The sequence below is a fragment of the Ursus maritimus genome, unplaced genomic scaffold (assembly GCF_017311325.1).
Source record: "Ursus maritimus isolate PB19 unplaced genomic scaffold, ASM1731132v1 scaffold_3, whole genome shotgun sequence".
Taxonomy (NCBI): domain Eukaryota; kingdom Metazoa; phylum Chordata; class Mammalia; order Carnivora; family Ursidae; genus Ursus; species Ursus maritimus.
In genome coordinates this window covers 52634702-52778880 of record NW_024425563.1, presented here as the reverse complement: position 1 = coordinate 52778880, position 144179 = coordinate 52634702, and the positions used below count along the sequence as shown (strand labels likewise).

Genomic DNA, 144179 nt, shown 5'->3' with positions numbered 1-144179 from the left:
TTATTTTTATTATTTTTTTTAAAGGCATTTTGAAGGTGCTGGAGAGGGAAGGCCCGGTCCTAAGTGGTCATGTGGCTACCGCCATTCATCTTGGTAGTGACTATCTGTCAAAAGTGGCAAGAGTCCCTGTTAACAGCCCTGACCTGAGCAGTAATGAAGGGAGAGTGCACGGCAAAGTGTCCATTATCAGCGGGTCGGGAGCAGTAAATTGGAGCAGTTTGCTTCAATCTGGCTGCAAGTTGAAATGGAAGATAGGTGGGGATCAGCAAGAGGCAATTTTATCCTATGATCATTTTTGTCAGATCGCATCAGAGTGGCAACTTAGTTCGATGCATGATTTCAATTAACCAACTCTGGCCGTAATGCTTCCACTGCCAGGGGAAAGCTCTTTTTCGAGCCTGGGTTCCTGGTTATTTCTTATTTAAATCCACGTGAGCACACACAGGTGTGAGAAACTGCGGTTTTAGTAAAAAGGAAGTGACACGTGTGGAGAGCAACTGCTGCCCCAAACCTGGCGTCGGTCCAGCCGGCAGCCTGCCGTCCCCGGTGGCTCTAAATGCTACCTTGCTTATTTGTAAATTTCCCAACTCCTAAATCTCTGTTAAATGACCTTCAACTCTGGATTTTAAATATGTTGAACTTACATGTTGTTGACTCTTTGACAAAAGAATTAGCCTTTTGGATGACGGTTTTAGGGAGGGTCAGGTCACCAAATTCTGTACTTTGGTTAAGTCACGTGAAGCTGCTCACAAGCACAAGAAAATGAGTGTAAGGCTGAAGACTGAAGCTTTAACTCTTAGATCCCTGAGAAATAATGACCCGATGACAGAAGTGCAGAGTTGTTTCAGTGATGGTACAAAATATAACGCATATGTACAATGGCAAGGCCATCTCTGATCTCAAGGAACTTACACCTGAGGAGGAGAACTAAGACACACACAAATGGCTATGATTAAAGTAGGGAGTGCCACAAAAGGGAAAAAAAAAGTCGTATAGAAATTTAGAGAAAGATTACTTTTGGCTGGGGAAAGCAGGGCAAACACGAAAGAGAGAAACATTTAAATCAGGTCTTGGTGGATGGCAGGATATTTCCAGGTGAAATTGGAGAGTGGCTGTTTTAGTTTTCTATAGCTGCCTAGTAAATTACCATATATTAAGCTACTTACAATATCACTGACTAATTAGGTCACAGTTTCCTTGGGTAAGGAACTGGGTTAGCTGGATCCTTTGCTTGGGATCTCATAGGCCGAAATCAAGGAGTTAGCTAGGGTTGTGGTCCCTGTGGCTTGGTTCCCTCATCAAAGCTCATGAGATTGTTGGCAGAATCGAGTTACTTGCAGTTGTAGGACTAATTCCCCACTCACTTAGTGGCCGCCAACTTGGGGGGTCATTCTCAGCTCCTACAGGCCATTTGTCATTTCCTGTCACATGGCTCCCTCTACAACATGAGTTTGTTCCTTCAAGATCAGCAAAATGGCAGGGGCTCCTGGGTGGCTCAGTTGCTTGAGCATCTGACTTTTGAACTCAGCTCAGGTCTTGATCTCAGGATCACGAGTTCAAGCCCTGCTTTGGGCTCCATGCTGGGCGAGGGGTATACTTGATCAACATCAAGATGGATCTTCCTGATTTTAAGGAGTCCAGTCCCTCTTAAGTACTTACCTGATTAGGTCAGCCCCACCCAGATAATCTCCCTTTTGATTAACTCAAAGTCACCTAATTAGGAGCTACCCACAGGAGTGGCATCCTATCATATTCAGAGGTTCTGTGAGGTAGGAGGGGACTACACAAGGTGTGTATACTTCGAGGTAAGAACTCTGGGGGCCATCTGGCATTGCACTGTAAAAAACAATCTTTGAGAAGAAGGGGTGGGGCAGGAAGCTCTAGGGATGTTTGAGACTGGTAATGTGTCAGAGTTTTCTAGACCAAATGAAAAGATAGAGATGGCCGGGGACTACTGGCCTAGGAAGAGATTTTAGGTTCAGTCCATGAAGCATCTTAAATATCAGAGCACAAACTCTCCAAAGGTTTTTGAATGGTGACACGATCACCACCATGATTTTTAGGAAAATGTGTGCGGGATGGGTGGGGAGATCAGGGACTGTCAGTCCATCTCCCTGTACAAGCATGGACTCTTAGAGGACAGGGTTTTGGTGCTGTTGGCTGTCATAGCCCAAGTGGAACATAGTGAGCCCTCATTACACTTTTGTTGAATGAATGAATGTGAGCAAACAGTGAGTGTCATACTCTGTGTGAGCAACACTAAAGGAGGAATTGGGGAGGCAGCAATGCAAATGGAAAAGAGGAGATATATTGAAAAGATAGTGGAAAACTAGCATCAGTGGGTGTCACAAACGTGGAAAAGGAAGACGAGAAATCAAAAGTGATGTCAAGATTTATAATGTGGGTTCCTGGGGAACTGGAAAATAATGAAAGTTAATGCATTATTTAGCTTTGTGCAGAGAAAATCACCAGGCTTTTGGCTAAATTTGTAACTTTGGAAACAGATTTCTGGTGCATTATGGACAGACCCACAATGCATTCACTAATGGTATATATTTTCCCAGTGGCCTGTAGTTAATTTTACTTTCTGGTTTTATTGAGATATAATTGACATACAGCACTGTATAAGTTTAAGGTGTACAGCATCATGACGACTCAAATATATTGTGAAATGATTGCTACAGTAGGTTAAGATCCATCATCTTATATAGATTAAAAAAGAAAAAGATTTGTTATGAGAACTCCTAGGATTTACTCTTAACAACTTTCAGATATACAGCAATGTTAGCTACAGTCATCATGCAGTACATTACATCCCTAGTACTTATATATTTTAATAACTGGAAGTTTGTACCTTTTACTACCTTCACCCACTTCCCCTGACTGCCCCCCCCCCCGCCACTGCCCAGTAACCCCCATCTGATCTCTTTTTCTGTAAGTTTGGATTTGTTTGTTTTTTAGATTCCACATATAAGTGAGATCATGCAGTATTTATCTTTCTCTGACTTTTTCCACTTGGCAGAGTGCCTTCAAGGTCCATACATGTCACAGATGGCAGGATTTCTTTCTTTTTTAAGGCTAATATTCCAGGGTGTGTGTGTGTGTGTGTGTGTATCACACCTGCTTCTTTACCCACTCATCCATTGATGCGTACTTAGGTGGTTTCCATGTCTTGGCTATCGTAAATATGCTGAAGTGAACATGGGATTGCAGATAACTCTTTGATGGAGGGTTTCGGTTTCCTTTGGATATATTCCCAGAAGTGGAATTTCTGGATCACATGGTAGGTCTATTTTTAGTTTTTTGAGGAACCTTCATATGGTTTTTTATAGTGGCTGTACAAATTCACAGTCCCTGGTTGACTTATTTTGCTTAGCATAATACCCTCTAGTTCCATCCACATCATTGCAAATGGCAAGATTTCATTTTTTGAAGGCTGAGTAACATTCCATTGTATATGTATACCACATCTTCTTTCTCCATTTATCTGTCGATGGACATCTGGGCTCTTTCCATAGTTTGGCTATTGTGGACATTGCTGCTATAAACATTGGGGTTCCGGTGCCCCTTCAGATCACTACATTTGTATCTTTGGGCTAAATACCTAGTAGTACAATTGCTGGGTTGTGAGGTAGCTCTGTTTTCAACTTTTTGAGGAACCTCCATACTGTTTTCCAGAGTGGCTGCACCACCTTGCATTCCCACCATCTCACTTATATGTGGAATTTAAGAAAACAGAGGATCATAGGGGAAGAGATGAAAAAATAAAACAAGATGAAGTCAGAGAGGGAGACAAACTGTAGGAGACTCTTAATCACAGGAAACAGAGAGTTGCTGGAGGGGAGGGTGGTGGGGAGATGGGGTAGCTGGGTGATGGACATTAAGGAGGGTGCATGACGTAATGAGCACTGGGTATTATGTAAGACTGATGAATCAGTGACCTCTACCTCAGAAACCAATAACACATATGTTAATTAGTTGAATTTAAATAAAAAAATGAAAAAGTACAGTCAAAAGACTGCTGTAAAGTTAAAACAAATTCACAGTCCCATTAACAGTTCACAAGAGTTTCCTTTTCTCCATATTCTCTCCGGCCTTTGTTATCTCTTATCTTTTTAGTAATAGTTCTTCTAATAGGCGTAAGGTGATATCTCATTGTGGTTTTAATTCACATTTACCTAATGATTAGTGATTTTGAGCACCTTTTCATGTGCCTGTTGGCCATTCATATATCTGCCTTAGAAAGTGTCTGTTCAGGGGTCACTTGGGTGGCTCAGTCAGTTGAGCATCCAACTCTTGATCTCAGCTCAGGTCTTGACCTCAGGGTCAGGAGTTCAAGCCCCGTGTTGGGCTCCACCCTAGACATGGGGCCTACTACTAAAAAAAAAAAAAGAGGGGCACTTGGGTGCCTCAGTCGGTTAAGCATCAGACCATTGATTTTGTCTCAGGTCATGATTTCAGGGTTGTGAGATCAGAGCCCTGTATCAGGCTGGTGCTGGGTGTGGAGCAGACTCAAGAGTCTCTCTGCCCCTCCCCCACCTTTGCTCTCATGCTCATGCAGGTGAACTCTTTTTCTCTCCTTTTTCTTTTTCTCTTGTTCTTTGTCTTTCTTCCTTTCAGATTTTTTATTTATTTGTTTGAGAGAGAGGAGTGTATGAGCAGGAGGAAGGGGCAGAGGGAGAAGCAGACTTCCTGCTGAGCAGGGAGCCTGATGTGGGACTCCATCCCAGGACCCTGGGTCATGACCTGAGCTGAAGGCAGACGCTTAACCGACTGAGCCACCCAGGCGCCCCCCATACTCTCTTTCTAAAAAAGAAAAAAAAAATTCTATCTATCTATACCTATTCAGGTCCCATTTTTTAATTAGATCGGGTTTTTTTGCTATTGAGTTGTATGAGTTCTTTATGTATTTTGGATATTGACCCCTTATCAGATACATGGTTTGCAAATATTTTTTCCCATTCCCTAGGTTGTCCTTTCGTTTTGTTGATCATTTCTTTTGCTGTGCACCAACTTTTTAGCTTGATGCAGTCCCACTGGTTTGTTTTTACTTTTGTTGCTTTTGCTTTAGGTGTCATATCCAAAAAATCAACAAGAAGCTTCTTTTGTCTTCTATGAGTTTTATGGTTTCCAGTCTTATACCTAAGTCTTTAATCTGCTCTGAATTGGTTTTTCTGAGTAGTGTAAGATAGGTTCTAGTTTCATTCTTTTGCATGTGAATATCCAATTTTCCTAGCACCATTTATTAAAGAGACTGTCTTTTCTCCATTGAGTATTCTTGGCTCCTTTTAAGTCACAGACTTAAAATATATAGTGTTTGATAAATGTTACTATCAGTGATATGTATATATTTAAAATTCATATTATATATGTAAATAATTTGAAAAAATTCATAAATGACTACCAAGATTATTCAAGAAATACAAGTTAGATAGCCCTTATCAGAAAAGTTTAAAGTAATTGATCCATTTAGTCATAAAACCTTATAGTGGAAGGTAACATAAGTGCTATCCCACTCAACTTTTTAAGTGGTGAGTATTCTCACAACACCCTCAGTGCATGATCTTTCTATCTTTGCTTGGACAATTCCAGAGACTCAGAGTCCACTAGGTTTTTAGAAAAGCTGTTGAGGTTAATTGTTAGTCTTTTACCTCATGAAAATATGACTTTTTCATGACTTAGGTCCTGTGCTCATAGCCTGGTTGTTGGAGCAATGCCCAAGAAATCTAAAATTCCTCCATATGACAGCATTTCAGACCAAGGGAAGTTGTGTTTTTTTTGTGAGGAATGCATTCCTAAGGACCTTCCATATTCAAAATTGATGAAAACTGCGACTGATAAATGATGGTGATTATTCTTCTTTACTGGCTAAAGCAGTGCTTCCATGTAGCAATAAGGAAAGGACAATTCACTAGCCCTCTAGCTTTAAACTTACACAATTCTTGATTAAATTTGAATTATGGAGAGTTGACTTTAGAGAATAAGGAGAGCTATTTCATTTAAAAAGGGAGAAAACTGTATTTGAAGAAAACTGTCATGTCTCCAAGGCTTCTCTTCCCAAGCATATGGGAACAGTTAGAGGTATTGTATTAGTCTACCAAAGGAGTCCATCACACCTCCATCTCCAGAGATCTATAGGAACAAGAAAATGAACGCTCTTGAATGATTTAAGGATTTGCGTATCCTGATGCTGAGAAGTGGACCAGATGACACACAGATTCTTTAGCACTGATGGCATTCTGACTTTGCTTCTCAAGCCCAGGTTTCTTAAATGTACCATTGTGACTACGCTTAACTATTTCTGATGATAGATATAAGACATATCTAACAAAATATAAATTTAAAATATACATGGGCAAATGTGAGTACTGTTCCATGTTTCAATATATTTATGTGTGTCTAAAATATGTAATATCAGATATCCCAAAGCCATTCATTTGCTTTGTTTAAGCCTTCAACTTTGCATGGGGGCCAAATACTGTTTTCTTAATTTCTCTTTCTGCTGCTTGATTATTTGTATATAGCAGTGCAATGGATTTCTGCATATCGATTTTGTATTCTGCTACCTTACTGAATTCATTTATCAGTTCTGGTAGTTTTTTGGTGGAGTCTTTTGGGTTTTTTATATATAGTGTCACGTCATCTGCAAATAGGGAAAGTTTTACATCTTCCTTACCAACTTGGATGCCTTTGATTTCTTTTTGTTGTCTGATTGCTGTCGCTAGGATTCAAGTACTATGTTGAATACAAGTGGTGAGAGTGGACATCCTTGTCTTATTCCTGACCTTAAGGGAAAAGCTCTCAGTTTTTCCCCATTGACGATGGTGTTTGCTTGGGTTTTTCATATAAGGCCTTTAATGTTGATGTATGTTCCCTGTAGACCTACTTGGCAGAGGGTTTTTATCATGAATGGATGTTGTACTTTGTCAGCTGTTTTTTCTGTATCTGTTGGAATGATCCTATGGTTTTTATCCTTTCTCTTACTGATGTGACATATCATGTTGATTGATTTGTGAATATTGAACCACTCCTGCATCCTGGGAATAAATCCCACTTGATTGTGGTGAATGATTTTGTTAATGTGTTGTTGGATTCGATTTACTAGTATTTGTTGAGGATTGTTTTATCTATGTTCATCAGAGATCTTGGCCTGTAGTTCTCTTTTTTTGTGATGTCTTTATCTGGTTTTGTTATCAGTGTGATGATGTCCTCATAGAATGAATTCAGAAGTTTTCCTTCCTCTCCCATTTTTTGGGAAAGTGTGAGAATAGGTATTAAGTCCTCCTTAAATGTTTGGTAGAATTTGCTTGTGAAGCTGTCTGGTCCTGAACTTTTGTTTGGGAATGTTTTGATTACTGATTCAATTTCATTGCTGGTAATATATCTGTTCAAATGTTTTATTTCTTCCTGCTTCAGTTTTGATGGGTTTTATGTCTCTGGGAATTTAACCATTTATTCTAGGCTGTCCAGTTTGTTGGCATATAATTTTTCATAATATTCACTTCTATTCATTTGTATTTCTGTGGTGTCTGTTGTTATTTCTCCTCTTTCATTTCTAATTTTGTTTGAGTCCCCTCCCTTCCTCCCTAATCACCTCCCTCTCTCCCCACCTCCTTCTCCCTCCCCCCTCCCCTTTTATGAGTTTGGCTAGGGGTTTATCAGTATCATTAATTTTTTTCAAAGAACCAGCTCCTGGTTTCATTGATTTGTTACATTGCTTTTTTTAGTTTCTATATGATTTATTTCTGCTCTGATCTTATTTTTTCCTTCCTCCTCCTGTTCTTGGGTTTGGTTTGTTCTTCTTTTTCTAGCTCCATTAGGTATAGGGTTAGATTGTTTATTGGAGATTTTTCTTGCTTCTTGTGGTAGGCCTGTATTGCTATAAACTTCCCTCCTTGAACTGCTTTCGCTGCATCCCAAAGACTTTGGACCATTATGATTTTTTTCATTTTCATTTCTATGTAATTTTTTGTTTCTTCTTTGCTTTCTTGGTTGACTCATTCATTGTTTAGTAGCATGTTATTTAACCTCTGTGATTTGTGATCTCTCCAGATTTTTTCTTGTGATTCATTTCTAGTTTCAACGTGTTGTGGTCAGAAAAGATGCATGATGTGACTTCAGTCTTTTTGAATTTGTTAAGACTTATTTCGTGGCCTATGCGATCTGTTCTAGAGAGTGTTCCATGTGAGCTTGAAAAGAATGTGTAATCTGTTTAAGGGTGGAATGTTCTTTTTTTATTCTTTTATTTTGTTGACAGCACACAGGCAGGGGGAGCAGCAGAGGGAGAGGGAGAAGTAGAGAGCCCAACACAAGGTTCAGTCCCAGGACCCTGGGGTCATGACCTGAGCCAAAGGCAGCTGCTTAACCGATGGAGCCACCCAGGTGCCCCAGAATGGAATGTTCTGTTAAATCCATCTGGTCCAGTGTGTCATTCAAAGCCACTGCTTCCTTGTTGAATTTTATGTTGGGTTGATCTGTCCATTGATGTAAGTCAGGCATTAAAACCCCCTACTGTTACTGTATTACTATCAATTACTTTCCTTTATGTTTGTTAATAGCTGCTTTATGTATTTGGGTGCATAAATATTTACAATTGTTATATTTCCGTGTGGATTGTCCCCTTAATGATTGTATAGTGTTCTTCTTTGTCTCTTGTTACAGTCTTTGTTTTAAAGTCTATTTAGTTTGATATAGGTATTGCTATTTTGGCTTTCTTTTGATATCCATTTGTATGATAAATGTTTCTGTATCCTCTCACTTAAAAATCTACATGTGTCTTTAGGCCTGAAATGAGTCTTATCCAAGGCATATGGATGGGTCTTTTTTTTTTTTTTTTAACCCATTCTGCCACCCTGTGTCTTTTGGAGCATTTAGTCCATTTACATTCAAAGTAATTATCATAGGTATGTATGTACAGTCATTTCGGTATTTGTGGTTGTTTTGTAGTTCTTCTCTGATCCTTCTCTTCCTCTTTTTTATGGTTTGCTGGCTTTCTTTAGTGATATACTTGGATTCCTTTCTCTTTATTCTTTGCATATCTATTACCAGTTTTTGATTTGTGGTTACTATTAGGTTTGTATAGAACATCTTCTGCATATAACAGTCTCTATTAAGCTGATGGTCGCTTAAGTTTAAACCCATTCTTTACTCCTCTCCCTACCATATTTTAGGTATATGGTGTTATATTTTACATCCTTTTATTTTGTGAAACCCTTGACTGATTTTTACAGATACGCTTATTTTTACTGCTTTTGTGCTTCCTGGTTTTCTTACTTTTATTGTCTTTCCTTTCCACTCAGGAATCCCTTTTAACATTTATTGTAGGGCTGGTTTAGTGGTCATGAATTCCTTTAACTTTTGTGTGTCTAGGAAACTCTTTCTCTCTCCTAGTCTGAATGATAGCCCTGCTGGGTAAGGTATTTTTGGCTGCAGATTTTCTCTTTCAGCACTTTGAATATATCTTGCCACTTTCTTCTGGCTTGCAAAGTTTCTGCTGAAAAATCAGCTGATAGCCTTATGGGGTTTATTTATTTATTTATTTTTGCTTACATGTAACTGTCTTCTTTTCACTTGTTGCTTTTAAAATTCTCTCTTCACAGGGGCACCTGTGTGGCTCCATTGGTTAAGCATCCAACTCTTTTTCTTTTTTTTTTTTTTTAAGATTTTTATTTATTTATTTGACAGAGATAGCCAGCGAGAGAGGGAACACAAGCAGGGGGAGTGGGAGAGGAAGAAGCAGGCTCCTAGCGGAGAAGCCTGATGTGGGGCTTGATCGCAGAACGCTGGGATCACACCCTGAACCGAAGGCAGACGCTTAACGACTGCGCCACCCAGGCGCCCCATGCATCCAACTCTTGATTTTGGCTCAGGACATGTCTCATGGTCATGAGATTGAGTCCCACATCAGGCTCTGTGCTCAGCGCAGAGTCTGCTCGGGATTCTCTCCATGTGCCCCTCCCTCTGTGCGCTCTCTCTTTCTGAAATCAATCGATCAATCAATCTTGAAAATTCTCTCTTTGTCACTACTTTTTGCCATTTTAATTATTATGTGTCTTGGTGTGGACCTCCTTGATTTTGTTGGACAATCTCTGTGCCTCCTGGATCTGGATATCTGCTTCCTTCCTCAGATTCAGGAATTTTTCAGCAATTATTTCTTCAAATACATTTTCTGCTCACTTTTCTCTTTCTTTTCCTTCCAGGATCCTTATAATGTGAATGTTATTATACTTGATGGAGTCACTGAATTCCCTAAGTCTATTGTCATTTTGTATGATTTTTTTCCTCTCACCTGCTCAGCTTGATTACTTTCCATTACTCTTCCAGATCACTAATTTGTTCCTCAGCTTCCTCTAACCTGTTATTTATTCCATCTAGTATATTTTTAATTTCATTTATTGTGTTCTTCACCTCTGATTGGTTCTTTTTTGTCTTTTTGTTAAGATCTCACTGATATCCTCTCTCTTTTCTCAAGTCCAATGAATATCTTTATGATCATTACTTTAGAGATTTTATGTATTTATTTAGAGAGATTGAGCACAAGCTGGGGGAGGGGTAAGGGGAGAGGGAGAGAAAGAATCCCAAGCAGAGTCTGTGCTAAGCATGGGGCCTGACACAGGGCTCAATTTCATGACCCTGAAATCATGACCTGAGCAGAAATCAAAAGTCATCTGATTAACCCACTGAGCCACCCAGGCGCCCCTGATCATTACTTTAAATTCTCTATCAAGCATATTCTATTTGTTTTACTTCAATCTCTTGCTGTGGTTTTGTCCTGTTCTTTCATTTAGGACATAATCCTCTGTCTCCTCATTTTGTCTAATTTTGTGTCTGTTTCTGTGTGTTAGAAAAGTCAGCTCTGTCTCCTGCTCTTGAAAGTAATGGCCTTAAGAAGAAGAGACCCTTTAATGACCTGCAGTGCAGTGTTCCCTGTTCCCCAGAACCTGGAGCTTTAGGTAGTATCTCCTATGTGGGTTGTGTGTGCCCTGCTAATGTGTTCTGGCTTTTTCCTTTAGTATAGTCATCTGCAGAGGCTCTCTTTGCCTGTTGTGGGAAGTGTTTGGTCCCCAGCCAGAGTAGGGTGCACATTTTTAACAAGGTACACCTCATGCTTCTACATGGCTCACCACCACTGCTACCACTGCCACAGGGACCAAAACCCTGCAAAGCACTCAGGTTGGGAGAGGTGGTGTTGGCAAGGTTTGCACTGGTTTTTTGGGGAAGGGGACCTGCAGGGCCAGGACTGAGGTAAATGTGACTGGGGAGAGTGGTTCTGCCAAAGTGTGGGGGCAGGGCTTGGTGTCAAAGTTAGGTGGTGAATGCTCTCCCTCCCTCACTGGGCTGGTTCCTGCAGGTAGCCATGTTTATGCTGAGGGGTGGGGGAGGGAGATGGCTCATGCCAGCTCCTTTGTTCATAGGAAAGTTCCTCCATGATCCCTGTCCTGGTGGGATATGCTCCAAAATGAGTAAACTATACTCCCTCCCATATGCCCCAGGCCGTTCTCAAACTGTGGCTTCTCTGCGTATCACCACCGGCTGTTTGTCATGGTATCTCTTTAAGGGTGGGGACTCAGCCTCCTGTGCCCTCCAGGCTCCTCCAGAGCCAATCCTGCTGATTTTTCAAGTTTCAGGCTTTAAGTCCCGCTGGTTTTAAGAACTTGGGAAATTTGGCCCCTCTTTCTTTCATAGCCAAATGTTGAGGGCATTCATCTTCCCCCATGGGCTCCCCAGTGTGATAGTCTGTTTCTCTCCCCTCTCCATGACTCTGGCTCCACCAGCCCCCATGGGTGGCCGTGGTCTGTTTCATTCCCCACTGTCTCCACCCTTCCTCCCTCTTCAAAGTGGCTTCTTCTGTACCTTTTGTTGTGGAGTTTGTTCTGCCAGTCTTTGGATTGTTTTCTAGGTTATGGACACTGATGTGAATGTTATCTAGTTGTATCTGCAGGACGAGGTGAGCTTAGGGTCCTCCTATTCTGCCATCTTCCCAGGCTCCTCTATATCTGATAAAACTTTTAAGATCAACTAAAACCCAAACCCCATCATTTTCTAATAAATTTTTTCAAACAAGTAGCGAGGACACTGATGTTCACAAGGGCACTTTTACCCTCTGAAAATTTTTTTCTGTTTCTCAGTACACTGAAAGTTCTCAGCAATGGGCAGGTTTATATACAGGCATAAGCTGATTTGTCTGAAAAATTATGAGGCAGTAATTGGGCTGAGGGAAAAGTGTAATGTTTATGTCTGAATCTCTCTCATAGAAAGACAGGAAAAAAGGCCATGAAATTGGTCCTCTAACATGAAAGCTATCTATGTCAAAATATTACATTACTGAAATGATTATTATTTAAATTTCTCAGTCCGAAGGCATGTACAGAATGAGAGTAAAGGGGTCAAGAAGACCCTGTGCTCAAGACCTCCTGGTAGCTTAAGTTTCCTTGGCCCTCAATAGTTGCTCCCCTGACAGAAGGTTAAATACTAGGTTCGTATCTTCAGAGTCTTCACAAATAATTAGTAAGCTGTGAAAAAGTGATGAGGGAACTCCTACCTTCCTCAATAGTTAACCTTGACCTGGATCCTATCTGTATTACCCAACAAGTACAAAGCCGAGGACATAGTGTGTTTATATTGGCCTCAGGTGTAATGAACTAGAAGTCATCAAATGTCGACATTATGGTAAGAGATAAACATTTTGTGTAAAAATTAGAGTTTTTAAGGTGTGAGGAAACAGCTTTTAAAATGGAATGTCCAGGGCAGAAAAGATGGGGGGGGGGACAGATTTTACTTCGTAGAATTTCTAAACTCTTTATGGTATATAGTTAGAAGGGCCAAGAGTTGGATTATAAGTATAAACTTAGTATATGGGGAGAAACAGATCAGCACACCATAGTAAAATGGACAAAGAACATACCCAAAGAAGTCACAAAAGAAATACAAGTGACTAATAAGAAAGATAGAAGTTATATTTTAATAATCAAGTAAATGAAAATTGAAATAGTAAATCTATTTGTCATACATCAAACTGGAAAAGAAAATGCATTCCTATTCATTGTTGTAAAGGTGTAAAAATGGATATATAAATTTTTATATATATGTATTTATATAAAATTTGGAAATATAGAGAGAAAAATATAAGATAGGTATAACTTTTGGCCCAGCAAGAAAGCAGTGGAAGGTATAACCAAAGGTATGTATACAAGAATATTCTTACAAGATTTATGTAGTATTACACAAGTTTGTGTAAAATCTAAACAATAGTGGAATGGTTTAAGTAAATGTGGTACACTAAAATTTATTATGCTCTGCGGTCAATTAAAATGAGTTGTAGAAACATATCTATTATTCACATAGTTAAAATCTATAAGTCAGTTAAAATGAGTGAGATCTTCATATATTAACACAGGTATCAAAAACATCATTAATGGGGTGCCTGGGTAGCTCAGCTGGTTAAGTGTTTGACTCTTGATTTCTGCTCAGGTCATGATCTCGGGGTCATGAGATCGAGCCTTCCATCAGGCTCCAGTGTTCAGCTTGGAACCTACTTAAGATTCTCTCTCTCTTCCTCTACCCTACCCCTTATCCTCTGTCTCTTAAAACAAAAACCATGATTAACAAGAAAAGCAAGAGATATAAAAAGGTACATAAACCTAGAATCAATTGTGTACATTTAAAAACAGAAAGCTGCACTATATATTTTATAGACACGTACGTATATAGTAAAAGAATTAAAATATGAATGGAAAATCTACACTTCAAGGAAGTAAGGGAGGTTAAAAAGATCAGGGAAAGTTAAATAAGAGCCTTCATCCATATCTGTAACATGTTGTTCTGAAGCAATCTAAAGCTAGTATAACAAAATATAGACACTTGTTAAACCTGATGATCTGTACTTTTCTACTGACAATATTATTCCATTTTAAAATATATTAGCAACATAATAAAAGTTATAAAAAAGAAAAAATGGATCTTTAACATAGAAGAATATTTCAAATATATTAGTTATCCACGCAATAAGCAAGGTATAAAACATTTGCAACATACAATGCCATTAAAATTTTTTTATATTTGCATTTGCACATAACTAAAGCTTATAACCATAGGTTTCAAAGTAAAACATAGTTAACCATAGTGATGAATGGCTGAAAGACAAATCATGTTAACTTTTTTTCCTGAATCTGTATTTTCTGGTCTTCGTACAACGAGTTTGTAATAGAAATACTTTTATTTTGGTATCAATCTTCATTTTATATCAGTATTTATGCTTACTGATTTTAATCTGAAGTGAAATCTGCATTCTTGGCATCTGTTAGAAACTTTGAGGAAGTTCCCACCCACCCGATCCTTCAAGAATGACAAAACGAAGAGTCCTCTCCGCCAAGAACGAAACTTTGTGTCTGTGAACTTCTTGTTGCTTGGCAACGTTTACATGTATCGCCCTAACTTTCAGTCGTCATGTTTTTTAAAGTTTCTACTTAAATTCCAGTTAGTTAACATACAGTGAATATGAGTTTCAGGTGTACAGTATAGTGATTCATCACTTCTGACAACACCCAGTGCTCATCACAAGTGCCGTCCTCAATCCCCATCACCTATTTCACCAGTTGCCCATCCACCTCCCCCCACCCCATAACAATCAGTTTGTTCTCTAGAGTTTAGAGTCTGTTTCTTGGTTTCTCTCTCTCTCACTTTCTCCCCCCTTTGCTCATTTGTTTTGTTTCTTAAATTCCATATATGAATGAAATCATATGGTTATTAGTCTTTCCCTTTCCCTGTCAGTGGTTGTTTCTTAGCCTGGATTTTGCAGAATACAGTTAGAGTTGAAATAGTCCAGTATCAGATACCTTGCTCATTCTTGGAATTTTCCACATAATAAAGAAAATTGCACACAAAATAGGCTTGGGAGAATGAGAAAGAAGCTTACTTACAAAAGCAGTGTGGTGGCAAGGTAGGGCTGAAGTTCAAAGAGTTAGCTGCTAAGTTACTGATAGGTGAAGAAGTAGAAGCATTTTGTATGGAAAACACTGAGAGGACTGAGAGGGAAAAAAAATACAAGGGGAAACGGAGAGAGCTTTAAAGTTGGGTGGATTTTTCTCATCTGACCAAATTGAGAATATGCTCAAGTGCTGATGGAAAGAGTCCTTTAGTGAGAGAGATTAAAAACACAGTTTCGGGAGAGACAGTGAACGAGACTCTGACAGTAAGGAGTAACCAGACTCTGAGAGCATGAGAAGGGGAAAAGGGGAACCAGAGCACATCTGAACTCAATGGTGTTTGGAAGTGAGAGGAAGAGAGAGGCTAGAAACAGAGGCAGGTTTTTCCATGGTGATGGAAAGGTATGGGAGCTCCCTTTTGGTGATTTCTGTTTTTGAAAAAGAAACTTAATGCTCCATGCTTCTTATATATATGTTTTTTAAAGGTTTTATTTATTTATTTGACAGGGAGAGAGACAGCCAGCAAGAGAGGGAACATAAGCAGGGGGAGTGGGAGAGGAAGAGGCAGGCTCCCAGCGGAGCAGGGAGCCTGATGTGGGACTCGATCCCAGGACCCTGGGATCACGCCCTGAGCCGAAGGCAGATGCTTAACTACTGAGTCACCCAGGCACCCCCATGCTTCTTATATTAACCACATATATAGGATGAGGACATGATGCCCCCTACACACACACACACACACACACACACACACACACACGCATACACATAAGCAGTCACACTCAGGACACAGTCACACATACACATAAGAAGAGGGGGAAATGACTAGCTTATTTTGTGAGGAACCAAAATAACAAGAGAATAACTCTAAGTTGGGACTGAATTCCATTCCTTATAGTTCATGCATAAGACTCAATTAAATTAAAGTTTTTGGCTAAAATTAATTGCAAGCAGGGCTTTAAAAGTCAACCAAAGGAATCAGGTTGATTATTTACTTCCTGTCCTGAGATTCGACTGGAAGAGGATGAGCTGTATAGCTAATGTGGAAAGTAAAACTTTTCTGGTTTTTTTTTTCATTCTTTGACATGTGTGCAAATCAGAACCAACTGAATTAAGCAGGTGATGCATAGCACTTGAATACAATGATTAATGGAACCTACACAGTAATTTATGGGGAAATGCTATTGAGCTCCGATATTATCCTGACCATTTTTACCACACACTATAGTTCAGTATATGTGTAAGATATCACCTTTTTTAAAATAAAAAACAAATTTACATTATCTATTTTCTTCCACATGGTCAATCTCGGTAGATAGACTCTTTTGACCATTTCCGGTACGAAGCAGTAAGCCTCACCTTGGTGGTGCCTGGATAACGTTTCTTTACAGTATCATGTTTTATGGGATCCTAGTGGAAAGGAAAAAAAGGATTAAAAGTGTTTAAAATTAAGAAATTCACGCACTATTAGTATAGGATCATCATTCTTATTTTTAGTCTCCCCGATTCAAAACCCCAGGACTATATGCATATATATGTGGACGTGTTTTGCATTACAAAAAACCTCAATGGCAGTATAGAATTAAAAGTAACTGCAAGTAGTTTATGCACTGTGGCTTGTATCTGTACTGATTTTTAAAAACCCTTACTAGTGTTTCATATTTGCGTTATGCCCTTTAAAGGACTCAGATTCATAATATACAAAGAAGTTTATGTGATATATAGAGCAGAGCCATAAACCATATTTTATGCATAACAGTGATTAAATGCACGCTTGATATATTTCACTAAGATGGAAACCATGTCGAAAGGCTTACATTTTGATAACTTTCCTTTTGGGGGCATTTCTAAATTATTTAAGTTGAAGAATAAAATGACTTGTTTGTGAATTTACATGCTCTTTTTAATCATCTTTAGGTAATGCTGATATGGCAAAGACGCTAAATTACAGGCAGCAGTGGGAATCTACTGTATAAAAGGCACAGACTCATTTTGTATATGAGTCCATGAGGAATATTCTGTTCAAGAAGAGGAGACATAAGAAAATTACCTAACTCATGAACCACACATTAAGAGCGTAGTCAGCTGTTGTAAATGCGTATCCAACAACAAACCATTATGTATCTTTGGCTTAATTATATGCGCTTATTACACACCTGTACTGGGGAGTGGAGGTTGCTGTTTGCATTACTTGTGGTTTTCTCTATCAAAACAACATTAGCATTACGAAGCTTATCAAGGTTCCGTATGAGTTCTCTGGCTTGAGTTTGTAGCCCTTTTATTTTGTGCACAACCCAAAGAAGATGAGGAGAACAAATTAGGAAATATTTTAATCATGCTAGCAAAGAATCTCTAAATTTAGAAATGGAGTGAATTTATAGACATGGACAGACATCAGCAAAATTACTAAGCTTTTGTAAATCAACCTGACATTTAGGAAGAGAGTGAAAAAGTTAGATAAATTCAGCATTTAATTTTTTCCCCTAGAGTTCCATCTTAAAGGGCATTAATTATTATTATGATGTTAGTGTTATTTACTAGTACTTCAGAAAAGGGGAAAATGTTAAGCCACCAAATAATTTATGATTTACAGTTTTTACAAGTCACATTAAATAAACAATCTAGGCAAAATTGTTCTGTATGTTTAAGAGCATCTCCTAACCAAACAGGTATTAAAACATTTATTGTGTGGAAAGTACAAGTAGAAATATATGTGTATCGAAAACAGCCTCAAAAGATCGTGTCTCTAAAAAGAAAAATTTTATGGAGTTCATTTATATATATCATCAAAACTTGTTACTTTTACAAATCAGATTCCCCTATGTGTTTGATGTGTCCTTATTTTAAAAGCATCAAAGTCATTAACTCAACCTTGAATTTCACCACTCTCTATCCTTGAATTAATCTTCTCATGTCTTTCCTTTACTCCGGTCTTCCTTCCTTTCTAAAGGGGAAAAAGTAAGGTTCCACTAAAGAAGATAACACATGTCGTGATGAACATAATCCTGTTACTGTAATTAAAATAAAACCAGTTTGGAGGAATAAACAACAAATGGTGCCCAATGCCCAGAGAAAATTAAAATTCTATTTGGGATTCCCAGGGGGTCTAGTACCAATCCCACAGCTGAAGTTTGATAGTTTCTTGGGAAGACAACAGCTTAGTAAAGCAAGGGGTTTGGATCCATGAAAAATATAATCATAGCAAAAGAAAAACACTATATAATGTTATTGATTTATAGTAGGCACAAGAAAGGAGCAGATGGTTGTTTGAAAAAAACAGGTAGTCATTTTAGTAGATGCCTCTCAATAAGAAGCATGAATTGTATTTCTTACAACCACAGAAAATTTGCAGATCTCTAGAAATACCAACAAATTTCTAGAAATAGAAGTAATCCTCTGGTAATTTTTTTCTTAGAATAAAGGTTAGGGTTAAATATAAAGATAAGCAAAATTTTTCCAACTGTTAATTGGTCTTTAAAGATTCTGTGGCCCCTTCTTTCACAGGAGCCGACGCGAAAATAGTCACTTTTTTGTATTACTCTGTAAGTTATAAGCTAATTTGTCCTCATTTTATTAATATTTAGAGAGAGATTATTTTCAACTCATTTTCTTGAAAAATACTTTTGTTTAACAATTATCGCGACATTTTTCTTAGGGATTGCTTTCAGAATGAAACCATCTGACGTGACTAGAACAATGAGGTAATTTTTTAGAAGTTAGATTACCTCCACAATGTCTATTACGTATTTTTGCAACTCAGCAAATTATTTCATTTCTCTCTCCCTAGTATGGAAATTTAATCTAGGTATTTATTTCATTTTCAGTAACCTATTTGAAGAAAGACTACCCTTCAGTATACAGTATTACATTATGCATTCACAACTGATACTATAAATTATGCGATCTAACAAAAAAAATTATTAATGGTTTATGGGGGGGCAACCGTGAAATCTCAACTGCTAGCAATAGAAAGTAATTTTCCCTGTTGCCCGTCAGAAAGGTAAAGGAGCCCAGAGAGTGTGTTTAAACAGCTCTGTGGCATTTATTCTCTTGCACATGTCACTGTTTATAAAGACAAACAACAGTAAGGCCCTAAAACAAACTGGAAGTCTAAAGCCATCTTTCTTTCCTTTCTTCTCTCTCTTTCTTTTTTTCTCTCTCTCTCCCTCTCTCCCTCTCTCCCTCCTGCTTTTACTCTTATAAGAAATTTTTTTTCTTTTTTTTTTAATCTAAATTCCAGTTAAAAAATATGCAATGCTTCATAAATTTGTGGGTCATCCTTGAACAGGCCCAGGCTGATCTCTGTATCGGTCCAGTTTTAGTGTATGTGCTGCCAAAGCAAGCACAGGCCAGCTTTAAACATCAGTAAACAGATACTTTTAAACTATAGCTTGGCACTTCGATGCTTTTCGAAGGAGGTCCATTTTAACATGCAGTTTGCCACAGCCACGTAAAGGGAATTGTCAGTTTATTGTATGACATTGATGACAGAATTCGCCAGCTCTGTTCCTCTGCAGTTTTTACTAGTGCTCCCCCCAAATGGAGTATAAATATTGAAATCACTGAATGTAGGTTATAAAGACACCTCAGACTATTTAGTATCACCTGAATTAGAGAAGAGATCCTGTGAACCTGGGGATGAATCCTTGTGCGGGTCTGTGTTGCAGGAAGGGATTCCTCCAGTCTGCATGGGCATTGAGCAAGTGAGCACCCCGGCCAGGATCATTCACAGACCTCCCGGGTCAACCTGGAAGTTCCAGATGAGGGAGGAAACTGAACTTGTTGAGCTCCATCCATCTCTAGGGTTGTGTGGTGTCTTTTTCCCCAGCAGCACTTTTCAAAACCAGGAGGCTGGGTTCAAAGAGCTGATTACGATTTTGCAGAAATGGTTCCACAGAGTGAGGTCCACTGCCGTGGACACGGGGCCTGGACTGGGTAGAGAAAGTGGGGAGTGTGTGATAGATCACGGGATCAAGGCCAGAGCAGCAAAGCCATTGGGGAGATCCCCTGGGATAACACAGGTTTTCCCTCTCCTTATCTCACGTGCCCCCCCGCCCCATGATGATAGCGTCATCATATAGCATTTCATCTCAAACAGTGTAGATCTGGGGGCAGATGTGGTTCAATTTGCAGAACGCTGTTTTACAGAAAGTTTTTAATTTCTAAAAACATTTTGTGTAAAAATTACAGAGAAATTAGTTATATATAGGAATTCAGTGTGGATTAGGACAGATCTTATTATATTTTCTTGGATTGTGCTCCCAGCAATTCTACTAAATCTCAAAATCTCAGAAAAACCAGACTTTATATTAAAACATCCCACCCAAAAAGAAGATGAGCCATTTCATACCCTATTTTTCAAAGACTCCATCCTAATTCTACTAAAAGTGTTGAGTAACTCATTTGTTTTGCTTAATTTTTATGTGCACTGCCATATTTCTTAATGCTAAAAATGAACATTCACTCACTACAGGATATTCTTATCTGCATTTTTCATCCTTAAATTAATACATTGATTCATCTGTAAGTTAATACACAACGATAATATTCTTAGGACTCATGAATCTGTTCTCTGCCCTTTTCCAGATTTTATTCGATGTTGGCCTAGGGTCTCTCCACCCTGTGCTACAGGAGAGGATTCCTTTTGTTTTGTTCAGAGTAGTCAATGATTTTGGTATAGGGTAGAGAGTTGCACGTAGAACTCTTGGATCATTAATGAAAATAAAACTGCTTTGCAATTTTAATTTTCCCATATGCTGCTAGTAATGAGTGAAATAAATTATTACACACTGGATTATATAATGAATTATATAGTGAAGTGGGTTGAATTATGTCTCCCCGAAAAGATATGTTCAAGTCCTCATCCCAGGTATCTGTGAATGTGACCTTGTTTATAAAGAGGGTCTTTAGCGATGTAATCCACGTAAGATGAGGATTGGGGTAGGCCCTGAAGCCAATGACTGGTGTTGTATTGTTTTTATCTTTTTTTGAAGATTTATTTATTTATTAGAGAGAGTGTGTGTGCAACCGTGCATGGGGGGAGGGGCAGAGCCTGCTGATTCAGGACTCAATCCCACGACGCTGAGATCATGACCTGAGCCAAAACCAAGAGTCAAATGCTTAAGTGTCCACACTATCCAGGTGCCCCTGACTAGTGTTTACACAAGAGAAAAGCGCAGCAGATCTGGGTACGAGACACAGAGGGCCACACACAGGGAGGAAGGCCGTTACAATGGAGGCAGAGGCTGGGGTGATGCACTGACAAGCCAAGGAATGCCAGTGATTGCTGGCAACCAACAGCAGCAAGGAAAAAGACATGGAATGCATTTTCCGCGCAGAGCTTCCACAAGGAACCAATCCTATCAACACTTTGATATTAGATTTCTGGCTCTTGAACGGTAAGAGAATACATTTCTTTTGTTTTAAGCCACCCAGTTTGTGATCACATGTTACAGCAGCCCTAGGAAATGGATACATGCAGTATATGCACATTTGTCAAATAACCACAGTTCAGATGCTTTTTTTTTTAAGATTTTATTTATTTGTTAGAAAAAAACAGATTGAAAGAAGGAATGGGAGGAGGGGCAGAGGGAGAAACAGGCATGAGGGAGCCTCATGTGGGACTCAATCCCAGGACCCTGGAATCATGACCCGAGCCGAAGGCAGACACTTGACCAACTGAGCCACCCAGGCACCCCACAGTTCAGGTTCTTTTTTGGCAAAAGGAGAGTCAGCATGAGCCAGGACTTCCCATTCCTCTAGAAACATAAGTGAGAAACCCCCACTAGGGCACCTGGAGAGTTCTTTTTAATTGTTAGATATCTGAAGACATTGACTTATTTTTCCTCATAGTATACTCTTAATTTATTCTCGTCATTACCTAAAGTTACTAATAACTTGAAATATGTTGAAAGTAGAAGTCAGAATTGTTTGTTGTACAATTTGGGGTTTCACAGGAAAACATTCAACTCACAATGGAGGTTGTAACTTTTCCATCTTCAGTTGCTTCCCAAATAATTTGTATTGTAAATAAGAATCAGTTTTTCTATTAAAAATGAACATGTCACTCATGCATTAATACAAGTGTATTAGAAATGTTAAAGGTACATACACTCAGGAAGATACAAAAACAGTAGATATAAAAACAGTAACAGAATTGGAAGTTCACAATTTTCTACTTTTTGGTTGTGTGAACTTCCTACTTTTTCTACCATGATTATGAGTTGCTTGATAATAAAAAAAATTCATGAAGAGTTTGCTTAGTGCATTGCATGAAATTTACATTTTTCTTAGGTCACACATTTCCCTGACCTTGTGCCAGGAGAATTAAGGCAATGGACCTCTAGTCTCCTTGCCTTGAAATTTTTTTTCCTACATGCACAAGAGTGTTAGCTTTATCAGCAATGAGATGTAAAAGAGACATAAATCATGGATGTATCTGACATTTAACCAATTTAGATTCCTTTCATACCACTTTCAATTTCAAGTGTGTCCTTTGATTCTCCATTTAGAGAAAACAACCCGTCTGCTGATCGGAGAACATCTAACCAAGGCTGCCCCATCCCTACAACTCCTGGAAGCCTACTTGGTCACAACAGAGTAAGATGTGATTGTGCTGCATGCAACTCAAGGGGCCACATGTGGCAGCCATGAGACTAACCCTATTTTCTGAAAACTCTCAGCATTTTATGGAGTCTTCAGCATTAAAAAATTTTCAGAATGCCCTATTTCATGGCATTTCCAGTTTTTAAAAGCTGGCAATATTTCTAGGCTTCCCATTAATTTAAGAGCAAACATTATAATTAAAATAGCCTACAAGGCCCTCCATGATCCAGACCGACCTTGCCAGGTGCTCCCTTACTCTCACACCCCACCCTCAAGTGGGCCATGACCTCTCCTGCCACAAAATGTTTGTTCCCTCTGCCTGGAATTCTCTTCCTCCCTACCTCTCTATCTAAATAATCCAACTCACACATCCGATTTCATCTGGGTTTTTGTTTCTTCAGAGCAACCTCCCTTTTGCCTCCAAACGATGTCAACCACACACAACATGATATTCCTCTCCTTCCTAGCACTAACCAAGGATGAAATTTTCTATTAGTATGACTACTAATTTTTAAAAAAATTTTTTTAAAATTATTTGAGAGAGTGAGTGAGAGCAGAGAGGGAGAAGGAGACTCCCTGCTGAGCAGAGGGCCCGATGTGGGACTCGATCCCAGGACCCTGAGATCATGACCTGAACCAAAGGCACATGCTTAACCAACTGAGCCACCCAGATGCCCCACTATGACTATTTTATTAATATCTATCGCATCCTCCAGAATGTAAGTTCTATGAGGGCAGAGATGAAGCTGGTGTTTTGTTGTGGTTTTTTTTGTTGTTGTTGTTCACCATACAGTCCTCAGCACTTGGAGAGTGCCGGGCACATGTTTAGGCTATAAATACTTAATTGAACAAATAGATGGGTGAATTGGAAATACAAACTTTAAGAATTCTTCAATGCCCCCAGTTCTTGAGGACCTCTCCTTCCAAGTCTGGGAGACATGAAACCATGTGCTCACTCAGACACAGTTGGAAGGAGAGCTTTGAAAGCAGTGGAGTCTCGTGGTCATTCCTAAACCAGTGTTAAACCATGTGAGCACTCTCCTTCCTTTTGAGGTACACTACCAGCAGTTCTCTTATGTATCTGGTTCCCAGCAAGAAATTTCTACAATTTCTTCTTTCTGTGTGCATGATGTCTTACATTGTATTACTCAGTGGAGTTACAATGAGGGTATGTTCATAAGAAGGTAGAGTCCTTCATCCCTACGTTACATGTGTTTTGTTTTGTTTTGACCTGCCGACTATTCTCTGATATCCTGACCAAGCCTCCCAAGATGGTGCCTTTCCAGACTGACCTAGCATATGGGGTTTCTAGACTCAGCACTGCCACTCAGTAAAACTTCACATGAAGTTTTGATTGCTTTCCAACAGGCATACTGAGGGCAAGAAACTGAGATGAGTTGCAAGGTTTCATTACCTCTCCATTCCTTATCAGTTGCAAAGTCAGCTATTCTGAAATCTTTCTTGTCCTCTGCCTGGAAGGGGATTCTTCAACTGCCCGGACAGTCATGCATATCAGGGCTCACATAGGACACTTGACCGTGTTTCTGAGTCCCAGAGGTTTTACTCCAGACCTCCTGCCAAGCCTCTGCTGTCACTGCTGGATACTCCAAAGGAGGGAAAGATTTTCTTACCTCTCTTTTTGTTTAACCCAAGGCAGGAATAAAGACTGTTGTGACAGCCAAACACAATGTTCTTATGCCTCACTTAGAGCACAGATGGGCAAGTGTCTGCCCATTCTTTTATAGAAACATAAAAAGAAAAATGTGAGATTTTAGGAAGAAGAGAGGCTTTTACCAGGTTGTTTAATGGTGTTACCCATTCCCTCTTCTTGCAGACAGACCAGTCATTTCAGAAAAGAGGCCTTCAGGTACCGTGCTTAAGATAGTCCCAGTCTGTTTACTACATGCACTTCCTCAGAGAAGGAAACATCATTAAACACTGGTGTCAGGGCCTCACGCACACGAGGGGCATTTCTCCAAAGGTCTCCCATGAAATAGAGCCAACCGACAACCTTCAGCGACATTGCTCCTTTTCAGTGTTGTGCTCATTTTAATTAGACCCACTCAGCGGGTCATTATGGTCGGATTCTTTGAAGGCCACTCACTGCTGCCACCTCCAAGGTGACAGGGCACACACTGTGAGGGGAAGACCTGTGTCTGCCCTGTCCCAGCCCCAGCCGCTCCGCAGCTACGTACTCACCGTACCAAGCTTGCGAGTCCCAAGAAATTAACTTTAGAAGGCTGGCTTGTGGTGAGGCTTCAAGCATCGAGTGTGGCGTGTGGAAAGGACACGACCAGGCCTTTGTTCACCTCTGGAATCTCTCTGCACACCTTGCTTACCTGTAATGTGTGGCCCTTTTTCTTGTTTTTAAAAAACTTTAATTTTCGTAAGGATCTGGTTGGCTTTTTTTAATGATTCATGAAATGAGCGGCATCCCATTTAACAAACAGAAGGGTGCTCCCAACACTTGGCCTTTTCATACCTCTTCCTGGCGTCGAGCTTGACAAGAAAATGACGAAAAGGGAGAACCGCCCACGTATGTTTTAGAAATGAAGTGGGAAGCCCTTAAATCACTGGCCTTCCAAAAATCTTGGGATTTGCCTCTTCCTGTTTTAAGGGGATATTCTGTGTGTGGAAGTCTGATCAGGTTGCAATCTGCAAAATCGCAGCCCTTGAGAGAGCTCCCTATTCGCTATGCATCCAAGGAGACATGAGTATATTATTCCTTCCAAAGTCAGGTGCAATTGAAGCTCACTAAATTGACTCCACATCTAACTATCTTGAATAGTGACAGAGGAATAGCAAGTATTTTTTACTAAAATGCTCATTTTAACCAACACCTTCTTTGAAGATTTTTCTATCACTGATGCAGAGCACATGATCTTTCCTTTACAGAAGACGACAGAACACCAGCAAATCAATGTTTGAGTCCAGGGGCTACTGTCAGTGCCTTAAACACTTATCTAGCAACTGTGTCCTTTTGCCAGCAATGTCATGCAGAATTGAGGGCAGAATTTATTGTAAATGTAAGGAGACTAATGTCAGAGGGAAATTATGTGTGTGTGTGTGTGTGTGTGTACACGCACATATGGGCGCCCATGTGTGTAGGGTAAGGCTGATGCAGGTGCATGCTTGTCCTCACCCCTTGATGCTCCATATTAATTATGGCCAAGAAAATAATAATTGGTATCTCAAATAATAGAAAAAATGTATTTTAACAAACAACAACTTATACCATTTCCCCTACTGAGTTCTACTCTGAGCCAGATAACAAGTTTCTTTTGATTCATTTGTTCACTCTACTCATCTTCATGGGACCCCACCATCTCCCCCCTCTGCTCTGTTCTCCTCTAGCAGAACTGTCCTGCCCTGAGTTGTGTGGAGATTGACACGGTGATGGAAAATTAACACAAGGAGGGATGCCTGGGTGGTTCAGTCAGTTAAGCATCTACCTCCGGTTCAGGTCATCAAGTCCCACATCAGGCTCCTCACTCAGCGAGGAGCATGCGTCTCCCTCTCCCTGCCACTTCCCCTGCTTGTACTCGCTCACGCTCTCTCTCTCAATTTTTTCTTAAAAAAAGAAAGAAAACACAAGAAAAGGCAAGCAAGGGGAAAATGTGGAATCAGATAATTGGACCCTTAATCAGGTTTTACTTAATTCACTTGGAAAAAGCACCTCTTCAGCAAACACTGCATTCCTCAAGGTTACTTTTGTCACATCTCATAGTGGTTATCATTTATTGAATGATCTTGATGTAATAGGCGCTGTGCTGAGGGCTGTGCGTCCATCAGTTCATTTAATCCTCACAGCGCTGCTCCGTGGCATTGCTGTTTTTATCCCCCTTTTACAGCAGCAAACACTGAGGTTCAGAGAGGTTGAGTAACTCATCCAAGGTCAAATGCCAATAGATGATGGGCAGACACAGGATATGAACTTGACAGTGTGGTCTAGACCTTGTGCCCTAAATTAGTACTTCTCTCACCTTTTATTTTTAGTTTTGGAATTGCAAACTATTTGGTAGGTTTCAATAAGCACTCACAAAGAAGTAATACAGAGCCAACAATGTAAGACCTATCGAGAGAGGAAGCTCTGAAAACTCTGGTGAATTTTCTTTTTTCTTTCTTTTTTTTTTTTAATAATTTTTATTTTCAGGTGAATTTTCTATAATTGTAGAGGCAAAACCAAATGCTCTGAAATATAAAACTTTTTTCTCACTCTTACATGAATTTCCTTTTACTCATGGAATCACAGAATGGGACCTCCAGAGCTCAGTGTCGCCCCTTGTCCCTCCACACAGCCAAGTTCTAATCATTCCACAAATATGACTATTTCTCTGTTGTAAATTATCTTCAGAGGTGGAACTTGCCTAGGGGCTGCATTTTTTAAATCACGGCTGCTAAATAGCACTGAGTTTTTGCCAAAGTACAATCTGACCAGCCCTGTCCGCCCAGATTTATTCTGAAGTCTACAGACACTCCCTGTTATCCCCTTGTAAGAACAGGGACAGCAAAGGAAGCGTCCCTCGCTTAGCTGGTTTTGCTACCACCTGGTCCATTAAATTCCCCTGGCACTTGTTGAACTTAAACACACAACCCAGAGAAAATCACATTCTGGATGATATTTGTGTGATCGGGCTGTGAAAAACTCAATCACTCAGTCAAGCCTGCATGTTTAAGGGGACCGCTCAATTGACGGACAGCAGATTTGCGGCGCAAGCCTGCATCCGTAAGAGGAGCTGACTTACAAAATGACTATTGATCATATAGGTGGTAAGTTTTGATCTAGTCGCAGCCTGGAGAAACAATAAAAAAAAAAACCACGATCTGCTTGTAGGTGATACCCAAGTAGGGTTAGGACTGAGAAACAGATGTTTGGAGGCCTGTTTATTGGAGCACTCTTTGATTCTCTTATTTTGAGAGCTTTTGTTCTTGACTGTAGAAAACATTTTCACACCCATTCATCTATGGAAATACAGACTAAAAGAAGGGGGACGAGAAGCTCCATTTAGAAAGTTCGATTTCGAGTATTTCATCCATGTCCATCTTGTGTGTCCCAGGCCGGCTTCTTGAGAAAACCTTATTTTATGTCAACCTCCTTCTTAGTTAAAATTCTGCTCTTTGAACCCAACTCTGGGTTGAAACCTTATTGGCAAAATAATATAAACTGGTGTCTGCAGGTAGATAGACCCTTCAAGCCCTCCCAAGGTGAGAAAGTGTTATTTTTCCCTTTTATGTGTTGTGGTTCATTGGATAGTATTTGTCATCTTGTCACATAATAGGAACAACGTTCACAATGTTGAAATACACCCTTAAGCTGCAGCATCTCCGGATGTGGGAGCAGCCTCGGGGCTGTATTCCTCATCAGCCCTGCAAGCACTCACAGGCTATGTGTTCCCAGCCAAGTAGAGCCTCCTTAAAGTGCACCATTTCATTCGGATTTGTTTCAAGGGTCGGGTCACACCAGAACGATCTTTCCATTGGAGAGGGAAAGGGATAATTGGATTGCATTTGGATGCCTTTTACCATATTTTGCATTGACACTTGAAAAGGCGTGAAAAATTTGCTGATCTTATTTTATTATTTAAGACACACACACACTCCATTCTGATGGGGGAAACAAAAAGGTTTTTTTTTTTTTTTTTTTTTTTTTTTATGAGGTTAGCAATAGTGGAATCTTCGTGATCATATGTAGTCAAGGATTTCCTGAAGGTGCAAATTGAAAGCCCTGTGGAGAGAAATAGTTTTAGGCTCCCCTCTTGGGGAAACTATCCCTTTGCTGTTAGCTTTATAGAGACTCAGGGAAGCTGCCAGTAGGGGAGCCTTATACTCAGACCACGAGCCTAACCCTATTGCCACTGCTCCCTTGGGGTGCACAGTGTCCTTGAAGATTTCTTTTTAACTTCAAGCACAGTGAAGTGCTTCAGACACAATGAAACTTACTTTATCCTTTGTCCACTATTATCTCTTCCTCCTTCCCTGTCCCTCCCTCTCTTCTCTCCCTCTCTCTCTCTCTTTTGCCTATGGGAAAAGTACCCTGGATCATTTTCCCGTTGACTTCTTCCAGGCAGGATGATCCTGGCCTCCAACCTCCAGGAGAGACAGATCTGCGCTATGACAAATAGACTTCTTCAAGCAGTTTGGAAAAAGCTTATTCACAAATGATCTTGGGATCTGTCTGAAAACTATAGACCCACGAACACAAAACCAGAAAGTGTACAAATATTTAGAGGCTAATGATCTAACCAGTGGGTTTTTGTGGTATTTCTGGTGTTTCAGTTAGGAGAACCCTAAGTTAAAGAGGAAAAAGGAACCCTCCAAAGCTCTTCAAAGATTTAGGAAGGCCATTTCAGCTGTTGTCTAATATTTTTTTCTGTTGAAAAAAATAAGAGTTTTCAAACATAGAGAAGATAGGATCTCATTGTCATGGTCAAGGTGTGTCCCTAATGGACATCTGGCTCTTCTGTCTGATCATTTCTCTAAATGGCTCTATTAGTTTAAAGCCAACTAAAGTAGACAACTAAAAATACTGAAGTGTTTTTATAATTTGATTTATTTAGCTACTTTGTGTTTGTTTAGGCAACAGTTTTTTTAAAGGACACATGAGGATGTAGTCTTGCTCAAAGCAATGCATCCTGAATACTCTATTGAACTGGCCTTATGGCTACGCTTGAGTATTTGAGCACCTGCCTTAAAGACTTCCATGCTAAAATTGTTGTAGCTAAGGTCTAAAAGTAGAACTTTGAGGCTTCCAGTCCCATTTATCTGTGCATTAAAGTAGATGTAAATTATTTTCTAAGAAGAGGCTTTATTCTGCTCATGAAGATAGAATGGTTTAAAGTGCCTTTTTTTTTTTTCCCCTGTGGTCATGTGATTTTGCTAGACTCCAGTAATTTCATAAGGGAGAATCAGCCATACTTGTGATTAGAACTTCAAAGGTATAGTTCTAAATTTAATTGTGAGCAGAGAACAATCACATTCCATATAATTGCCAAAGAGCACAATCTCCATACTTGAGTTGCCTTTGGGGTAATGATGTTAACCTATGTCAGTAGGCTTATGACACTGGTCATGTACCACCCTTCCAAATATTGTTGAGGACATTGGTCATTATGGTGCACAGTCCCATGTATGGCAAACCTTCAGGACAATTTCTTCCTCATCCTTAGTGTCTGGAGGAACTGAGCCTCTTCTAACATTTGTCTGTTTCTGTTTTATGGATAATGTGGCAGGTGTATTGCCATTTGTTGCTTATAAGGATGGTGAAAATAGGCATCTACTAATACCAAGAAGAGCATGGGCCTTTAGGGTAGGCATTTTATATGGCTTTACCCTTAGATCTGTTTAAGGTCTTTGTCCTTGTTTTTCCCTTTTCTGCCTCTACTTCATTTTCTCTTGCTGCATCTTAGTAATCTGGCAAATCATTTCTGTAGAAAAGAAGGTGAATCAATATTGCCACTTAAGGGAAGGAGGATATTGTCCCCAAAGACTCAGAAGAAGAGCTTGACATATCGTACAATAAGCTGGTAAGAAGGAGAGAAGATGTCTGCTCTATCCCTCAAAGGAATGGAAAAAGAAAAAAAAAAAAAAAACTCTGGGGGGGGGGAAAAAGCAGGCATTCTTAGGAAAAATCAAGCTGTGATAAAGTCAGAGCTACAAATATAGCCAAAATAAGAAAACAGTGCAAGTAAAAAATGTGATGGAAAAATGTAAAACATTTTTTTTTGCTTTTATTTAAATTCCAGTTAGTTAACATACAGTGTAATTAGTTTCAGGGGTACGATATAGTGATTCAACAACTCCATACAACACCTGATGCTCATCACAACAAATACCCTTCTTCATCCCCATTACCTATTTCACCTTTCCCCCCACCTTCCCTGTGGTGACCATCAGTTTGTTCTCTATAGCTAAGAGTCTGTTGTTTAGTTTGCCTCTCTCTTTTTTTCTCTTATGGTCATTTGTTTTGTTTTTTAAATTCCACATATAAATTAGATCATATGATATTTGTCTTTCTCTGACTTATTTCACTTAGCATAATACTCTCTAGCTCCACCCACATTGTTGCAAATGGCAAGCTCTCATTCTTTTTTATGGCTGAGTAATATTCCACTGTATATGTATGTGTCTGTATATATATATACACACCACATCTTCTTTATCCATTCATCAGTAAAAGGACATTTGGGCTCTTTTCATAACTTGGCTATTGTTGATAATGCTGCTATAAACATCGGGGTGCATGTACCCCTTCAAATCAATATGAAAAGTATAAATTTGCTTTGATATTTATAGATAGCATAAAAATTTTGCAAATCCATATTCATACTGTGGAGGACACACCTGAGTTATTCTAGAAGCAGAGTAAAAAAAGGCAAAGAGGTAAGAGAGATGAGAAAAAATGTGGAAGACAGAGATTTCAGGTCAGACATAAATAATAATTTTCCAAATGTAAAAACCAGAGTGATGCGTGTGAAGCAATAGTCAAAGATGTAATAGAAGAAATTTTCTTGAGCTGAATTAAAATCACAACTGAAAGGGACTTATCAGGATCTAGGCAAAATTATAAAAAGGACCTACATCTAAATAAACACTGATAATTTTTAAAAAGAAGGATGTACATAAATGAGTGAAACCAAAGGAAGGGAAGAATGAGGGGGGGTAAGCAGAAGGGGGAATGAACCACGAGAGACTATGGACTCTGGGAAACAAACTGAGGGCTTCAGAGGGGAGGGAGGTGAGGGACTGGGATAGGCCAGTGATGGGTATTAGGGAGGGCACGTATTGCATGGTGCACTGGGTGTTATATGCAAATAATGAATTATGGAGCATTGCATCAAAAACTGGGGATGTACTGTATGGTGACTAATATAACAATAAAAAAAAGGAGGTACAGTTTCAGAAGAAGCAGCAATAACGATACTCAAATTTCTCTTTTTCAACATTATTGAAAGGAAAACAAAAAACTAGTATCTATAGAATTTTAAGCTATAAAAGGTTGAAAACCAAGAATTTTATACAAAATCTGATGGCATGCCTTTGCAGACACTCTCAATCAGGCAAGGGCTAATGGATATATCATTATGTGTCCTTCCCAAGAAGAATATTTGAAGGTGAATCCAGCTGACCTAAATAAACAAACAAACAATACAAGAACACAGCATCAAGTATAAAAGACTGGCGGGATTCTTGAAATCAATGTAAAATTTAGAATATTAAACTATCATAGAATTCATTGAGAAACCTAGAACGATTATTGAAACAGGAGATTCAAGTGATTAAAAATGATGTATAAAGGTAAGCTTGGTTTATAACCTTAAATGAAGTTGGAAGAAACTTGGAATTGGACCATAGAAAAGTAAGAGACCACTAAGGTCTTAGCAGTATGCTATGTGAGGAAGTAGAATCAAAATTCATTTTTTATGACCTCAAGAATTAAAGAAATACAGGCTTCAGGATAAATTTAATACAGATCGCTACAGAATTAACTCAAAATTTCTCCCTTCCCAGTAACTGCAAAAAATACCAGTAGGGGAATAATTGTCTATGTAGCAGAAGATAGAAAAGAAAATTAACAGTGTCATCAGGAAGCTTAAAATAAGAAATAAAAATAAACATGCCCGTTTCGACAATACATGCCACTAAGCTACCACCTCCCCGTATCCCTCAACCCTCAACCCTACGGAAAGATGATTGTATTGAAGAAACTGAGAACAGCAAGCGGTCCTTACAACCTAATATAGAAAGAGGTTTTTTTGTTTGTTTTATTTTTAGGTACATAAATTTGTAATTTTGAATATAAATACTGTGGTAGATTGAAGATGGCCTCAAAGTCTTTGTCACTCTTGTCCCAGCAAGAGGTGGAGTTGACTTCCCTGACCCTTGTCTTGGGCTCACCTGTGACTTGCTTTGACCAATGAAAAGCAACAGAAGTTCTGCCCTGGGCCTCAGATAGCCTGAGTTTGTGCTCTCTTGGAACCCAGCCACCACGCTGTAAGGAAGCCCAAGTTACCTTGCTTTAGACAGAGGCTGCAGTAAATTTTACCAGAATATATTTTACCACAATAAAAAAGTACACTGAAAGCACAAATGTATGTTCAAAATCACTTCGTGTCATTTTACCCTACCCTATCACAGTTACTTTTAGTATTAATAAGGAATTTTCCTGCTTACAGTTTAGTCAATATTTTTTCATTTGAAAAACCCAGATATTTCAGAGGGTTTCCAAATGAAAAGCATTGTCTAGTGATAGCACCCTCAGACTTAAGAGCAATGACATTTCTGTGAACTGTGCTGGTCAGATGGACCTTGTGGGGGTGGTAGCCCATTGCACACAGCAGTATTTTCTACTGAGGAAATATTCTTTTCTAAAGTTCCAGTTAATGAGCAAAGCAACCTGATTGTTATCATAGTCTCAATTTATTATGTTAGCTGTCCCCTCCTAACCCAAATTATATAGTTAGCATCTAGAGTTGTAGTTTCCATTTCTGAAGTAAATAGATTTCCAGGGGACCACGTGTGGGATTCTTGCGGCATTTTTCTCATAGTCCAACTTTATTCAAACACTTTGTTTGCTGGAAATCTCCTGGTGGACCCTGCTTCTGTCTCATACCCACCTTTCCCTCCTGCGTTTCGCCATATGTTCTGAACTGATTGAAGCCTTCCCCCACTCCCTCTCTCACCTTGGTATTTCTTACCTCCATATCCTTTTAGAACTGTATTCTCCCCCTGAGATTTTGTTTGTGCTTCCCCCTTACACACACACACACACACACACACACACACACACACCTGGCAAACCTCCACATATCACTGAAACTCTCTTCAGATATCACAGCATCCTGTTAATGTTTTTGGATCCTTTCCATTCCACCTCCCCTAGACACACAAATCCATGCACACTTCAAGAGGATTTGGATGACTTTCCTCCGGGCTCCTAGGGTTTTTCTCTCTTATCACACTACATGGCATTGCATTTATCTCTGTGTTCATCCCCCCCCCCCCAACTTCCTTCTCACGTCTAAGGTCTTGGAGGACAGAAACTGTACCTTGTTACTTTTGGATCTCCCAGCACCTAGCAGTGACACCAGTGGTTGGTGACTGATTGACCAAATGAAAAAGATGGATTCCTGAGTGAGTGAGTGAGAAGTGAGTGAGTGAGTGATGAGCATGGACCCCATGATGTTAGTTTATGCAGATAGTAATGCAGAAAATGGCATGGTCCCTACCTTTAGTTCATTAATAACTGACTTGACAATCATTCAGCAGAGTAGAAAACCTATGTATTTCTTAGTGTTCCCTCCACCAATAACTGCATTAAAAACCTTGAAATGGTCAGCCACAGTTGTAGGATTTATATCTATTGATATGACATTCCTGTTTTACTTCAGAATCTAACTACAAAATGAGTTCGTTTCAGTAAATACTTCCCAGCTGAATGTTGTTCTGTAACAAAGTTCATCAGAGACATCCCTCAGAGATACAAAGAGTTAACTGTGTACTTTTCTTAATAAGATTGAAGAGGCAGGGCATCATTTTTTCTAAGTATGGCATGGTCTGTGACACCATATAATTTGGGGGGTATCTATACTTTGCTTGGAAAAGAAAAAACAATACCTAGTTTCTTTTTAAGACTATTTTTGCTGCCAGGAAAAAAAAATCATTTGCTCTGTCACAATTATGGCCATAAATCTTATAGTGAGGACATTTAATGGTGGCTACAAAGCTTCCTTTATTTCACCTTACACAGACAGTCTTCAAACTTACTAAGCATGTCAGGAAAAGCAGACTGGGTCCGTTTTAGTTCTTCAGGTGTGTGTTTGAGAAATGCATTGTTAAAAAGAAATACTTCTCCGGCCCTCATTTTGCCTGGCCTAGGGTAAGACTTCCTGTGTTCTCTATATAATCAATTAATTACAGTAAATGATTTCATGATAAGTAAATGATTTGGACTTTCAGTTCTTGGTTTAGTAAAGTCATTGAAATAAGTTAGTTTAACCCACCATCAGGTTTATTTGTGACTTGAGGTTTTGTGAGCTTTTAACATTTTTAATTCGTTTTGATGGAGCACCTGGGTGGTTCAGTTGGTTCAGCGATGGACTCTTGGTTTTGGCTCAGGTCATGATCTCAGGGTCATGAGATCAAACCCTGTGTGGGGCTCCTCCACACTCAGCAGACGTCTGCTTAGGATTCTCTCTTTCCCTCTTCTTCTGCTCCTCTCCCTGATCATGGTCTTTCTCTCTTTCTCTCTCTAAAAATAAATAAATAAAATTTATCAAGATAAAATTTTTAATTCATTTTTAATAGGAAACAGATGCTTAGAGTATTAAATTCAAAAGATCCCAAAGAGAATATGGTGCAAGTTCCCTCCCACCCCAGGCTCCCTAACTTCCCTAACACCTTCCCTGATCCAACTGCGTGTACCAGCTGCTTCGATATCATTTCAGAGGTATTATATGTAAAGCAAATATAAACATGTGGGTTTTTTAATATCTCTTTGAGCTCTTTGTATCAATACATATTGAGTTTGTTTTAGAAGCTGCATAGTGTTCCATCAGATGGATAAAACAATTTATAATCCATAGCATAGTGATAAATATTACAGATGACATTTCAATGAATATTATTGGAGCGTGTATCTTTGCACACATGTGAAATTGTATGTATAGCTTAATTACATAAAGGAATTGCTAGGTCAAAGGTTATATACACTTTTATCTTAATGGATATAAACCACTTTGCATAGACGTTATACCGATTTATCCTACTACCAAAATAAGTGTGCTGGAACTGTCATATTTCTCATCACAGAGTGTATCACCAAAACTGATCTTGGCCAAATTTACAGGTTAAAATATATTCCTACATATTATGAAATATGGGGGAATCCTTATGTTTTTTCAAGACAGCCATTTGGAAAGCCTTTTTGAATGTGAAAATTATCTTTAGAACATTTGAGCTCAGTTTGATGCCTGAGATCATCTGAAGTGGTTTAATACCCATGGAAAAAGACATTTTTGAATTTTATATGTGGGGAATTCGTTCATGAGGGATCTGAAGTATAAGCCAAAAAGAGGAAAGGGGAATTTGAAGCCTTTCTCCCCTTCCTTTTTTTCCAGCCAAACCCTCTCTCCCATGAATTATCTTTGCTTAGTGCTCCCCCACCTCTTCCACATTTAATAAAGGGACATACAGTTTACACCCTCTTTTTCCCTGAGTGTTGTTACTCAAAGTATCGTGACTGGATAAAACAGAATGTCTGGAAATTCCACTAAGAGATAGGACATTTATGTTTGTCTTTTAACCAGATTACCAGATCATCCTCTATGCTAATTCTCCTTTGGAGCTGAGTTTTTATTTATTCCCTTCTTTGCCTTCTTAGGAAAGAGACCTATTCTCTGAGTCTGTGGAGCTGACTTAAATGCTCACTTTTCTGAAGCAGAGCACAAATTAATGTAATCTTTTATTATATGCTAGTCACTGTCATTGTGGTTAAGTACCACATAGCGCAGATGCAGCATTTTTTAAAGACACACGCAAACACACACACAAACACACAGGCACCATGATTTCTCTTTGATGAATATGGCAAGCTGTTCATTTTTTCACAGCTGTAAAGAAGGCAGTCAATTGTAATAAGTAAAATGAAAGTACCCATTTCCTCTTCTTGATTGAAAAGAGAGAGCAAAATTAAGTTAAAGCTGAAACTTGACTAGGATTCTTATTCCTGGCCATATATTTCTATTTGAGCAACATTTTAAAAATTGTATTTGGCTGTCCTAAAAATGAAATACAAAATTGGACACAATGGGGAATCTCATTGACATAGTATTGCAAATCAATATTGAAATATTAACTTAGTCATAACAGAGTCTAAATGAAGATTTATGCGAAAACCGAAACATAAAATTAAAAAGTAAAAGAAGTCAACCAAAGTTTCAGTAGGTTTTCAGCCCAGGTATCCCTTGATAGAAGCAAAGCCAGTCGCAAAATCTTTATTACAGTTGCTAAAGAAATCAATTCATTACACGTAACCTGAATGATCCGTTGTGAGTGCTGTAGTTTCAGTTCTGCCTTTGATTAAAAGTATATGTGTGCTAGGTGGTAAGTATATGCTGATGAAGTATACTATTCCACTCGGCTCCATTAGGTATATTTATGTCCTGTACATAAGAAAACGGACAAGGACTTTTGGGGGAACTGTTAGGTCAAAGGTGAAAGCAAAAGGAAAATTTCAGTTATAAAACAAGCAAAACTTCCAATATAGACATAGGAAAAAAAAAAAAAAAGCATCCAAAGCACTAACCAAAAATGTGTTGGCAAGATTTCTGTAAGGAAAGTAGGGATGCTAGAAAAATGGAAGAAACTAAACTGCCAAGGACAATGGGCAAACGGAGATGTTGATGATGTGGGTTGAAATGTTAGGTCCATAAATAGAGGGTGTTCTAAGAAGAAAAGGACATTTTAAAAATAATACTAACAGCTCATCAAGAAGAGCCTATACTTTGAAACTCTTTTTAGCTAGGGAATGACCTCTCAGTTCTAAAGCAGAGGTTCTTAAAATGTGGTCCCAGATCAACTTCATTGGCATCGCTTCCAGAAACTTGTTAAAAATTGCAAAATGGTCCCACCCCAGATCCATGAATTTGGGTTGAGGCCCAGAAATGTGCATTTTACGGTGATTCTGATGCAAGTTCTTCTGACCCCCACTGTTCTGTAGAATGAAGCCATTGTCTTGGGGCTTCAGAAAGCACCTGTCAGGGGACGCCTGGGTGGCTCAGTTGGTTAAGCATCTGCCTTTGGCTTAGGTCATGATCTTGGGGTTCTGGGATCGAGTCCTGCATTGGGCTCCTTGCTCAGCGGGGAGCCTGTTTCTCCCTCTCCCCATGCCCCTCCCCCTACTTCTGCTTTCTTTCTCTCTCTCTCAAATAAATAAATAAAATCTTAAAAAAAAAAAAAACCACCAAAAAGAACGTGTCAGAATCAGAATGCCTCAGATAAGCCCTCTCCGCTTCCCCAAAACTCCATCCCCATGACCTGGTGGTTTAGGAGTGTCTTTTTACGTGGAGCAGGAGGAAAGAAGTAGAAGAACACTCCCCATTCTGTGGCATATCTTTAAAAAAGCACACTTCATAAATTAATTCTGGTTTCTCACTGTTCCAGAAATCTGTTCTTCTTTTTATTGATTATTCTAATGGGGTGAAGAGGGTTTTTTCCTGCTATTTGAAAAGGATTTTAACTATTCCTGTTTTCTTTCCCTTATATCAGTTTGAGGCAAAGACCATATGGAATGCAAAGGAAATCTTGGAAGATAGGTGTTTCTGGATGGCAAAGCATTTTGGAAGTTTAACCCTGCTCATATGCCATAGAGACCACTGTGGTTTTTCTATCGTCAAGCTATGTAATTATCACAATAGTTAATATTGATTGGGCATTTGGGGAGGCCAAGTATTATGTTGAGAAAAATCTCATTTAACCTATATGTCTATGAGGTAGATACTATTATCATTCTCATTTTATAACCGTAACAAACAGGTTAAGTAACTTGTCCAAGATCATCCAGTTAATACGTAAGTGGTAGAGAGGACGTAGCTGGTTCTGATGTCGGATCTCATGCTGTTCATCTCCACAGTTCCTATTTCTCTATGCCTTTTACTTGGCTCCAGAAAGTCCGCCAGGACTTTTCTTCTATTCTTGATAGCTTCCACCACCCGTTGCTCTGGGGTTTTGTTCACAACCAGCATCCACAAAGAAGTGAGACACCATCTAAATAATCTTTCCTCCCTACCCATCCTTCTTCTTACAGAGAAAATATGTAGTGCATGTAGTTGTAAGGGTTTCATTGCCCTCACGATGGGAAACCAGATATTTTAACCTAACGTGGGAAAGGTAGCATCCTTCAAAATATATATGTATAAAACTAAGGTCTTCTAATTATGTTGTATCACGCCTGACTTCCTTATCATGCAGAAAGCTGAGTCTAAGGGAGTTTCTCTGGCTTCTGTAGGTTTTGAAAAAAGGCAGAGGGGAGTGGGAAGACAGGACCAGAAATATAAGTGGGCTTTTCCTAATGTGGCTTGTTCTCGTACCTTCCTCATCAGCCTGATCTTCAACATCACCACCAATGCCTTCCTTCCTCAACCCCCTCATCCAGCTGGATCCCAATTTCTATCCATTGCATCTTCTAAATAACCCCGTATTTGGTCACCTCTTTCTGCTTCCATGGCTGCTGTCTTGAACATCACCTGATGAAGTTTTTTTAGATTATCAACTGAAGGCAATAGAAATAAACAGAAAATATTTAAGGCAAGGATGTGGCATAATCAGATATGAATTATGTTATAGAGCCATCATTCAGACAGATGTGCAGAGGATAGATTGGCAGACCAGAGGCAAGGAGATAAATGAGTTAGGCATGAATGAAATAAAAAGCACGAGAGCACTGAATATGGTACCAAGCAAATGATGGAAACTTACATATTGGTTTCTGTTTCTGTCAGTCCTTCAGGGGGAAAAAAGGTTTCTTTATAGCAAATTACAAATACATTTAACATTCATTCAATAAATACTTACTGAGTACTTACCACGTGAGAGACATGATGTTGGGCTATGGCAGTACAACAGTAAAGAAAACAAAATGCAAACGTGCTTTGTGTTGCTAGCCACCATTACACCTTTACATGAATGAATGCTCTGAGAAAATATTTTACTAAAGGGATGAAGACAAAAGTATTCACACATAGGTAGTTGAATTGAGGATAAAGACACCGTACCAAGAGAGAAGTAATGAAGACAAACTTCCCCTCCCTCATCATCTTAACTAGGTCTTCCCCCAGACAGAAAGAAAACAACTGGCCTTTGGATACCAGTAAATAGAAACGTGTTCAAATTTTTTCGATGAGCTGTCATCCAGCATAGCATGAGCTCCAGAATGACTAGGATATAGACCAGTTAAATCTGAATTTGAAAAAGAGAAAAGACCCTTAGCTCTATAGAAATGTAGAAGGAAGCCCAGGTAAAAGCCTTTTCACCTCCAGGAAGGTCACGAGGTCATCATGCTTGGGGATGGACAGGTATTCAAAGGAAAGCCAAGGATTACGGTGGATGAAGGATTGTAGACAAATAACAACCGTGGCTAGGGTGCAGTGAACAGAGCACTGGGTTTGGAGGCATTGAACCTAAATTTGATTCCCTGCTTTGCCCCGCATAAGCTGGATGGTTTTGAGTACACAAGGCAATCCCTCCGAACCTGTTTTCTCATTTTTTAAATGGACACAGTCAGACCTATTTTAATTACACTACCAGTATGAAAGGCAGGATTAGAATAAGATACTAATAAAATGCTATACAGCATAAAATTTTCTTGGTTTTATCTTATCTCATTACCCTGTAAAGTAAGTGACTTCAAATTCTTTTTTTAAAAGAGGAAGCATATAGACATAGGGATAGAGAGATAAATACACAATGTACAGAAAGAAAATTATTACTCACCACCATGTGAGTGCCTAAAAATAGGGACTTTGTCTTAATCAGCTTTTTAATCCAAGAATCTAGCACCTAATCAATTGTCATTAAATGTTGGTTGGATGAATGAATGAATGAATCTCCAAAAAAGAAGTGTTAATAATTTTTATAGAGCTGACTTGTGAGAAAGTATTAATGGGCTTCCATACCTTTCTGGGGATGGAAATAATAGAGTCATAGAATTCACTTTACCTATTTTGTGTTATTTAAATTGGTCTGGACTATAGCTTAATTTTAACTTGTAGATTTTTTAGTTTCTTGCTACTCAAAGTGTACTTCTAGAACCGTACCAGTCTGCAAACTGTTTGTTACTGGTCTATAACAATATAAATACAGATAAAGAGAATAAGCATTTAGAAATTTTTGTAGCAACTTGACAGTGTAATTTTACATCTATTGAATCTTCTAAAGAGTTGGCTTGCGTTTTTTGTGTCTTTTAAACTCATTTTTCTATTAATTCTATTGTATGTTACAAAAATATTGGTATATGACAGATTGTGGTGGCAGGGGGCTTTGGGAGGGAATAATCCTTCACTACTGGCCTGGCTTATTGCCCTAGTGCTGTCATTAATCTCTCAGAAACTATCAATGGCGGGATGCCTGGATGGTTCAGTCAGAAGAGCACACGACTCTTGATCTTGAGGTCATGAATTCAAGACCCATGTTGGGTGTAGAGATTACTTAAATAAAAACTTAAAAAAAATGATCACTGGTAATACTCAAGGTATCATATCCATGGACACCCTTAGACTTTTTATTATTTCTGTAAAGTAAAATTGGTTTCAGAGGCGATAAACAGGTCCCAGTTTAGGTAACTACCATGGCGCTTACTGAAGAACGGAGTCAAGGAGAAGGCCCGGGAGAGCCAAGATTTTACCCCAGTTCATCCATCTACTAATGGCATGACCTTGGGTGAGGAACAACTCTTAAGTTCTTCCTCTTAGTACGAGGAATTTCCTATTGGTAGAGAGATCATTATTTCTATATTAAAGGATTTGGAAGCATAAATGGCTCCACAAAGGTCGCTTAGCGCAGGATCTGGCACACAGGAGGAACTCACTAATTTTGGGCATTGGTATAGTTGTTTTGGCAGATGCTCAGGAAGGGGCTGGGGTCAATGGGCTCTGATGGCAGCAAATAGCATAGATTCGGGTAGACAGTTTAGGTTCAGGTGGTTGTGACCTTGGCTGCTAATGTAGGTTGACGCTGCCTGGCTTTCATGGACTTACATATCACCTGGGCATCTTATTGAAGTGTAGAATTTGTTAGATCTGGGGTCTGTGAGTCTGCACTTCTAACCAACTGGGCATAGATTCTGCTAGTCCACAGACAATACAAGGCCCTAGCGCGAGGTTCCAGCCGTGGCAGGTAAAAACCACCTGGAGGGAGGGCTAGCACAGATTTCCAAGGGGCAGGAGGGTTGCCTGATTTCTGGTCTTGGGTGTGGCCTGAAAACGTGCATCTCTACCCAGTTCCATCAGCATTATGATGCTGTAGCTAACGCTTTAGGATCCTTGAGAACCGTTGCCCAGGGTATGAGGCAGAAATCTTGACTTCTTCATTGACCTTAAATAAATCACCTGACTTTCCACAGTTTTCTATAAAATGAGGACAAACTGAATGATTTTTAAGTTTCCTTCTAGTTCTAAAATCTATCCATTCTTTCTGGCGGTTGTCTCAAATACACATTGGTAATTGTAGAAATCCACATAAATACATTTTTATTAGTAGTGTTTCCTTTATTCACAAATGACTGATAACGACACGGATACACCTAGGAAGGAACTCATACCAGCAACCTTATTTGCCCTAATGGGATGTGGTAAGGCAGTTTGGGGCTGATCTGGTTTTTGTTTTTTTTTTTCTTTTTTTTAATAGAACCATTGTTTTCATAGCCTAGAAGTCTCAATCCTTCTGCTTGTTGTCCTCATGAGCAGCCCAACAAAGAGCTCTTCTTTTTTGACTTAGAATATTCTAGACTGATCTTAATATTATCATTGAATGGCCAGAAACTATAGTGAGCACTTGATGTGGATTGTCTTAGTCCTCACAACTACCACATGGATTAGTTATTAATCCCATTTTTCTAATTAGAAAACTAAGGCTTAGAGATTTTAAGTTCCCCAAGTTCACACAAGTGTTAGTGAGGAGCTAAAATTCCAAGCCAGAGAGCTGGCAGAACCCACACTCCTAACCTCTGAGCTCTAATGATATAGAACAGAACAGAATAAAAAAAAAATAGAAGAAGAAGAAGGGAAGAAGAGGCTGTTGGATGTGTTCAGGGTTACTTACCCTGTTTTTTCCAAGTTTGAAAGATTCCAAGCACAAAAGAGCACATATGTATGATTTCATATATATGTGTGTAAGTTCATGAACATTCTAAACTAATCTCTGGTGACAAATCAGAGGAGTGATTAGCTCTGTGGAAGTATGGACTGGGTAGGAGCAGGATGGAATTTTCTAGGGTCATGAAAATACTGATCTGGGTAGTGGTCACAAGGTAGTATATTTAAGCCAAAATTCATTGAGCTGAACATCCCAGGTTTGTGCATTTTACTGCATGTTAATTCTACCTCAATAAAAAAGGTACCTATGAGCAAAATGCATACATATACATGTATTCATACTCATATGACTATATTTTCTAATTTATATGCAACCACATATTAGTGATTGCTCACTTAGTTTCTATAGGTCAGTCAGAATGAGTGCCCCATTTCACCAACAGATTAAGTCATGTAGAGAGGAGACTCTCTAGCATACGACTGATTTTCTAGTTCTCAATACTCTTCATAACTTTATATTAATTACAGAGAAAATGCACACTTTTATGCTTTTGGCCAGACATATTTGTCAAAAGGCAAAATTAGGTATAAAACGTCTGGCCCCAAGCCATGAATGACATTCTTCTCACCAGCACGTGAATTTATATAGTACATTCAGGAAAATTCTAAAGGGGTAGTTGTTTTCAGCGAACTGCTTTATTTGCTAATATTTGGTTCACCGGTACTTTTCCGATCTTGGCTTGTGATGCTGTGTCCCCTCATTTCTTTGTAAGATAATGGAAGATAATTCCCTGAGAATCCCATTTGCTACGTCCATCCATTCGCGAGGTCACTTAATTTAGTGTCCTCATTAAGTACCACTCTAAAGTTTAATAATTTTGCTGGCACCATGCTCTCCCATTCCTCCCCCCAATGTATTTTGTGTAATTTATTCTTGTTACAACTCATCCCCCTTCATCTGCCTATAAACTGCAGTCATGATATTTCATGATATTGCTGGTACCATATAATTTACAAACGGCCTCACATACCTAAAGGTCTGTTTAGAAAGAAAAAATAAATTGTTGCAGAGAAAGCTCAGGGAAACAAGTGGAATCAGGAAGTTTCATCAGAGACAGCTCAAAGAAAGAGATTTTTATAGCGGTAGTTGCTTATTCTTAGACAAGGAGCAGACACTTGCGGGGGGGGGGAGATAAAGCAAGCAGCAATTTTGTGTTCCTAATTAAATTGTTTGCCACCAGTGGCAAAACAAATTCTGCCACTATTAAACAGGCAACATCGAGGTAAGTGGCGTTGGCATACTAAAAATATTTCAGTGCAAAGATTAATACGAACTATTCTCAGGGAAAGGACTGCAAAGCTGAAAACAAACAAACACAAAAATAAATGCATCCCTCTGAAATACTTTTTGTGCATGAAGGGTCTGCCTTGAATGTTGAAATGAACAAAAGCCGAGAATCCATAGGAGGCAACATTTCTAACTTGTCACATTGTACCCAGGTGTCAGGGAGATGCTGAATAGTCGGTAATTCTCCAGGCTACAGAACGGGAATGGCGGTCTCTCCCCACGCCTTGATGTACAGTTCCTATTAAATATAACAGGAGTTACAAACCGTGAGAGAGAAAACCAGATCTGTCTCCTCTACCGCATTAGAATTGAGAAGTAAATTCTCTCTTCTCACTGCATGGGGTTTCATTGAAAATAACGGCATTATGTCTAAATGTACTGGAAAAACAGATTTCTTCATTAACTGCAGGGCCCTCCTTTTCCTTTTCTGTTTTGAATGAGTGCAATACTAGTGTTATTTTAAAATATTTTTAAAATTATAATTCTTATAGAAAGTGTTAGAACTGTTGCACGTCTATCACAGCATTGAGAGAAAGTATTTCGCTGGTAAAGATGTCGTTCTTTGAGCCATGTTTGTCTACGCCTGTCCTAACTGAGAAATAATGACCAAATAATGCCGAAGTTCAAGTGGTATTTAGAGATTTCCATTTTAAGGCACATTAAGATGCTTTAGGAGTTCAGTAATTCTCCATACCACCCTTCCCACCCACCTTGAAACTGCACAGTCAAGTGGGGGGAAAATGTGGTTCCCTGTAAGGGTTTACTTCCTGATGCTGCTACCTGATTTCAGTTTCCAGAGAAGTGGTTAGCCAAAAAACAAACAAAAATCAAATAGACAAACAAAAACCCTTCATATTAACATAGGAACCCCTTGGTGTTTCAAGCTGAAACTCATGACGGGATCTTACATTCTCTCAAATCTGATAGCATTTTTCTTTAATATAAGAGATAAGATGGGGCTGAGAAATGTGATTGGTCTCTGCGGGCAGAAACGGGATTGGGGATCAGCTCCTCTTAGGAGCACATTAGGAGCCTGTAAAACTTTAGAAAAGTTGATGTGATTGATGGTTAGTACATTTTAGGAGATTTCTCTTTAAAACAGTTTCATACTATTCTTTGATAAGGCACTTCGTTTGCCATCTCAGGATGCTGAGGAGGGAGGGCTGGTATTTTTTCCTCACTGAGTAAATGACATCACACAAGTGGCATACACAATAGCAGATAGAAATCCCAGAGCCATAGGCATTGCTGGGATTTGGGAAAAGAAGGCGGGGGGGGGGGGGAACCTGAGCAAAGCTCCCTCTGCTTGGATGGCTTTCCTTCTCTGGGTATTTGTTATCTGTGTATTTGTCTTTAAAGAAAGACCTTATCCGTCTTTGAGATTCTGGAAATTAATGTAAGGTTGCTTTTTTCTTTGCATGAGAAATGTGATTGTAAATACTACTTCTCTGTGCATTCATGAAATGCTGATATTAAGAAAATATATCATGATCCACGAAAATCTAGACACTGATTTTGGTGTGTTAGCTGTTACTCATATAAAATGATAGGTTCATAAAGGCGTGCACAGATAATTCTATGTATGACTTAATAAACAGTCCAGTGTATGTGCTATTGAAAGACATAGTACTTAAGAAATACAATATATTCCAGTTTTCCTGAGGAAATTAGGGAGTGTGTTTAATTAATGCTGAAATGCACTAGAATTCCTATGGAAGTACTTATGACGTCCACATGAATACCAAATGAGTTCATTATGATCTGTGGTATCACGGTGCACAGCAGATGAATTAATAATGCTGGGACACTCAAAATGAAGTGTTACCAAGTGTTTTGGTATAACAAATATGGTTAAATATTATGTGATTAAAGTTATTATAAGCTAAGTCTCCATCAGAAGAAAGCAAAATTCCAGCTCTATTGCAGGGAGTTAAGAGTGGAACCAAACCGTTGTTTCTAAGCCTTGCGATTCTTAACTTTGAGCAGTCCCTTAGAGTCTTTCTCCAAATCTGTAATCATTTAAATTATCTTGGTTCCAAGGGGCAGAGGAGGTGGGTGGGGGCGGATGGAGTGATGGGGTGGGGGTGGGAAGGAGGTTGGTGGGAGGAGCAACTAATATACCTCGAGAATACAGCAAAATCGGAAGTATATATATATATATATATATATATATGATTTCCCACAGTTTGCATATTAGGAAATGGAGTTTCAGTTTAATTATTCTCTTCTAATGACAAGCGTACCACAATAATTATTTAATATGTATTTCAGGACAGTGAAGCAATGATAAACAAGGACAGTTTCTTCAGTTTTGTAGCTCAAGTCCTACTTTTATGTGTCAGACGTTCCATAACAATTTCTAAAATAAATTATTTTTAATAACGTACCCCAACTGTGTTTGTGTAAATTATTGCCCCCACATTCTGTTGTAGGAGAGCTGGACCCTACATCTGCATTGTATTATTTATGCACTTTGATGTAATACATTGTAACAATTCATATCTATTATAGATTTAGTAAGACATGAAGGCATAAGTGGATTTAATCAGACATGTAATTATTTTTATGCCTCCAACGCAAAAATATGCGTAAATGAATTTATGGTTATTTGGCAATCAGTGGAAATGGTTTTTATAAATGTTGAAACAGCTGCTGGCAAATATATTTGCAAAAGAAGGAAAACGGCACTTATCTTCTGGTCGGGTAAATGATAAAGGAATTATTGTTAGCCGTAGGCAGTATCCTAGCTGTTAAATATTTGCTTTATCTTCCTTAATATTACATAAACATACATTTGGCATAAGAAAGCCTTTATTTCTTTCCTTCTGTGATAATGGAGCACATTTTCTCAAAGGAGGATTTTTAGAACACATCTGTATCCTAAAAATCTCTTTTTTCCCTAAGTCTGAGCAGTTTCTGTCATGCTGTTTAACTTTTACCTTCCCATTTATTCTGTTATTTGTGGTATCATTCCAGTTCTTGAGATAGAATACTCTCATTTAAAATAATGGGCCGTGATAATGCACACACTTCTGTCAAATATGTTGATTTTGGTGTCTATTAGGATTTCTCACTGTTGCTTCTACAATGGCTTTAAGACATTTGTAAAACTTTTCTGCCACAGAGAGTAAAATGCAATCCTTGTACTACCTGGTTATGATTATTTCCTTGTGTTGAAGCATCTAATAAATTACATATCAGTAAATGTAGATCTTGGACAAATAGCCCGAGAAAATCTAATTTTCTTGAAGTGCATCTTTTTTCATTCTTTCAAGTTTTCAGTTTAAATTTAATGCCTTTGACTGGTGAAAAATTAATAGCACCAGCACCTGAAATTTTCTCTATAACCTGTGGCAGAGAAAAAAGCTAGACCCTCTCTAATGTGTCAATTATGACCCAGATAGATTACCATATGAGGAATCATTTCATTTTTTCTTGGATCAAATATAAAACAGCTATAATATATTTAAGTTGTACTGAAGCCGGCAACGCTAGAGACACTCCCGCACACAGTGTGAAGGCAGGCAACATAAATAAAGCTGTCACTCTCTCTACAAGGTGAGCTCGTATTTGAGCGTGCATCTGGGTTTTATGCATATGATGATTTCTAATACTAACCATTTGGGTGATACTCAGATAATAACACACCACTGACTTAAAAGTCACTTGCATCCGACTTTTGTAAATCATGGGGTTCTCTTTCATTCAGGTATGTTGTTTCAATGATCAGTAGCATTTCCAATAAATTATACACTGACCAGTTGGAAGAGCTTCTGCCTGTTATTGGAACAAACTCTGTGCAAACCTCATCTGTCAGATGCTGCACGCCCAGCCCTGGGCCCCTTGCATAGCTGAGCTTCTTGACAAACGACAGAGTGCCCTCTGTTGATGGAAAAAGGAATGTGCGGTGGAGGACGCAACCAGCTTTGCGATCAGAAGTCGCAAAGCTGCAATTAGCCGGTACCCATCTGTGATTAAAAATCACATTTTAAACTCTAAAAATATTTATTTAATGGGCATTGATAGAGTGTAGACTACTGCAAATTCAGAGGCAATTGTAGGATTATATGTATTTACACATGTACACGTTAATTATTCAGTTTCTACGTACCTGGAGATGCTAGGTAAGATGACTTTTTACTCTGTGTAGACACAGATTCACCTACACACGCATGTATTTCCATTCAAATGTTTCTGAAACCAAATTGAAAACTTGGCATGAACAATGATCTCAATGCCCAGGATCTATAATTTAAATAATTTTTAAATGATAAACTGTACCAACAACTCAACTGAACATGGAGATTTCTAATTCCCTCAAGCTGAAGGGGTGGGGTTGGGGGTGCCGAAGGGGGGGGGGGGACAGAAAGCAAAACCGCTGAGAAGCAGCCTTTAGCTCCAGTGCTGTCTCTGCAGGGCGAGGAAAAAATGGATAGCCTGGTTTGCTGTTGCTACTTTTAAACCAAGCCCTTATAAAACAGTAAATTTTATTATAATTTTAAAGCAGTAATTCACTGATGGGCATTCACCACTTCTCTATTTCCATTTACTATGTATTGGATTGGGGAGGGGGGCGGGAAGAAAATCTCAAGGAGGTGGCATCTTTACATTTTAAGACCATTTCATACATTAATCAGTTTAAAAGCAAACCTTAAAAATACTAATATGCACCAAAATACTTGCAGGTAACATTTTAAATTGTGTGATTGTCTTGACTGTTTTGGAGAAATACACTCTATTTTCTCTTGCATGTTTCAGATGTCTTCTGAGAGGTTGAATTTGGGGGATCTGCATGTATTTTAATTCTCCTCTAGCTGCTCTTAAACCTGAGTATCTTCAACCACAAAATTAACCTAATGTACTAATTTTTTTTTAAAGATTTTATTTATTTATTTGACAGAGACAGACAGCCAGCGAGAGAGGGAACACAAGCAGGGGGAGTGGGAGAGGAAGAAGCAGGCTCCTGGCAGAGGAGCCTGATGTGGGGCTCGATCCCACAACGCTGGGATCACGCCCTGAGCCGAAAGGCAGACGCTTAACGACTGCGCCACCCAGGCGCCCCCTAACCTAATGTACTAATTTGATTGCAGTCTTCAATTCTGTTATTACAAAGGGAGAGTTTTCTTTCGTCTTTAAGATTCCATTTGCAAATGTGAAGTGAAATTGAGAGTTAATAAATTAATCTCTACGCCATTGCCAAGAAACAGTGTTACCAAGAAAAGGAGGGGGGAATGTCAAATTGAATTTTCCAGATATGTTATAGATATTGATGAAATTGACCAGATTAATAGCTCAGTATTCTTTTTCATTTTCTTTGCAGAAACTCTAAGAGTTTCTTTTTTAAAGTAGTTTGCTGATTCTTGACTTTTATCTGTTTGAAATAGATATCTTTATCTATTTGAAATAACTTTGTTAATGTGAATTCAAATACCATTCATAGGATTTGTTTGTATGAGAAGTGTGCTGAGGAAATAATTTCAAATATGAGTTGGAATTCTCAGCTGTTGTTAATGGTCTGACAAAATGAGGCTAGTGATGCCTCAGAGGTTGTTAATACATACCGTCCAAATAGCTAGATGAAGACTAAAAAATTCAGTTGGTTGGCATGCCTGACTTGTCAGCTCACTGGAGCTTATGTATTAGGGGGGGAATTGCAAACAGAGGAGAATGAGATCCTGTTGTATGACAAGATTGAAAGCACTGGAGTTTTGTTTTGTTTTTAATTCTCAAATGTTTTATCAATACTCCCTAAATATGCTATCCTGTGTATAACCATCCTAGCTCTCATACTTTGATGTCGTATTTTTCAGCTTTTTTTCCCCTTGAAACAGTCTTTTTTTTTTGTCAAGAATATAATTATCTTCTATTTATTCTTTCTTTCAAACAGTAGAATTACACTTAAGCAGCGACAGAAAACAGAACCCACATGTGGTGAACGCTTGATTTTTTCCATTGCTTAACAACTGAAAAACAATATACTTATCAAAAATGCAGCTATGTCAGAAATGAAAATGAAATTCCAAAAATTGTTTGCTCTGCCTTCACCACTGTAACTGCAGCTTGAACCTAGAATAAATTTACACCTAAAGGAAAAACAAGTTTAAAAGTTAGAAAGGAGCTAAATTCAAGTTATAATTGGCTTTTACATTAATAAAGAGTATTTCACTTTTTAAAGTTTTCTCCTTTCCCCAAGTAATTTTGTTATTTACATGAATTGAATGGTAAAATAGCCGCATGGCGCTGTGCAGTATTTTATAAAGCGATTCTGTTGAAGAGGTGCTAAATATTTTAGTAACAGCCCACCAGAGGGCAGTCAGCTTTTAGTCTAGCAGATCTGAAAGAGAGAAATTTATTGCTATAGTTGAATTTTAAATAAAATATCTAGCTAAATTGTATTATTTTTTGCATCTAAGAGTGGAACAAAATAAAAGTCATGACTCAAGATTGAGAAGCATAACTAAGGTTTCAATCATTTTGAGTTAAAACCACCCAATGACTAATAACTCTAACTTTTGCCCATCTATACACCCTCACACTCAATTTTTCCATTGTGATATTTATGTTTGGTTATAAAGTAAGATTTATTTTTATTTAAGATGTCTTGGGACATTAATATTTTATAATCAATAGAGACTTTGGCACAAGCTCTTACAGAGAGAGACAAGGAGAATGAGACCATTTTCTAGCTTACGTGTGTCTCTATATTCCTATTCCAAATCAGTCTACTGTGGTTTTAATGGTGGAACAGTGTGCTGAATAATATATATTGTACAAATGATACAGAGGAAATTTTGAAACAAATGAGTGGAGTTTGGAGAATCCATGGTTCATTCCCTCATGCAGATGCCATGGGTGTGGGCATTCAGTGTCCTTTAATCATCTCAATAGGTGGAGATAATATTCATTTAGAAGAGGATTTTAAGAATACTGAGATTCTTGCACATGCTGTTTGTTTAACATAATGAAGAGCCATTGAGGTTTGGACAGGATTTTGTCATTGTTGTTGTTAGTATTATTTGTAAAACTGGTTGTCATAGCTCTAAGCCCTGGAAACAAAATGTTCCTTCTAAAGCCTGCAAAAGAGACAATGAGTAATAGCCCCTGATGAGAGCTCAGGTGCTTTCAGATGCTCACTCATTTGCTTTTCTGTAATAATCCTGCAAGGAAATGAGGCCCAGGTTAAATGAGTTGGCTAAGATAACAGAACTGAGACTTAACATCCTGTCATCTGTGTCTACACTAACTTGCCTTCAAACTTAGAAACCGAGGAAGAGGCTAGAATTGTTGGGTATCCTTTCCCCCCCCCCCCCCGAGGGCTGTTGATTTATTTTTTTTTTGTTTTTTTTATCAAAATGGAAACCATTTTTATTTCTGATAAAAATCACCTTGGGTGAGGGGAGGGGGAAATAGTTAAAGGGGATCAAGAGTATGCTATGTTTATAAGAAATAACGATCCTCACCATCACAGAGATTAACACTGCTAGCATAGGGTGTCAGTGCTTTACTGAGTGACCCTAGGCATTAATGTCCCCGGGCTACTATTTTCTTAGTAAAATGAGGATAAAGCACCTACCTCACAGGGCTGTTAGAGAGTCTTGAATATGATGGCATATGGAAAGCGCCTGGCAAATAGTAAGTTTTCAATAAATGTGGGAAGGAAATGCCCCCTTAATTGATTGGGGACCTCAAAGTCAAAAGGAGAGAAAATAGTCTATCCTACATTGTCATAAAAGGCAAACACTCCCTTTAGATGCTAGACTTCTAAATAAGTAAATAAGTAAATAAATAAATAAATAAATAAATGCAAGCCTTTTGGATGTAAGGACTGAGAATTCCAAATTATGTTCTCCTTATCTTGATCCACACATATAAAGGAAATCTGAAATGATCCTCTTCTTGAATATATTTGCATAGGAATTTTTAGGTGAAGCAAATTTAAAAGACTAAGCAAAAATTTCTTGGAGAGACTTTTTGCCACTGAATTCAATAAAGCCTCGGGACAAGAGTTATGGAAGAGGGCAAAGTAAACTATAAATCTCTTTTCTATCATTCCTCTTCTTAGATAATCTCTTAGAGTATCGATAAATACTGTATTATGAAGATTTGAAGTACGTGCTCAAGACTCATGCTCCATCCCCTGTGCTTGGGAACTGTTTCATTGTAGCCAATACCAAGATGCTAATTCCAAGTCAGTTTTTTAAAAATGATTTCTGCTTCAGGGGTGCCTGGGTGGCACAGCAGTTAAGCGTCTGCCTTCGGCTCAGGGCGTGATCCCGGCGTTGTGGGATCGAGCCCCACATCAGTCTCCTCTGCTATGAGCCTGCTTCTTCCTCTCCCGCTCCCCCTGCTTGTGTTCCCTCTCTCGCTGGCTGTCTCTATCTCTGTTGAATAAATAAATAAAATCTTTAAAAAAAAAATAAAAATGATTTCTGCTTCAAATGGAGGGCTCCACCATAAGTTGACCGAGCTCAGTGAATGTCAGAGCTTGAGAGTTGAGTGATGACTTCCCAGGCACACTGTTGTCAGGTTGAGCCAGAAGTTTTAGCTAAAACATGAGCACCATGCTTCTGAGCATTCATGCTGTGGAAATGCTCTGTTGTGCATAGGGTTCTTCATCATCTGCGGTTGCTGAGCAGTAAGACCAGGAAGGCTGTGGGCCACTCCCTCTCAAAGACCAAAGGTGCTGATGAGAATTTGCCCAAATTGTACAGAGTGACAGATATCACCAGAGTTTGTGGTCTGAGGCTTGGCCATGAATACCAATGACCAATTATGCGATGGACTGTCTCCATTTATTCATAGGAGAGATCCCTGCACCAACACCCAAAGTGGCTCTTATTCGATACTCATCCTTTGGGATTTTTAAAAAATGAATTTAGCATTGAGCGCTCTCTGAATGCATCTCTGACAGCTGCCAGTCTCAGTGAGGGACCTGATCAATAGAATGAATCTTCGGAGTGAAGATGTTAATCCCTTTGAGCCTAGATATCTCTTGAGTTCTCATAGGCCTTATCTCATGCACTTTTCACAAGAATCCTTATAATCTGGCATTTTGTCAATGAGGTAGTTGAGGTACAAGTTAAGAAATTGGTCTCAAAGTTAGCTCATATGGTATCCTAACTCAGAGTGACAGAGCTGATGCTCAGATCCAGTTCTTTCGACACTGAACTTGGTACCTTACAATGATCCTGGAGCTGCATCCCCCTCAAGATTCCCTTAAAGCTATCAATTAATGCAGGTCCTTGTAGGGCCTTAGGTAAGGCAAGGAACTTCCATATTAAGAGCCTGCTGGTTTCCTCCACTGGGAATCATCAGAGGTATGAAAACGCACATCAAAACTGGCAGTTATAACTCTTATTTTTACTGCTTGTACTTCAGAAAGTGATAAGTGTCAGTTGAGCTACTGGCATTTAGGGCTGGAAAAAAAAATCCTGAAGTAATCCAATGGACCACATCCTATTTTTGTCAATACTGCAACCTCCGGACTTAAATAGGAAATGTCCAGAAGGCCCCAGTGTTACATTCAAGAACTGCATCCAGTTATTAATCTATTAAGCAAAACTGTTGGTCTAACTACCTCTGAGTAAAAGCCACAGGAAAGATGGCTAGGTGGTTTTCCACCTAGGTCCCGAGGTTGCTCTGTGGAAGTGCTTCCTCTTGTCATCTTTCAGCATTTACATTTTATTCTGTCTTTAGAGAGCTAGCTAATTTTCCTGTGCTTAGATTTCAAGTTTCTAGAGCTCAATGGCTGTCTCTCTTTAAGGTATAATGAAGCAAAGTTGGTCTCACAGAGTATCAATCAGGATAAGCTAAGCTATAATACAATAACAGACAACCCCCAAATCGCAATTACTTCACATCACAAAGGTTAATTGCTTACTCATAGAACACGTCCATCTCCAATTGACTGGGAATTTTGCTTCATGTTGTTCTCATGCTGGGACCTTGTTGACAGATAAGCCACTATCTGGAACATTCTGGATGCTGTCTGAAGGGAAGCAAACTCTGCAGGGAGTCACACCAGCACTACTCTAGTCTGGAAGTGATGTGCTACTTCTTACATCTCTTTTGTAAGAACAAGTAACATGGCTTTATCCTGCCCTCCCACAAAAGGGCCCGGAAGTACAGTCCCAGCAGAGCAGAAAGCTAGAAATAGTAGCTCCTACTCACTGCTGGTGATACACAGCTGCTGTTCGTGGTTTGGAAAGGAAAAAAACAAGTTTCTTTTCAAGATTTTCTGTTCTTCTGACTCGTCTTTTGCATGCTCCTGCTTACGTGAGAACCATTTTAAATATTATAAAATGTGTATGTTAAAGGACATTTGGGAAACAGGAACACAGATTTTGAGATGTTGATGTTCTACCCTCCATTCATAGCCTAGTGTCCAACGTTCATTCTTTGATCCATGTATGTGACCGTGTAGAGGGTCATTGAACCGCAGGTAGACAACAGTGGGCAAGCTCACGGCAGTCATGTCATCACCCATGGAGGTGGCCGTGTGTGGGCGACGTAATCCCGCAGGCCACCACTACAGCGTGACAGGAAGTGTGAGGTGCTAGACACATAGAGGAAGGCCACTTAAGGAAAACTTCGTGGAGGATGTCGCATCTGCGCTGTGGCAGCGAAGAGGACTAATACCTTTGGCACATTTCCTTTCAGGCTTTTCTTCCTAAGCCTGGTTTGTTATTTTTGCACAATTGTAAGAACACTTTTAGCCAAGTTTGTATATTGCTTGGAAGTGAGGTAATGATGGTATATCAACTCAATAGAATATGCAGCTATCCAAGGGACAATTAGGAAATTGAAAGATAATATAGGAAATGTTATACAATGTTACGTGAAAACATTGGTTTAAAATTGCAACTTTCTTATTAAAATAAATGAATTAGATCTAGAGGACAGCATAAAAACTGGAGATAACGAGACTTCTGGGTGGGATTGTGGGTAAAGTTGTATTTTGATGAATTTGTGTTGATGATGATGTTTGATCATATTGTTTGCTTTAACGTTAGACTATAAGGTGATACATGTACCACACACACAATATAGTCCTGTAAGTGTGTTCTCTGTCCCTGCCAGAGAAGAATCCAGAATCTATTTAGCTTAGGTATTTTTGTACTTTCACCTTTGTGCCACAATTTCTGCATCTGTTAAGTGAATGTTTTTCTGTGCATCATCTAGGATACAGGATTAGGATTTGAAACAAGGTTATAAATATCTTTTAAATGCTGATGGCTACAAATTTATAAATTTGGCTCTAGATGCATGTATATTCAACCTTTTACTCTGCATCTCTACTTTAATGTCTGATAAAAATTTGGAGCTCAACAAGTCCCAAACTGGACTCCTGGTTTCCACTCCTCTGCATAAACCTGCTCTACCTGCAGCCTTCCCCGTCTTGGTTGGGGCCAACTCTGTCCTTCCATCTGCTCAGGCAAAACCCTTGAATCCTTGACTCTTCTCCCTCAAAACCCTCATCCACTAGGTTAAGAAATCCTGTTGTCTCTACTTTCAAAGACATAATCTGACCACCTTTTCCCCCTTGCCCTGCTGTGCAGGCCACAAGCACCATCTCTTGTGGACTAGATACTGAAATAACTTCTAATAAATCTCACGGCATCTGTCTTTGCCCCTCTGTAGGCTATTCTCAGCTTTGCAACCAAAGTCTTTGATAAATCTAAGTTATGTGATGTCAAGCTTCTGCCCAAAGCCCTCCAATGGCTCCCATGAAAGCCAGAATCCTTACAGTGATTCTAAATCACCCTCCTGTACCTTTCTGGATTCTTCTAGTCTTCCCTTCACTCACTCTTTCTCAGCCACAGTGGTCTCCTTTCTGTTTCTCGAACAAGCCAGCATAATTCTGCCTTAGAATATTGGCTTTAGCTCTTCCCTCCTTCTGGAACCCTTTCCCCCCTAAACATCTCCTTGACTAAGTCCATGCCATTGTCAAGTCTTTCCTCAAACCCCACCCCAGTGAGGGCTATACTGAGGACTTTTTTTATACTGCACTCTGTACTTCCTCCCTGCTCCCAACCCCTTATCACTTAACATATCGAATCTAACACAGTACATAATTCACATGTAATATTTCCTGTTTATTGTCTGTGGACATATACACTTCTGTAGGGTGGGGAATCTCTGTTTTATTCATGAATCATCTCAAGCATGTAGAGCACATAGTAGCTGTTCGATAAGTGCTGTCAATCAATGAATTAAGGAGTAGAGAGAATCTACGCATTTTCTGCAAAACTAACCATCGGCAAATCTTCAAATGGAGATACTGAAACAGAGATTTAGCTTAAAAATTTTTTTCTAAAGGTGAAGCCAGAAAAGCTAAGCAAAAAACACTAGGTCTTTAGATTGCTACCTTTTAACTCAGAGAAATCCATATTACAACAATGTGTTTCTTCCAATAAGATGACAACATATGAACAAAATTCATACATGTGGAATTTTATGGTGTGAATACAAAAAACCTACGAGCTTGTGTTTTTACTTCTCAGTGTTTTATTGCCTTAGCCAGGATGTCAACTAACTATATAAATTTCAACATTAAGAGGTACAAATTAACTCACTAAAATATCTGTCAGAGCTTTCTGCATTAATCAAATTTGATGTATTGTAACCTACAGGGGAAAAATATTTGTGACAGAAACTCAAAAATAATTGAATAAGCATAATATTAAAAAGCATGCACTTGAGTTATTGTGCTTAAATGAAGAGAAAAAGAGCAGGAATGTGAAGTTCCTGTTGTACTTCGACACCGCTGTTTATTATTAATTTCCTACCCGTTGTGGAGAAATTTCCAACCTATTGTGTCCTACTTAAGAAAGACTTTAATCTAATTAGACACACTCAAGTTATATTTAAATATGTTTCGGGGTGCCTGGGTGGCTCAGTCAGTTAAGCATCTGCCTTCGGGTCAGCTCATGATCCCAGCGTCCTGGGATCGAGCCCCATGTCAGCCTCCTAGCTCAGCAGGGAGCCCGCCTCTCCCTCTGCCTCTGCCTCTTCCCTCTGCTGTGCTCTCTCTCTCTCTCAAATAAATAAAATATTTTTTAAAATTAAAAAAAGAAAACCTGGCACAAAAGATTTTAAGGAGTTTTGCAGTGCATTATGAATGAAATTCTCCTTTGGCATTCTCTCAAGAACCTTCAGAAAATATTTTAGTTGCTTTCCATTTTACCTACCTATTTATTTACTTGCTTGTTTTACCATTGTATCGTTGAGTGTGACTACCTACACTGAACCATAGGGTGCCTCAGCTTGATGTAGGTTTTATCTGTGTATCATTCTATTCAGAAATTCAGACCCAGAGAGAAAAATCAAAATCCTTGGGCACCTGGAAAGGTGTCAAAAGCTTTAGTTAATTGGTCAGTTACTTTTTATTTTATAATAAATTATCTGGAAACTTTGTGGCTTCAACCCACGCTTATTATTTGCCATGAGTCTACGAGTTGGGTGGGAATTTCTTCCAGTCTGGGTTGGCTTGGCTTGGCCTAGTTCAAATAATAGCAGAATTCCCAACAGCCTCTGCTTGAGCTCTCTGTGCTCTTGTCCCATTGGCCAAACCGAGTCACCTGGCCAAGCCCAGAGTTAGTATGGAAGGTAAAATCCACCTCTTGATGGGAACTGCTGCAAATTCTTTTCAAAGGGGCTTGGATAGAGAGAGGGGAGTGATTTGTGACCATTCATGCAATCTGCCATTTTCAGTGAAAGAACATGGTAGTAGGGCAATGTAAGCTTATTAAAAGGTCTTGATACTTAATACTTAACTGCTATAAATTAAAAACTAGTTAACTAAAGGCTAGAAATGAGGTTTGGGGAGGTACGGAATGGAGAAGGTGGGGATTTTTTTCCTTTGTATCTGTATTTTATATCACTGTGGTAACAAACACCTGTTACCTTTATGATTTGTGAGATGGACTCTAGTAAAGTGTATCTATTAGTTCTCTAGTGCTTCTGTAATAAATCACAGATTTAGTGACATATAAAGCAAAACACATTCATTCTCTTAGAATTTCGGAGGTCAGAAGCCTAAATGAGTAGGTAGGACTCTGTTCTTTCTGGAAGTCCTGGGGGGAGTCCATTTGCTTGCCTTTTCTAGCTTCTAGAAGCTATCCACATTCCTCAGCTCATGACCCCATTTCACTCGGACCTCTGCCTCAGTCTCCTCTCCTTTTCTGACTCTGACCCTCCTGCCTCACTCTGATAAGAACCTGTGATTACATGGGGTCCATCAGATAAGCCAGGACAACCTCCCCATCACAAGATCCTTAATTTAATCACAACCCTAAAGTAACATAATCACATGTTCGGAGTTTAGGAAGTGGGTGTCTTTGGGGAGCCATACTTCAACCTGCCACAATGTGTTTATTAAATTAACTGATTGATTTTAAAGCCCCTCAGGGAATCTGATATTCAACCAGGTTAAGAAACCCTTGTCCCAGGTGTTGCTCTTCTTCTCAGGGTGTCCACAGTATTAAGACCTATCTTCTCAGAAAATCATCCCACAATCTCTATATGGTCAGGCCTAAATGTCCATATATTACCACGTGAACCTCAATGAAGCCGCATACTTAGATACAATAACGTTTCAGTTTGGTATTTATGTGGTTTTTGTTTTTCCACTAAGGGATTCATTGTGCTGTTTTTCTAGAATAACTGGACTTAACTGAGCTTGACCTCATGAAGGAGATCCCAGACCATATCTGTGGCTAACCCAGCACTAGACATACAGAGACTTGGCAAAGAGAACTAACCCTCACATTTGGTACACTATCATTGAGCAGTGCTGCCATTCTCTTCTGACTGATCAGTACAGTCAAAAGTAGGTTTTCCCACAAATAGTTGGTGGCACTCTTGTATGTTTACTGAATACATGGCAGCATCCAAATCTTTTGCATGGAGGAGTCTCAAGGTAGTACATTCCGGTAAAGTGGACATGGAGACTTAAATAGAATAAACATAAGCACTCTTGGCTCCAGAAATAAGTTGATTGCCTTCAAATTCCATTTTTCTGTTTGCTCATTGTCATAAGCACGGCTGGGAAAGACTCAAACCACTATGGGAGTGCCAGCCTCTTAAGTGGAAGCCAAGAGTATCAATGTCCATCTCCTGGAGAAAGTACAAAATTTAAGACTGAGAAGGGGAATTTTTCTGGTCTGTGATTCACAATATTTTAATTGAAAAAATTACACAGATTAAGTATTCGCACCTTTAACTGTGAAGAAAATCAAGTTTAGGACTAGCATGTAGTGCCACAGACTTTAAACAGAACTTCATATTGATGCTCCCGGGAGGGTCTTCATTGTGTCCTGTCATTGTATGTCTTAGACGTCCAACATTGGCAATGTAACCAATGATCAGGGAGGGTAGACCAGATCCATGCGCACCTTGGTCTTGGACTTCCCAGCCTCCAGAACTGTGAGAAATAAATACTTGTTATTTAAGCCACTGAGTGTATAGTTTATTACAGCAGCCCAAGCAGACTAAGATAGTCCCTATAGTCCTTAGAAGTTTTGCTCTACGTGGTCACTCTGCCTGGAATGCCCTCTCTCTGATCTATGTGGAGCTGGCTCTTTCTTGATATCCAGATCTCTGCTTGACTGTAACCTCCTGAGAAAGGCCTTCACTAATATCATCCATTCTAGAGGAACCGTCAAGACACACTCTAATTTTCCCTAATTTAACAATCTTCGTATTACTTGGTACTTGCTGATATTTTCCTTTTTTCAGACTTATGTGTCTATTTTTTTTGCCTTTCATACCCAATTATAATGTAAATTGAAGATAGCAAGGAGAGAATTTGTATATTTGGTTTACTACGATGTCTCCAATGCCTAGAAAAATGCTCAGAGCATAGCGAACACTCGAAAAATATTTTTCATATTAATGAAGAAAGCCAGAACCTCACACCACCATCCAAGGTAGCCAGCTATTGCTTCCTTTTTCCAACTTTAGAACACATGTTTTAAAGGTGTACATTATCTGAAGTCTTAAGGATTTATTTCAATAATCCATGGGATTCTAAAGTAGCAAGCAATATCTTTTCTTTAACCATATATTTACTCTGAACTAGATTTCTCAGGACTGCATAATTCAGATCTTTTCAAGATTTGAATTACAGCCTGAATTTGAGTCACCCGTCTTATTTCTGCCTACTCAGCCTCTAATACTGCCTAAAAGAAACGGCTTGACTGGTTCAGTTGAATATGGAGTGGAATTGCCATACTAGAGTTCACAGCCTGTAGGCAGAGATTGCCAAGACCAAAGCTAGAGCTGGCCCAGCTGGGGCCGTAGTTCCTCGCAACAAGGAGGAGCTGAGAGCCATCTCAGTAAGACAGTGTTGGAGAGCACTTTTTTTTTGGATTTGAGCTGGTGTTAGGTGATTTGGGGGAGGGGAGGGCTCAAGGAAGTTGGGCTTTGTGGGGGGGATTGGATGCTCTCTGGAAGTGGAGGTAATTCTATGATTGGGTATCTTTTTTTTTTATTTAAGATTTTTTTTATTCATTTGACAGAGATAGAGATAGCCAGCGAGAGAGGGAACACAAGCAGGGGGAGTGGGAGAGGAAGAAGTAGGTTCCTAGCAGAGGAGCCTGACGTAGGGCTCGAACCCAGAATGCCGGGATCACGCCCTGAGCCGAAGGCAGACGCTTAACGACTGAGCCACCCAGGCGCCCCCTATGATTGGGTATGTTAAATCATACCTAGGATAAGGGAAGACTAGAATGAGGTTAAGGCTGTAATTGTTATAGAAGCAGCAGTGACTCGTATTAACTGGGAAAGGGGACATGTGGCATTTTGTGTTTCACATTGTGACCTCATTTTCATCTGTGCTTAGATAAGATTATGGAATTTATTTTTGTTTTCTGGGTTTTGTGTGTGTGTGTGTGTGTGTGGTTTTTTGGTGTCACTTTATCACAATCAAAGAGTGACCCTATCAGGTTTTAAAGTTTTGGGAGATTCTGAGAACACCATGACCTAGCTATGAATGCCAGGTCAGCTACTAACCACACAGAGACCGAGCTGTTAGGCCAGATCCCCAAGTCAGGGGTTGCTTTTCTCATTTTCACCAGCCCTGTGAGAGATGACTGCACCCCTACCCCTCCAGGACTAGCCCACATGTGATTCTGTTTAGCTTTTTTCCACTCATAGGCTTGTGTAGCAATACAGCTTCCACCCCCCAAATGCTGCACAAGCTGTTATAACTTGCCCTGGAAAGACCTAATCCTCTCTCCTCCAAATGTAGCTATAGGTGTTGTAGGTCCCTGAGATTTCCTCTCTTAGAGAAGGCTGCAGCTGCCTTGGAGCGGGAGTGTAAGGATCTGGGCTAAGATAGTGACAGTGTGGATGTGGAGAAATGGGAGTCTAAGATGTTGAAGAGGTCACATTCATCAGATCCTCAGAAAGAGGAACTGAGGATTCAGACGCTGGCGGCTTAGGAGACTGAGTATTAGTGATGTTGTCAGTGAAGATGGAGCCTATTAGTCCACAGGGGGTATTGGGGGGGAGGAGATAATTTCTGTTTGGGACATATTCTGTTGAGGGGCTCAAGGGAGAGATGACCTGTAGGCAGTGGAGTACAGGATGAAATGGAGAGGGTTAGCTCTGTACCTCATCAACACGGAGCAAGCAGGGAAGCACCTTAGATAACAAAGGACAACACAGAATGAGAAGAGAAGGGCTCCTGAATAAAGACGCAAACTGGAAAAGAAGCAACTGGAAAAATGAAAAAGTATGACAAGTTTATCCAATGTCAAAATCAAAGTTAAGAAAGGGCTAATAAATGCATGGTATAAAAAAAATCAAGGACATCTCAGAAGTCAAAAACTGTGACTACTCAGTAAATAGTGGCCACTGTCACTCATTTGTTTATTCAAGAACTATTTATTGAGCACTAAGTGCCAATAATTATTCAGATCCCGGAAATAAAACAATGGGGAGGGGGGAGGAATAGAGACAAAAATCTCTGCCCCCATAAAGCTTATATTACAGTGGGGAAAACAAATAATAAAATGAACAACTAAAGTAAATGAGATTTAGAAGGTAATAAGTATTTTGAAGAAAAATAAGACCAAGTGGGAGAATGGTCTAAGCTGTAGGTATGGGAGGGAGGGAGGTTTTCAGTTTTAGATAGGGTGTTCCTCAACTATGAAGTGAGCTTTGCAAAATGACTTAAAGTACATGAATGATGAAGCAATACAGTTACCTTGTCAGGACATTCTAGACAGCAAGAAAGCTCTCATTGCTACTGTTAGCTAGACCAAGAAGAGAAGAATAGCCTTGCCTGGTGCCTTACACACAGTAGGTACTCAGTATGTGTGCAATGAATTAGCATAGCAGATATTCAAAAACGTATCAAGTCATTGACTGATTCTAGAATCTCAATATATGGGCATGACAATAGATTGATTTGGAAAAAAAATAAAAAATATTTAGTAATACCTTATTGATAAAATATACATTTAAGGGTTGCAACTTCACAACTTAAGAGATCTCATTTTGTCTCCTTTCTTTTTTCCAAGAGTAGGTATCAAAGAGATAATTTATGCAATAAATATTTGAAGAATTAGAATGTGGGTGTTTGGGCCAACTGGTTTGGGTTTTTGTAGGGGCTGATGTTTTGTTGTCCTTTTGCTTCTGTCCATTGTCTCATCAAAAAGGAACTTCTTATATAAACATTACAGTCTTGTTCTGATTGACAAACAGCAGTACGCGATGATTTCTTATGGCTAAGGTATCTGATATAAAACAGATCTCTATACACATGTACGCACACAGTTCATAACAAGGCTCTGTGTTAAAAGTTAAATGTGTCTTGATTTTTGAGAAGTGATATATTTGCCTTTCTGCCAGTGCCACGAAGAGTTCATAAATGATGGAAGTACTTTGGCTCTCAGCAAGATGCTATTTCTTTGCAATGTTACCTCTTTGGGGAACAAATATGAAAAATAAAACGTGTCATTTTACATGATACAGAGTCTTTTTATAGTCACTGTCCTGGCTTTAAAAGTGAATGGGACAAATCATAAAAAGACATATTGTAGGTGCAGGTTCTCTGTTAAATTTAGATACTCTAATGGAGGTTACAACTCGGTGAGTCTTTTCTGCGTCCCTTATTTCTTCCGTTCCTTATCCGTGGGCAGAGTGACCTGGTAATAAAGCACTGAACCGCGAATAGGATGATTGATGTTTGGCTGGCGGCCTTTCTCAGCTCCTGTCTCTTGGAGATGATGACTTTCCTACCAACTTACTCCACAGGAATGTTGTTAATATCCATCAGATCGAGCCCTGGGAATTTAAGAGAGGCGGATATGTACATGTATGGCTTTCATGACAATTTGCCAAATTTTCAGAGAACACAGTCATGATGATCAATTTTATATATATGTGTGTGTGTTTTTTCAGTCTTAGAAGCCGATGCTTAAAAAATTAATAGAACCACATTGTGATTACTTCACATCCACTAGAATGGCTATAATAAAAGAGACAAACAATAACAAGTGTTGGTAAGGATGTGGAGAAATTGGAGCCCTCATACAGTGCAGTTGAGAATAAAATGGCACAGTCGTTATAGAACACAGTTTGGCAGTTCTTCAAAAAGTTAAACATAGAGTTACCATATGACCCAGAAATTCCATGCCTCCATATCTACCCAAAAGAATTGAAAACATATGTCCACCAAAACTCATAAACAAATTTTCATAGCATTATTCATAAGAGCCAAAAAGCCAAAACAACACAAATGTCCATCAGCTGATGGATGAATGGTTAAATAAAATGCATTAAATCCATACAGTGAATTAATATTCAGCCACAGAAAGGAATAAAGTACTGATAAATGTTATAACGTGGATGACCCTTGAAAAGCATGCTAAGTGAAAGGAGCCAAGTGTGAAAGTCCAGATATTGCTTGATTCCTTTTATGTGAAATGTCCAGAATAAGTAAGTCCACAGAAACAAGCAAACAAAGATTAATGGCTGCCTAGGACTGGGGAATTTGTGGGTAAATGGGGGAGTGACTGCTAATGGTTATGGGATTTTTTTTTTATGGGTGGTAAAAATGTACTGAAATTAGATAGTGGTGATGTATGTATAACTTTGTGAATACACTAAAAAGTCATTGGATTGTACACTTCAAAAGGATGAATCTTATGGCATGTGAATTGTTTCTCAAAGTTATTTTTTAAATATTTACATCAAGGACTTGAAATATGCATATCAGATGATATAAAGGGATTGTTGTTAATTTTTGATATACTATTTTTTAACACAAACTTTAATTTTTGGTATAATATTGTAATTTTTAAAACAGGTTTTACAAAAATGATTATTAAATATTTACGAATAAATTTTTAAATAATTAGTTGCAGGAGCACCAGGGTGGCTCAGTCAGTTGAGCATCCAACTCTTGATTTTGGCTTGGGTCATGATCTCAGGGTCGTGGGATCGAGCCCCGCCTAAGCTTTGTGCTCAGCATGGAGTCTGCTTGTCCCTCTCCCTCTGTTCCTCCTCCTGCTCTGTCTCAAATAAGTAAATAAAATCTTTTTTAAAAATTAGTTGCAAACACATATTGCTAAGGTAATACCCTGTTGCTGGATTTCCATCACGTGAACATGGTGTTTGTGGACTCTAAATCCCAGATTAGTGTTATGATTTTAAGAAAATTACTTAGCTGCTACAAGACTTAGTTTCCTCTTCTATAAAGCAGAAATTGTTGGGGCGGCGGTGCCTCAGTCTTCTAAGTGTCTGACTCTTGATTTCGGCTCAGGTGATGATCTCAGGGTCATGAGATCAAGCCCCACCTTGGGCTCTGCAGTCAGCAGAGAGTCTGGTTGAGATTCTCTCTCTCCCTCTTCCTCTGCCTCCCCCAACCCCATTCTCTCTCACTCTCTCTCTTTCTTTCTCTCAAATAAATAAACCTAAAAAAAAAAAAACCAGAAATTGTTGTAAGGACTATAAACTCCAAGGGCAGTTGTGAAAGCCAGTAGACAACTAAGAAATGATAGTTGCTATTTGTAGGACGGGGGTGGAGAGGGTGGTTAACTTCATTACATTGATTCTTACACACAGTTCTTTTCTCCATTTTAGCAACTCTGAAATTAGGATGCACATACTAATCAATGGCATATCATAGCTTAATTGGAAATATTTTTCTTTCTTAGTGGTATGTAAAATAAGCATCTTATACACAATAGCTACTTATACTCTATGAAATAACAGTATTGCTGGTACTATAATCACTCCCCTTACTATGGAGACATAGACGGTTTTCATTTACTGTCCTTTTAGCCAGATGTTCTTCCTGACACACTTGATCCTCAAAGAATATAATTTGTTTCTTCTATCTTTGCCCCTCCCCCATTTCTTGTCTCTTGTTGTCCTCATTTATTACTCCTTGATCCAACAATAACCATTAGCGTGACTATAAGCAATTAATTTAAACTTCTTCAAAACAGGTAAATATGTGAAATGAATGTGTTCATCCTTTCACAATGTATACATACATATACATACCATCATGTCTTTCTACTTTCAGTATGTTATAGTTTTGTCAATTATATCTCAGTAAAGCTGAAAAAATTTGCTTAAAACCACAAAAATAATAAATAAAAAGATAACAGATCACTAAATGCAAAAAAAGATGTTCTTTTAGAAAAGAGGTCATAGCTTGAAAAATTATCTTCCTCAAAAAATATTTATATATAATATAAATTTTAAATGCACAAATTAGTCTTTATTTTCCAAGGAAAAAGAAACAAGACAATTATATGTAATTCAAATAAAATCCCTCCTACTTAAAGACAAAAATGATGTCTTCCATCTTCATTTCCTTACTATCTATAAAATGAGGATGGGGTAGCTCTACTCCAATAAGTTTATGTTCTAGGCAGTGTTCTAGGCAATGGGATATAGCAGTGAACTGTAGACACCCAATGATTTAGGCATGGGAAGCCTACGTTCTAGGGACATGGAGGGAGAAGAGCCGTCCATAGACAATTCCTGTGTCAAGTAGTTATATGCATTATAAAAATAATTGAATAAAGTGGTGAGAGTGTAATGAGTTATTTTTTTATGGATGTTCAGGGAAGCCTTCTCTGATTAGGCAACATTTGGGTAAAATTAGTAAGGTGATTAAATAATCGTGATGAAAATATTCTGTAAACTATAAAGGTAAAGAAGTACTTTCTCTCAACATGCTATAAAATCATCAGTGTTCTGGGTTAGGCCCTAAAAAAGCACTCAGCCCAATGTCTCTGTCATTATGAAGTTCATGGGCTTGTCTGGGAGACAGATAGGAAACAGTGACGCTTTGCCGTCTGATAACTACTAAAGTAGAAAAGTCTAACATTTTGGAAACTTACAGGAAGCAGACCATAGCAGAAGGCTTCATGGAGACAATCCCTTTGGGTCCCCTACCTCCTCAGGAGCTTTGTACTGTCACTTTGCTATTGCTCAATAAACTGCTTTGCTGCCCACCATTATGTCTGGTCTACTTCTTTATTCTTCGAAGTGGTGAGACCAAGAACCATGGGCACTGAAGGAGAAAAAATCCTGCAACATTTATGGGGGCTCGTCAAGGATCTCCGCCATCATTAAGGACAATTAACCAATAAAGGTCAAACTCCAAATGGTGGTTCAAATAGAGCCTCACTTGAAGGTCAGTACCAAACATCTACAGGGGACCCCTTGATCGGGATGAGAGGAACACTGACTGCTGTCCCATCCAACGCCCCTGACCAGCAGGGAGTAGCTACAATGGGTCATCGCCCTTCTTCCCTAACAGCAGTTAGGGTTACCTCTTCAAGGGGGGGAAACGATGAAGGATCATTGGAAGGCAGGCAGGCAGGGGCAAGGGGCCCCCACTCTAAGAGGAAATCACCCTTAAAAGGATCTTACACCACCCTGGAAGGGGTCCTCCACCCTTTCCCAGATGATAGATAGGTGACAAAAACATGATTGGATGACAAGAGGGTTAATCAGATTAAAACAGCCCCCTAACAAGCCCATAAAAACCGCTAGACTTAGAAACTCCTGGGGCAACCCCGTCGTGTCCCCTCCCTCCTTGGGAGCTTTGTATTATCACTTTGCTATCACTCAATAAACCCTGTTTTGCTGCCAAAAAGAAAAGAAAAGAAAGTTTCATGGATGAAATACCGTTTGAGTCAAATCTTTACTAAAAATATGTTTTTAGAGAAAGTTCCTGTTACACAGAAAAGCACACCAGAAAGAAAACAACACCTCCATCACCTCTTTTTAGTTTCATTTTGTCCTTTCACATGCGAAAAGAAGAAAAGCCTTTTGCTTCTTACCTCTAGGATTGGCAAACATCTGTAAAAGGCAAGATAGTAAATATCTCAGGCTTTGTGGTCCCGACAGTCCCTGTCACAGCCACTCAACAATGCCACTGTAGCACAAAAGCGGCCACAAATGATACACAGACGAATGAGCGTGGCTGTGGCCCAATAAATTTTTGTTTACAAAAACAGCCAACTGGATTGGGTCCTAGTTTGTCAACTCTTGCCTTACCGGAAACCTCAGAGATTTGTAGTAACAAGTGTGGTGCGAGAGCTTCCTAAAGTGAGCGAACCCACTCAACACCTCTTGAAATGGAGATGTCCCTTCTTCAGACAGCTCCCCGGGCTCTGGAAAATGAGCATCCTCAAGAGATCCCAGAATCCAACAATGGGTGTTTCATGATGAAGTTTCATCGCTGCGGTGACCTGATTCCCACGAGCTCCAAACTGGTTGTATTTGATACTTCCCTGCAGGTGCAGAAAGCTGTCTTTGCTTTGGTGGCTAATGGTGTACGAGCTGTCCTTTTGTGGGATAGTAAGAAGCCAAGTTTTGTAGGCTGCTGGCCATCACCAGCTTCATCCATATCCTGCATCGCTACTGTAACTCAGCCTTGGTAGAGATCTATGAGCTGGAAGAACACAGGGTAGAAACTTGGACAGAGGTGTACCTACAGGACTCCTTCACACCACTCGCCTGCATTTCTCCTAATACCAGCTTATTTGGTGCTGTGTCCTCATTAATTTGAAAACAGATCCACATGCTGCCAGATACTGACCCGGAATCAGGCAACACCTTGTACATCCTCCCCCACAGGTGCATCCTCAAGTTCCTCCAATGGTTTATCACGGTTTCCCGAGCCGGAGTTCCTGTCTGAGTCTCTGGAGGAGTGTGGTCTGCACCACCCCTGCTGTCTGTGTGGCTCTGGGCATCTCTGTGCAACACTGACTCTCGGCACTGCCGGTGGTAGATGAGAAAGGGCGTGTGGCGGACATCTCCGTGTTTGATGTTACCAATCTGGCAGCAGGAAAGACCTCCAACAACCTAGATGTGTCTGTGACCGAAGCCCTGCCACATGGATCCCGTCACTGTAAGGGTGTCCTCAAGGGCTCTCTGCATGAGACTCTGGAGGCCAGCAGCAGCAGCAGGCTGGTGGAAGCAGGGCTTGGCCGACTTGTCACGGGAGATGAGAATGATGTGGTCAAGGGGACTGTACCACTGCCTGATATCCTGCGGGCCCAGTGCTCACAGGAGGAGAGAAGCCCTGAGCTGGGGAAGGGCTCAGGCAGCACCAGGGGATATGCCCCACTTCCTGTCTGCCCAAAGTTCTGGGAACCACAGATGAAACCTTGAGAGAATTGTGACTCTGTTCGCTGCTCGGGAGCCAGGGAGGGTGTGGGGGGAGGAAGGAGAATGGATTTTTAGCTGTCCTCATCCTCACACATACAGCCTAGCCCATCCTAGCCCCTGCCCTCTCAGATGTAGCCCCCTTCCTGGGTGAATGATGGGCTGTGTGCCTCTCAGGCCAATTCTGATCTCTGAGAGATCCCCAGCCCTCACCCAGCCTTTGCCTCTGTCTCTGCCCCTAACTCCACCCTAAGATAATAGCACAACAACACTCTTCCTAAAGATATTTTTATTTATCCTGTTTCATGCTGTATGGAGGAGGCTGAGGCCATTTAGTGACATCTCTTCCCACAATGGGAATGGGGAGATTATGGGGAGGTGGGCCTTTGGGTTCCTGTGCTCTGTGCGTATGAAGGGAGATGGGGGTCAGGTGGAGGAGGAGGGCAGAGTGATTAGCTGAGGTTATTGCTTTTCATGGCAGACCTAATTAAAATGACAGGAACCTCTTCATGGTAAAACAAAAAAGAAACAAAAAGTGAAAAGTGTGGTGCATGTCCAATTTTCTGTTTTAGCTAAGAGTTAAACGACACATAAGAATTTTTCAGGATGGTGGGTCAAGGGAGGAAAGTACAGTCAAAACAGATTGAAAGTCATGTGCAAAGTTACAGCTATGAAAAAAACAAGGATTCAGGGGCTCTTCAGAGAACCGAACTAACCATAGTTAATATGCTTAGGCGTGGTATTTCACAAGCTAAACCAAACTGCTCCTGTGTAATAATAAATGAATGCCAGTCTTCTGTCTTACTGAGGGGGGAGGAGGGTCATGAGAAGGAATGACTAGAGGTGTATCTCTAGATAAAATTTTAATTTTTCCTCCATTGTGCTTTTGGAGTCTAAGTTACCTATGGGAGGAAGAAATGTTCATACTTCCATTTACAGTCATTCCCTAGCGTTCAGATGTGAATAAAATGAACATAATGACTTTAACATCTTCATTTCCCCCTTGACTCCAAGTGCATTTCTAAAGATCTTCCCTGATCCGCCACAGGCTTCAAGTCCAGGATATTTACTCTTGAAACTCAACATCTGTTAGCCTCTGTGACCCCTGTTTGTTAGGGTTTTCTTTTCTTTTCTTTTTTTTTTTTTTGATACATGAGCGAGATGATCCAGAATTTCTGAGTGATTCCGGTAGCCCTGCATATGTCTACTAAGACTTTTTCCAACCACTCCTACATTTTTCTTCTACCAGTATGATGAATTATATAAACAAAGCCAATTAATGATAGAGACCACTTACCAAGAAAATCTCTGAATGGGAAAATGAAACTAAATGTTTGCCTGATGTGTTTGCGTGAATGTGTATATTCTCTCTCTTGATCTGCCCCTGGCATGATGCTAGCAGTTCAGGTATCAGAGACAGATGTAGGTTTGGTTTACATACTTATAACTATGGTAAGTTGAGCAAATCACTTTACTTCTCTGTGTCTGATCTAGAAAATGGATACTTAATTACTTCCTAGGGTTGTGGTATCAAAAAACCACTTGCGTGAAAGCTTGAACTGGTATCCAGCAGGTCATAGGTACTTAATTAATATGAAGCCCCTTCAATTACCATTAATTAACACATACACCTATTTGTAAATTTAAATACACCTTCATGAACTGAAATACAGAACATCAGTCTCCATAACTATAGAATTATTTGATGCTGAAAGTAACTTAAATAGTTTGGGTTTTTAAAAATTAAAATAGCATTTAAATCATCTTGAAGAAAAGGGGGGAGGGGATGAAGGAGAAATTAAAATAAAATTCCTACCCTAGCTTCTCTTGATTTAGTGTTTCATCTTAAGCTTTAACATGCTCATAATTTCTAGTAATATATTATTCCTAGCCCAACTTTGTTCTCACTCTTGTTTTTCTCTCTTCTTTCACTCTGCCTTTTACTCATGTTACTTGTATTTTATGTTCATCTGTAAGCTTGGTGAAATCCTTTTTGGAACACAGTGGGGTATAAATAAAATAAAATACTGTGTGTTGGACATGGCAACTTCAGAAAGAGAGCCCATGGAAATCAGTAATTCTTACCACTGCCTGCAACAGTGCAGTCCCAGCCCTTTATCTGGGGCTTGTTGGGGAACAAAACCTGCAGTTTGCGTTTTCCTGAACCTGGTTTACTAATCTAGAAAATTAAAATTGCTAACATTTGTCACATCCTTGATACGTGCTGAATATTAGTCTGAGAACTTTGATCTGTGTTGTTTTCACATAATTTCCCCAACAGTTCTAAGAGGCAGGTACTATTTATTATCCCCACAGTACAGCTGAGGAAATGGGCGACAAAGAAATTAAGTAAAAGTTTCTTCAGGTCACACACGTGGGAAGTGGCAAGCTGGGATCCCACCGGAGGCAGCTTGACTTCAAAGCCCTTAGCCTTAGCCACTGTGTAATATGACGCTCAGAGGATTTATAAAATACATGGGAAAGACTTTTACAATTTCTTTCTTTATTTGGTTTTAGTCTCATGGATATTTATAAATCATATGAAAGACTTTTTTTAAAAAAAATAAATCAGTTTACTACCCTGGAGGTGTTATTTCTTGGTCCTTTCTTCAATATATTTTTTAAAAATTTTGATACAGACTTTTCATGGGTAGGAAGGAGAGAGAATGAGTGAAAATAGCCTGCCCTTTCCAACAGTCAAATCAATCCAACACAATATTCATAGAGACATCACTCTATCAGACCCAGTGTGAGATCCTCAGGCTACAGGGTTCTTTGGCTTCATGATATCTAGTCCATATTGAATGGACTAGAATACGAAACATGGAGTGATAATACTGTGATGAGAGATAGGATGGTAGTCATACATGATGCTCGTGGGAACATGAAGGGTAGGTACCACACCCAAATAGATCATTTACAGAAGGCTTCGCCCAGAAAATTTGCCTCAGTTGAGTTCTTTTGAAAGCTGAGATGAGAGAAGAAGTGGCAGTGTTCAGGCACCATCAGGGCACTGATGGTGTATCAATTTGCTTGGGAAGACATGACGAGGTACCACTGTGTGAGTGGTTTAAGGAACAGCCATTTATTTCTCAGAGTTCTGGAGGCTGGGGAGCCCCAGATCAAGGTGCCAGACAATGTGGTTTCAGCTGAGAGCTCTCTTCCTGGCTTGTGGACAGCTGAGTCCCTGTTGTGTCGTCATATGGTGGGTTGGGGAGTGTAAAGTGAGAGAGAGTACCCTCTGCTATCTCCTCTTATAGACACTAATCCTGTCAAATAAGAGTCCCCCTCTTACGACCTCACTTAATCTTAAGTACCTTCTATAAAGCCCTTTCTCCAAATACAGTCCCCTTGGGAGTTGAAGCTTCAACATATCAATTTGGAGGGCAAACAAACATTCAGTCCATAACACATAAGTAGGGGGAGGGAGAATAGGGTTTGAACATGGAAAATATTTCAGGAAGACAACGTAGAACTGAGAGGCTGTTGCTCCCAAGGATCTGAACATAATTCAATAGTTAAGGTGTTTGGATACTCAAGAGAGGCAGGGTACCAAGGTAAGCTGGAATTTAGACTTCATCCAAAGAGTATTAAGTAGTAGTAGTATTAAGAAACCATCGAAAGACTTTCACCTCAGAAGGGGCCTGATGGAGCTGAATTCTTAAAAGACTCTTGTTGTGGGTGCCTGGGTGGCTCGGTTGGTTAACCGTCCAACTCTTGATTTCAGATCAGGTCATGGTCTCGGGGCCATGAGATCAAGCCCTGAGTCGGGCTCCAGGTTCAGCACAGTGTCTGTTTGAGATTCTCTCTCCCCCTCCGCCCCCACCCCCCTGCTGCCCCTCCCCGCCCTGCTCACATGCCATTGTTGTTTCTGTCTCTAAGTAAATAAATAAAATCTTTAAAAAAAAAAAAAAAGGACTTGTTGTCCTTGTAGTAGGGAGAATAGACTGGAGAGCAGCGAGGGAGAAGGCCATCAGTGAAGGAGATGGTAGTTTTAGGGTAGTGACAATGAGGACAGAAAGAAGTGGACAGAGATGTTTAGAGAGTCAAAACAGCACAACTTGGTGAGAAACTGAGCACTGGAAGAGGGAGGGAGAGAGAGGTGTCAAAGATGGCACCCAAGTTGCTGGCTTGCGCTTCCCCAGCACTTAGCACTGGAGGAAACAGGAGCTACATATAGAGCACAAAGAGAGAATTGTCACTGCGTCCCAGGCAAGGGAGTGCGAAAACTCTCTCTTAGTTGCTAACCACCGCAAGCGTGGCTGGAGTCTATGACAGCCAGAGCTTTCTGTCACTGAGCCGGCCTTTGATAGCCACCTTTAAGCCTAAAAGTTTAAAGGCTGGTAACACCTCATAAGTGTTTGTTTATCAGCTTTTACCAATTTCCACATAGGCTTGTGTTCTGAATATCCCTTTTATCTTTGGTTTATTTTCTCAAAGTACATGGGGACTCTAGAGCTAAAAGAAATAGACCTCTGTGACCTTGTCAGTATATATCTAGATGAAGAAGATGTAGTTATATATTGTAGTAACAATAATAGTGATTGATGTTATGGAGTGTTACCAGGTACCAAGTGCTGGGTTAAGACGTATAAATATCTGTTAAATTTAATCCTGACAACCACTATCTGAGATAGGTACTCTTATTACCTTATAGGTCAAGATATGGAGATGTTTGGAGTTAAGTGACTTGCTAGTAAATCACCCAGCTCCGAAGTCAATCTCAGACAGATTGACTTACTATCATTTTGTCTTTCCAGTTTCATCTCTAGGACGGTTTAACAATTGAGATACAATTTTAAACATTTTATGTATTAAATTGTTAGCATTTGTGTACTGTGGTTTAAAATAACTTTCTCGTTATTATAATAATGGAGTCTTACTGTGAGAAAGTTGAAAAAGAAGAAAGAAAATAAAAATAATCCACAATCCTACCACCTGGAGAAAACTATTATTATAATTTTGATACATTTCATGCTAGGATTTTTCAGTACATATTTTTTTTTTAGTACAGATCAGTATTTATACATCTTAACCATGCTTTTTTCATTTAAATTATAAATATAACGCTGTCTCCATGCTATTAAACAGGATTTGCAAATGTTATTTTCAATGGCTAAAAAAATTTCATTGTATGGATATATTATAATTGATGTAACCATTCACACATTTTGAACATTTAGTTTTTTCTCATTTTCCCACTACTATAAATAACATATTTGGTATTTTAAGTTATTTCTTTCAAATATATTATCAGAAGTGTAATTATTGCTTCAAAAGGGTAGTCACGTTTTTATGGCTCTTATCACTTTTGAAAAACAATGAAACAATAGACACTCTAATCAGCAGGAAATGAGAATTCCTGCTTCCTCAAACCCTCACCAGTACTGTGTATTATCACTTTTAAAGCTTTATTAATAATTTTAATCTTTTAAATATTTTTATTTTTATTTTTTTGGCTGCAAACAACATTTAACATTATTTTACACTTTTGAGGTTGTTTTTATCTTTAAAAAATTATTTTTCTTTTCCTGTTCCTCATCCATTCACCTATTTATTCATTTAACAAATATTTACTGAGCAACTATTACATGCCAGTCCCTATCTGAAATTTTAAGATATGGCAGTAAACCAGAAAAGCAAGGTCTCTGATCTCACGGTGCTAACAAACTAGGAAAAGTCATATAGTAAGTGGGTTAAAAAAAATTTTTTTTAATCTGATCACAAAGGGCTGTGCCAACTACTAATTTAAAAGGGGTAATGTGGTGAAACAATAGAGCATAGTTCTTAAAAGTTTTGGTCTCAGGAGCACTTAACAATTTTTTAAATTATTGAGGGCCCCAGTATGGGTTATATCTATCAACATTTAGTGTATTAGGAATAAAAAACAAAAAAATTTAAAACACAAGAACACTCAAGCACCCATTCTATTAATAGCCATCAGAGGGATGAACTCCATGGTGCACTCATAAGAAAATGAGGATAAAAAGACAAAGAATGACAATATTTTTATGAAAACAGCTTGACTTCATAGATCCCTTGCAAAGATCTCAAAGACCACACTTCAAGAAACACTATGATGAAAATGACTTGATACTCTGCATTGGGAGGTTAGTGGAGGTCTCTCTGAAGATATGACATTTAGCTCAGGAAGCAAGTGATGAGAAAGAACAGTAGTGAGGAGGTCAAAGGGAAGAGCATTCAGTTTGTGAGAATTCATTAAGTCATGTATATATATGTGTGTACATATATATGACTTGATGAAGTATAACATATATATACACATGTATATACGTAGAGACACACACATTTATAAATATACTGTGCTTCAATGAAAATGTTTTCCAGCAAGATTTAAAAGGACAGATACTATAAAGGTTAATTAAAAAATAAGAAAAACACACATGCCAAGAGTAGCTCTACGAGCCTCAGCATTTTTGTCAATATTAAAGACACTCAAGCCAAACATATGAAAATTTCAGATCAGGTGCCTTGCCACTGGAAAAATAAAAATAGACTTGCTCTAAACCCTGAGAGTCCCTATCTCTGGAGGATAAAGTCTTCCTGAGACTCAAGTACTATATTGACTCTTGCATTGTTTTGAGTAGGGGAAAAATAAAAATTCACAAATTTGGGCCCAGAAACACAATTTCTACCCCTGAATTTAGGGCACCAGATGGTCAAACAACAGCTTCTTATTTACTTGCATTCTCTCATCAAAAAATTGGTGCCCAAAAAATGAATGAACTACTTTTCTGTATTCTTTTCAAAAATCTTAAATTTATTTTTACATTACCAAATTAAAATAGGGTCCATGTAATTTTGTAATACATTAAAAAATATAAAATCTTAAACCCTAATAAATTAACTTTTTTCTAACTTCCTTTTTTTTTAATTGGCATGATTTTTACCTGATACAATTAAATTTCACAATATTGTATCCTGCTTTTTCTTTTACTTATAATTTACTTATTCACTTATTTAATTATACTTATGATTTATGTTCTGCCCTTCTACTAGAATATAAGTGTTACAAGAACAGGGCAGGGGAGTGATGCTTATTTTGTTCATTGATATTGTTCAAATGCATAAAACAATACTTGATACATTATAGGTGCTCAATAAATTCTTTTGTTGATTTAACGTCGAACATAGCGTATGTATCTTTTCATATTGCTATAGTTTCCTAAATAGTCCTTCAGGTAGACTCTATTCTTCACTCTTGAGAGTAATCCAGAATAAAAGGTTCCTACTCAATGTTCTACATTTCACATTTCAAGATACTACCTCATCATTAATACTGTTCAGTTCATAATTGGTTGCAAACTCAAACACCTATGTAAGTTTAGGCAGCTAAATAAATTAGCAGGTGGGATATAAAAGAAGGTTGCAATAAGGAATGGTGGGGTCTGTGGAAAATTTGAGAGTGCGTCTCCTACCATATCCAGAGGTGGCCCCAGCCATTCAACTCTAGCCAATGATAGGTATGCAAGAATTAGAACCCAGTGCTACCAGGTCATCTGACTTTTGATGAGAAGGCAGAAATTGGAAATTTTATCTCTATGCTGCTGATTTTCAATGTTGCCAACTAAATCAAACTTGTATAAAGCACTGTGAAGGCCAACCTTCATGGCCAAACAAAACGAATCCAAGGACACAAGAATATGCCACTTCACACACAGTAGAAAAGCTCTTATCAAGAGACAAACAAAGACGGAAAATAAGTGTTGGCAAGAATGTGGAGAATTGGAACCCTTGTGCTTTGCTGGTGGGAAGGTAAAATGGCGCAGTCACTCTGGAAAACGGTGTGGATGGAGATGGACGTGGTAATGCTTACATAACAATGTGCGTGTAATACCACTGAACTGAACACTTACAAACGGCTGCAGTGGTACATTTTAGGGTGTGTACATTTTGCCAGTTTTTTTGTTTTTGTTTTTGTAATGAATCCTTGGTAATCCACCTACAATTTGGGACTTCTTGTCCAGCTCTCTTTGTAGATGGTGCATCAGCAAACTGGCTTTGGCAGTCAGGTGTGCGGGCACACACTCATATGTGACTGCAATGCTTTGATCTTCTGATCAGCGGCTTCCCTGTACAGAATGGGCTGCTCTAGAAGCACAGGTATCCATAGAGATAAAACAAACACTAGACCAGGAGGTTACAGAAAAAAGTAAATGCTGACTCAGTCTGGGCTTTTAACTGTCCAACACTGAAGTGCCTTTCAATCCTAATATTCTATGAGCGTCACTGAGAGCATACAGTCTTTTAGAATAATTTGCCTTCCAAATTCCATTTCTGTGACTATCAATGATCCTATTTGAAGCCCTAGGAAAGATGCCTAACTTCACTGTGGTTTTCTGTCATCATCAAAAAAAAGACAACAGCACTTGCAAACAAAAATAGCTAGAACGTGCTTTAAGCTCCTTCAGCTAATAATGTATAAGTAGAAAAAATTATTATTGTAACTAATGCCTACTGTCCTTCACATGACAAAATCATACTTAACGCCATCACGTGCTATGAAAGATGGTCAATAGGGTACGAACTGAAAAGAAAAACTCATGAAATAAGCAATTAAAAAAGGAATAATATTTTTGTAAGTATGTGGAAGATAAATATATCCAACCCAGTTAAAATTTTGGTTTTGTTTCTTCTGTGCTCCAACTGAATGTTCCGAAGTTAGTATTCTCATAAATGGGGCCACCATTTTGGCAAGAAGAGACAAATGGAAGTTAGTTTAAAGCAATAATATATAAAAATTGCCAATTCTGAGTCCAGTTGGTTTTTTTTTTTAAAGAAAGGAAAAGTAAAAGAAGAAAATCTAATAGATTACAACCACTTGGAACAAGTTCCAAAAGGGTATCTGAAATCTTATCCCCTTCCTCTCTCCTGTTTGCTTGCCCTCACTTGCCTCAGAAAATCCTCATTTTAGCTGGCAGCAACACATGTTGCATAGCCTTAGCAAATCAAATACTTTTCATTGGAGACAGTCTCTGGGGGAAAATGGAGCTACCTGAAAGATTGGATGGAATTTAATTTTTAATCCAGAAATGTGTCCTTATAGAAGATACCATTTTTTATTATTAATGTGAGTGTTAAGGGACCCCAAAGCATGTCATCTCCTTGCAGAGCTCCTTTTTTTTTTTAAGATTTTATTTATTTGACAGAGACACAGTGAGAGAGGGAACACAGGCAGGGGGAGAGGGAGAAGCAGGCTTCCTGCTGAGCAGGGAGCCTGACGTGGGGTTTGACGTGGGGCTCAATCGCAGAACCCTGGGATCATGACCTGAGCTAAAGGCGGACGCTTAACAACTGAGCCACCCAGGCGCCCCTCCTTGCAGAACTCCTTTAACAAGGTGGCACTAAGGGAAGTCTTTGTCCTTTCTCACAGCTGGCCCACAGGACATTTGCTGAGTTAAAAGAGATAAGAAAGAGACAACTTTCTATATTCTGTAGTGGCAGAGGTACTACGGAGAGGGACTACAGAAAAGCACAAATTATCTGGGCTTTTTTCTTTTTAATCGAAGATTGGTTTAAGTAGTTTCATATGTAAATCGAAGTGTAATATTTGTTTTCAGACATTCTGGTATTCCTTTGTATAGTGAATTTGGAGTCCTCTAAAATAAGGAAAGATGACCAATGCTAAGACTGAAAACACAAGTATTATAAATCAGGTTTATGGTTGGTTTATTTAGGTAGAAATTAGAAAAGCACCCAAAACAGAATGAAGTTTGTAAAAAACAAAACAAAATTTTTTTCAATTGTTTTTAAGTAATCTCTACACCCAACACAGGGCTCAGACTCACCACCCCAAGATCAGGAGTCTCATGCTGCACCGCCGGAGCCAGCCAGGAGCCCCCATTTGTTAAAATTTTTAATTGAGGTAGAAAGAAAGAAAGGTAGATTCTAAACATCTTCATGTGTAGAATCAATAATGTGATTCTGAACCAAACTGAACATTTCTTTCAATTTTTTAACAAGTTCTCAAAGAGAAAGGAAAAAAAGGGGGGCACCTGGGTGGCTCAGTTAGTTGTCTGCCTTCAACTCAGGTCATGATCCCAGGGTCCTGGGATTGAGCGAGCCCCCTCCTTGGGCTCCCTGCTCAGCGGGGAGTCTGCTTCTCCCTCTTCCCCTCCCTGAACTTGTGCGTGTACGCACTTTCTCTCTCTCTCAAATGGATAAATAAAATCTTAAAAAAAGCATCAGCAAATGAACTGCCCTCTCTCCCTCATTTCTCCCAAGCTTTGAAGAGTATTAGGTTGAATCTTACGTATGACTTTTTTAAGTCAGACAAACTTGAAACTAGCAATTTCCTATGGTTCAAACTTCACATTGGTTTCTTTCAAATTATGAAATTTTAGAAAATCTGAGCCAAGACACTGCCCACATTGTATACGATGACCAGGTGTCCCCTCTGTGTAAAGACCATGTCAACTAGAACACTTTAGGCTCTGGGCTTTGTGAAGAGCCACCTGTGCTCTTGGAACTATGCATGTGGAGGTGTATTTCCTGTGAAAAGAATGTACCATTGTCTTGCTCTCAAGCAGTGACCAATTGCAGTAATGCAGGGATAAGTGAAAAGTCAAGTGGAGTGTCAAGACACAAAATAATCCTCCACGTGTCTTTTCAAACATTCTGGCTTGTTGTGTGGCAGTCTAGAAGCGACAGACCCACGAGGGCTCAGCCCTGCCCTCTCTCATTTAGGTCCCAGTGAATTTTGGAGAATGTGCCTTTGCTCATAGCACATCAAAGGGACCGATCGAGCCCTTGGTATTACTGTGAAATGTAATTTGCACACTACTTTACATGTTAGTAGAAGGCAACAGTGTAAAGTTCAACAAACTGAGCCTTCTATGAAGAACACTATCAATGAGATTCCAGGCCCTCACCCATGGATGTTTTCAGTTGTTAGTGATTTATTTTACTGATCCTTTCAAATTGTCAACCACTTGAGAATAGACTCCCGGTCTTCAGGATTCTCATACCAGTCACATAGCTAAAATTAGAACTCCTAAATATTTGCTGAGTGCCTTTAATCTCTATGACTCTAGAAAAGTAAAAAGAATCCAAGAGCATTAGGAGGGAGAATAGAGACCACTTCACTGTTTAGTCAGTCTCCCTCTAATCATTTATGGTTCCTGCTCTGAGAAACTAGAATAGCCTAGTCACTTATTTATTCCTCCTCTAATTCTGCCACTTGAGTGAAAATCCAAGTCACTCTTAATTTGTCTTATTTTAGCAATGTATAATCTGGCTAATTTGTTCCTTGAGCATTAAGTTCCAAGTCAAACATCTCCCTTGAAGCTGAGGTCCAGGTTATGTCCAAATATCCAGACAAGTTGGGGGAGGAGAAGGAAATCTCCCAAATATCTGGATGATTCATGTTAGAGAGCACAATATCTACACAGGTAGAAACGGTACATGAATCAGAAGCACTAATCTGCGTGCTAATGGACCATTTATTTGCATTTCATTTTCCTTGGGAAAAAAAAGTCCTATGTCAGTCTTTCTAATTTTGAGTGCAATATGCATATCTGTTGATATTTAAAGAAAAAAGCTGCACACATACAGGTATTTACATCCCTGAGCTGCATAATTGGTTTCCGTTTCAAAATAGAAAGGTACCAGCGCAATGATTCACATGAGGTATTTCCAAACACTCATTTGATAAAGTGATTAATACTGTAAATATCTATTCAAGGCTTTTCATAAACTGGTGGATTTTGCTAAACATTAAATAATAAGAAGAATCCAAAAGTTCAAACTGCAGAAAATTGCAGAGTTGTGTTATTCCAAGGGCAAACGTACCCACAGAGTCAGTCCAAGTTGTAGGGGTCCGGCTACGTGAATCAACAATGTTCTGGTTCCAATTATAGTTTTATGCCACGTCCAGCTTAAGTATCAATAGAACGATCGGGCTCCTGTGGCTGCCTGGGACTTCCAAGACTCAAGCATCATTCCAAGAATATCCCCATTGCCTGGTACCCAGTTCATTTGTATGATTGCGGAGACTGCACAAGAAAAATACTGGAGTTATGAGGCTCTTCTTTTTTCTGTCGTTTACCAAGACTGAGTTGCCTGCTTCATCTATCCCAATTTGAGAATGGAAGCTGGGTGGAGAATGAAAGCCAATCAGCAATTGCATAATATCCTAATTCACACACGCCTAGCATTTTCACTCTATTATTTTTCTCAATATTGTTTTGACAGCTTTTAAGGCCTTCAGGCATCCAACTTGTGCTCAGAAGTATATTCTGACCTTCGTGTCAGTATTTGTAGGCCAACAACCGTTAAAACACCCGGGATTAGAAAAAGAGCTCACATATTTGATTGCTTGTATGGGTTACTTCAACCCTGTAAGGTGGGTAAATTTGTTATTCCTATTTTAAAAACGAGAAGACTAAACTGATCGAGGACACTGTATCAGTTTCCTAGGACTGTTGTACGAAGTCCCACAGATGTGCTGGCTTGAAGCAGCAGTTTATTGCCTCACAGCTCCAGGGGCTGGAAGTCTGTCAGCAAGGCCGTGCTTTATCTGAAACCTGTAGGGCAAGGCTTCCTCATCTCTCCCTAACTCTGGGCAACCCTGGCCTGTAGGTACATCAATCCAATCCTGCACCATTCCTCCCAACATTTTTACACAGCATTCTCCCTGTATGTTTCTGTGTTTTCGCATGGCTTTTTTTTTTTTTATTGAGGAATAAGTGACACATAACATTATGTTAGTTTCAGGTACAGAACATCATGATTCGATATTTGTATATATTGCAAAACGATCACAAGTCTAGTTACCATCTGTCACCATGCAGTTACAGTGATGAGTGAGTTTTAAGAGTTACAGTCTTAGCAATTTTTAAACAGGCAACACAGGATTATTAGTTCGGGTCACTGTGTTGTATGTCATATCCCCATGACTTAAGTTTACTTTATAACTGAAAGTGTGTCCTTTTGACCTTTTGACCTTTTCACCCACACTCTGCCCCCTGCCTCTGGCAATCAGCAGTCTGTTCTCTGTATCCTTGAGCTTGAGGTCTGTTTGTTTAATTCCATGGATAAGTGAGATCATATAGTCTTTGTCTTTCTCTGTCTGATTTATTTCACTTAGGATAATGGCTTCAAGGTCCAGCCATGTTCTCAAAATGGTTAAGATTCCATTTTTATGGCTGAATGTATTCCATTGTGTAGATACTTCTTTTTTTTTGTCCATTCATCCGTTGATGGACACCTAGGCGGTTTCCAAATCTTGGCTGTTGTAAAATAATGCTATAATTAACATGAGGGTGCATCTATCTTATCAAATTAATATTTTCATTTCTTCTGTTTCTTCTGTTTCATTGATCTGTGTGTTTTTATGCCAATACCATGTTGTTTTGATTACTACAGTTTTGTTATGTAGTTTGAAATCAGGGAGTGTGATGCCTCCAGCATCGTTTTTTCTCAAGTCTTCTCCCTTTTCCTATTGAGGTGTCTTCCTCGTACCACAGTATAGCCTCCGTCTGATGCTCTAATCGATAATTTTCTTTATCAGTACTAAAATACTAACATCTTTATTATTTCTGCAACTTCTCAGATTCCACTAATGAAATGTATGGATATTCTGCCTTAATTATGAATTCATATACGGCTAGTGACCTTTCTTACCTACTTGTATCATTGCTGCTGCTGTAAGTGCATTGATGTTATACATTTTCCTCTTGTCCTCTGTGCATTAGAATATGCTCCAAGTGTACTCTGTCCTTGTGGTCACTGCCATTGAAGGAAAAAAACTAATTTGGCCACACAACCACCTTAGACAAATTCTACTTATCTAAATGCCTTAGTCTATCAATTCTCATCAGTTTTTATGTGATGAAATATAAAAAAATATATCAAAATTTGTGTTAAATTACTTTTGCTGGTTTTTTGATCACTGGTTAATTCAAGTTGAACAAACCAAAGTCTCATTATATAATCAGTCCCATTTATAAACATAATTAGTTAAATATTTTAAACTATATTTAGTTTGAACATTTTCTTTTTAAATACTGCAAATATCTGACAATAAACTTAAAACTTAATGAGCAAAGGGGTGCTTGGCTGGCTCAGTCAGTGAAGTGTATGACTCTTGATGTCAGAATTATAGGTTTGAGCTCCACGTTGGATATAGAGACTACTTAAAAACAAAATCTTAAAAAAAAAACAAACTTAATGAGCAAATACTCTTTTAAATATAATAAGTTAAAATTACAAATAAAAATTTCAAGTTGTCTCAAACATTCTGTTACTATTATAGGTTAATAAAATTTTCTCACACCTTTCTGCTTCAAATGGATAAGAATTTTGAAACATCTTCAAATTATAACCAGATTCTTTTGAATTTATTTTTTTTAAGATTTTATTATTTATTTATTTATTTGAGAGAGAGAGAGAGCATGAGCAGTGGGGGGAAGGGCAGAGGGAGAGAGAGAAGCAGACTCCCCAATGAGCAAGGAGCCCAACACAGGGCTTGATCCCAGGAACCGGGGATCATGACCTGAGCCGAAGGCAGCCACTCAACCAACTAGCCACCCATGTGCCACTCTTTTGACTTTAATACAAAGGTGTCACACTGTATTCTCTCTGTAGTTATTTCTTTATGTTCCTTGTATGAAATGTCATTTAATTAGTGGGACAGATTTGCCATAGAACTTGGAACCAAGATAAGGTTACTCATCAGTGAGACATTCAAGACTGAGACAGGGGATCAAGGATTGTGTTAGTCTAGAATGTTTTATCGGAATCACAGGAATACAGTGAACTGTTTTTAAAGGCCATTGTGTCAGCAGGAGACTCCAAGTCTGTACCATATAGCTGGAATTTAGTTTAGTAACCTATACCTCTTGAGTTTTTATACCTTTCATAATTTATTCATAATCACTTTTAATTTTAGCACCTGACATCTTTTAATAGAATATTATACTTCCATTCAGTTTGCAGATAATTTCTTACAGCCTTTATTTGGATTCTGGAAATTTCTTCACTGCCTGATTGAAGTCTATATTCTGATAATGCTATTTTTGTCTTATATAGCTCTTGGCCACAACTCTGTTTATCCTTTTTATTTTTAACATCTTTCTTGAGACATAATTTATATGCCATATAATTCACACGTCAAAGTGAACAATTCAGTAATTTTTACTATGTCCATATATATGTGCAGCCATCATCAGCACAGTTTTAGAATATTTTCATTACCTCAAAAGAAAACCTGTACCTTTTAGCTACCTCCCCCACTGCCCCACATCTCCATACTCCAGTCCCTTCCTAGTCCTAAGCGAGTACTAATCTACTTTGTGTCTCTATTGGTTTTCCCATTCTGGACTTTCATATTAATGGAATAATATAGTGTGTCATCTTTTATAATTGGCTTGGTTGACAGGAATGCAACATTACCAGCCTGGGGCAGACCGTGAAACCCAGGTTTGCTACCAGAGATATCTAGACTTTATTTAGAGTGGAAAACAAAATGATGGTGTTTTTTCCAGCTACAGGTGGTGGTGTGGAATGGAAATGGATAGAGAAAAACCCAGTTTCACTGGACCAAGTTTTCAGCCTTAGTTGGGGTGAGTGGTAAACCAGCCAGAAAACTTAGCAGGGAGATTCTAGAAATAAGAGAGCAATAAGTAGTCTGAGTTCAGCTCCTCACACATCCCTGGTTCACTGGGATACTATTCATGCCTAAAGCGACTTGAGAGAGGTTTGCAAAAATTGTAAGCAAAGGGGGAGCTGAGAACTGGCCGCATATTTGAAAGTATTCCTCAGTCCACACAAAGATAACTTCAGTACAGAATAGAAACTCTGTGGGCTGGAGATACTTGAGAGTAACTCTGCCCATATTAGTATCTGACCACTTAATTATGTAGACACAGTGGAGACTTCTAGGAAGTTAGGCTAAAAAAAAAAAAAAATAGAAACACTAAAAAGACATAAGGAGAGGAACAGTATGGGATACACACATCCTGAAGTTTAAGTTCAGGCACATTACTAAATATAACTAACAACTCCCCAGAAAAAGAAAACAACTCAACAGTAGCTACAGTATATTACCTAAAAAGTCCACTTTTCAACAAAAATTGCTAGACATGAAGAGAAAAAAGAAGATGGAACCTATATACAGGGGATCCGGGGTGGAGAGAAAGGGGGATTCAATAGAAACTGACCCTTGGTGGGCCCAGATTCTGGAATTATCAGACATATACTATATACTTCAGTACAGATATTATGAACACATTTAAAGAATTAAAGGAAAATATGATGGCAATAAACCAATGAGTGGGGAATTTCAATAAGTAGAAACTGAAAAAAGAACCATATACTCTCTACAACAAGACACATACTGCAGCAGCTGGTAGTGCAGTCACAGTCCAGTAAAAAAATCAAAACAAAAAAAAACAAAGGAAGAGGAGAAAGTGATGGACTCTGTGAATTAGATCATGTCACTATCTTGCTTAAAGTCCTTCAGCAACTTGCACTTGCCCTTGGACAAAAGAAAAAATCCCCCCTAAAAAATAAAAAATTTAAAAATTGAACCATATCAAAACTCGAGTTAAAACATACAATAACTGAGGGGTGCCTGGGTGGCACAGCGGTTAAGCGTCTGCTTTCGGCTCAGGGTGTGATCCCAGCGTTCTGGGATCGAGCCCCACATCAGGCTCCTCCACTATGAGCCTGCTTCTTCCTCTCCCACTCTCCCTGCTTGTGTTCCCTCTCTCTCTGGCTGTCTCTATCTCTGTCAAATAAATAAATAAAATCTTTTAAAATAATTTTAAAAAAATACAATAACTGAAACTTTAAAATGCACTAGAGGAATTCAATAGCAGATTTGAGATGGTAGAAGAAAGAATAAGTGCCCTTCAAGATAAATCAATAGAAATCATCCAGCCTAAAGAAGTAAGAAAAAATAAACAGAGTCTCAGGGATCTTTGGGAATATCAAGCATTCCAACATACATATAACAAGAGTCAGAAAAAAGAAGAGATTGAAAAAAGGCCTGAAAATATATTTGAAGAAATAATGGCTGAGAATTCCCCACTTGGCTGAAACACATTAACCTACAGATCCCAGAAGCCAAATGAGTCTCAAGAACGATAAATACAAGAAACCTAAACACAGATATATCATGTCAAACTGCTGAAAGATAAAATGTTGAAAACAGCAAGGGGAAAATGATGCATCACATACTGAAAACAATACAATTAACAGGTGACCTCATAAAGAGTGGAAGTCAGAAGTCACAATTAACAGGTGACATCATAGAGAGTGGAAGTCAGAAAAATATAGCTGGATAGCATATTCAAAGTGTTGAAAGAAAACCACGTCAGCCAATAATTCTATATCAAGTGAAATTAGCTACAGACAAAAATCTGAGAGAATTTATTGACAATTGATGTTTTCTATGAGAAATATTAACAGAAGACCTTCAGGCTGAAGGGAAATGAGACCAGATAGTAACTCAGGAGAGCATCAGAAATGGTTAATATGGGGGTTAATAGATTTTTTTAAGTTTTTCTTACAATTCTAGTTAACATACAGTGCTATATTAATTTCAGGTGTACAAGGTAGTAATTCATGCATCAATATATTTTTTAAAAAACTATACATATTCTTAATATTTTTTAAAACCATAAGATTATATAAAGTAATAACTATAAGACTTTAGTATAACTAAAGTAATAACTATATAAAGTAATAACTATAAGTAATAACTATATAAAGTAATACTATAATAAATATAATATCTGTATGGTGTTCAGCTTATGGTATGTGCACATGTAATATATATAACAATAATAGCACAAAAGTGAGAGAAGTTAATGGAACTATATTGGAATAAATTTATTTACAGAAAGTAATTATGTTAAGTATATTTATTGGAACAAACCTAAAATTAATTGTGGTAAGATAAAAGCGCATATGTTAATGCCTAAATAGCCCCCCCCCACACAACACAACACAAAAATTATAGCTAAAAAATTCACAAAGGAAGTAAAATGGCCCAATAAAAAATATTTTGTTAATATAAGGAAAGCAGTCAAGAAAGAACAGAGGATCAAAAGGTATGATATATAGAGAAAACAATAGGAAAATTGCAGGTATGAATTCAGTAATATCAAATAATTAGATTAAATTTAAATGGGCTAACAACTCTAATCAAGAGTAGAGATTGTCAGACTGGATTAAAAAGAGAGATCCAACTATATGCTATTTACAAGAGACATGCTTTGGTAGATTTAAAGATATAAATAGGGAAATGCAAATCAAAATCACAATGAGAAGCCACCATATAACTGTTAGAATGGCCGGTATCAAAAAGACAAGAAATAGCAAGTGTCGGTGAAAATATGGAGAAAAGGGAACGCTTGTGCACTGTTGGTGAGAGTGTAAATTGATGTAGCTGCTATGGAAAACAGTATGGAGATTCCTCAAATCACTGAAAATAGAACTATCATATGACCCAACAATTCCACTTCTGGGTATTTATCTGAAGAAAAGGAAAACATCAATTCAAAATATATGCATCCCCATGTTCATTGCAGCATTATTTAAAATATCCAAGATATGGAAGCAATGTAATGTCTACCAAAGGATGTATGAATAAAAAAGATATGATATATATAAAATGTATAATGGATTACTATTCAGCCATAAAAAAGGAAATCTTGCAATTTGTGACAACATGGTGGGACCTTGAAGACATTATGCTAAGTGAAGTAAGTCAGGGAAAGACAAATACCATGTGATCTCTCTTATGTGTGGAATCTGAAGCAAAGCAAAGCAAACCAAAACAAAAAAACCAAGCTCATTGATATAGAGAGCATATTGGTGGTTGTCAGAGATAGGGGATAAGGAGTGGGAGAAATGGGTGAAGATACAAACTTCCATTTAAAAAAAAAGCCATGGGATGTAGTATACAGCTTTGTGGCTATACTTAAAAATATTATATTGAACATCATAAGGAAAAAAAATGTGTAACTATGGTGTTGAGGTTAACTAGACCTATTGTGATCATGTCACAATACATAGAAATATCAAATCATTATATTGAAATGAAAATTATGTTATAGGTCAATTATACCTCAAAAAATTTTTGTAAATGCAAATAGATTAAAAGTAAAAAGATGGGGCTCCTTGGTGGCTCAGTCATTAAGCATCTGCCTTCGACTCAGGGCGTGATCCCAGAGACCTGGGATTGAGCCCCGCATCGGGCTCCTCCCTCCAAAAAGAGTAAAAGGATGAAAAAAGTTATACCATGTAAATAGTAACCATAAAAGCAGAAGTAACTATAATGTCTTAAAAACAGACTTTTTTTTTTTTAAAGATTTTATTTATTCACTTGACAGAGAGACAGCCAGCAAGAGAGGGAACACAAGCAGGGGAAGTGGGAGAGGAAGAAGCAGGCTCCCAGTGGAGCAGGGCACCTGATTCGGGGCTCGATCCCAGGACTCTGGGATCATGCCCTGAGCCGAAGGCAGACGCTTAACGACTGAACCACCCAGGTGCCCCAAAAAACAGACTTTAAGACAAGGAATATGACTAGAGACAAGGAGGGACATTTCACGATGATAAAGAATATCTTAGAAAGATAGAAAAATTACAAATGTCTACATACCTAAAAAAAAGCCTTAAAATATGTAAAGTAAAAACTTAGAAAATTGAAAGGAGAAATAGACAATTCAACAACTGTAATTGGAGATTTCATTGCTCGTCTGCAGTCAGTATAACAACTACAAGTAAAATCAGTAAAGATGTAAAAGTCTTAAACATCACTCTCCGACTACTGGGCCATACAGAGATGTGTAGGACACACCATGCAACAATAACACACACTTTCTTTTCAAGCACGCATGGAACATTCTCTGGGATAGATCATGTGCTATGCTGAAAAAAAAAGTTGGTAACTTTAAAGCAACTGAAACCATAGAAAGTATGCTTTCCAACCACAATGAAATTCAATTAGAAAGTAGCAACAGAAATCCCCAAATAATTTCAAATTAAACAATATATTTCTAAATAACTCATGAATCAAAGAAGAAATCATAAGGGAAGATAGGAAATACCTTAAGCTAGATGAAAATCAAAACAAAAACTATCAAAATTTATGGGATACAGCATTGGTAGGCTAATGGTCCAGATAAATAGTCAGAGATCTGAACAAGTTCACTTGGAAAATTAGTGACAGGAATGATGGGCACAATGTAAGAATACTTGTGTCACATGTGATTATAGCTGTAAGGAGTGTGATCATTAATCAAATCATCAGGTATACGCGTGACTCACCCTATGATGCTAGCTTCTTTTCCTAGCCATGCTTTTTTTATGAAGGGGAGTTTATAAACAAATTGACCAGGTTGCATCAGTGAAGTCATCACAGGCTCATACTTATATATTCTTTCCCCTCGACTCCCCCCGTTAGTCATTTGTCTTTATTTATGGTGTCTGTTGACGTGTGTAAGATGTGTAAGATTCTGTGTTGCCAAGTCATTAGTATTTTCCTTTGGGGTTTCTTCTTTCGCATTTTTGTATTTAAGCATTCTCTATCCTCAAGGTCATAAAATATTCAAGTATTCACTTAATTTTCCTTTAAGTTTTATTATGCCTTCATCAAAATATTACTTTTTGCTTGACTTAAATATTGTGTCCTATGGTACTATGGATAAAGCACAGTTTATTGTTACATGGACTGAAATAAGAATCTAGTCTTATTACCCCGAAACAGTTATGCATATTTTTAAACCTTAAGATAGAACAATGTGTCATGCCTTCTAATGTCAAAATCATAAATAGCTTGTAATTTACCACCATACGTTGGGCCACAATTTTTTTCCATTGCTCTTTCTTCACCTTTTCTTCATATATTTATCATATGCCAGATTAACCTAGAAATAGTGTTTCTCCTGTATTTAATCTTTACTCCTTATTGCCATTTTAGGTGAGTACGAATAATATGCCAGGCTGAGGATTTAGTCTACAACCCACATATGCTTGGGAAGCCTGTTCCTAAGTAAATTTTGTGACCATATTTCCACATTCACTAGAAATATGCAAAATGAAAATGATGAGTAAAATATTCACATTTCTTCTGCCTACAGCTCTGTTCCTACAATTTTTTTTAAAAATTATCATTTGAGACAGTAATCTGAGAATCACACTCTTCTCTGAGAACAGTGTTTTCCCTCATTTTCTTTCTGGAAGATTCCAAAATATTACCGAGTACTTCTTAGATCTCGGGAAAAAACAAAAAGCTTCCATAGGTACTTTGATTCCTTTGGAATGTCTAATAGCTTGGAATTCATACTGATTCAATTTCATATCCAGGCACTATTAAGTATCTCCTCCTTAAAAATTTGGGGATGGGTTGGAAATGAAGGTAAAATGAAATATACTTTTTTTAATCACTTAAGACTACACCTCAAGAGACTAAGAAAACAGAAAATAGCTCCCAAAGTGCCACTTAATTGTCATGCAAATGGTTATTTTCAGAAAGAAACTATGACTATATTATTTACAATAGATGATAAGTATATACCACATATGATAGTGATAATTATCAGATCCAAAAGATAAGTAGACCTAACTAACATGCTTTTATTCTTTGAAAAAAACTTAGCCTTATGGAAGAATGAAATAATGGCAGAAACATGCATAAATATTGCCAGAATGCGTATTTTCATTTGTATAAGCTTTTCTCTTATTTGGCAGAGATGAAAAAACTTACTTATTGTTTTGGAAAATGGCAATTGTCGTAATCCCCCGCTCCTCCTTACTGACCATAGGCTTGCCTTTCTTATAATGCCTCTATCATTAAGAAATCATGTTTAAGATCCTTTAGTAGCCAACAAGAAAGTGTGGTAGTGTCAGTACCACCACTGACATAGTGGGAGAAGAGAAAATGGTATAAAATTTGTTTTCTCAGGTCATATACAATCAGGCTCAAATCACCTGATTTATGGTAGAACAGTTGTCACTGATTATACAACCTTTCTTTTCTTCCATTTTCTTTTTATTCTTCCAAACCAATTTTTTAAAGATTTTTATTTATTTTTTATTTGAGAGAAAGAGAGCATGAGTGGGGCGAGGGAGCCCAATGCAGGGCTTAATGTGGGGCTGGATCTCAGGACCCCAATATCATGACCTGAACCAAAGTCAGACGCTTAGCCAGCTGAGCCACACAGGTGCCCATCTTTCAAGCCAATTATTTTTAAGATGTTATTTATTTATTTGAGAGAGTGCGTGCGCATATGGGAGGGGTGACATGGGGCTCAATCCCAGAACCCTGAGATGACCTAAGCTGAAAGCAGACTCCAAACCCACAGAGCCACCCAGGTGCTCCCCAAACCAATTTTTAAGAGACAATACCTAAGTCCTAATTTTCATCACCTGTAAATAGCGTTCATTCTAAATGTATGATAGATAAAGCAAGAACATCATTAGACTACTGCTTGAAAATATTTGGTTATTCCCAAGTTCCAAACTGAATTTTCATAATTTTAAATTATGTTTTGCTTCTTCTGAGAGTTAAAATCATGTCTTTTGAGTTAGCTCTACACGTTGAAAAATGAAGACTTCCACTGATAACACCTTCAAGATTTGTGCTGTAGGGAAAGCTTTCTGAGAAATCAGACCAGTCAGTGACACATTTCTGTGTTCTTTAATTGCATGTCTGCCAATGCCTGCCAATAAGACTTTATTGTAGTCTTGGCCTCATAATGTATTTTCCTATCTTACCTAATGCAGAAACACGTTGAAAGGATGCATATGGGAACAGTGAAAATTGAATCAAAGTAATTACATTTTAAAGATTTGGGATCTTTATTACAATTACAAAAAGTCAATAATATAGTTTATTATTCTCCTATTTCAAGTCTTTGACTTGTAATCCTATAGATTGCTGTACTGATTTATTCCACAGATTGCTTTAAAAAGGGCAGCATCAGTAATATTCATTTACAAATTACTGCATCTTGTTGTCAGAATCTTCTAAAATATTATTCTCAGCATATGTGATTCATGAAGACAGGCAGATGGTAAATTTCCCTTTGGCAAAACGCATTAAAATTCTTTCATTCTGTCGTCCTTTTGCAAGTTCTTACTGTTGTAAGCCCTGTTAACAAATTGGGTGAGATAATGCTTTTAGGAGTATGATACTCTGAAGAGAGAAAATAAATGCTTTTCTCTTGGTTATAGTTCAGTTATGTTCACAGCAGCCATAAATCACTAAAATGTTAAAGGTCACGTGAGTACCAGCTTGTAGCACACGCTCCCCTCGTTTGTTCGATGCGGCTACAGTTATGCATTTAGCTGGCAAGTGAAATCACGCCCTTTTCTGTTAGGTCTCTAATAACATTCAGAGGAAGGAAGTCCCTCTGAGTCTCACTATTTCACAGACAATGGAACGAGAGACCAAAATCATCTGTGAGTCAACACGAAATGATGAGCAGGTGAGAAACGTTGAGAAATAAACAGTGGAAATGTTAGCAATCACAAGAAGCCTGAAAGCCCCATGTTTCTCTTTAGAAATGTTCTCGGGGATCAGTGTTCCCTGGTCACTTTCTTGATTCTGTGTTCGTGACATAAAAGGTTAAGAATGTACATGCGTATGAATTGCTCTAGCTCACTCTATCTTGAGGCCAAGAAGATTCCACTGGTGACTCCCTGGATTTATTCACGCTTCAAGAACTAAAATGGAAAGCTCAATGGCTTTGCAACAAAAGAGAACACAAATTTGTTTGGTTCTGGATATGTTTCCTAAAATCCATTAACAAATGGCTCATTTACCAATATTAGGTCTGAAGAATCTTTACAAAAAATAATTTATTAGTAATTTAGTAGTTTCATAAGTATCCCTTGTATTCAAGTAAGTCCCTCGTACCTACCCTCTCCCTGGGCCATTTCTCTTTCCAATCCCCCTCAGTTTCCAGCTGCAGGAGGAAGCTGGGGCAGACAAACCGAACATCCCTCAAAATTGTATTATGATTTTTGTACAAAAACAACCACAGTTGTTATGACAATGAAAAGCAGTCAACTGAAACTAAATAATTAATGGAAACAAGTAAATTAGCTAAATCAGCTTTCAGAGAATTAGACAGACTGCATCCTGTGCGTTCTTATCCATCCTCATAGGATGCGGCTATGTTCAGGGACAGAACTGGGGGAAATCTGTACCGGCTAGCAACTTTCAGTCACAACCACGAGAAGGAAGCTCCCCTCAGAGAGTACAATCCACAAGCACCCAGCAGTATCAGATGTTGATGAGACTTGGTGGTGTGCCTAAAATGCAGGGAATCAGCCTGCAAATTCGAATCGTATGGCCAGGACCCCGGAGACAGGTGTGCTGCAAAGTATGTAGCTCCAGTCCTGCTGGGAAATTCCTCCTCAGGTCTAATCCTTCATTTTGTTTCTCTTCTCTTACGACATTGGGGCATCGGTAATGTACTTCTTGGTATGCAAAGTGCTCTGCTAGGTGATGTCTTCTAAGCCTCAGAAGAATCCTGTGAGTTAGGTGTTATGTTATCCCTAGAGAAGGAACTGAAGCTCAGTAAGTTTGCAGCTTGCAACCACCCAGTGACTGATGGGCCAGGAACTCAAACCCAGATTTTTGAATCTATATTTTATGCCATGTCGACTGCGTCACACTACCTGTTACTTATACCAGCAGAGCCACCAATAGATCAACCACCTTCCTCCACACAATATCTACAAAGCATCAAGGAAACATCTGGTCAAATAAAAGGTGGGAAATCCTCCATACTATCTTCCTTAAGGAGACTTACTATGCAGTAGGCGATTAAAGGTTCTGAGAAGTCCTGACAAAAAGGAATTCTGTTGCTTTTTCCAGCCCTTCTCTACTTTTTTAGTCCCCAGTAAAATTTTTCCACTTAACGTGTATCAGCATTTCAGAGAGGAACGTTCAGTAAAAGATACCTCAGGTAGACCACCAGGTGAAATATAGGTCATCCTGTTTAAGTGTGAATTTCAGATTTAAAAAAAAAAAAAAAGCTTAATAGCTTAAGTATATCCCAAATATGTTATGGGATATATTTAAACAGAACAATTATTTGTTTTTTTTTTTTTTCTGAAATTCAAATTTAACTGACATCCTATATTTTCATTAGCTCAATCTGGCAGCCCTAACCTTGGTCTTTACTGGTTACTGTCTTTCCTTTTCCATAGCTACTCAGTGAATAATACAATAGAAGAAGAAAAATCCTAAAGCATATGTACAATTTTATTTTTCGTACCATATAACCATTATAACAGGTGATATGTTGATGATGAGTGTTACATAGTAATGAGGAAAATTAATTAGCCATAACATAAGAACCCTAGAACAAATTAACTCTATACTTCTGAAATATAAGTTAGAGTGGTAATGATCCCTTCTTTTCCCACAAATGCCCTTTGAGCCTTTCGAGTCCCAGAATAGAGTCACGGAGCAGCCACAGAACAAAAGCAAGCAAGCAAGCTGAAAAATGAGAAACCAACTGGGGGCTATAGTGTGTGCGTGGCACCATCTTCAGTGCCTCCTGATTTCCTCCAGATGAATGAGCTGCCAGCACCTCAGTCCTGCAGCACTGTCTTCCCAGGACCATCTCTGGAAACTTCTGCTGTTTCTCACTCAGTTTTCCTCCCAACCCCACATATCTAATCACTTTCTGAGCCCCTGTCAGGGCTTCTTCCAGAATAATGTGTAACTGCCCTCAGTGGTGCTGCCATTTGTACTGTTTGCATATCCTCCTTGGCTTTTTTTTTTTTTTTTAAGATTTTATTTATTTATTTGAGAGAGAGAAAGAGAGTGCGCGAGTGGGGCGAGGGGCAGAGGGAGAAGCAGACTCCAGAGCTGGATGCAGGGCTTGATCCTGGGACTCCGGAATCAGGACCTGAGCTGAAGGCAGACGCTTAACTGCCTGACCCACCCAGGCACCCCCCTCCTTGTCTTTTACCTGCACCCTCCTAATGGGTCTCCCCGCCTCCAGTCTCTCCCCTCCATGATCCCTTTTTTATACCACTATCAGAGTTACTTTAAAAATCACAGTTCATGGGGCTGCTGGGATCGAGCCCTCCCTGCTGAGCAAAGAGCCTGCTTCTCCCTCTCCCTCTGCCTAGCGCTCCCCCTGCTTATGCTCTCTCTCGCTCACTCTAATAAATAAAATCTTTAAAAAAAAAATAAAAATCACAGTTCAAACATCCCTGTTCTGCTTAAAAACATACAGAGTCCCACAGCCCAGATTTATTAAGGACCCATTGGCCAAAGCAAGTCATGTGACAAAACACAAATTCAAGTGTTGGAAAAATAGGCTTTATCTCTGATGGAAGGAGCTGCAAAAGCACATAGCAAAGGGGCAGGTGCGGAGAGACAAAAAGAATGTGACCGTTGGTGCTATCTACCACATACAGACACCTGACTCAAAGATACAGCTGGAACTTTGTCTTTTAACTTTCCCAACTGTCCGTGATACTCTCTGACACTTCCAGAGGACGCACCCAAAAATATGGGTTAGCTCAACTCTTGTATGAGACCACAAGAATACCAAGAAGCTGACTTTTGACATAGGCCTTCATTCCTTACATCTTTATTTTTTTGGTCTCTCCTGCTGCCCAGACGTCTATTTTAAAGGACACACATGTCTCTGGCTGTTACTTGGACTCTGGGATCTGCCTCTCCCTCAGCTACCTTGTGACCTTGTCTAAGCCCACATATTGAAATTTGTCTTCATAAATGTTGGTGGGTTTTTTTTAAACCACCTAGGCCCCAATTAATAAATGTATAAAGACCATCATTTGGAGATGAGGAGAAGCCTCAGCTAGTTCACAGGTATATGGGAAAATGTGCAACTTCCTTAGTAATTACAAAATTCAAAAGAAAGAGAACAGTGGTCTCTCCACCACCCTCTTTCAATCCCAGTAGTTTGATTTGTTCTTCCGGGTTTTAAATCAAAAGACTGGGTACCTCAAGAAGAGTGTAATTGGGAATATTTGTTTTAGAAAGCTTTTAGCTAATTTTAGTCAGGAGATTCTATTAATGAGTGCTCTGTGGATCTGTCCTAAGGAATCCTAAATGAGAAAAACAGCTGCATGCCGGAGGATGTTTGTTAGGCAGTTGTGTAGGTTACCATAAAACTGAAAACAACCCAAAGTTTGGTTAGAGTTAATAGGAGACTAACTTAAACCATTGTATGTTAACCAGTAATATACACCCATAAAATTATATGAATTACATAATAATAAAAAATAATATGCTTATAAAACTAAGTGAAAGAAACAGTTCATAGGATTCTCATGTACTTATTCTTATATATAAAAACAAAATAGGGGCGCCTGGGTGGCACAGCGGTTAAGCGTCTGCCTTCGGCTCAGGGCGTGATCCCGGCGTTATGGGATCGAGCCCCACATCAGGCTCCTCCGCTATGAGCCTGCTTCTTCCTCTCCCACTCCCCCTGCTTGTGTTCCCTCTCTCGCTGGCTGTCTCTATCTCTGTCAAATAAATAAATAAAATCTTTAAAAAAAAAAAACATAAAAAAAATAAAAACTATAGAGTAAACACTGGAATTAAACATCCAGAGTTAACTATAGCTGTATCTGTAATTTCCATATTCTCATTAATATTCACAGATTTTTTAAAAAATCTAAAATTATCTAGGATTAATTCTATAAAGTTTTCTATTTATGTGTTACTTTTTGTTTTTAATGCTAATACTCAGGCCTAATCTTTATCAGCTTTATAAATCAATTATCAGATGTTGACCACATACTGTGTTTCTGTGTTTACTTTGCTTTTCAAATTCAGTCAGAAAGTAGAAACCTAGACAGCTCGGATTTCATAGTGAGCTACTGATGCTGGTATATTTAGGATTTAGGATCTTTAGACTATTAAGTCGCAATATTAACCCCATGGAGTACATCCCAATTTACATTTAACTTATGGGCAGCGTCACGGAAGGAGATTTGCGATAAACAATATAAATAATGCTATTTAAAAGAAAATATATTTTGTGAGAAAAGATTTGAAAATCGTAGAAAATTTTGGAATATGTTTACACAGTTTGAATTTTTCTTTTCATATAAGTACTTCCTTACCTTTTCTAGTTGAAGGGTTTTAGTGTATACATTTCACTCTTCTATCTCCAATTTGTATTAAAGTAATTTCTGCTTCTCCAGACATCTTTGACCATCACTTCCCTGAACTATGGCCCTAATAATCTACATCAGAATAAAGCACAAAAATAATATCAAAAACTATTTTGTCCTTTACTCTGAAATACAGAAACACTGACACTTCACTAAACTTGATTTCCAGATATATATTAAGTTTATTGCCTTGATGAGCTTGGTTATATGATTTCCAATAATATTTGTCAAAGTTATAAATGAATACCAAATTAGATCTGGCTGACATACTAAAAATTGGCAAGTATAATGGGCTAGGTTCTCAGCTGTAGAGAACAGAATCTCTTCCTTTCTAGGTTCAATACAGAGACTTACTGTGGAATATAGGTAGCCTAGAAAATCACTGGAGGAGCTCTAGAAAGAAACTAGAGACTCGTGTTCAGCAGTGATTGGCATAGCCACATACCACCACGAGTACCCCCATCTCCCTCCCCCGAAGTGGTGCTGCACCTGCCATACTCGGGAAACTGCTGAATCCCAGTGATGGGCCACCACACACGCCAGCTCTAGAGTCCTGTCGCTAAAGCGATGTTTCTGCCCTGTGCTGCTTCCCCCACGCAGCTCCATTCCGAATCCAAGTGTTGTGTGAGGCCGTGAGAATCTGAATCATGAGGCTATGATGGCACATAGTAGTGCATTTCTTCATAGAAGTGTTCATTTAAATTAAGAATATAAGGGTGAAACACGCTCTTTGGTGGGGAAGATGGTGACTTCACATTTACCTTGCTGTTTTTAAGTCACCTCTCTCCCCAGAGTTGGGAAGCAGCTTCTTTGGGGTTCCTTGAATGTTCATTAAGCCAGAGTGCATCGCTACTAAGGGTTATTTCTCTGCCTACCAGAATAGTGCCTTTTTTTTTCTTGTCAATAATTTCATTAAGTATATTTTATGTACTACCATTTCTCCACATTTTCATAAATGTAGGGTAAACCTCAGTATTTGAATTGACGTATTTTGGGAGCTCACTTGTATTGGTTTTGTCCCTAAGACGGTCACAGCTTTGTGCAGACTATCCTATAGTTGATTAAACCATTTTTAAAGCATCTCTAGCACAGCTATATTCCAAGACTGGTGTGATGAGTTGTGTTTCTGTGCCCCTCCCAGGGATCCTCGTAAACATTTGGGGGCACATCTATACTTCTTGATAACCTACAGAATAAGACCTCTGATTGTTAATATTTAAATCTTAAAGGGAAGGGTGACCTCTGAAGTCTAGAAAACATGAAGACACTTGAGGTGTCAAAACAATCCAAGAGGCATACACTACAGCTAACACAAGTGCTTGGTCACTGTTAACATCTATATAACTCACCTGGCTTTAGATAAATCTTATGCTGCATTCAGTGACAATACCTTCCAAAACTGATTTCATTATCTCCAGGTGGAATAGGTCATGGAGTTAGAATTTTTCCAGTCGTTTCAAAGGTACATCAAAGAGATGATACGCAGATGTTTAGAACAGTAAGTTAAAAATGAAATAGTTCTCTACATGCTAGCTTTAAAATCTGCAAATTGAAGACCTCTAATGCAATAGCAGTGTTGGAATTCTGTGGCTTAAGATGGTTGTAGATTGGCACGTTGGGGAATGATCAAATGATGCAGAAGAATTTTCCTCATTATAGAAGCATTCACTCTTGACTACTACAATCTGACTTCTTGGTCAGTTCATTCAGAGCATTCAGCCATGAATGACTGTTCCTATCAGTCTATTTAAGGCTGTTTGCTAAGGCTTAGCTAATTTCTGTACAAATAGAAAATATCTCAAGAAACTAAGAGATCCCAAGAAGAATGGTCTACCTTATACTCTTGTTGTGATAGTCAAAGCATCCAACTCTAAAAAAGGAAAGAGGGCATGTGGGTGGCTCAGTTGGTTTAGTGTCTGCCTTCGGCTCAGGTCATGATCCCAGGCTCTGAGATCGAGTCCTGCATCAGGCTCCCAGCTCAGCGGGGAGCCTGCTTCTCCCTCTGACCCTCTCCCCTCTCATGCTGTTTCTCACCATCTCTCTTTCTCTATCTCTCTTTCAAATAAAAATAAAATCTTTAAAAGATAAAATAATAAAAAAGGAAAGATACTCCTTATGAAAGATGACATTGTTTTATATTTCAAACTCCAATGACCTAAAAACTAATGATCTACAATAGAGATAGTGCAGACCATAACCAATAGTAAACTTCCCTGATAAATTCTACATTGATACTGTGTAGTAAGCATTCCTATTAGGCCTATAACCTCAGAGCCCAATGTACACAGGAAGGTCAGTGTTAATTCCAAGATACCTCTAAAAAGTTTAGAAAATTCTTCATCCTGTAAATCATCCTCTTGCATGATGCCAGAATTTTTTGGTTTGTTTTGTAAATAAAAGATGATCACTTTCTATGCAGAGAATGAATTTAGAGCACCTTGGCAGACATATTTAAAAAGTTAACCAACTCACTAGACTTCTGATAATGGTGGTTGTAGAAACTATGCCACATTTAAAAAACTTTTAAGTGATTTTTTTTTTAAAAAATTAAGATGCTAATAAAGCATCCTAAAGCATATAGAAGCCATTGGATGATTTATTTTTTAAAAACTACAATTGGAAAAGATAACAATTCTCAGTTTGTGACTTTCTGGACTATGGGCACTTGACAATCCCCAAAGCTATCATTGTGGAAAACAGAGGCAGTGGAAATTATAGTCCATAGCAGTTCAAGGTGTCAGAGATCAAAGTTCATGGCTGTAAAAACAGGTGGAATTTTAAAGGAGAAGTCCAAGCAGCAGGAGAACTAGAAAAGGAAGTAAGACTCAAATTCTGCCAAAATCCCTCGCTGACAGCTTCATTACGCTTCATGAGAGTGTTTCAAATGGCCTAGGAAAAACAAAAACAAAATAAAAAATGGGAGACCAGAGAGGAATTAACTCCATGCAAGCTTGATCTGGGAGTTTGCTACCTCTTTTTTTTTTTTTTTTTTTTTTTTTTTTTAACTGAGAGCTCAGGCAGTAGAAACCTGAAGGTAGCCCCAGACTTGAAGTATCAGAGAACAGAGCAGAAGACCAGCAGTGAAATTCCTTCCCTAGGAGCAAGGAAAATACAGCAAGGATGAGCCTGTCTCTACCCCATCCTTTTTTTTTTTTTTTAAGATTTTATTTATTTATGTGACAGAGAGACAGCCAGCGAGAGAGGGAACACAGCAGGGGGAGTGGGAGAAGAAGAAGCAGGCTCCCAGCCGAGGAGCCCGATGTGGGACTCGATCCCGCAACGCCGGGATCACGCCCTGAGCCGAAGGCAGACGCCTAACGACTGCACTACCCAGGCGCCCCTCTGCCCCATCCTTAACTGACTAGCAAATTATGTAAACACAGGGGAGATTCTGTGAAGTCAGGCTGTAAAAGCAGTGGTGGGAAACCAAAAAGGCAGGGCAGAAACACCACTTACTACAAACCATAGGGGAGACAGAGTTTGCAATTTGTATCCAAGCAAGTTAACTGCTTACTAGAACACCAACAACAAAAAAATCAAGTTTTCAGCAGAACACAAAAGAATTAACAGTTGCTACAACAGATCATCTAATATGTCCAATTTTCAACCAAAAAACACTAGTCATGCAAATGGCGGTGCGAGACTCATAGTTAAGAGAAAAGCAGTCCACTCTCACCAATTTTATTCATCATAGTACTGGAAATCCTAATCACAGCAATCAGACAACAAAAAGAAGTAAAACGCACCCAAATTGGCAAGAAAGAAGTCAAACTTTCACCATTTGTAGATGACATGATACTCTATATAGAAAACCTGAAAGACTCTACCAAAAAATTGCTAGAACTGTAACATGAATTTCGGAAAGTCATAGGATACAAAATCAATGTACAGAAATCTGTAGCTTTTCTACACAGCAATAATGATGCAGCAGAAAGAGAAATTAAGGAATCCCATTTACAATTGCACCAAAAATAATAAGATACCTAGAAATGTACCTAACCAAAGAGGTAAAAATCTTGTACTCTGAAAACTATAAAAAACTGATTAAAGAAATTGAAGATGATGCAGAGAAATGGAAAAACATTCCATGCTTATGGATTGGAAAACCAAATATTGTTAAAATGTTCATACTACCCAAAGCAATCAACATATTTAATGCAATCCTTATCAAAATAGCAACAGCATTTTTCACAGAGCTAAAACAATGCTAAAATTTGTATGGAACCACAAAAGACTCCAGAGCTAGAACAATGCTAAAATTTGTATGGAAGCACAAAAGACCCCAAATAGCCAAAGCAATCTTGAAAAGGAAGAGCGAAGCTGGAAGCATCACAACTCTGGACTTTAAGTTATATTACAAAACTGTAGTAATCAAAACTGTATGGTACTGTCATAAAAATAGACACATCAGTAACACAGAATTGAAAACCCAGAAATGAGTCCACAATTATATGGTCAATTAAAAAAAAGCAGGAAAGAGCATCCAACGGGGGAAAAGACTGTCTCTTCAGCAAAGGTGTTGGGAAAACTGGACAGCAGCATGCAAAAGAATGAAACTAGACTACTTTCTTACTTTGTACAAAAAAAATAAATTCAAGATGAATTAAAGACCTAAATGTGAGACCTGAAACCATAAAAATCCTATAACACAGGCAGTAACTTCTTTGACATTAACTGTAGCAACTTCTTTCTAGACAGGTCTTGAGGCAAGGGAAACAAAAGTAAAAATAAATTTTTGAGACTACATCAAAATAAAACTTCGGTACAGTGAAGGAAACGATCAACAAAACTAAAAGGTAACGTACAGAATGGGAGAAGATATTTGCAAATGACATATCTGTTAAAGGGTTAGTATCCAAAATATATAGAGAACTTAGGAAACTCAACACCCAAAAAACAAATATTTTAAAAAATGAGCAGAAGACATGAATAGACATTTTTTCCAAAGAAGACATCCAGATGTCCAATAGAAACATGAGAAGCTCAGCATCACTCATCATCAGGAAAATACAAATCAAAACTACAATGAGATATCACTCACATCTGTCAGAATGGCTAAAATCAACAACACAAGAAACAACAGGTGTTGGCAAGGATGTGGAGAAAGGGGAACCCTCTTACACTGTTGGTGGGAATGCAAACTGGAGCAACCACTCTGGAAAACAATATGGAGTTTCCTCAAAGAGTTAAAAATAGAACTACCCTATGACCCAGTAACCACACTACTAGGCATTTATCCAAAGAATACAAAAATACTAATTCAAAGGGATACATGCACCCCTATGTTTATAGCAGCATTATCTATAGTAGCCACATTATGGAAACAGCCCAAGTGTCCATCAAATGATGAATAGATAAAGTATACACATACACACACACACACAAACACACACACACACACACACACACACACAGTGGACTATTACTCAACCATAAAAAAGAATGACATTTTGCCATTTGCAACAACATGGATGGAGCTAGAGAGTATAATCCTAAGCCAAATAAGTCAGAGAAAGACAAATACCATATGATTTCACTCATGTGGAATTTAAGAAACAAAACAAATAAACAAAGGAGCGGGGAATAGAGAGGTAAACCAAGAAACAGACTCCTAACTACAGAGAACAAACTGATGGTTACCAGAGGTGAGGTGGATGTGGGGGATGGGTGAAATAGGTGATGGGGATTAAGGAGTACACTTGCTGTGAAGAGCATCGGGTGATGCATGGAAGTGTTGAATCACGATATTGTACCCCTGAAACAAATATTACACTGATGTTAACTAACTGGAATTTAAATAAAACTTTTAAAAAAAGATGAAAAAAACGAAAAAAGCAGTCAGGAGAAAGTGACTTCAAGTGGGTCCAGATGTTGGAATTAGCAGTTAAAGACTTCTAAGCAACATCAATATATGTGTGGATATCCGAAGAATTAAAGTGAAAGATATTCAAAGAATTAACAACATAATATCAATTAAAAAAACCCAGGAATGTCAGCAGAAAACTGAAATTCTATAGCTGAAAATTAAATTCTTACAAATGGATTCTCTGTTACCAATAGATTAAAAATTAAAAACAAAAAATTAAAAGCAGTTTTTAAAAAGCAGATTAACAGAAGAAAGAATCTATTACTTGAAGTTAATAGTATCCAATTTGGAGAGAGAAAAGAGATGGAAGAAAAGTGAACAGAGCCTTAGAACCCATGCGACAATGGCAAGTGGTAGAACAGGAATAACTAGAATCCCAAAGGGGAAGGAGGGGGAAAATACTTGAGATAATGGCTGAAGACTTCCCAAATTCCATAGGAAATACTAACTTATTGGCCAAAGAAATTCAACCAAAACGTAATAAACACAGAACCACTCCTAAAAACATTAGAAGTCAAACTTCCAGAAGCCAAGTAAAAAAGAAAATCTTGAGGTCAGAGTAAAACAGTCCATTCCGTTAAAGAAACAAGGATAGATTAAAGGCTGACGTATCATTTGAAACCAGAAGGCGGTGAAATGATACATTCAACATGCTGAAGGAAAATACTTCCTACTAAGAATTCTACATTCAGCAAAAATATTCTTCCACAATGAAGATAAAATAAAGATATTGTCAAATAAAAAAAAAAATACCCTGAATTCATCACCAGCAGATCTGCACTAAAAAACCCCAAAACAAATTTTCATGCTAAAGAGAAATGACACAGCATGTGTGCAGGGAAGGCAAATCTGTATCCAGAGTAAGTGTTTATTCCAGCAAAGACAAAACACTGCCTCTTTCAAGATGGAAGTGGTCCAATGTAATCAACCTGCCACTGGGGAGCTGGCTGATCACCCCAGGGAGTGATGCCATCTTGGGAACACAGTGTTGGTCTCTGCTACTGGCAGATTGTTCAATCAGCAGTGACCATAGCCATATCAGCCTTAATGAGTAGAAGTCCATTTTGCTAAGCCCATGCATAACCTCATCTCTGCCACCATGGGCACTTTGTTCAGGAACCCATTGGACAGTGACATTGTTGACTGGGATAAAGACTTACTGGTATGCACAGGATGGTTCATCCTATCTACTTGATTATTAAAATCCTCTTCTGCTGAGGTCACCTTTGGTGAGCATTCATATGGAACACAGATATCTTCATGTTTTTTTGTTCACGCAAAGAGCCCTACCCACAGACCTTTCCTCCAAATTTCCTTGTCACCAATTTTCCAATCATGTTCCTTGCAAGTCCCGGACCATCCATCCAAACCATTGACCACAACCCACAAATACATATATAATTACATGTCTGGTCATTTCTCCTTCCAGAAAGTGAACAACCAGGTGCATTTCCTGAAGTTCCACCCCCTGCGAGGATTTCCTTTCATCAGGAAATCCCAGAAAAGGGGATTGAAGGATGCCCCAGAAAAGGTCTGGTTGTGCTGAGATTGTGCTGCAATTGTCCACTTTCAAGTGGTGCCAACATATCATGTCGATCCATCTATAAATCAGGCTTGAGTTTTCACATCCTCTGGCAACTCCCCATGAGGCCATAGGTGCAGGCTGAGAGAGAGAAGGTAATGTGGCAGGAGCAGGGACCATGGACATTTGGTCTTCCTGTCACTTGTGCCTTCAGAACCTGGTTGGGCCCAATCACAAATACATCACTTCTGTTTGATAATGGAGCGCTGCTGGGCACACCCAGCTTTATGACTTGCTCAGTCAGATAACACCCAGTTCATGATGGGAAGCTCAGGTTGCCTGGTAACTTGGTGGTCCATGGTTAAGCACACAGTCTCTGTTAAGGCCCAGTAGCTGGCTGAGAGCTATTTCCCAAAAGGAGAGGGATTATCTGTGGAGGCTTGTGCCGTGGTTCACCTATAGGGGCCTGTTAAAAGCTCACAACGGCATCCTGACCTGCCACGGACCCTTGAGGCACCATTGGAACTGCCGGATCACGTGGCCCAAGTGGCAGAGCAGCCTGAACAGCAGCCTGAACCTGTTGCAGAGCCTTCTCTTGTTTTGGGCCCCACTCAAAACTAGAAGCTTTTCAGGTCACTAAGTGAGCTGAAACAAGCTACCTGAAGGGACTGTGTTGCCTCCAAACTCTGGAGAAGCCCACTAGGCAATGTCTCTCTTTCTTGGAGGGGCAGATGTAACAATTTATCCTTCGCACTAGAAGAGATATCTTGACGTGTCCCACACCACTGGATTCCCTACAAATTTTACTGAGGTAGAAGGCCCCCAAATTTCTGTGGATTTATTTCCCACCCAATGACATACAAATGTCTTACTGATAAGTCTAGAAGAGTTGCTACCTCTTGCTGACTATGTCCGGTCAGCATAATGTCAACACTGTAATGGACCAGTGTAATATTTTAGGAAGAGGGAAGATGCTCAATATCTCTGTGAACTGAATTAGGGCATAGGGCTGGTGAGTTCACATACCTCTGAGGTAATACAATGTAGGTGTATTGCTGGACTTGCCAGCTGAAAGCAAACTACTTATGGTGGTCTTTATTAACAGGGATGGAAAAAAAAAAAAAGGATTTGCCAGATCAATAGCTGTGTACTAGGTACCATAGGATGTGTTCATTAGCTCAAGCAATGAAACCACTATCTGATACAGCAGCTGCAATTGGAGTCAGAGCAGGTTAAGCTTAAGAGAATACATTGTCATTCTCCAGGGCCCATCTGTCTTCTGCACAGGCCCAACAGGTGGGTTAAATGGGGATGTGATGGGAATCAAGTCCTCATGGTGGCAATAATCTGTCCAGTCCCTGAAGGAGTTCAATGTTGCTTTGGTTTAGTATTTTCCTGGTCAGAGCCCTCATTCCACAGGTTATAAAAGACTTCACCCCCAGGTCAGGAAACCAATGAAGGGATTCTGCTAGTTGCTGAGTATGTCTATTCCAAGTATGCATGCCAGAACTGGGGAAATGACCCCAGGATGCGTTCAGAGACCCACTAAGTTCACTGGGAGATACACCTGTGCTGAAACTCCATTGATCATCTGACCTCCATAAGCCCCTACTCTGACTGGTGGGCCATAGCACCTTTTGGATCTCCTGGAATTAGTGTCAACTCAGAGCTCATGTCCAGTGGTCTCCTAAAGGTCTGATTATTTCCTTTAAGCCAATGCATAGTTACCCAAGTGAAAGGCCATAGGCTTCTCTGAGGAAGGCTGGAAGAAAGAGTAACAATATAAATGTTTACCTTTTACCGAGGTCCTTCCTCACAGGGACTGGCCTCTCTTTCATTCAGGGGGTTCTTGACATGGAAACTGGCTCAGGTCTGGGAATTGATTGAGGGGCTGTGACTCTATTTTTATGATGCTGGTTAGATTTTTGTTCGCTTGACCTACAACTATTCTGTTTATACAAATCAAGTAAAAATGCAGTAGGCTTCCTATCTCTTAACTTCTAGGAACACCACGATTACCTAGCCAACCCCAGAGGTCCGGGAGTCAGACTATCCTGAGGGCTGCTTTGACGCTGCAGCCCATTATAGGAACCACTCCCATCTTGCCTTTGGCAGTTGAGTGTAGCCACTTGGCCCCTGCACCTCCATCACCCCATTGCATTTAGGTTTCCCAATTCACTGAGCACAATTTCCACTGTAAGATCTTGCCTCCAGAGAAGAGCAATCACAGTACTACCCTCAAGAATTTATTTCTGACAGTCATGGTGAAAGGTAGGTCTTCTGGACCTTCCCAGTGTGGGTGAGTAGGTCTTAAATGACAAATTCACTCTAACATTCCAATCCTCTGCAACCTCTGAATGCCCTTCTTTACACTCAACTAAGGCAGGGCTGGCATTTCTAAGTTGTGTGTGGGGTCCACCTTTTGATCCATATTTCAGCCAACCAAACTGTTAGAACCTTTCCCAGCTCTTCAAGTTTCAACATGAATGCAGCGTCTTTGCTGTCCGGCAGCATCCACACCTAAGAGCCCAAAACCATACCTTTGCCGTGTTTTAAAAGTGTCCTAGGCCACCGAAAGGAGTGGCCCCATAAAGTGGTAGAAAAGGGACTAAACAAGATCAAGGACCAAATGTCCAGGATGGGAGGCCAGTGAGATGTGCACAGCTCCTGTCAACGCGACATCCTCTTTCTGCTAACCAGAAGGGAGGTCATCACAGGAGCTTTCTCAGGCCTGTCAGCTGAATGGGTGCCAGCTGGTCTGGGTCACTAATTCATCCCTTTTGACTTCCTAGCCCTGGCTCCCCGTGGGGCCTGCTGGAGTAGAGGCTGGGCAGTCTCTGGGGGTTGACTCAACTCAGTCTGGGTGGTCCTTTCAAATCCTGGCTCCACCTTGTCACTCCCATCTCCTCCCCACTCCTACCATCTGACAAATTTATGTTGTCTTCATGTAGCAAAGACCATAAAATAAACACTCTACCTGTCATATAGATTTTCAAAACTTTTTCCCCCCACACCTTAACCTTGGCTTTTGAAATTCAATAACCAAGGATCTGATGACTTTTTCCTCTGATTCTCTGTGCCAGCTCTCCGTGAAGCAGTAAGTACCTCAAGTATAGCTCTCAGCAGGGGTGATCACTCACCAAATACCAGAAAAGCGGCATCTGTTCATATACCAAAATAATATCTTACTGAAGTAGGAGAACAAGGCCAAAGATGGAGCCCTGGGAGACATCAGCCTTTAAAGAGAAGGTGTAGAAATGAAGACCATGGACTCCTAGAACACCAGAGAGTTAATATTTTCAGAAACAAGGAATAAAGTAAGACTAAGATTTTTAAATGCCTGTGGGCTTTACTTATCAGGTCCCTACCAAACTTCGTATCTAGGGAGGCTGCAGGGGCTATGGAATCAGAGATATGAGTTTCAATCTTAGCTCCGCTCCACTCCCTACTCAGGACAGGAGTGGCCCCAGATGAGTTAGCCTCTCATCTACCGGTTCCTCTTTAAAGTGACTTCTGAAATGCTTTCATGGGGCACCTGGGTGGCTCAGTCGGTTAAGCATCTGCCTTTAGCTCAAGTCATGATCTGGGGGGCTTGGGATCGAGCCCCACATTGGGCTCCCTGCTCAGCGGGGAGTCTGCTTCTCCTTCTCCCTCTGCTCCTCCTCTGTTCCTGCTCACTCCTTCTCTCTCTCAAATAAGTAAAATCTTAAAAAAAAAAAATGCTTTAGTGCTTGTCGAAGTGCATTCTCAGCAGTACCAGCATCACCTGGACAGCTATTAGAAATGCAGATATAAAGCGCCAGCCCCGCTCCACGGAATCAGAAACCCTGGGGGAGGGCCCAGCAGTCTGTGTTGTATCACGCCTCCCAGGTGGCCATGATACATGCTAACGTCAGAGGGCCCCTAGCGAGGAGGATAGAAGCGTGAGGGATGCCTGCGTGGGTCCCGCGGTTAAGCATCTGCCTTCTGCTTGGGTCATGATCTCAGAGTCCTGAGATTGAGTCTCACATCGGGCTCCCTGCTCATTGGGGGAGTCTCAGTCTCTCAGTCTCTCTCTCAGTCTCTCTCTCTCTCTCAAATAAATGAATAAAATCTTTTAAAAAAAAAGTGTGAAGAACCGAGGACAGTGCTGCCAGCACATGGTGGATCTCATAGACTCTGCCCATCACCCCTACACTTTCACCCATGGCTCCGGGCTCCCTCAGGCCACCTGCTCCTCCCTTCCATTGTTTCTCATCAGTCTTATCCATCCTCCTCCTCCCCACCCTGTCCCCAAAACCTACTCAAATGGACTGTACTCTCCCAGGCCAATCACCAATAATATGGTCCATGTGGTGCAGAGAGAACCAATTAGTCCAAATGCATTTTGCTGTTAGTGAACAAAACAGAGCTAACTGGCTATTTAAAGTCATGTAGGAACCTCTACACACAAAGCCCAATTATTTGGCGGAATTTTTCACTTTCCAATTGCCTATGTTAGTGCTGTGTAGACAAAACCTAAGCTAATTACTCCGTAGGTTTCTGGCTCTAACAGTATCAACAGAATGTGGAAGTCACATATTTGAAGATGCAGCCAAAAGGGGTTCCCGGGAAGAGGAAATAAGCAATGGCTTTTCCCTAAATTTGGGTCCGTATTTATTTCTAGTAAAAGCTCATAATGAAAATTGCTATGTGCACTTGCTGACAAACACATTGAGATGAACAGAGCATCATTACTTGGCACAATGCAGTTTTTGCTCCATAGCTCTTGTTTGTATAGTATTTTCATCATTTACCAGAACTTTGTTTTTCTAATCACTAGATTGATAGAAGTAAGTGTGGAGTATCAGGAAGAAAGAAAAAGCTTGAAAACAAATAGCCAAGTGCTGCATTTTTATCAACCCCATTGCTTAATTGCTAATCAGTGCATTTCCATTCAGTTTAAAACCCATTATTGGGATTTGGCTGTACCAAAGAAAACTCCTTTCCAGCTATGTGAGGTAGGATAGGTAATTTTTAAAATGTCAGTTTAAATAGATTTTATTAGGCAGATTATATATAATCGAGTATCAATTCTACTTGAACAATTGTCAAGGAGCCTCAAAACTGTTGTCAGGAGAATTTTGTGCTGTGATACATGGAATAGTTTTATCCCTGTCAACGTCTCCCTGGTTTAAAATGTCTTTAGCACTTGATGGACTTATCAATCTTCATCTCGTTTCTCTTAGGTCTGTTTTCTGACTCCCCTCAGCGGCACTGACTTCGCTTCCTGAAGGGTCACCAGCTGCCATCTCTTCTGTCTTTCTTGACACAAGGCAAAGGGAATTTAAACAGCCTCTCATCCCAATACTGAATTCCAGGCCCCTGCGGCTCTCCTACATTAAAATTCTGGCTTCGGGGAGATAGGAGAAGGCTTTTCTCTAAATTTGGGTCCATATAGATGAACTCAGGGCTGGGATCCTGATACATTTTTTCTCTCCTCCTTCTTCCTCGTATTGTTATTACCATTACCATTTTAGGTTTATTAGAGGTGTGCAGTATTTCAGGGACTATTGAGTAAATCCCCATGTTAAGATTATAAGTGAGGGTTCCAAAAATTCAGGAACATAAAATGTGAGTTGTTTTATTGCAAGACTTATAAGCTGATCAGAGTCAGCCCACCTCCTAGCCAGGCAGATGGAGTTCCAGGGCCCGGGAGATGATTACTAATTGCATTACATCTGAAATGTGCATTATTGCGAGGCATTCTTATGTTTGTACATGTATTATTATCTCACTTAATTTTCACAAAACCCGATGAGAGGATATGACTATTATTCCCATATGACAGATGAGAATATTACAGTGTAAAGGAGTCCGGTATCCTGCCCGGGGACACAGATTACTGCCGTGTTCATCTCTTGCGCAGATGTGGCTCACTCAAGAGCCCTAGCTTTTATCTACCAGGCTGTAATTTCCTGTCTTTGTCATTCTCCTTGAAGGCTCAAAGCCTTACCCTGAATCCCAGCCCAATACAAACTGAAGATAGACTTCCCCGATAACACCAGCAGCCTGCCCCCCTACCCCAGGGTCAAGGTCTGTCTGCCTGGCTGAGACCACGACCTCTTCCAGGAACCACTGGCCTCCCATGCCGAGTGGTTTGAGTCACCCTGGGTGGTGCTGGCACTTAAACCATGTGACCTTAGCTGAGTAACTTGGCCTCTCTGCAAATGAATATTATGGTAATGATCATGCACTTCTGTCATGTAGATGACCGAGAATATGTAAGTGAAGGCCCTGCCCTAGTACCTAGGTACCTAGATGCTCAGACAGTGAGTGGTAGAATCCTCATTTTTGCCAGTGCAGTTAACAGTTCTACTCACCCCAGTTCACTGGGCTTAGCTCCCAGCCCTCAGTTGCTGGGTATCTTGCCAGCCTCCAGCTTTTTCCTTGATTGTGTTTATTCTCTGCTACTAGGAAAAAGCATCATTCAGGTTCTGAAACCCTGAGATATAATAGGCAGTAATTGTTGAGACTGGTTTCTATTCTCTAAATACAACATTAGCATTTTTAAAATGTTCTGGGGTTTGGGGTTTTGGTTTTGGTTTTGGTTTTGGTTGGTGGGGGAGGAGTAAAAAAGCCTGTATGAGATACTCGACAGCTTTAATGTACGTGATGTAAACGTTAGCAGTCTTAAGTTGTAACTGACAGAGAAGTCTTCTCTCCTTCCACCCCACTCCCCCGCAACCTGTTTGGTTTCCTCTTTCTCTGTGTTGTGTTGCTACATCTGATTCAGTTGGGACTTCCCAGACTCAAATGGGGCAGGAAGATTCCAAGATGACAAGGAAGATTCCCAGATGGCCGGAAGGGTGCATTTGATCCCCTATGGATTAAAACCTGGACACCTTTTATTTCAAAAAAATGTACTGTTGAAAAGTTCTTTTATGGGTGCTATTCTTAAAGAGATACTGGTATAGTGACATGAACGAACAGATGTTTCTTTATAGCTCTGATGTGCTTTGGAAAGCCTTCAGCTTCCAGAATGCGTTTCTCTAAGCTCAGAAACAGAGAGCTGACTTTGTAGAGAGCTGGGCTCTGATCTCATGAGAGGGAGAACATTGGACTACAGTTCAGGGGACCTGGGATCCAAACTTAGTTCACTACCTACCCGTGTCCCCCAGATTGAGCCTTGTTTTTCTTACTTGCATTGTAAGAGATTTGGAACAGAATTTCTCTAAGGTCCTCTAGAGCCCTCACTGTTTGTGATTCTGACTTCAGTCCCTCTGGGGGAAGAAGAAAAAGAGGCTCAGGAAAAGGAAGACAGAAGTCCAGAATTGGGGGCACTGCTACAGAGAGAGTGCATATATTAAGCATTCAGTTACTGGAATGTTGCCCCAAGGCAAAGCCTGAATCCTATAGTGAGGCAGTGTGGTGTATCAGAAAGAGGCACTGAAGGCAAATTTAGGTGTAAATCTTATTTGTACCCCAAATTTGCTTGGTGGTCTTAGGCAAGCTGCTCAGCCTGAGTGTTAGATCTAGAATTCATTTAGACTAGGTATGCTATTGCTTACTTGATGGGGCTGTTGTGAAAATTACATGAGAAATCCATGCAAGGTCCTCATCAGCTGGCTTTCTAGTGTTCAGAATACATGTGGGTCCTTTCCTCCCTTCATTCCTGGTCACAAGTGTAGAATAGGACAGCTTGAAAGAACATCCAATGACCACAACTGGAACACTTTGAGCAACAAACTGTTGGATCATAACCGACAGGATAAAACAAATACCCTTAAGTCCATACCAACACAAACTAATAACTGAATGTTTCATTAGGAAGGGCAGCTCTTCTTTACAGAAGCATTCAAATCAGTAATATGTAATAATTGTTCAGACAAGATTGTGCTGCCAAATTTAGTAAGCAAATTTGAGGAACAACAGGATATTTGTATAGCCTTAAAATAAAAGAATTTATTAATTATAAAATAAAAAACAGTAGCGTTATACTGAAGAAACCACCACACACAACCTTAACCAAATAAGTAAGGATAACATCACTAGAATGAAGACATACTGATATCCTGTGCCCCCTGATGCACTCTAAGTAGGAAAACCTTCCTTATATCCCTCCTCAAATTTCATAACCCCCATCTAATCATGAGAAAACATCAGACAAACACCAATTGTAGGACTTTCTACAAAATCACTGACTCTTCAAAAGTATCCAGATCTTAAATGACAAGGAAAGACTGAGGAACTAGCACAGATTGGAGGAGATCAGGGGGTCGTGACGGTCAAATGCAACAAGGGACCTTCAGTTCAATCGAGGACAGACAAAGGACATTAGATGAAAAACAGAAAAGCCAAATCAAGTCTGTAGTTTACTTCATAGTATTATCCCAATGTTACTCTCTTAGTTTTGATCACTGTACTGTGGTTATATAGGATGTTAACATAAGAGGAACCTGGGTAAAAGTTATATGGAAAATCCGTACTATTTTTGCAACTCTAGGGAGCTTAAAATTCTTTAAAAATAGAAGTGTCTTTAAAATGAAAAGGCAATGCTCTTTGTCAGTATGACTCAAAGTACATGAGAGTAAACATTTAGTAACTCTTTCAGCAGTAGTTTTGGGTCTATTGGATTAATTTTTTTTTTTTTTTTTAGTTGGGGCTTCTTTTTAAAAAGGACAACTCTGGAAGGGTGGGAAGTGATGTCTTCTCTGGGAGGATTTAACTTTATTTCATCCTTCCCAGGAGCAGCCGTGCCCTCTCTCTACTTACATATTTGTACTCAGTACTAGGAGTATATCCCTCAGCAAGTCCACAGGAGCACTTTGAGGTGGAAAAAGACAGGATTCAGATCCATTTTTCTTCTGCATTAGAAGCACCATGATGCTAGTCTTATTGATGTAGAGGTCTTTGATCTTCATTCATCCTATAAGTGGACACTAGTATTTGTGTATTTTTTATTTGAAAAAAGATTAAGCAACAAAGATCTCTTATCTTAAGCAGTTGGAGTCAGGGGGTCACCTGGGTGGCTCAGTCGGTTAAGCATCTGCCTTCCACTCGGGTCATGATCTCAGGGTCCTGGGATTGAGCCCCTGCTTTAGGCTCCCTGCTCGATGGGGAGCCTGCTTCTCCCTTTGCCCCTTTCCCCACTCATGCTCTCTCTCTCCCTCTGAAATACATAAATAAAATCTTTAAAAAAACAACAACAACAACACTTGGAGTCAGATCCAAACCTACCACTCTTCATTTTGCTTTAAAAACCTTATTTCAGAAAAAAAAAAAAAAATCTTCAGAACTTATTTCTTGACAAATTGTCACTACCTTTTAACTCTGAAAATATGGGAGTCAAATTGGAATTTGGAACTCCCACTTCATCAGAACAGCACATGCTTCTATTTTTGAAAATTTTTTTTCATAATTTGAAGGGCAGTGATTCAGCTGTCGTATTCTTAGGAGAGGTAACAATCAAATTCCAGCTTTGCTCCCCCCACCCAGCCTCCTTCTCCTCTTCCACCTCTGCTACAGAAGTGTTGAAAGACTATGACGTAGATATGAAGTAGAAACTTTGTTCTCTGCTACAAAGGAATGAAGCCAAGCATTGATTCATTGCACCAGTCCAGGTTGAGCCCTGAAATTAGATGGTGGAAACTGAGATTCATTTGCATAAAACAGTTTATTTTCCCCTCCTCTTCTGATAAGGAGACCCTCCCTTTCATATGGCTAACAGGAAACCAGTCGCCCTGTTTAGGGATGAGGAGGTCAGTCATCAAACCCTGGCCAGTTAGGGTCATTCCCAGTACTTGTGCTGCACTTTTCTCTATGAAGTTATGAGCTCAAAAGCAGGATATCTGCCTGGAGCCCTGTAGCACACCATTTCTCTTACCAGGGGAAAACAAATTTCAGAAATTAAAGCCATCACAGGGTGAAGCAGGATTGGAGACATGGAAAGAGGGAGAGGAGATTGGGGGTGGTGAGGGATGAAGGAAGAGTGAAAGAAGAGAGAGAGTTAGAGACTGTGAGGAAGAAAGAGAGCAGGGCGCAGGTTCTGTGAACATTGACATCAGGGCCCTCCATCTCTGCTTGAAATCTGCACTCTTCTGGACTCTTCACTTAACAGGACCAAAGACAGTCCTGTTTTTCTTTAGCCCCATGAGGTCATCATTCTGTCACTGTGAGAAAGAATCCTTGTATTTGTCAATTATACCTGAATAACACTGGGGATTGGAGGGAATAAAATTTTACAATTGGAGGGAATAAAAATTTACAATTTTTAATAAGGAAGTTAAAAACGGCATCAATGGTAAATATATACATATATATAATCAGAAGATTCTATTTATTTGAGAGACAGCATGAGTGGTGGGGGGACAAGCAGACTCCCTGCTGAGCGGGGAGCCCCACATGGGGCTCAGTCCAGGACCCTGAGATCATGACCCGAGCCAAAGTCAGACGCTTAAGTTACTGAGCCACCCAGGTGCCCCTGTCTATTTTAGATAAACACCCTGATGAGCATCATCACTTCATGTGTCTAATCAGATAAAAGCAGCAGCTAAGCTCTACAGCAGCCTTCCTTGCCTTGACATTTGAACGTGACTTTGGCAGTGCAGAAGATGGGGTTGCAAAATCAAAATTGAAACTATGCTGTCTGGGTGGCTGGCTCAGTCAGTTAAGTGTTCAACTGTTGGTTTTGACTTGGGTCCTGATCTTAGGGTAGTGGGATTGAGTCCCGCATGGGGCTCCACATTTAGTGCGGAGTCTGCTTGAGATTCTCTCTCTCCCTCTGCCTCCCCTCCCACCCCCACCATGCTCGCTGTTTCTCTCAAATAAGTAAATAAAATCTTTTTTAAAGAATTGGAACTCAATTACAATCCTTCTATCTAGGACTTGTGTTACAGGTAATTCCAGAAAAGTGAAGTTGACTTTGATGCTAGTTTCTCCTCAGTGGCCCCCCCCCCATAAAAACAGTTTCTCCTTGCTCATGTGTAAGGGAGAGAAAAATCAGCTGATATGTTTTATTAATGTGTAAAGGTTATTGAACTTACATTTTACTTCTCCTAGTAATATAGCTGTATTTCATAAGGGTTAACATCAATTTGTAATCTAAAGAAATGGTTGTCTAATAGTGAAATTACAAGGACTATAGTATGTGGAGGAGAACGACACTTTGTGTCAAAGAAATTATCCTATTTACATGAGGAGCTATAAAAGTGACATTTTAGATATTAGAAGTGTGTGCATCTCTTTACATTATTGAAAATCCAGATATGTGGTCATGCAAGGGATCAACTCATTCTTTGTTTCCTAGAGTAGAACAAGCCATATAATTTCACAAAAATAACTTACAATTATTTCTGCCAAGTTCCTTCAAAATCCAGACACATTTATGTCCCAATTCCCCTTGACTTACTACCCTCGGAGACTTTCACCAGCAGGCCGTTCCTTACTCTCTGGATGCATATGAGATCAGAAAACAAATGTTCAAGCCTTAAATCTGAACTGTTCTTAATTAAAACAAAATCATGTTTATGATTTCTGTTCATGCAAGTCACAAGTCACACCAGCAGGACACCATACAAACGGCTGATTTACACAACTGAATAATCAAGGCATCTACTGCAAATAAAAAGAGCATTGGCAAGAGAGGATTTCTGGAGAAGGTGGAGAAGAATCCAGATTATTTTGGGACACATTTCCATCAGGCACTTTTCACTGGAGACCCGCCTTTTCAAATGGTCTCCTCTCTGCTTGATCTCTCTTTTGTTCTTCATCCCCTCCATTTTCATTGTTTTTTCACTTTTCCTTCCATCGTCCCTGCTTCCCATCTCCTTCAGTTAATTAATTGGTTGGTGTTTGCTGGGAAGCTAATCGACTCGAGGCACTGAGCTGAACACTAGGGATTAAAGGAAGGGCAGAGAGCCTGCGATAGCAGGTTTCTATTGCTCAGTAACAAATGGCCACAAATGTGGGAGTTTAACCAAAACCCATCTGTCAGCTCCCAACTGTGTGTCAGAAGTCCAGCTGGACTGGACCCTCTGTTCAGGGTCTGACACAGCCAAAATCAAGGCTTCACCCAGGCTGGGGGGAATCCCAGGTGGAGGTGCTGGGGACAAATCTGTTTCCACGTGCATTTGTGTGGTTGGCAGAATTCCGTTTCTTGCAGTTATGGGACAGAGGTCCAGGTTTCTGTGCTGTCATCCAGGGCTAATCTCTGTTCTTAAAGCCACTTGCTTTCCTCTTTGCGTGGCCCTTTCCTTCTTCAAGCCAGCGATCACTCATCCGTGCTTTCTCTCTCTCTCTCTGCTTTCTTCAGCCACCAACCAGAGAAAACTCTCTGCTCTTAAGGACTTACGGGGTTACATTGGGCCTCTCCAGCTAATCCAGATTAATCTTTCTATATAAAAACATAATCTCAGGAAGAATATCTCCTGATTCACAGATATTCACAGATCCCAGGGGCTCAGGCAAGACATTTGTGGGGTCCCTTGCAGACATTCTCCCTACCACATCTGCCGTGGTGGTGCTCACAGTCTAGTGGGGACAGACTAGTAGCATTACAGTGAGACATGATAGGTACATACCATAGAATATTACTCAGTTGTAAAAGGGAAGGAAATTGTGATACATGTTACAACATGGATGAACCTTGAAAGCATTAGGTAAGGTAAGTGAAACAAGCCAGACACAAAAGGACAAAGATCTTATGATTCTACTTATACGAGACACTAGAATAGGCAAATTCATAGAGACAGAAAGTAGAATAGAGGTTGCCAGGGGAGGGGGAGAAGGAGGAGTTCTTGTTTAACAAGCACAGAGTTTCTGTTTTGGGTGATGAAAACTCTCTGGAAGTACATATCGGCAATGGCTGCACAGCATTGTTAATGGATGGACTTACTTGCCCTGAATTGTACACTGAAACATGGTTTCAATGGTAAGCTTCACATTGTGTTCGTTCCACCACAATCTAAGAAATTAAAACGTTGAAAAAATTAGAGCGGGAGCATAGGAAAAGAACAGCATAAGCTGCCTCCTAGAAGATCAAAGCGTCAGATGGGACAGGAGATAAGATCAGAGTGTGGGCACAGAGGAGGGTGTGGGCTGTGCGGTAGGGACGGGCGGTGGCATAATTTCAGTTCTCTTTTTGGTCACCTCGAGCCTAGAGTTATTTGTTTCTTTTGGCCAGATGTGAGAAAGGCCTGACTTTCTCACACAGGCTGCCTGGAAAGCAAGCTTTATTTAGCAACCATTGGTAGTCCTGGAACTTTGAGTGTTAGTGGTAGAGGTGTAGATGAGTAGATGCTGTTTATTACGTGTCGTGCTGGTGACTCCAAATTCACCTGGTGTCTAGGACATGGAAGACAGAAAGAGGCACAGGGACCGAAGCTACTCAGTAGCTTCTCACTACTCAGGCACTGTGCCTCCTCCCAGAGCACCAAAGCCTTGCAAGATCTCTGCTAGTTGGATACTATTATCCCCAGTTTTGCCAATCAAATAATGGAGATTCTGAGAGTTTAGATCATTTTTCTGTGTTTGGTAGCTAGAAAGGCAAAGCACCTTCCCATAGCATGGTCTGTAATATGTTGTTCCTTCTATCTCAAGTATTTATCTTCTTTCTCAGCACTATCACCACCACCATCCCCACACACACACACCTGCTTAACATTCTGCATCTAATTCCCACCCCTTGTGAAGCAGAGCTACCATGTTCAGCTTCATAGATTCTGCTCTGTGCAAGACCCAGGAGCTCCATTCACACAGATCTCAATGTAAAAGTTGCCCCTGGGGGTTGTACAGTGTCCAACCCAAACAGACACACACAGCCAACTTCTCTTACAGTTTTGGCTTAGGTATTACTTCCTTAGAGGGGCCTGGTTACAGCTCCACTCATATTCCACCTGTATTCTCCTTCAAAGCATCTATTACAAGCCTACTTAAATACGGTATTTGCATATTAGTGTTTAAGATCTGATTTCCAAGCTAAACTGTAAGTTCAAGAAAGGGAGGAATCTCATCCGTCTTGAATCTTCTTGAACAAATGAATGATTTATGTGAGTTCGATGCAAAGTTCCTTCCATTGTAACTTACTGGTGTCTGTGACTGAAGCACGGAAGGATGCGGAACTCAAAGAACCAGATACCAGCTCTCTCAACTTCAATTTGGCATGATTCATTTTTGTCTATACCATGTTAGATTAATATTTTTTTGCAATTTGACTAAATATGTTGATCATAATATGCCTTAACATGCCTATATCATCTGCCAAAGGGGCACTCTCCAGGGCCGTCTTCTATACCACGTGACTATAGGATGGATGGAACTATGGACTATGGGATTTGAGGGAAGAGTGTACCCTCAAAATTCATGTCCACCTGGCACTTCAGAGTGTGACCTTATTTGGGAATAGGGTCTTTGTAGGTGTCACTCCTTAAGTCAAGGTCATACGAGATTAAGTTAGGCCCCCAGACTGAATGACTGGTGTCTTCCCAGCACAAAGGAGGGAGAGATGTAGACACAGAGACAGAATGGATGTAGGAAAGAGGGCCTGTGGCAGAGGACGGAGACACAGGAGGGATGCAGCCACAGGCCAAGTAACACCGAGGACAGCTGGCAATACCAGAAGCTAGGAAGGGGCTAGGAAGCATTCTTCCCTGGAGCCTTTGGAAGCAGAATGGCCCCGCAGATACTTCTATTTCAGGCCTCAAGATTCCACAGCTATGAGCAAGTAATGTGTTAAACCATTCAGTTTCTGGTACTTTGGTATAGCACTCTTAGGAAACTAATACAATGACCTTTTCTAGAACCACTTAGGGTTGAGATAATGTCAGATGCTCTAACAAAGAAACCTCCAGTTTTCAGTGGAAAATAGACTTCTTAATATATAGAACTTATATACAGATGTAATATATAGAACTTACTAATAGATATAATATATAGATATATTAGATATAATATATAGATATAATAATAGATACAATATAATATATAGAACTTAATATATAGAACTTACTAATAGAAGTTTGAGACTCAGTAGTGACAGGGTACCGTAGATGTTTCAGGAAATTTGTGGCTGTCCTCCACATGGTGGTTTGGTGATCCAGATTCTTTTTATCTTGTGTCTCCGCTGTTGTCTGTGGAAAGAGAAAGAGAGAATGTAGATCACATACCTATTCTTTAATTGCCTAAAGCGACACAAATTTCTGCTCGCATTCTGTTGGCAAGAATGGTTACATGGTTCCACTAGTTTATAAAAGAGTCAGTGCAGATGCTTTTGAATGATAGCTCTATCTTGTGGAAAGAGAACACACATTTGGAGGATAGTTTGCCATCCCTGCTGTGCTGACCTCCCAACCTCAGTTGATGTGGCCATTCTGAGCAGTGACCTCATACTTGGCATAAAACAATGAGCTTGATTCATTAGCTTTTAATACTTAGGAATTTTATTTTAGAAACTCGAAGAGAATCCAGCCCTTCAAAGAGGAGCTACAGCTGAAAGGACATACTCAGAGCTCTAGATAGGGTCATGGCCGTGAACAATTATAAGAAGCTCAAGTTATAGGAAAGAATTATCAGGAACCTTGAAGATTCCATTTAACAGAAATAAGTAACTACTCGACATCCAAAAGTAGCTAGGTGATGTTAATAGAAGTACATTGAAGTGAAACCCTCAAAATCCTTCTGCTAGGGCCCCTAAAGCCGCTATCGATCAAGTGTCAAGTCTTCTAAGACTCAACTATATTTCCTATTTCTGGACTTCCCTGAACGTCCCAGCTGCCATTGTTACACACGCGTGCTCACAATGTCCAACTCCCCCCCCGCCACTTCCCGGCCATCCACGTATACTTAGCACCTATGATAATTTGAGTAGTTGTTTCTTGCAATCCAAAGGATGTCACAAGAATAGCCATCCTGTATATATTATCATCTGTATATTAGAGAGAAAGAAATCAAACTAACTTGTGGAAGATCTCTGTAGCAAGTACACTACACAACTCAGACTCAGCAGCCCATCCATTCCTTGCTTCGCTGGGCCACTCTGCTCCCAAGCAAAAGCTCCATGGTCAGCTAGAGTTCATGCTGTATTATTTGAGGTTATTAGTTGCAGAAAACAGGATGCACTCCAACTACATTAAGCAGAAAAGGATTTATTACAGAGTATTAGGTAGTGAACAAAACTGGCGAGAGGAAAACGACATTTGGATACAGCCAGGAGATGTGACCAACCATTCAGTGAGGTTGTAGCAAAACCCGCATATACTTAGCACCTATGATGTGGGCAACTGGTGAGAAAACTCTTCATGGCAGTTGTCCCAGAACAATCAAACTTCACTGCTATGGTGCTTGTCTGAAGACCCAGTTCTCTCATAGGTGGCTACTTCCTCATGTTGCTCTGTTCTGCTGTAACGTTTGTTTCTCAGCAGCACCTAGCTCACAAACAGAAACCTAGTTGCAAGGGGGTGTGGGAAATAGACTGTTTAGCCTTCTGTTATTTACAGTATAGGAGGGCAGGTGGACGGGGATTTTCAAGAGTGTTGAATATGCCATTCTCTAGGAATAGCAGTACATATCGACTCCTAGAAACTGAGCTACCTGAAAAGAATTCTTATTAGACACTCAACCACGGTGTGTGGTAGGAGTGCTACTCTCTGTGGTGGTGAGTGCGAGCACTCTCAATGCCTCTAGGAAGACAGTGATGGAGTAAAACGGTGGACCAGGTCTTCTGAGCTCAGCAGAGTCACCGATCTGAAGGACTTTGACAGTAATGTCATTTTACTCACCATCCTTTGGGGTTAGATAGAGAACAACTTCATCAGCACTGATCATCAAGTGTCTGGAGGTTATTGTAGAAGTTTTTAAATCACTTGATATTTAATTCTAGGTCTCCTTTGAGTGTCAGGAGGCAGTATACACAATCAAAGAATAGTAAGTCACTCAAAAAATGTTGAAGTAGGCGAGGGGAAGATGGTGGCAGAGCAGGGGGACCCTAGGCTCACCTCATCCCACAAATACAACTTGGTAATTATCAAATCACCCTACATACCCCAGAAAGCGATCTGAGGACCAAGAGAACAAACTCCACGACTAAAGGTAGAGAAGAGGCCACATCAAAGAAGGCTATCTCAACGCTTCAAAAATAATTACCTCATAAAAAAAAAGTCATGACTATTTAAAAAAATGTTTTCTTTAATTTGAGAATCACTGACATTAAAGAATAGGAAAGGAAGGAGGACAGACAGTAAAACTAAAAGGAAACCTTAGTCTTGAAGAATGAAAAATCTGGATGAGAAATAGAAATTACTATCTATGAGTAGTAGAGTCAACTCTGATTCTTTAAGCTCAAAGGAAGAACATTAGTGGATTGGAAACTAAAAACAATAACAGATAATTACCTCAGAGCCTTCATCAAGGTGTTCATCTCAAAGGTGGAGATATAAAACCCTCTCTACGTGCCGCCACCAAAATCATCTCCTGAACACATTTCTTTACTCATGTCACTTGCCAGTTCAGAAACCTAAGCAGTTTTCTATCATTTAAAAAACAATGAATTTCTAACAGTTGGGGTCCTCCATATTCTGGGACCAAGCTAGCTTTCCAGTTTATATAAATTTTATATTTTGTGGTGAAGCTGGTCTCTTGCTTCTCTCCCCAAATGCATGGCAATTACCCACCTCTGTATGTTTGTTCCTGCTGCTTTCTCTGTTGAAATCATCTCTGACTCTCACAGTTATATTTTTTTCCACGAGGTCTGCATTCCTACCACCAGCTTCATCTGTAAGCTTTCCTGGACCACCCACCCTAGCCAGGAGTGACGTCTGCATCTCTAACAATCTCAAAAGCTCTATTACAGCATTTCCACAGGTCACACACACACACACACACACACACACACACTTTTTAGCTCTTGCTTCGACTTCTTCCCAAGCTCTCAGGGTCAGGGACTATATCTGATTCATCTTTATATCCTGCAGAGTTCCTTGCCTAATGATTCATGCATAGTAGGGATTTAATAAATATTAGCTGTGTGCCTGCCCCTGTGTATGAACCAATTAGGAAGCATGAAGAGTAAAGAGTTATGGTACTCATAATTCGAATGCAGGTGATCAAACTAACCCTATTGAACTGTAGCTCAAATATTTTTATAGAATTTTACCACAATATTACCCTGTTTGTAAAGAAATCAATCACCCGATCCTAATTTTCAGTGTTTTGCCATGCTCCGCATCTAACAGCACAGTAGGGATCTGTGTCACAGGAAATGATGGCTCTCTAGTTACACACAACTTACGCAGGATTTTGCACAATCGTTTGCTATTTGTCAACGCTAACCTGCTTCTCGGCAAAAAAGCCACATCGGATGAATTATGGTTTCCTTCTCTTTCTCAGAGCCGCAGTAGCCCACGGCCACATCTAGTTAGAACGTAGAGCCGTTAACCATCATCACCGGAGACTGAGCCTCGACGTGGAAACACTTCAGCAGCTCTTTGGCGGGAGACTGAAGTATCTGGCTTACTCGGTGTCACGTCTCCTTTTGTGCACCTTCTGTGGGACTGCTGGGAGCAAAGTGAAGTTGTTGGGGCCTTCAAGGTACAGTAAATTGACTCCAAGAAAAACTCCTTCAATGTCAGGCGACTGGATATGTGTGCTATGAAATTTTAAAAATATGTATGTATATATGGTTGTAAATCAAGGTGTATTCTTAGCTGGACTGAAGTCTGCTCACGGATCTGCTCTTCTCCCCACCAGAGATGTTGAGCTTTGTTTGTTTTTCTCCCCTGAGGAGCAGCACCTTAAAATGCCACGTAATTCCAAGAGATATCAGAAAGTAATCTCCTCTATTCCCTCATGAGTGTCAAGAGCTAATCCCTGGGGGAAAGGGAAGAATTGTGATTTATCAGCTGCCTTGTTTAAACACTTCACAAGTGAATTATTGCAATCTGCATGAGGGACTCAAAATAACAGCTCTCTCTAAACACTGACCGCCATTCAATCACTGAAGAAGAGGACTGGAAAATACGACCTGTGTAAAATGGCAGTCCTTTTCTTGAAGTCAAGAAGAGATTCATAAAAATCACTAAATTCTGCCACAAGTCACTATATTAAAAGTGAAAAACTTGATCAAAGAAGGGACACAGATACATGGAAGCAATGAACATATATTATTTTGACCAGTAGGATTGACAGATTTTAATAGGATTAGATGGTTGAGATTTCTTATAGTCAGGAGGTCTCTGAACAGGGAAGCAAAAATGTTCACTTGTCATTCTTAGATCCTTTTTGTCACTGCCTTATTCTCTATACCCAAGATGAACCTAAAATACAATTTAAAATACTCTTGGTGAAATAATCCTGGTTGTCTATTGTTCTATTTTAGGTAGAGAGAATCAAATTTGCTTCTACCTGCCCAATTGAAATAAAATTAAAATAAAAATTTAAAAATCCAGCCTGCTTCAGTGCCACAGGAGGAAGGAAAAAGAAAAAAAATACCATAAAAACAGTAAATTATACTCATGATAACCTGTCTTGGAAATATCACCTTGTACTCAATGAAGAAAGAAATGTGAAAAGTGACAATTTTTTTCCCCACTGATTCCTGGGTGGGGAGAAAATAGTACATTCAAACAACAAGACAATAATGCATTTTGTAGTAATACTGGAAGTCTTCAGAGACTTCTAAAGACAGCATTGCTTCTCGAGTATTAGGTATGTATCAGACACTACCCTAGACACTTTCTATAAATTATCACTCATAATAACCACCAGCTGATAATAAGTATTACTATACTGCTATTTTCATTTCGCAGTAGAGGAAACTGTTATTGTGTAAAGATCAGAAATGTATCCAAAGCATTACAGCTAGCAATTTGTGGTACTGGCTTCAAATCCAGATCCAAGATAGTAAAATCTGTGTTCTCTACCTAATGTTATAGTGATTCCCAACATACTGGCCCCAGCATCAGAGAAACAACCTAGGGTATGTCTTAGCAATACTGTGCAGAGCTACATGGTATATGAAGGAAATTTCTAGACATGGTCTCCAGTTTTGTATGGGATTTGGAATTTAAGAATCACCCTGATATGAGCGAATGAAAGACTGTGCTTATGTAATTGACTTGTATACAAATTAAAGTAACAAATAGGCAGGTGTCCCCAGTTAGAAGACTTCCTACCATTATCCTACCCCCAAGGAAATACACACTTTTCCATTTCAGGCTATCCTTTGTTTCTCCGTGTTAGCATTGTTCTCTTGGTTCTCAGCATATCTCACCTTCTCTTGCGACTGCTGTCCAGCTGTATGAGGCATAAAATGTATGTACTCCGCTTGCAAAGGTATAACCTCGTTTTCCTGTTCCTCTTTTTGCAGCTTTACTCACCTTTCATTCTTTTACAGTGTATTCCTCCCCCCCCCCCCGCCCCCGGTGGGCAGTAAAGCAAGGTTTATTGAGCAATAGCAAAGTGATACTACAAAGCTCCCAAGGAGGGAGGGGACCCAAGAAGGTTGCCCAGTGTATTACTTTTTCTCTTCCTCTTGGCCACTGGTGACTCTACCAACCCTGAAACTTGAGTATTCTTGGGAATTTCTCATGGAGCTCTGGATCCATGCTGTCATCCAAGCCAAAATGGTTTTCTTCTAAAAATGTAGAGGCCCCACATTTAGCGTCTTTTGTCTTCCTGGATTAATCACTTTTTTTGACCATGTTCTCTGTTCTCTCTGTCTTGACCTTTATTTACAGGTGAATATGTTTTTAGCCACATTTGTTCTCCTTTAACCCTTACTCATATCACAATGCATTCTGGTTCCCTCATCTTGAAATGTCCTATTGCGTGTCTCCCTCCACCATCTTGGCTTTCTCTCTTACATAGACTGTCTTTCAAACGATCCCATTATCTGCTTGCCCATATGTGATCCTACCTCTGCCAAACAGAGTACCTTCATAGCTTCCTGTGATTTGGACAGAACAATTTTGCCACATCAATGTCACTATGCCATGAAGAAGTTCCCTAACAGTCCAGTGCCAAAAGCCACAACGTTTTTTTTCCTTTTTTTTTTTTTTTTAATCCACAGACTTTGGTGTTGCCCAGAGCCTTTGCTGGAAGAATCCCTGATGTTGAATCTGATCACCTATCAGACCCCCACTGGCCACCACTTTGACTTCCTGACTGGGCACCATGTCGCGTACCCGTCAACTAAATCATCTCCTTTCAACTGCCTGTAACCAGGTTGGTTTGTTTCAATAAAGGGCACAAGGTAAGGATAAAGATCTTCCTCTTTCTTTTACCATTCTTTTCTCATCCCTCGTTTCCTTACTTTATACACAATCTATGTAATCTACAAAATATCTACTATTTACCCCATTGTGTTATGTGACCCTTTTTATGTGTAAGTTTTGTGTGCCAACCAGATAGAAGACTACTGCAGAACAGAAAACTCATGCTATAATCCATATGTCCTCAACAGTATCTAGCACAATAAGCAATAGATTCTCAAAAGCTGTTCTTTAATTTTAATTTGCTCTGCAGATGGACCTTAATTATTTATTGCATTATTAGGTGCTTTTGATAATTTAAAGAGAAAGAGACTCTTCCCAACGTAAAGCCTTTTTTCATAAAATGGAATTTATTTTAAGGAAAAGAAAAACAAGGATATGTCTGGAAACTTTGGCTAAAGGGAAATGGCATTTAAACATCATCTCCTGGCCTCAATATTGGCACCAAGCTAATATTTAGTTTCTGGAACTCTTCAGTTCATGTGGGTTCCAATTACTCTTAGTCTCTTATCAAAAATGTAAGTACCCTTGTAGGATCATGCGGAACAGATAATATTTACCCATCATTTTCCTAATTAGTTTCCCAGGCAGTAGTCACTACAGTTGAAAATTTTCATTGCTGCATCTTAGAAAACAAAGATCATGTGGAACTAAAACTATATAAACACCAAAGTGACCATAAAATGCACATTTTATGTACATACAATATTTTAAATATTTTAACAAATATTAAGGGCTTTTGGGGCGCCTGGGTGGCACAGTCGGTTATGCATCTGACTCGTCGTTTCAGCTCAGGTCATGATCTCAGGATCATGGGATTGAGCCCCACGTCGGGCTTCATGCTCAGCGGGGAGCCTGCCTAAGATTCTTTCCCTCTGCCCCTCCCCTCATGCTCAAGCACTCTCTCGAAAAAAAAAAAATCGTTTAAAAATTGTTTTAGATTTAAAAAAAAAAAACATATATTAAGGGCTTTGGTCTGAATGTTTGTATCTCCCTAAACTTCACATGTTAGAATCCTTCCACCCCATGTGATGATTGTTAGAAGGTAGGGCCTTCGAGAGGTGATGAGGTCATGAGGATGGAGCCCTCACAGGTAGGATTAGTGTTTGTACAAAAGAGACCCCAGAAAGCTCCCAAGCTCCCCTTCTATCATGGGAAGATTCTAGAAGTCTGCAACACTGAAGACGGTCCTCACCCGGTCATGCTGGTACTGATGCTGGCACCTTGACCATGGACTTCTAGCCTCCGGGACTGGAAATAAATTTCTGTTCCTTCTGAGCCATCCAGTCTGTGACATTTTGTTATAGCAGGCCCAAAAGACTTTGTTGTCGTTTTAACCTATAATGACTAGACTTCAATCTGTTCACCAAATAATTCAGGCACCTCAGTAATAAAATTTCAAGTCAGCTAAAATCTGTAGAATTAGCTAGATTTTGTTTTGTGTTTGGTTTTTTAAAAAATTTAAATGTGTCCTCTTTAATAACTTTTAATTTCACTAGCTATCCTATCCTCAGTAATTAAGAATCAATATTATTATAAAATTTCCATACTTTATACCATGCTCTGTATGTCCCTACCCACCTAATGGAAGGTAATGTTCTTTAGCATTAAAATAATTGTTTTCAATAGCAGAAAATGTTCTTTCTCCCCTCCTCTGTCATATTCTGCCCCTTGACTCAACCAAGGGTAATGATTATAACACAGAAAATATCTTTCCAGTTTTCCTCTTCTCGAAAGTTTTCTATATTTAAGTCTCAAGAGCTCCTTTAAAGTAGGTATACTATGGGTTTATTTTCTGGATGTACATAATTTACATCAAGTGTCCAGTTAACAGTTTTTCCTGACTTTTTCCACACAAACGGACCTTGAGATCAGCACTTAAAGCACATTATATCTAGCCTCTCTCAATGCATTAATGTAGTGTGTACAGTTTCCTTTCCTAAATTCCAGTAAGCCTTCATTTAAAATTCTTTAATATCTTGAGTTCATGGTATTGAGCAAATTTCTCCCAGCATATGTAATCCCAAGATTATATCTGAAAATATTAGTTTCTTACGGACGAATGAATCCACTCTACCATCGTACTTATTGATGAACATTCATCCCATCTATTCAGCCAACTACAAATAATTGAGCACCTACTATGGACCAAGTGCTGTGCTAGATATTGAGCACACAAAGGTGCAAAAGGGACAGGCAGCAATCTGTGTAATACCACAAAAATAATAAACTCCGGAGGTAAAAGGAGGGACATCTAACTTAACCTCACGTGGGAGCAGGCTGGGCGTGGGGAGGGGAGAGTAGGGTGTTGGTTAAGAGAACACTCTTAGAGGAAAAATACCCAAGCTGAAATCTGGAGATTAAGCAGGAATTCTCCTGGGAAATGGATGGGGGGGTAATAATATTTAACACTAACAGTGCCTCCTCTGGGCCCCGTACTGTTCTGTACCTATAGCAACTCCTTGAATCTCCAAATAAGTGGGCAGTGCAGGTACTCTGAGAACATAGAGACAAGGAAGCTGTAGCATACCAAGGTTAAATAATGCTTGAGGTCACACAGCTGGTAGATGCAGAGTTGAAGTTGAAGTCCAAGCATCTGAGCCCTGCCTGTAGTGTCTTTTTCAGCAGAGATAACACAGCCCCAAGGGCAGCAGTAATAATAGAGCCTACATTTGCTGAGCACTTTGTCAAGTCCCGAGCATGCATGACCCCATTAATCCCTCATATTATCCTATGAATTAAGTGCTGTTATTTGCCTCGATGTTACAGACGTAGATTCAAAAGCTTAAAATGTTGAGTGACCACAATAAGATACCACTCTGTACCCGCTAGGATGGCTATTAAAAAAACAAACAAAGTTACAAGTGTTGATAAGGATGTGGAGAAATTGGAACCCTCATATATTGTTGTTGGGAATATAAAATGCTGCAGCCACTGTGGGAGACAGTTTGGTGGTTCCTCAATAAGAATAACCCTATGACCCAGCCATTTTAGTCTTGGGTATGTATCCAAAAGAACTCGGTACAGGTGTTCAAACAAAATATTACACGTGAGTATTAATAGCACTATTCACAGTAGCTAAAAGGTGGAAACAACCCAAATGTCTGTCGACTGAAAAATGGATAAACAAAATGTGGTACATCCATACGATAGAACATTATTCAGCCATAAAAAGGATTGACATACTGATACATGCTACAGCATGGGTGAATCTTGAAAACAGAATGCCAGGTAAAAGAAGCCAGTCACAAAAGGTGACATACTGTATGATTCCATTTATTCAAAATATCCAAAGTTGGTAAATCTATAGAGACAGAAGGCAGATTAGTGATCACCAAGGATTGCAGGGAGGGGGAATGAGAAATTATTGCTTAATGAGTCTCAACATTTCCTTTTTTGTGGTGATGAACATGTGTGGAACCAGCTAGTGGTGATGGTTGTACCACATTATGAAGGTGCTAAATGGTCTAATGAGAGATCTTACGTTACTTATATTTTACCAAAATATTTTAAAAGGGGAAAAGAGATGGTAAAAAAGAAAAAAGGTTGAATAAGTTGCTCAGGGCTGCCCAACCCATCAAGGAAAAGCTGGCTTTGAAATCAGGTAGGAGAGACACATTGCAGGAGTTCCGAAATGTTTGATGTGACTGCAGTGATGTGTGAATGTCAAGGAGCGAAGGAAGGGCAAAGGATGAGGCAGGAGGAGGGATCAGAGTCTCCACGGTGAAGACACCTTGGAAGGTTGGTGTAGACAAGCCTAGAGACAGAGACACAGGCATGGGGACACTCTGGAGGAGAGAAGGGTCATCAACCCATCACTTCTATCGGGATCTTCCCCTGTAACCCGGCGACATGCCCCTCCCTGTATGGACTGTGTCCTCTGGGTTTTGGGATTGAGAATATGACCTCCAAAACAGAATAGACGTAGCAGCTGGTCTGTAGCCATCTGCCACTTCTACCCACACAGTAAAATTAGAAATATTCACTTCTGCCCCTCAAATACCTCTTCTGTAAAATGAGGATAACAATGATAGTTCCTATTTCATAGATTTGCCTAAGGACCAAATGAGTTGATATATGCTGTCCTTGGCTATAGTGCCTGGCACAGTCTTTTACTGTTTTGTTTTTATTACCTTGATGGTTTCTATAAAGCATCCCTGAGATCTTTTCATGTTTATTACTGGCGCTGTCTTATCTGGAATGTTCCCCACACACCCTACATTTTGCTAACCTGGGACTGATCATTGAAACCTGACCTCATGGGAAATAGCATTATCCACCATTTCATTGGTTTTTTTTACAACTACAGTATAAATTTCCTTCCTGGTTACTTTGATAACAGAGAAAGGAATGTTCTTCTCAGGTTAGTGTGTACTTGTCAACATATAATTTAGTGGCACTAATTAGAAGACTCCTAACAAATGTTTAATATAATACAAAAAAATAATGAACTATACCAAATAGTTCAGGTAGAAAATGATTTTTCAGACTTTCCAGCAAAAACCTATGCTTTTTGTCATTACGTGTTGTGTTAACATTAAGATCTTTCCTACAAACACACAATGAACAAGGACAAAGGCAGTGAAACGTTGATCATTTTGCTTCTGCAACTGTCTGTCATGTTTTAGGACTTCCTGCCCCCAAATCCACTAATCGGCTATGGCTCACACGACCTCACATAAAACATGTATGAGTAAAATGCAAAAATGAGCCCTCTTCACTGTAACCAGGATCCAGGGAAGGAAAATTTAAGTCTTGACACGTGAGCCTGCTTATTAACCACAACAGTATGATAAACAGTTCATTAATCCTATTTATCAGACTGTGAAATAAGCCAAAATCACCTTGGGCAAGTAACAATGGAAATAGGCTTTTAGAAAAACAAGGAGGTGTTTGTGGTTCTTTCATCTAAACCAGACGTTTAGGCTTTTTCTGTAAAGGGTCCAGAATAAACCTCTTAGGCTTTGCAGGCCATGAAGTCCCTGTCACAACTACTCAGCTCTGTCATTGTGATGTAAAATTGGCCATAGACAGTGTGCCAATGAATGGGCCTGGCTGGGTTCCAATAAAACTTTATTTACACAGGCGACAACATGGATGAAACATGAAAGCATGGTAAGTAAGCCAGACACACAAGAGCAAATATATGATTCCACTTATATGAGGTATCTAGAGTAGGTGACGTCATAGAGACAGAAAGTAGAATGGTGCTTACCAGGGATTCCAGGGAGGAAGAAATGGGAAGTTAGTTTAATGGGTACAGAGTTTCAGTTGGGGATGATGAAAAAATGTTGGAAATGGATGGTGGTAATGATTGTACAACATTGTGCATATATTTAATGCCACTGAACCCTACATTTAAAAATGGTTAAAATGGTAAATTTTATGTTATGTATATTTTACCACAATTAAAAAAAAAAACTTTAGCCCCTGAAACAAATAATACATTATACATTAATTAATTGAATTTAAATTAAAAACAAAAAAGAAAAGAAAACTCTATTTTACAAAAACAGGCAGCTGGTTCTCCAGCCATAGTTTGCCACCTCCCTGATGCAAACCACCTTTTGTCTTGCTGACCGTGCTCCTTTCTTTGCTTCATACATCTTTGCTATTGTTTCTGCTGCTGCACTGGCTTTTTTTTTTTTTTTTTTAAGATTTTATTTACTTGTTTTAGAAAGAGAGGGAGTGTGTATATGAGCGGGGCAGGGGGGAAGTGGGAGGGGTGGCAGAGGGAGACGGAGAGAGAGAATCTCAACTAGATTCTGCACCAAGCACAGAGCCTGACACAGGGCCCGATCTCAAGTCCCAGAGATCCTGACCTGAGCCAAAGCCAAGAGTTGGACGCTTAACTGACGGAGCCACCCAGGCGCCCCTGTACCTGCTCTTCATTTCATTCCTTGACTAAGCCATACAGTCAAAATGTTGCCTTATGTACAAAGGAAAAGAGAATCATTTGCATTCACTGGGGGCTCCTGTTCTTTCTAGAGGTAGTCCATCCTAGAAGCCCCAGCTTTAGCAGATGCAGAGCTAGAGCTGTAAATGAGTGTGCTGTTCTTTGTAAACAAAAATGACCATTGTAACCAATATTGCGCTGTATGTTAACTACCTAAAATTTAAATAAAATAAATAAAACTTTAAAAAAAAATTTTAAATGACCATCATGACCCAAAAACGTAAACTTGGGCAGGTTTCCACTTTTCCTGGCAGATCTACAAAGCCTTCACTTTCCCTATTTCCCAATTTCCCTAGGTTCTCAGTGGCCAATGGCATGGATTAGAATGCTAGTGTTAGAGCACGTGAGTTGTGTCTTCTCTTTATGAAGGTGATGGGCTGTAGCACACCGGCTGAACCCTCGGCCTTGAGTCATCACTCTGATCTAACCAATTAGGTCAACTGACCTTGAGTTAATTATCTCCAGAAGACGATGATGAGTGTTGACCTCTGAGGACAAACCTGATTCTTTGAAGTAGAAACCCAGGCGAACAAAAATGTTCAGATTTTTAAAGGGAACCTATTTAGAAATGAATATTTGAAAATATACATATTATTATTAGAAGATACTTTTAAGTGGACCCATCCAGTGTATTGGTACCGCTTAAAAATTAGAATCCCTGGGGCTCCTGGGTGCCTCAGTCGGTTGTCTGCCTTCGGCTCAGGTCATGATCTCAGGGTCCTGGGATCAAGCCCCACATCGGGCTCCCTGCTCAGTGGGGAAATCTGCTTCTCCCTCTCCCTCTGCTTCCTCCCCCCTGCTCGTGGTCTCACTGTCTCTCTCTCTCGAATAAATAAACAAAATCCTTTAAAAAAAAAAAAAGATTAGCATCCCTAATCAACTTGAGAGTCTAGTCCATCAAAATTGATGACCCAAGAGTTGACCAGGGTAAGCTACCTTTGACAAAGGCACATTAGTAAGAATAATAAATTCTCCATCTTTAACCAATAAAGTGAAATTTATTTTTACCGATCTAAGAGAAGACAAAGCTCTTGATTCCCAAGGCATTTTTACACACACAAAAAAAAACATTACTTTTACTGTGTTACTTATTATGCAACATTTTTAAAGCACCCTTTGTACCTTCTTAAAAGACTAAATCATATGACCGGTACACTTCAGTAATTCTTAGTGTTCTTCTTTTTCCTCTAATTTCTATAATAAATCTTTGCAGGTCAATGTAGAAAAGACATTGAATTTAAAAGTCTCAAAAATGCAGACATCAGATAACCTCAACAGTGTCACTTGATACCAAAATAGATTGCTTTAAATTTTTAATGCTCTTCCCATTTTTTTCTTTCAACACTTTGGCCCAGCTACCAATAAAATGCTAATTGATTGAAAACAACTTATTGGACTTTGTTAGGATAAATATTGTTTTCAAATCACAAAGCAGAATGTATTTATATTTAAAACTCCACTTTCGTTCAGTCCTTTTAATCTGAATATAGTAAAAATTGTGTTAAAATATGTAACAAGATAAAAATTCTGAAGCATGACTTGATAGTCTACTTTGGCTGGAAACCTATTGTAGTCTACATGTCGTGTGGATTCTCAGATATAAGGGGGAAGACAGGGAGCAATGATGTCTGAAAATTTATAGTCACCACAATGATTAGGTTACAACATTCATTTCTAAGCACATGAAGTATTTACACATCACTTGAAAAATCACTCCAGTTTCCGGGATGTTACCTGTTGACCTTTGAAAGTGGAAGCAAGTGAATTTTGCCTTCAGTATCCTTCTTTCATTTTGAAGTTTAATATACCGTCATTGGTTCTCCAATATCCGCGGTGCCAATTTCCCACTGATGTCTTATATCTTGGGTTTCTTTTACCCCTTTAGAAAAGTATCGTGATGAGATCAGGGAAGTAACTTGGAGCCCAGAAAGCCCATGTAATTACACGGTGTTCCTAGCACAATTCACAACGTTCTGACACTGGATATCAGCACGAGGATAAGTAAGAGCAAAACTCTTGTCAGAAAAGTTTGGCCATGAGGGCAGCCTTAGGTGGAGGGCAGGAGGGTTTCTAAGCAAAGGTGGATGGAAGTACTTGGAAATGAGAACATATATGTGGAAAATAACTTGGCTTCTGATCATTTCTACGATGTCTTTCTGTGAGGCTCATTTTTCTTTTAAGAAGACAGAATGTCTTGTACATGAAGTGAAATGCTTCTCTTCTGAGAAGAAACATTCGCGGAAAGCGTTGTTTCCAACCACAACAGGACATGGACAATTGTTAGGATTACATGAATAATTTCTTTCTAAAAACTGCTTACAATTCTGCATTTTGACAGGACTTGACTAGCTACACTAATTGGACTCACGCAAATAGAGCTTCCAATTTTCCTATTGAAAGGGGAGGGCCACCCTGTTAGTATTTCTCCTGCCTAACTACTGCTCTCCAGGGTCCTAAAAGCTTGCTGAGTTCCAAAGCACCTGTTTTTGTCCTTCTAAATTGTTTGTCTCTCACTATGCATAAAAGGAGTCGGAACAAATACTTTTCTATAAATCCAGGTATTATGACCCTAAACCATTTTTTTCTTTGGTTTATTTCTTGATTTTGAATTTCTTGCCATGAGTCAGCCTGTGCTCTCTTTGCATAGCTATTAAAACACACTCCCAACTGCTGGCAGTCACATTGAACAGCTCTGGCTAGTTGTATGTGAAACTGAGAGAACAAAGAATCCTTCCCTATCTCTGAAATTCCTTAGCCTCAGGGGCAGCTCAGATCACAGATATAGCCAAAAATCACTCCTGACGCTAGTCTCTAGGATTCTAAGCATCAAGATAACTGTTACTAGTGAGTATCAGTTACTGCCCTGTGTCCTATAGATATAGCTGCTTCAGTTCTCCAATGAGCCATTAGGCAGCCATCATCATCTTCACTTCGCAGGTATGGAAACTGAGGCTAAGGGAGGTTAAGGAACTTGTCCAAAGTCTTTCTGCCTCATAAACATTGAAATCAGGATTTAACTCGCTAACACCAAATCCTATGCTCCCTCCATCACACAGCAGCAAATGTCACCCAAGCCTCCTGCCTCGCTCTTCTTGGTGTGGAAAATCTGCAAACATTGCCATTGTAAAAAGTTAAAATTTTAAAAGCAACATACAAAAAGCCGCATGTACAGTAAGTACCGTAGGCTGCTAATTTACTTTAATTAATGCTTAAAATATAGAAAAAGACTGAGAGCTAATACACCAGAATATTAACAGATGATTATCTTTGGGCAGATTACTGGTAATGTTTATTTGTTTCTTACACATTTCTTTAACTTACAAATTTTCTATAACAAATACGATCCTTTTTAATTTAATATTATTTAAAATTCAAGAAATGTCACTGTGTAAATGCAAATGGTATAATGGGATGGGTTTTCCAGAGTGACTTATGCATTTGTCATGTTGTCATGTTCAGTCGACAATTATCATTGGGCTTAGCATGTCAGTGAATATTTTAATGTCCAAGGGAGGGCTTTTATATGCAAAATGAACCACTTAGAGCTGTCTAAATATGCAATTTGTAACTGTAGTTAATTAAAAGACTGAATTTTATTTAAACCTCTAAATTCAACTTAGAATTTTTGCTACTTGATTTGTGAATTAAATCACTTTTATTAAAAATAAGCACACTTTTACTTATAATTAATTTTAATAAACTTAATACATTAAATGATCTCATGTTATTACTAAAACCCATGCAAGAAATCTTATTTCACTAAATTTCTTTAAACATTTTAACTTATATATACAAATTGAATTTTTTTTCTCAAGTACATACATCATATTCCTAATAAGGCCAGGTTATTAACTAAAGCAATCTTTATAAGTTCTTAAATAGCTATTAAAAATACAACAAATTGAATTTATAACTTTAGTAAGCATTCAAACACTGTTTATAAACTTAATTAATTACACTCCCAAATACATGTCAAATTTAAGTCACAAGTGGCAATCAGGCATTCCTAATTAAAGGAACAAGGCAAAAAATTAGATCCTCTTAACATGTCAGACAATCTCTAACATGGCATCTCTTGGACGTTTCAAAACTATATATAAGAAAAATACATTATTGTGACTTAAAATACGTTCCACATAAACAGACTACAGCAGTATTAATATTTTCTATAGATTTATTTCATCATCTCCATACTTATTTTTACAATTTTCTAGGTTTGCAAAGTCATTTATCCAACTACAGAGTGAAAATTACTATCTCCAACAGGACCAGGTTCCTTGGGTAAAGATTCAAAACTCAGATACAACTACAGATCTGGATAATTAGTCTGAATTTGGGGACGAGAATGTGGGATCAGATTAGTGCGGCTTTTTCCAAACCAGTGCTGCTTGCCACATCAACAGGGGAACCACCAAAAAATACTTTTTATCTGCCATATAGTTTTATGCCCTCCTAAAATATATTCTCTGGGTGTATTTCAAATTTCACCTTTATATAAATTTTTTCAACTTTTTATTGACTGATTCGGATAGATGGGATTCTGTACTACCCACATGGAATCCAGCTAATTGCCTTCAGTCGTTAGAGTTAATTGAATTTCGTACCCCCATCATAGTTATTTCACCCTTTTTTATATGTTACTCATTATCTATCTCTTTGACCACTATTTGATGGCCATTCTATTAACAGTATGATAGGTTACTTACAGATTACATAGACATATGCAGCATGCTTATAAATTGCTTTAGATCTGTCCTCCAGCATAGGAAAATATTGTTTCCATGTTAATTTATCAGAATTACGTTTAGGTCACAGTTTAGGGGCAGCTAGTTCACCTGGCCACCAACCCCTAAGGCCAGCCATAGACCGTCCAAATTAATCATCCAATAACAATCTTTTCCACATAAACATGAAGTATTACTCATCATAAATGTAGGATTTTGTAAACCCACTGCAGCGCACCTAATTAACCTCGTTTTTATCATTGTTTCCAGGAAGTCTAAGCTGTCTAAGTTAGATGCATAATAGAAATTATAATCATCTGCCAAATTAGCATAACAATATTTAATTTACCATTGCTTATTATGATAATTGAGGTTGTTTTTAATATTATAAATAAAATCAGAGTGAACATGTATTGGATCATGAATATAGTTTTATTCTGTTGGATTATTTCCTTAGAAAAAATTCCCAACAGTAATAGGCATCAGTGAGCAGATGGACTTAGTTTCCCATATTGATGGGAATTGCCTGTAATGCTTTCCAAAAAGCTTGTTTGATTACAGTTGTGTCAATATTGTATTTATTTGTTTTGTTTGGATGTTCTTTAATTTGAACAAATTCATCGATGTTAAATGATACTAAAATTTGGCTTTGATTACTAGGGACAATGATTTTTTTAATATTTATTTGCTATTCGCATTTTCTTTTATGTGGTTTATCTGCTTATAGTCTTTGTTAATTTGCTACCAGGGCTTCACATTTGTCTTTAATTCATGTTAATTCTTTATATATTATTACATTAACTTATCAGTACTCATATTTTATACAATCTGTTTTTCTATTAAGTTTTATTATATTTTATACTTAAAATGATTTCTTTTTATTTCTATGGCAATGAATCTAACAGTCTTTAAATAATGATTATCTAGTTCTATTTTAAGAAATAGAATCTATTTAAAAATGCATGTTTGCTCCATGAGGGCAAGGACCATGCCCAGTTCATTTGCAAGAATCTCTACAATCTAACATGCAGCTTGGCGCATAGTGGATACCCACCCATTTTTTTCTAGTTAAAAATATACAGCATTTCTTAGAGTGTTTGACAATTAAATAAATTTTGGGAACACTGAAAACTAGTCTACTTTATGAGATTTACAAAATGCGTGTTTGTTTGGTCTGGTTATTTTAAAAAGGTAAACACAAAACCTGTTTAACTTTCTTTAACCCAAAAATATACAATATTTAACCATAGAATATTCATTGAGTAGCATCATAGAGCAAATGCCCAATAGAATAGGCTTTGAAATTATGTACTAATGTCATAGAACATTCATTTACCTAATTTGTTTATCAATAAAAATATATTTAAGACCGATATCCACATAGAAAATATTGCAACGGCCTCTTAAGGATAAAGAAGTTTAATAAAGTAGTTTTAACTAATGCTAGGAAGTTTTATTCTTATTGTTTTGAGGCTTTTTTTTTTTTAAGATTTTATTTACTTATTTGACAGAGATAGCAAGAGAGGGAACACAAACACAGGGGAGCTGGAGAGGGAGAAGCAGGCTCCCCACTGATCAGGGAACCCAACATGGGGCTCGATCCCAGGATGCCAGGATCATGACCTGAGTCGAAGGCAGACACTTAACCAGCAGAGCCACCCAGGCGCCCTGAGGCTTTTTTTTTTTTTTTTGAACGTATTTTCCCTCACAATCTATTTTGACAATCACTATTGTTATATGATTCACAAGTATTTATTTGAAAACCTCACACAAACGCATATATCAATACTATGATCAGATCAATCAGATTATGGACAACAGAAACTTGATATTTGCTTCTAAAAGGGTTAGTTGTAATATTCCTTCATAGAAATCTTAAGAAATAATTATAATTAATTAATGTTTAGGTTTTTCTTTAGAAAAACATGAAACATTAAATTTATAGCACTTTTGTAAAGTCAGCAGTTTGAGGTAGAACACTTATTTCTTCTCTTCAATGAATATTAAATTATGAAATCGTTTTCTGTTTAAAAGATATAATTTGTCCATCCAAAATATCTGGATTATTGGACTTCAAGTTTTTGCTATGATTTTTGAAAGATGGGAGGAGTAACACTCTTATCTAAACAACAACACAAAAGGTAGAAAATTCTCAAAATTATAATTTTTCTAAAGCTGAAATCTCAGGACAGCCACTTAGCCTGAACTCAAAGGAAAGACGAGAAAATTCAAGAAGATACAGGATGCAATCATTGACTTACTTGGGGCAGAGCACAAATGAAAATTTGTGACTTCCGTATAGGTGGGTAAGAAGGATTTATGTACAATTTTTAACAAAATGCTCAAGTCTGAGTGTCAACTAGCATGATACTATAAAACCCATGGAAATTGCAGATACAGTCCCTGACAACAGGAGTCCTAGGTTTAGGGGAAAATATTATAAGACTAATTAATTCCCTTATTTCACTGAATTTTCTTAAAATGATTGAATATTGAAAAAGTGTATAAAAGTAAAATTTAAGGGGCATCTGGGTGACTCAGTCGGTTAAGCATTGTCTGCCTTCGGCTCAGGTTATGATCCCAGGGTCAGGCTCCTGCTGAAGGGGGAATCTGCTTCTCCTTCTCCCTCTGCCCATCCCCCTGCTTGTGTGCTCTCCCTCTCTCAAGTAAATAAATAAACTATTTTAATAAAAATTGAAAAATAATAATAAATAAAATTTTTAAAAGCACAAATATAAACCAGCTGATTTCTGCCTCTTCATAATCTTAAAACATAACAAGTTATGTTTTGAATAAAGAAGTGAAAAAAAAATGAGATGGGGGTGCCTGGGTGGTGCAGTCGGTTAAGCATCCAACACTTGGTTTTGGCTCAGATTGTGATCTCCTGGGTTGTGAGATGGAGCCCCAAGTCAGGTTCCGTGCTCAGCATCAAGTCTGCTTGAAGATGCTCTCCTTCTGCCCCTCTGCCCACTTGCACACGCGCATGCACTCTCTCCCTCTCAAATAAATAAATCTTAAAAAAAAAATGAGATGGAATAAGAACTGTTTAGATATTATAAATATCAATTAAAGTGTCATGATCAAGTTATGTAGAGAATCATTTTTATTTATTTGTTTCTTTCTTTATTTATTTTAGGTAGGCTCCACGCCCAGTGTGGAGCGCAACGTGGGGCTTGAACTCACGACTCTGAGATGAAACCCTGAGCTGAGATCAAGAGTTGAACACTTAACCAATTCAGCCACCCAGGCACCCCTCAAATTATGTAGGGAATTTTTGACTGGAGAGGAGGGCATCTACTTAAATATTGTGGAATTAGGGGCATCTCCGAGGAGGCTGTTTGGATGAGGTATCAGTTTTGAACTATATCTTATAGAATGGAGTCAGCCAAGTAAAAGCAGACCTGGGAGAAAAAGGCAGGAGGATGTTGGAGGGAACAGTGTGCACAAAAGCACTGAAGGCCTGGAATAGCAAAATAAGTAAATGTCAAAAGTTCAGAATGTTAATTTTGAGAAAGTGACAGAGAAGTGGACCAAAGCCAGATTATGATGAAATTTTCATGTAATACTAAAGGACTTCGATTTTCTTTCCCTGAATACAATGTAGAGCTTTTACAGAAATTTAAGTAGAGCTAAGACATAATAATTTTGCATTTTTTAAAAGGTAGCCGTGGAGTCAAAATGGAATATAAATTGGAGAGGAACAAGAGGGCTAGACCAATGTAGAAGAGAGATTGCAGTAAAACAGGCAGGAAATTACACAGTCCTGAAGAAAAGCACTAACAGTGAGGTGGAGAGAAGAGGTTAGATTCAATATATTTAGAAGGTAGAACTGACAAGGTTTGGTGGCTGATTGTAAGTGAAGCATGACGGCAAGGGAAGAATTTCTAAGTAATTCTCAATTTTCTGAATAGTTGTCAAAAACAAATTGGGTGACCATGTTTAGGGCATATTGAAATTTTTGATGCAATTTTGAGATTACTGCACACATCAACATCTGAAAGGATATGTCCAGAGGGGTGCCTTGGTTACTCTTTCTGTCAGGAATGAATATAGAGGGGAGTGGTTTCATACAAGGAACTGAAAAAGAAAAGTGCAGATAGGAAATGCCATTATGAATATCTGGATATTGTATCTTATTGCGCAGACAGTTCATTTACTTCATCCCTATAATGAAGCTTTGTGAAATAATAACATAAAATTTTCCATGCTTTTGCTCCATTTAAGTATATAATATATATAACTTCCCTCAAGTAAACTAATTTTTCTGCTATCTGCTGTAGGGCCCTTGATTTGAATCTCTCATGCTTCTGGTGGTAGAGTTGCCCTTTCTTAGGAGGAAAAGACAGAAAGTAGTTTTTGTCATGCCTCATGGCCTTAATTTGATCTTCTTTCCCCAGATTTAGTGACCTGCCTCCATAGGTGATTGACATAGATAACAACCAATTACAGCTTTTTCCTTCTCATTTGGAGCACTGATCAACAGTTTCCCTATGTTCTTTGGTAGAAATATTACCAAACAGTTAGTATGCAAAATTTCTTGTGACATAGAGAAAGATATAAAGTCTGAAGAACACCTCATACGTGTCTTTCATCCACTTGTCGTAGAATACACAAATGATCTCTCAGCAAGGAAATGACCCAAGCCTTATGGTTCCACTTTTTCTCAGTGTTTTGTCAAAATCACCTTTTCCCAAATGAAAGAAAGGTCATCCAATGACCAATGGTCATTGCAAGATAGAATTATCCAAAGATCCCCTCACCATGCTATTAGAGAAGAGATTTTTGTTTTGTTTTGTTTTGTTTTGTTTTGTTTTGTTTTGATGATCTCTCTGAAAACCGTGATCTGGAATGGAGAGTGTGTGATAGGCACCTGTGACATGTACAACAAGAAAGGACATCGGTACGTGAATAAACATGGGTTTTCCCCAGTGCCAACCCCCAGGCTGCTTTCTCAGCAAAGAACAGCAGTATGGTAAAAATATGTCTCCAGGTCTTAATTCAGAATTAAGGTAAGCAGTGAAAATTGTAAATGAGATCACTGGTTTTAGCCTCTTCTCAGTATGCTGAGCAAAGAAATGGATACCAAGTTCAGAGTTCTGCTTTTTCACATTTAAGTACAATGGCTTTTGAGAGGAAATACAAGATGAGATAAGAAGGTTTCCTCATGTCCTGACAAAGCCAGTAAAGCACACCTCTGTGATTTTAAGGGTTTGTTGAGTGGTATATCTCTGCAACTTACTCTCAAATGGTTCAGCAATAATAGTAATGGACAGTTACTATTATTATAGTAATTATTATTATTCATTCAAAAGACAGAGAAAGCAAATGTAAAATGTTAACAGTTGGCAAATCTAGGAAGAATAAATGGATAGTCATTGTACTCGCAACTTTCACATACATTTGAACATTTGCAAATTAAAAAATTGGGATGAAAGGGGTGCCTGGGTGGCTTGGCCGATTAAGTGTCTGCCTTTGGCTCAGGTCGTGATCCCAGGATCCTGGAATCAAGCCCTGCATTGGGCTCCTTGCTCAGTGGGGAGCCTGCTTCTCCCTCTGCTGCTCCCCCGGCTTGTGTGCACGTGTTCTCTCTCTGTCAAATAAATAAAATCTTCAAAAAAAAAAAATTGGAAGGAAAAACTCATGAGCCCAAAACAATTGGTATTTGTGAAACATCTCTAATCAAAGCTCTAGGGTGCTTTATTCTTTGACTTATTCATGTTTCCATTAAGGGAAGACCATACATTAGAACAGGCCATTTTGTGCATTTGGGGATATTCTACATTGAGATGTGCTATAGATTGGGGCAGAAGCCTCTTTGGCTGTAGCCTGACTGACTACGATTTAAGAGCAGATGTAGATTTTAACGAAAAATTCCAATTGTGCTCTTGTCAATACAAAATTATAGATTATTTTTGCCCTTTTTACAGAAAACCAAAAAATTTCAAGTATAATGCACACAATCAGACCAAAGATGGGCAAATCCCAAATAAATGCATGTAACTTTATTATATAAATAAAAGTCAACCAAATGTGCGCTCAATCACGTATCTTTATATATAGAATACCCTTGGAATGTTAAAAAGAAGCTGGTAATGATGTTGCCTCTAGAGAAGGAAATTGGGTGCCTATAAGACACTATTGCCTCCTTGAGATCTTTGATACTATTGTAGTATGTAAATTTTAGAAATTAAAAAAATTACTGAAAACATAGAAGAAAAAGCAATTCGATCACCACTGGGACCCATAAATCAAAGTATAGGCAGCTTTTATGAGGCTTGAGGTTTAAATAATTTGGGGAGAGGGGAAGCATTCTTTAAAAAAAGGAAATTTACGTTTGTGAATATTTTAGAATGAAAAATTATAAAACATTACAAAATTTTTATAACGTTAAGAAACAACACAAATATTTCTAAATCTAGAAATATTATATTTAATTAAATGTTGGTCTTAGCCCATTGACATTGTCCAATAACAAAGCAACACTGGCTGGGTAGCTCATAAACAACAGCAATTTATTACTCATGGTTCTAGAGGCTGAGAAGTTCAAAATGAAGATGCCAACATGGTCACCTTCTGGTGAGAGCCCTCCTCCTGGTTCATAGCCAGTACCTTCTGGCTGTGTCCTTACATGGTAGAAGGGACTGGGGAGCTCTGTGGGGTCTCTTTTAGAAGAACACTAATTAATCCATTCATGAGGGCTCCACCTACATGATCTAACCACCTCCCAAAGGCTCTACCTCTCAATACCATCACATTGGATGTTACGATTTCAACATATGAATTTAAGGGGACACAAATATTCAGACCATATCAGTGCTTGACACATCTCTTTTTTTTTTTTCATTTTTCTTGCCTGAATACTGTTCGATAGCCTCTTTGTATAATGATAATTTCGATATGCTAATATTATGGAAATAACAGGAATATGATTCAGTATTTCCCCAATATGATTGATCAATTTTAAAAATTATTTTTGGCATTTAGATGGATAAAACGTGTGACTTTACTCCGAGGCACAAATGCTGTTTGCAATATTGCTACAGATATGTGACTGACAAAAAAATTCTATTTTATGTGGTTTCGATCAGAAAGAGGGGAAAAACTCTAATTATATCTGCCGTATTTTCTTTCTTTTTTTTTTTTTAAGATTTTATTTATTTATTTGACAGAGAGAGAGACATCCAGCTAGAGAGGGAACACAAGCTGGGGGAGTGGGAGAGGAAGAAGCAGGCTCCCAGCAGAGGAGCCGAATGCAGGGCTTGATCCCAGGACTCGATCCCAGGACTCCGGGATCACGCCCTGAGCCCAAGGCAGACGCTTTATGACTGAGCCACCCAGGCGCCCCAATATAGCTGTTGTATTTTCAATTATATTCCTGTTAAGTGGGAACTTCTATTTTGACCAGGTACTTTTGAAAACCAAATCCTTTTCCATAGCCTAGCTTTTGTCTCCATTAATTTCAAGCTTTGTTTCTTTTCTACCATGTACATGCTTCCAGTGCTACTGCCACCTGACACGTTCGTATCATCATTCTACCTCCAGCCCTGCACCTTTTTGTCAGCACCCCAGGTGAGCTGCCTTAGCTGTATAGATGTTCCTTATACTCTGAGATGGCTGATTATTACTTACCTGTAGGGAAGCCATTGTCAACCTCATAAATAAGCTCATAAATAAGCCACACACCAAACTTGTGTCCAACTCAACTTCCTTTTAGCTGTTTCCCCAAAAATGCCCACAACCACTCCGAATATACCAAACACAATGGGAAGTGTGGGAGGAGGAAAGTCTGAATGGAAAGAAACAGCCATATTTACCAATTATAATTAAAATAATTTCTAGAAATGTATATAATTGGATTGTTTTGGTCCATTGTTTTGAATGCCAAGTTATTTCAGTGGTAATTCACCCCCAGAGACAAACCGATGGTGGAAGCAAAATGGAAATATGAGTTTAAGTTTAGTAAGGAACAATGTGACATTTCTAACTACTAAAGAAAATCTTCTTCATGTATTTTAAATGGATACTGATGGTATTAAATCTATACGGTATTTTGGTTGTCTTTTAAACTTTTTTTTTTTAAAGATTTAATTTTTTTAAAGATTTTATTTTTTTTATTTGTCAGAGAGAAAGAGAGCACAAGCAGGGGGAACAGCAGGCAGAGGGAGAAGCGGGTTTCTCACTGAGCAAGGAGCCAGATATGGGAATCCATCCCAGGACCCCAGGATCATGACCTGAGCTGAAGGCAGATGCTTAACTGACTGAGCCACCCAGGCATCCCAATCTTTTAAGCTCTTAAATATGCTGTAAAAGTTTGATTTTAAAATGCCATAGTTAAAGTATATGAAAAGTTACATTCTTTTAACTTTTTAAACTTCTCATGGAAATTTTTAGATATTAATTTTAAAATGTTCGAGGGG

The 144179-nt window shown here is 39.0% G+C and overlaps 1 long non-coding RNA gene, 1 other non-coding gene and 1 pseudogene across 4 annotated transcripts; 1 reads left to right on the top strand and 2 right to left on the bottom strand.

The window, feature by feature from the left end:
* Window positions 1-19167: 19167 nt before the first annotated feature.
* On the bottom strand, window positions 19168-19270 carry LOC121105994. Its single transcript, XR_005838722.1, has one exon. It is a non-coding gene; the product is annotated as a U6 spliceosomal RNA (small nuclear RNA).
* A 15467-nt stretch (window positions 19271-34737) lies between these two features.
* On the bottom strand, window positions 34738-120206 carry LOC103658861. 3 transcript variants are annotated; one of them, XR_567302.2, is made up of 4 exons: window positions 120041-120206; window positions 118827-118947; window positions 47794-47876; window positions 34738-34776 (listed from the first exon to the last, which is right to left on the bottom strand). It is a non-coding gene; the product is annotated as an uncharacterized LOC103658861 (long non-coding RNA). The 3 variants fall into 3 exon arrangements; XR_005838577.1 differs by lacking the exon at window positions 34738-34776 and adding an exon at window positions 43545-43920; XR_567303.2 differs by lacking the exons at window positions 34738-34776; window positions 47794-47876 and adding an exon at window positions 91245-91449.
* LOC103658862 lies at window positions 67002-68556 on the top strand (annotated as a pseudogene).
* Window positions 120207-144179: the final 23973 nt, after the last annotated feature.